At 47.9% G+C, this 119,838-nt stretch overlaps 7 protein-coding genes across 16 annotated transcripts; 1 reads left to right on the top strand and 6 right to left on the bottom strand.

Annotated features, from left to right (window-relative positions):
• Nucleotides 1-3,805: 3,805 nt before the first annotated feature.
• Timm17b (translocase of inner mitochondrial membrane 17B) lies at nucleotides 3,806-11,089 on the bottom strand. The gene is made up of 6 exons (XM_028881377.1): nucleotides 11,064-11,089; nucleotides 9,213-9,312; nucleotides 6,068-6,131; nucleotides 4,471-4,599; nucleotides 4,280-4,390; nucleotides 3,806-4,183 (listed from the first exon to the last, which is right to left on the bottom strand). Exons 1-6 carry the CDS (start codon nucleotides 11,087-11,089, stop codon nucleotides 4,095-4,097), a joined length of 519 nt encoding a protein of 172 aa, XP_028737210.1. The 3' UTR covers nucleotides 3,806-4,094.
• A 175-nt stretch (nucleotides 11,090-11,264) lies between these two features.
• Nucleotides 11,265-15,762, top strand: Pqbp1 (polyglutamine binding protein 1). Of its 5 annotated transcripts, none has more exons than XM_028881376.2 (8): nucleotides 11,287-11,350; nucleotides 11,899-11,914; nucleotides 12,027-12,112; nucleotides 14,195-14,306; nucleotides 14,497-14,609; nucleotides 14,691-14,975; nucleotides 15,184-15,244; nucleotides 15,404-15,762. In XM_028881376.2, the coding sequence occupies exons 3-8, from the start codon at nucleotides 12,046-12,048 to the stop codon at nucleotides 15,558-15,560; spliced, it is 795 nt and encodes a 264-aa protein (XP_028737209.1). In that variant the 5' UTR covers nucleotides 11,287-11,350; nucleotides 11,899-11,914; nucleotides 12,027-12,045; the 3' UTR covers nucleotides 15,561-15,762. The 5 variants fall into 5 exon arrangements, with proteins under 5 accessions (XP_028737208.1, XP_028737209.1, XP_037054799.1 ...); XM_037198904.1 differs by having other exon boundaries at nucleotides 14,691-14,966; nucleotides 15,181-15,244; XM_037198905.1 differs by having other exon boundaries at nucleotides 14,691-14,966.
• Nucleotides 15,763-15,932: 170 nt separating this feature from the next.
• Nucleotides 15,933-27,029, bottom strand: Slc35a2 (solute carrier family 35 member A2). Of its 2 annotated transcripts, XM_028881372.2 has the most exons (5): nucleotides 26,622-27,023; nucleotides 25,094-25,276; nucleotides 19,943-20,094; nucleotides 17,531-18,264; nucleotides 15,933-16,231 (listed from the first exon to the last, which is right to left on the bottom strand). In XM_028881372.2, exons 1-5 carry the CDS (start codon nucleotides 26,710-26,712, stop codon nucleotides 16,204-16,206), a joined length of 1,188 nt encoding a protein of 395 aa, XP_028737205.1. In that variant the 5' UTR covers nucleotides 26,713-27,023; the 3' UTR covers nucleotides 15,933-16,203. The 2 variants fall into 2 exon arrangements, with proteins under 2 accessions (XP_028737205.1, XP_028737206.1); XM_028881373.2 differs by lacking the exon at nucleotides 15,933-16,231 and having other exon boundaries at nucleotides 16,393-17,674; nucleotides 26,622-27,029.
• A 588-nt stretch (nucleotides 27,030-27,617) lies between these two features.
• Nucleotides 27,618-32,868, bottom strand: Pim2 (Pim-2 proto-oncogene, serine/threonine kinase). The gene is made up of 6 exons (XM_028881371.2): nucleotides 32,420-32,868; nucleotides 32,179-32,288; nucleotides 31,289-31,339; nucleotides 29,403-29,775; nucleotides 28,830-29,006; nucleotides 27,618-28,723 (listed from the first exon to the last, which is right to left on the bottom strand). Exons 1-6 carry the CDS (start codon nucleotides 32,790-32,792, stop codon nucleotides 28,560-28,562), a joined length of 1,248 nt encoding a protein of 415 aa, XP_028737204.1. The 5' UTR covers nucleotides 32,793-32,868; the 3' UTR covers nucleotides 27,618-28,559.
• A 1,942-nt stretch (nucleotides 32,869-34,810) lies between these two features.
• On the bottom strand, nucleotides 34,811-69,472 carry Otud5 (OTU deubiquitinase 5). 5 transcript variants are annotated; one of them, XM_028881370.2, is made up of 10 exons: nucleotides 68,359-69,472; nucleotides 68,117-68,229; nucleotides 55,837-55,927; nucleotides 44,217-44,281; nucleotides 43,976-44,132; nucleotides 43,729-43,877; nucleotides 39,227-39,430; nucleotides 37,668-37,869; nucleotides 37,470-37,583; nucleotides 34,811-37,209 (listed from the first exon to the last, which is right to left on the bottom strand). In XM_028881370.2, exons 1-10 carry the CDS (start codon nucleotides 68,708-68,710, stop codon nucleotides 37,085-37,087), a joined length of 1,572 nt encoding a protein of 523 aa, XP_028737203.1. In that variant the 5' UTR covers nucleotides 68,711-69,472; the 3' UTR covers nucleotides 34,811-37,084. The 5 variants fall into 5 exon arrangements, with proteins under 5 accessions (XP_028737203.1, XP_028737202.1, XP_028737201.1 ...); XM_028881369.2 differs by having other exon boundaries at nucleotides 34,811-37,206; nucleotides 55,837-55,930; nucleotides 68,359-69,471; XM_028881368.2 differs by having other exon boundaries at nucleotides 55,837-55,930; nucleotides 68,359-69,471.
• Nucleotides 69,473-72,204: 2,732 nt separating this feature from the next.
• On the bottom strand, nucleotides 72,205-88,813 carry Kcnd1 (potassium voltage-gated channel subfamily D member 1). The gene is made up of 6 exons (XM_028881365.2): nucleotides 84,498-88,813; nucleotides 78,281-78,443; nucleotides 78,097-78,180; nucleotides 77,912-78,010; nucleotides 76,838-77,088; nucleotides 72,205-73,920 (listed from the first exon to the last, which is right to left on the bottom strand). The coding sequence occupies exons 1-6, from the start codon at nucleotides 85,616-85,618 to the stop codon at nucleotides 73,677-73,679; spliced, it is 1,962 nt and encodes a 653-aa protein (XP_028737198.1). The 5' UTR covers nucleotides 85,619-88,813; the 3' UTR covers nucleotides 72,205-73,676.
• A 98-nt stretch (nucleotides 88,814-88,911) lies between these two features.
• Gripap1 (GRIP1 associated protein 1) lies at nucleotides 88,912-117,070 on the bottom strand. Its single transcript, XM_028881363.2, is given in 27 exon segments — nucleotides 88,912-89,471; nucleotides 90,347-90,501; nucleotides 91,397-91,490; nucleotides 91,631-91,753; nucleotides 94,417-94,547; nucleotides 96,384-96,483; nucleotides 96,575-96,631; nucleotides 96,733-96,828; nucleotides 96,931-97,008; nucleotides 97,814-97,927; nucleotides 98,041-98,183; nucleotides 98,186-98,252; nucleotides 98,506-98,601; nucleotides 102,509-102,643; nucleotides 103,333-103,425; nucleotides 103,635-103,712; nucleotides 105,710-105,809; nucleotides 105,942-105,989; nucleotides 106,082-106,113; nucleotides 106,729-106,776; nucleotides 106,970-107,154; nucleotides 108,079-108,229; nucleotides 111,995-112,102; nucleotides 112,838-112,864; nucleotides 114,814-114,875; nucleotides 115,013-115,079; nucleotides 117,010-117,070. Coding segments are annotated over 27 exon segments (2,523 nt in total). The 5' UTR covers nucleotides 117,052-117,070; the 3' UTR covers nucleotides 88,912-89,378.
• Between the last annotated feature and the right edge of the window lie 2,768 nt (nucleotides 117,071-119,838).

Here is a 119,838-nt window from a genome sequence, read left to right on the forward strand (position 1 = left end):
GCAGCAACATATATGGATGTGCAGGTATCTTTGTGGTATGTTGGTTCCTTTAGCAATATACCCAGGAATAGTAGAGCTGGGTCGTATGGTAGGTCTATTTTTAGTTAGATGGTGTGGTGGTGGTAGTTGTTTTGAGAAAACTTTCTACTGATTTCCATTACATTCCCACCAATACTGTAGAAAGCCTCTCTCATTCTCTGTACCCTTACCATCTGATGACAGCAATTTGTATTTCAGAAAGATGGACTCTCAATGTCATTTTGATTTGCTTTTCCCTGATAGCTAAGGATGTTGTACTTTTCCCCCCCATTTTGTTCAGACAGACTCTCATTATGTATAGACCTCATTACGTACCAGGCTTGTCTCAAACTCACAGAGATCTAACTGCCTCTGGCTCCAGAGTACATAAAAGACCATCAGCTTGCCAAGATGTTGAACTTTTCACAATTATTAGTCATTTGTGCTTCTTTTAAGACGTTTCTGCCTAGTTCATTTGCCATTTACTGATTGTATTATTTATTCTTTGGGGGCTTGATTTTTAAAAATAATTTATTTTTATTTTATATACATTGGTGTTTACCTGCATGTATGTCTGTGTGAGGGTGTCAGATCCCCTGGAACAGGAGTTCCAGACAGTTGTGAGCTGCCATGTGGTTGCTGGGAATTGAACCCAGGTCCTCTGGAAGAGCAGGCAGTGCTCTTAACCACTGAGCCATCTCTCCAGCCCTTAATTCTTCTTTAGTTTTTTGTATATTCTGGCTATCAATCATCTGTGGGGTAACCATAAGGATTTTCTCCTATTTTGTAATGTCTCTCTTTACTCTGTGTCTATCTCCTGCCTTTCCTGGGTCTCTGCACACACCCCCATCACCCTAGGGTCCTAAGCTACCTCACACTTCTCACCTGAGGCTTGTTTTAGTTTCTCTCCTATGTCTTTCTCTTTTCATCCATCTTTTTCTTCATTTCAAACTTAAGACTGTAGCAGCACAAAATTCTTTTGTAGAGTAACCCCTCCTGCCAAGCTCTTTTGCACAGAAACCAGGCAATGTCCTCGCTGGGCCAGGAAGACAGAGTCGAAGGTCGCCAAGTGCAGTTAAGGCACGCATCCAGCAGAGCGAGCTGAGAGAACCACTTCCAAGCTGCAAAGAAAGAGCTGCACCCTGGTGGTGAAAACTGGGAACTGGATCCTAGGGTTAGAGAAGGTGCACCTCCTGGAGCATGGATGTTTCCCAGAGGGCTGATACTTACAGGGTGAGGGGCAAGGCTTGAGGTCGGTCCAGATCAAGTCTGCAGGCTAGTAAGAGCCAGGCAATTAGTAAGGGGCCTGCTGTAACAATGCCCAGATACTCAGTGAGAGTCTATAGCAGTCTTAGGGAGCACAGAAAGATGGGAAGGGGGTGGGGTATGGACCCCACCTCTCAGGGGAATTCAGTAGTGGAATTCAGCTTGTGAAACCCCAGCAGGTGGCAAGCTTAGATCTGCACTGGGGAGTTTGTTCCTCAATGGCTAGAGGGTGTGTGTGTGTGTGTGTGTGTGTGTGTGTGTGTGTGTGTGTGTGTGTGTGTGTGTGTGTGTGAGAGAGAGAGAGAGAGAGAGAGAGAGAGAGAGAGAGAGAGAGAGAGAGAGAGAGAGAGAGCGCACTGCAGCTGGAGTTCCCAGCTCACAAAGGCTGCATGGCTGGGTTCTAATTGGGTGCTATGCAAACCCCAACCCATCGTTCCCAGGGCAGTTGATAGAGTGAGCATGCATTGCTAGGCACTGAGTTGTTCAAGTGGGACCATTACTGAGGGCCACCAGGCTCGCTCTTGTTGGGACTTTGAGAGACCCTAAGGAAGGCCTGCACCTTTGTCTCCAGGTGCACCAGTTTTATGTGGAAGGATGTTTCCGTCTCCTTGTAGTGACCTGTAGTATTTATATATCATCCACGAACCCATTTCCACTGTAGTAGTCTCAGCGGGAAACAAACGCAGTTCTCTGGAATTTTCTGTGCCTCCATAAGGCATTTGGACCCCAGTAGAGACAATGTTTATCCCATCCACTTAAGAGGTTTGCACAGAATGACCGAGCTTGGGAGATGTCCATCCAGGATAATCCTTCCCATACCTCTCCTCTCCCCAAATGAGACTCATTTCTGTATATATTGTGGTCACCTTTAAAAAACTAACAACTGAGTTGCCACAGAGCCTGACTACCCGAATTTGATCCTGGAAACCAACATGGTGAAAGGAGACCCAACCCTGGAAAGCTGTCCTCTGACCTGTACGTACGTACACTATGGCATATGTACCCCACCCCCCCAATAAATTAGTCTTTCAAAAAATCTGTAATTCCAGCACTTGGGAGGTAGAAGGATTAGGAGTTCAAGGTGAATCTAGACTACACTAACAAGAACCTGTCTAAAACAAACCAGAACCGGTGTGGTAGCATACACCTGTGACCACAGCACTTAGGAAGCTGAGGCAGGAGGATCAGTTTACAGGACAAGCCACTGTTACATAGCAAGTTGGAGGCTAGCCTGGGCTACCTGAGTCCCTGTCTTGAAAAACAAACAGCAAGCCAGGTGTAGAAGCACAGGCCTTTAACCCAGAACTCTGGAGGCAGAGGACAGGCAGATCTGTGAGTTCGAGGCCAGCCTGGTCTACAGAGCAAACTCCAGGACAGCCAGGTCTACATAGTGAGACCCTGTCTCAAAAACCAAAAGAACATAGTTAAATAGATAGGGAGGTGGGGAAGATCTGGAAGTGTTGGAGAAGGGGAAAAATACTCCCCAAATGTATTGTATGAAAACATTTAAATAAACAGTTTAAGATGTAATTAAGAACAGTAACGAAAGCCAGCAAATGTGAAAGATGCAGACACCACCAAGCATAAGAAACTGACAGGCCGGGCGTTGGTGGCACACGCCTTTAATCCCAGCACTCGGGAGGCAGAGGCAGGCGGATCTCTGTGAGTTCGAGGCCAGCCTGGGCTACCAAGTGAGTTCGAGGAAAGGCGCAAAGCTACACAGAGAAACCCTGTCTCAAAAACAAAAAAAAAAAAAGAAAAAAAAAGAAAAAAAGAAAAAAAGAAACGACAGGAGACTAACACAGAGCACCTTTTTTTGAGAAAGTAGTCTCCCTGATGCCTGGACCTCCATCCCAGACGGCCAGAGCTGGTATAAAGCTGCATGGATTTCTTTTTTGTTTGTTTGGTTTTTGTTTTGTTTTGTTTTTGAGACAGGGTTTCTCTGTGTAGTCCTGGCTGGCCTTGAACTCAGAGATCTACCTGCCTCCTCTGCCTCTGAAGTGCTGGGATTAAAGGCGTGCACCACCATCACCTGGCTGGATTTTTTTTTTAAATGAAATTTTAAAAAATAGAATGACTGGTATTCAGAAAAGCCTTTTTAAGGCTAGTTTCCCAGTCTCTATAAGGGGAGCTTGTACAAAGGGGGTTAGGAGTTACGAGTATGTATGCATGGCCTACATACATACCCAACAATCCTTGATCTTCTTCCCCAAGCCTGCTCTTGTTTGCTAGGTGTATCACTTGGCCCCTAACCATGCTTATTCGTGTGCCTAATTCATATCTTTGTGAATCTTACCTCCCTTGCTCATTCATTCTGTAACCCTGCACTAGAGGCTGGGTGTGGGAGCGTCACACAAGTTCAAGTCCAGCCTGGACAACATAGTGAGATCTTGGTTCTTTCCCCCACCACCCTGTAAAAAATCCTTACTAGAACCTATTCACCGCGGAAAACCAAGTCCTGGCCTTCCAAGCCGCTTCGCCTGAGGAGAGGGCCTCCGGATGACTAAGCAGTGCATACACAGACATTTCAAAACTGGCTTTAAACGTTCTTCAGGGGGCCACACGGAAGATCTGGGATGAGAGACTGTTACATGTGTGAGGCTGGGATGCCCTGAGAGACAAAAAAAGGGGACCCAGGTGACAAGGCTGCTGGGGTATCCCCACCCCTACCACAGAACAAGGGAGTCGAACAGAGGCCCTCTCTGGAGGGTCTCAGGGCTATGTAGGAGGCAGTCCTCCCTTGGAGGTAGATCATCCAGGAGGGGACTGAGGAGCAGCTCCCACGGCGGCAGGGGCAGGCAGCGGCGTCCTCAGTGGTACTGCTGGTAGTTGGGATAACCTGGGGCCGGAGCTCCCTCTTTAGGGGTTAGCTGGCTGGGGTCCTCCAAGAATGGGGGTGCTGGAGAAGGGAGAACGAGGTAATGAGGCGAGGAAGAGCGGAGAAGGCTGACAGCGCTTCCTGACTCTCCCTGCCCACTGCCCACCAGGTCCTCACCATTGCGGAACTGCTGGGCAGTATACCGAGTGAGGAGGATGCCAACACCCTCGATGAGGGCCAACAGGATGCCCCCCATCATGGCAGAGCCCACCATCGCCAGCGGACCACCTGGGAGGCAGAAAGAGACAGAGCTGAGGAAGGGCAGGCAGACCAGGGGAGGGAGTGGGATTGGGGGTGGAGGCACTCACTGCGCGCAGCCAGTACTGCCCCAGTCAAGGCTCCGCTGGTGATGGAGTTCCAGGGGTCTTCCTTGCCCCGCAGCCGCACAAGGCCACAGTCAATGGTGGAAAACAGGCCTCCCCACACTGCAAAGCTACCTGTAGGGGGAGAGAGTCCTCGTCAGTGAGGCCCAGGAATTCGGAGACTCCGTAGATCTCAATGTCTGGGAACTTCCAAGGTCTGAGGACTGGTCAAGAAAGGGGCTGCTGGACTAAAGATGTGGCTCAGAGGGAGAGTGCTTGCCTATGGTGATTCCCAGCAAAATATATACACACACCCACAAACACACGCCCCGGCCCCCCACCCAACCATGACTGGTAGAGTCCCAGCACCTGGGAGCCTCAAAAAGGCAGGAGGACTGCAAAGAATTAGACACCCCCAGAGTGAAGGGCTGTCTCAAAAACAGCGGGTTGGGGGAGTCACAGAGTCTGTAGAAAGCCATGGGTTCCGCCTCAGCACCAAATACAAAAGGGAACAAAGTCCAGACATGGAGACAGGTAGAGACCCCTACGGAACACTCCATCTTTCCCACTGTGAAGAGTCCCCCCATTTAATCAGGTCTGTAGTTATCATCAAAATCTTTCACTTTTAGTTGGCAAATGAATACAAGTAGATTAACATTTCACACAGCTTTCAATGAAGCAATTTCCACCCTTTACTTTTATTTATTTTAATTTAAATTTATTTATTTGTATTTTATGTACATTGGTGTTTTGCCTGAATGTATGTCTGTGTGAGAGTGTTGAATACCTGGGAAAAGGGGTTATAGACAGTTGTGAGCTGCCATGTGGGTGCTGGGAATTGAACCTGGGTCCTCTGGGAAGAGCAGCCAGTGCTCCTAACCACTGAGCCATCTCTCCAGCCCCAACTTCCACCCTTTAAACACCACATTCACAATCTAGAAATCCAAAATGCTTCAAAACCTACAACTTTTTGAGCATGGTCATGATAGCAGTAACAGAAAATTCCACAGCTGATCTCATGTGACATGAAACAGTAAAAATGCAGGAGAACGCTGGCCGGGGTGGCACACGCCTTTAATCCCAGCACTCGGGAGGCAGAGGCAGGCGGATCTTTTTGAGTTCAAGGCCAGCCTGGTCTACAGAGTGAGATCCAGAACAGGCACCAAAGCTACACAGAGAAACCCTGTCTCGAAAAGGCAAAAACCAAAACTACCTATTGGATAGTCACTGCTATCTTTATCAGATGAGGTTTGGAGGAAGTATGCTACTAGCATAAGGTCAGCGAACAGGGAAGAGCCAGGACCTAGATTTCAACTGCAGAATACCCTAGGCTTGGCAGTAGAAGCCTTTAATCCCGGCACTTGGGAGGCAGAGGCAGGTGTTGAGTTCAAGGCCAGCCTGGGCTATGTAGAGAGACCCGGTCTCAAAAACAAACTACAGAATACTCACCCTTTCATATTAAACTGCTGGGAAATGTCACCACCCCAGAAGTTCTAGTCAGCCTTTGGGTTAGAATTTGGATCTCTAACTTCTAGTTTAGCCTCAAAGAATCAGCTACCTTCAATGTTGCTACCATGTCTTTAAGTTCCCCCAGGCTCCTCACCTCCAATCTGGGGTGCTCGAATCCTCACAGCATTGGCACTACCTCTGAAGCGGTGTCGAATTCCCTGGAGAAAGCAAGCAGAAGAATCAGGGTAGGGGCAAGACCTCTGGCAAGGCAAGGTTTCTAGCCTATATACGAAGGGGTGGGTGCTGGGGTGCTCAGTGATAGAGCCCTTGCCTCGACTGAGCAAGGCCCGAGGTTCTTTGACTACGAGCGCTGCATCAAAGAGAGAGGAGGGCATGGGAAGGCTGGCAGAAGCATAGCGGCAACCAGAGAACCAGGAGACCGGGGAGTGAGTCCAGCCAAGATGTTTTCAGAGTGCGGTTGCTAAGTTGTATTAATCTGTTCACTCGTTCATTCAATACACATGAGCAGGTCTGGTGTGCCAGGCTTCATTCGATATGTAAGGGCACATCAAAAAAACGGAGGTTTTGCCGGGCGGTGGTGGCGCACGCCTTTAATCCCAGCACTCGGGAGGCAGAGTCAGGCGGATCTCTGTGAGTTCAAGGCCAGCCTGGTCTACAGAGTGAGTTCCAGGACAGTCAGGGCTACACAGAGAAACTATGTCTTGAAAAAACAAACAAACAAAAGAAATGTAGGTTTTACCTCAAAACAGACGCTGGGTTAAAAGCCTCTACATGGAATAAGGACAGGAGTTTGACAGAGAGAACAGCCTTTAAATTAAATGGGGGCGCTTTTAATATAGTTCTGCCTCATCCTCTGAGGCCCCCTACCCTTGGCGATCTCATTAGATGTCACTGGTTTAAAAGCAGTTATGGGGAGGGGCCCTGCCCTCCCAGAGTGAGTGCACACAGTAGTGGCAGAGACAGATCCTAAGGAAATAAGCAAGAGAGCTTCAGACAGCAAAATGTACTATAGAACAATAGCTCTCAACCTGGGGGTTGCCTAAGACCATCAGAAAACAGTTATTTTCAATACGATTCATAACTAGCAGAGTGAAAGTTCTGAAGTAGCACTGAAAATAATTGTATGGTTGGGGAGCATGACATGAGGAACTGATTTAGAGTCCCAGCATTCAGATGGCTGAGAGCACTGTCTTAAAGCCTCACCTATTTTCAGTTCATCCTCTCTGTTTCATGCTTGCTGCCGAGGATGTGAGCTCTCAGCTTCCTGCTCTGGCAGCCACGCTCCTTGTTGCCACGCCTCCCCATCATGATTGACTCTGATCCCTCTGGAACTCTAAGCCCATGTAAACTCTTTCTTCTATAATTGCCTTCATCGTGGGTTTTATCACAACAACATAGAAGTAACTAATATATCCCCAAAGGCTCGTATCCACTTCATAGAGGAACAGGCATCCTGCCCATCTTTAAGGGTCTCTATAGTCTTATAGTGACACTCACAAGTCTAAGCCCAGTTGTCTCCGAGGTTCAAGGCAATCTTTTTTTCTAAGATGTATTTATTTATTATGTATAGTGTTCTGTCTGCATGTTTGCCTGCACACCAGAAGAGAGCACCAGATCTCCTTACAGATGGTTGTGAGCCACCGTGTGGGTGCTGGGAATTGAACTCAGGACCTCTGGAGGAGCAGCCAGTGCTCTTGACCTCTGAGCCATCTCTCTAGCCCCAGTTCAAGGCAATCTTTTAGGTATGAGGCTTTGCAAAAATTAAAAATAACAAAGTTACTCCTGGTGATGGTGGAGCACACATTTAATCCCAGCATTTAGAGAAGCAGAGGCAGGTGGATCCCTATGAGTTTGAAGCCAGCTTGGTCTACAGAGCAAGATCCAGGACAGCCAGGGTTACATAGAGAAACCCTGTCTCAAACCAAACCAAACCAAAGATGTGTGTGTCTGTGTGGTATACACAAATGAATGTGCAGGTGTGTGAACATGTGGAGGTCATAGCAGAACATTAGGGGGTTTCTTCTATTGCTTTTTGTCTCACTGAACCAGAAGCTCCACTTCTAGCTAGGCTGACTGGCCAGCAAGCTCTTGGGATATGCCTGTCTTGTGCCCCGCCTCCTCCAATGCTGGGGATCTAGGCACAGGCATCCATGCATGCCTGGCTTTTGGTTTTTTGGTTTTTTTTTTGGTTTTTCAAGACAGGGTTTCTCTGTGTCGTTTTGGTGCCTGTCCTGGATCTCGCTCTGTAGCCAGGCTGGCCTCGAACTCACAGAGATCCACCTGGCTCTGCCTCCCGAGCGCTAGGATTAAAGGTGTGTGCCACCACCACCAGGCTCATGCCTGGCTTTTTACACAGATGTTGGGGAATCAAACTCAGATCCTTTGCTTGCAAAGACAAGTATTCTTATCCACTGAGCATTATCTCCAGCCCCTCCCCATAACTGCTTTTAAACCAGTGACATCTAATGAGATCGCCAAGGGTAGGTGGCCTCAGAGGATGAGGCAGAAATATATTAAAAGTGCCCCCATTTAATTTAAAGGCTGTTCTTATTCTACATAGAGGCTTTTAACCCAGAGTCTGTTTTGAGGTAAAACCGATGTTGCATACACATTTAAGATTTGATGCTAACCTTTTTCTTTTCCTTTTGATGTTGAGGAATAGACTAAGGACCTCTCTGTCTTGCTTAACCAACTACTCTATCTATATACTTGTTGTGGAACGATCTTTGTATACTGTAAATATGTATTGTTCTCATTGTTAATAAAAAGCTGATTGGCTGATGGCTAGGTAGGATTTTGGGGGCATAGAGAATGCTGGGAAGAAGGAGGGCAGAGTCAGAGGAATCATAAGCCAGACAAAAAGGAAGTAGGACATAAAGGAGAGGTAAAAGCCCAGAGCCGCAGGGCAGTACATAGATTAATAAAAGTGGGTTAATTTAAGTTGTAAGAGCTAGTTAGTAACAAGCCTGAGCTATTGGCCAAACATTTATAATTAATAAGTCTCCAAGTAGTTATTTGGGAAGTGGCTGATAGAACAGAGCTGACTGTGGTCCCAACAAAAAAAAAACCCACCTATATAATACTCCTAGCCCCTAAGACTGTTTCTGACAGCAGAGCATTTCCACAGAGCTCCAGCTAGACAGTTGAAGAACAGAGTCCCTCAAATCATAGATCCAGGGCATAGGCCCAGCATGCCGTAGATGAACAAGCAATAAAATGAGTGTGTTCAGTGCATCAAGACTGCAGACTCCCACACCAGCGGGGAAGGCTCAACTCACAACAGGGGCATTGCGAAAGCCCTTGATAGCCTGGAAGACTCCACCACCAATGACACCCATAGTGAAGGCTCCACCGCAATCGTCCACAATTCGCCATGGGCTGCAAGCAGGAAGGAAAAGATTGGGTTAATGTGAGACGCTGCCCTGCCAGGCTGGGACTCTTTGGAACTTGGAGCACCAAAATGGGAAGTTCATGACTGAAAAGAAACATCTAAGATAATAACAAATTAGTTCTGACAGTTTTTATAAATCCATAAAGCCAGAAAGGAAAGCCAGGCATGGTCCTACATATCTATAATCACAATACTTGGGAAGCAGAGGCAGGAGAATCACCAGCTGGAGTCCAACCTGGGCTATAAATGGAGATTCTGACCCAAAAAGAAAGTTTGTGTAGCCAGGCAGTGGCGGTGCATACTTTTTATCCTAGCACTTGGGAGGCAGAAACTGACAGATCTGAGTTCAAGGCCAGCCTGGTCTACAAAGCGAGTTCCAGGACAGCCTGGGATACACAAGAGAAACCCTGTGTGTGTGTGTGTGTGTGTATATATATATATATATATATATATATATATATATATATATATATATATATATAGAGAGAGAGAGAGAGAGAGAGAGAGAGAGAGGAGAGGAGAGAGGGAGAGAGAGAGAGAGAGAGAGAGAGGAGAGAGAGGAGAGAGAGAGAGAGAGAGAAGAGAGAGAGAGAGAGAGAGAGAGAGAGAGAGAGAGAGAGAGAGAGAGAGAGAGGAGAGAGAAAGAATTTATGCCCCAGAGGCAGAGGCAGGTGGATCTGTGTGAGGTCAGTCTAGTTCACTCAGGGTTCCAGGCTAGCCAGGGCTATATAGTAAGATTCTGTCTCAAAACAAATAAATAAACAATACCCAAAACATCTGTAAATCTACCTGTGGCGCAAAAGTGGGAAAGTAGTACTTTTTTTTCTTTTCTTTTTGAGAGTAGGGGACGTGTCTCACTACATAGCCTTCCAAATGCTGGGCTTATTACTGGCAAAATAGTACTCTCGATTACAACCAAGCATCAATCAAACTGTTTTGATGCTATCAAAAATCAAACGGGCCAGGCGTCGGTGGCGCACGCCTTTAATCCCAGCACTCGGTAGGCAGAGGCAGGCGGATCTCTGTGAGTTCGAGGCCAGCCTGGTCTACAGAGCCAGACCCAGGACAGGCACCAAAACTACACAGAGAAACCCTGTCTCGAAAAAAACAATAACAGAAAAAAAAAAAAAATCAAACGGATTCACCGGTACAAAGAGTTGGCAGGTTTTAACAGTGTTAACTAGCTAGCATTAAGTAAAGCAGAACAGGGTGACACTCTGTTCTCTGACCAAAGGGGGGAAAAAAGCATGTCCAAGGAAGCCCTGTACAGTGTCATTTTAAAAATCTAAAACGGAAAAACCAAAAGACCGTGAGGAAGCTCGGGCCCCCACCTCTCAGCCCACAGTGAGTTCATACATGCCCTATCCGGAGTCCAACACCAGTCTGGGGAAAGGCACGCGAGGAAACCCTGTGGGTTTTGGCTCCACGCCTCTGCTCCCCCGCTGCAAGAATGGATCTGCCCAGCGTTTCTCTCTTGGCTCACAAAAGGGGTCTGGGAGAACAATCAGGGGAACAGTGGGGTGGATCGTCCCACAGCGCACCTCCAGGGACAACTCCACTGTGGCGCTTTTTAACGAAGTCCGAGTGGGAGGAGCCATGGAGGACGTGCTGAGGCAGAGAAGTTTCTAAGCCTCCCGCGTCAGGGACTTGGCAATGTAGCCATGCCTTCCCCGCCCGCCTCCCGTCGCTGGCCTGGGCGTCGCAGGGACTGTCCCGAAGCCTGTGCCCATGGCCGTACCAAGGTTCGCGAGCGTACTCCTCCATGGCGCCAGCGTCTGGCCTGGAGCAGTCAGTCGCACGGGCGAGCCACTCCCCCCCTCGGGAACGCCCACAAGCGCGGGGGCGTCGTACGCAGGCCAAGGAAACAATTGGTTTTCCTTGCCTACGTAAGGCCAGAGGCGCGTTCTTATTGGCTAGCCGGGCTGGCCACATCCGTTCACTTCAAGCCCTGGAGTCGACCAGTTAACTGCGTCTGGGGCGTGTGGGGAGCGTTTTGTGTTTTAAAAGAAGATCCCATCGAGATTGGTAAGCATAGTGACAAAGAGGGAGAGGGGGCCAGGGTGACAGACATCGATCGTCTGTATAGCTCTGCTGGGAACGCCGGGATGGAGGCTTTCTTTGAAAGCCTCAGAGGGTGTTGGCATCTGGATACCCCTATCCCAGCGCCTTGGTTCCTCCCACTGTGCTGACTTACATGAACGTTGGGTGATCCCATTTCTGGGTTGCGGGTGTGATACACTTGATTCCTCTGGTGATTGGTGGAGCCTTGGCCTGGAGAGGAACTTGGTCTTCTGTGTATCCGGTCCCCGGTGCCCCCGTCAGTGAGTTATGGTGGTAGTAGCCCCGACCATTCTGTCACGTATCGCCTTCATCTTTTTTTTTTCTTTTGATTTTCAAGATAGGGTTTCTCTGTGTAGCTTTGGTGCCTGTCCTGAATCTCGCACTGTAGATCTGCCTGGAACTCACAGAAATCCGCCTGGCTCTGCCTCCCGAGTGCTCGGAATAAAGGCGTGCGCCACCGCCACCCGGTTCGCTTTCATCTTTTAGCACTCATTTTTGTTCTGTCCTTCCAGCTACTGGTGCACTTAGGTAGGTCGGGGTCAAATGAGCCCACGCTGTAGTGTGGTGCATGGTTGGTTACTCGATATCCTGACTGAAATGTTTATCGGATCTGCCCTTCATACTGTCGGTTGATTCCTAGGACTGGTCAGCAACCCACGATGCCGCTCCCTGTGGCGCTGCAGAGCCGCCTGGCAAAGAGGGGCATCCTCAAACATCTGGAGCCTGGTGAGAAAGCTAAAAACAGATGATCGTCTACCATGTGCAGTGTTAACAGATGTCTGTTATTCTGTTCTTTACCCCCCCCCGCCTCCCCCCCCCGCCTGCTCCCTCCCCCCCCCCCCCCCCCCCGCGCATCGAAAGGAGGTGCATGCCTAGGAGGCGCTCTATCATCATCCTCAGCCCCATACCACACACCTTTTCCCCCCTTGCGTTGCTGGGATCAAACCCAAGCTCTTGAATGTGCTCAACTATTGAGGTACATCTCCTTGACAGGCTTTATTGTTGATACTCGATATCTTGCATGGCCTGGCAGGCATCTCAATGTCAATATAATTTCCTGATATCCATTACTACTGCCTGGTAAGTACTATGTGAATTAATTTAATTTATGAATCAAATGGGCAAGGTGCCATGTACCAATAGTCTCAGCTACTTAGGAGGCTGAGATATGAAGATGGCTTGAGCCCAGGAGATCAAGGCCAGCCATGGCAACTTGGTGAGACCCAGTCTTCAAAAAATAAAGCTAAACAGGCTTGGTGGTGGTGTCATAATCCTTTAAAACCCAGCACTAGGGAGGCAGAGGCAGGCAGATCTCTGTGAGTTCGAGGCCAGCCTGGTCTACAGAGTGAGTTCCAGGACAGCCAGGGCTACACAGAGAAACCCTGTCTTGGAAAAAAAAAAGCTAGACATAATGGCATGCATCTCTAATCCCAGTACTGCAGAGACAGGCAAAAGGATTCCAGATGACAGCCTGGTTTACATAGTGAATTCCAGGCCAGGGGGTAACTACTTGGTCATTAATTAATTAATACTTGAGACATGGTCTCACTCTATTCCTGGCAGGCCTGGAACTCATTATGTAGATCAGGCTGGCCTTGAATTCACAGAGATCTGCCTGTTTCTGCTTCCCTAATGCTGGGTTTAAAGGTGTGCACCACCACACTAAGCCAGTATTTATGTAATAAGAATCATATATCCTGCAGTCTATGTTTCAAATACAGTGGCAGGGTATTGATGTTTTATGGTTAAACTCAGCAGATGTAAGTGGTAATGGGCATTATAACCTATTAACATTTATTTGGGGCCAAGTACCTGGCACATATGTTATGCTAATAGACTAAAATGATCATCCATCAATTAGGTTTACTGTATTACTAGATGCTAATTACACATTATTGCCAATAATAATAAAATCTGGCATGAGGTTTTTTGTTTCTGTGATTTTGTGTGTGTTTCTCTGTGCAGTTTTGGAGCCTGTCCTGGATCTCACTCTATAGACCAGGCTGGCCTTGAACTCACAGAGATCCACCTGGCTCTGCCTCCTGAGTGCTGGGATTAAAGGCGTGCACCACCACCGCCCGGCTCTAGCATGAGTTTTAACCTATATGGTGTGTTAGGACCCGGAAAGTGCATGATAATATTGGTGGTGCTAGGGTATGAATCCAGGGTTTCAGGCAAACCCCACATCATTAGTGTTTCTTTTAAGTCTTTTGAGTACTGAGCCCACTGCTGATAGTTTATATTAGCAATAGCAATATGGATGATCATACCTGACACCTCTTTTGGTGTCACTGGGCTGGCATGTGCATTTTATTTTATTTTATTTTGGTTTTTCAAGACAGGGTTTCTCTGTGTGTAGCCTTGGCTGTCCTGGAAGTGGACATAGCTCATAGAGATCCTCCTGCCTCTGCCTCCTGAGCGCTGCAATTAAAGGCATATGCCACCACCACTCAGCATGGCATGTTGTTATACTCACAGCTGGAACCTATTATGGGCCTGCTAATTGCCAGACATCTTGCTGCAGGCTTACTATATGTCAGCCCTTAGAAGTAGATTCAGAGCACTGTTTGCTATACCTATCACAGTTCAGAAGGTGAATAGATGAGCCATTACTTTTAGGCAAACACACACACACACAGTGCTTTTCAAACCCAGATCTCATCACAGATGGTTGTGAGCTACCATGTGGTTGCTGGGAATTGAACTCAGGACCTCTGGAAAAGCAGTTGGTGCTCTTAACCACTGAGCCATCTCTCCAGCCCCATGCCCAGGTTCTTAAAGTACTTTTCTCTTCCCTTGTTCTTCCAGAGCCAGAGGAAGAGATTATTGCTGAGGACTATGACGATGATCCTGTCGACTATGAGGCCACCCGGTTAGAGGGTCTGCCGCCGAGCTGGTACAAAGTGTTTGACCCTTCTTGGTGAGCCTACCACCATGAGGCAGGAGGGATGGCTGGCTTTTCCCTCCTGTGTTAATCCCTTATTGTGGGCTCCATAAGGAAGAGCTCTGCATGTGGAACCATGGGGCAGCTCTAAGCAGAGGTTGGGGAGACAGTTGGTATAAGGGACATCTATGTGTGCTGAAAGTCCCTTCCCTCTCCCTGCCCACAGTGGACTCCCTTACTACTGGAATGTGGAGACAGACCTCGTGTCGTGGCTCTCACCACATGACCCCAACTTTGTCGTGACCAAATCTGCCAAGAAACTCAGGAACAGTAATACAGGTGAGTTGGCAAATGCAGGGGCGTCTTAGTGATTCTTGCAATCTCAGAGAGGGGCTTTTCAGGACTTCTCTGTTACCATAGATGCTGAGGACAAGTTGGAGCGGAATCATGAGAAGTTGGACAGAAATCATGAGAAGCCAGACCGAAGTCATGAGAAGCCAGAAAGGAGCCATGACAAGGCAGAACGAAACCATGAGAAGTCTGACCGGGATCGAGAGCGGAGCTATGACAAAGTGGAGAGAGAGAGAGATCGGGACAGGGACCGAGATCGGGACCGGGGATATGACAAGGCAGAGCGAGAAGATGGGAAAGACCGGCGCCACCATCGCAGAGAAGAGCTGGCTCCTTACCCCAAGAGTAAGAAGGGTAAGCAGATCGGGTTGGGACTTGGATGAGTCAAGTGAGGTACCAGGGCACAGAATGGAGCACATGCCTAGACCTGGGCTCCGGGAGAAGCGTGCTGTCGGCCATGGTAGCCACTGGTACCATTGCTTCCTGGGTGGAGGGGCTCAATGATCAGGGGCTCCTTGGGCCTCAAGGGAAGAATTTGACCAGCTACTTATTTGTATAGCAGTGAGCCGGAAAGATGAAGAATTAGACCCCATGGACCCCAGCTCATACTCAGATGCACCCCGGTAAGTGAACCCCCCTGCCAATCCTCTGATTTCATGATTGTCGCTATACCTGTGAACAGTAGCCTCCTCTTGTATTTCTTCCCATTCTTTCCTTGGGCAGGTGGGGGGTGCCCACTACACCCTTTGCCTGTGATTCCTCTAATTCTCTGTTGTCCCCAGGGGCACATGGTCAACAGGACTACCCAAGAGGAATGAGGCCAAGACGGGCGCAGACACGACAGCAGCCGGGCCCCTCTTCCAGCAGCGCCCATACCCTTCCCCAGGGGCCGTGCTCCGCGCCAACGCCGAGGCCTCCCGAACCAAACAGCAGGACTGAACCTTTGTCCCTGGGAGCTTTGGCGCTTTGCCTTTCTGTCTTTCATCCCTGCCGCTCTAGAGATAGGACCCAGAGCTTTGCACATGCTGAGCAATCATCTCACCAATGAGCTATACTCCCGGCCCCTTTATTGGTTTTTTGTTTTTTGTTTTGGTTTTCCGAGACAGGGTTTAGCTGTGTAGCTTTGGAACCTGTCCTGGGTCTCGCTCTGTAGCCCAGGCTGGCCTCGAACTCACAAAGATCCGCCTGCCTCTGCCTCCCAAGGGCTGGGATTAAAAGCGTGCGCCACCACCGCCCAACCCCCTTATTGTTTTTAATAAAAGCTTTTTTTTTTTTGTGGATCGGATCGATGAGGCTTGAGTGCTTCCTTTCTTCATTCGTTCCAGGCTTTCCAACCCAAGTTGACAAGATGCAAAACACACTTTATTTGCAGAAACTCACCTAAGAAATACTGCAAAGGTAGCAGGAGTTGAGATGGGCCCATTAACAGAGGTTAGTCAGGTCAGCCCTATGTGGGGCAGGTTGGTGGGGACAGGGAGTTCCCATGTCTACCTCACCCCTAATACTGATAGAGAGTTTAGTCCCAGCTGGGCCAGGGCAAGAAGGGAGATCGAAGGCAGGCCAGCGTCTTCAATTCCAGCAGCTAGGAACCCTTCACCTTGGTGAGCAACCTGTGGTGGGAACGGGAAGGAAAGAGAAACAGAAAGCTGGGGTGGGCTGGCAGCTGGGTGTCCCGAGCAAGCGAGGGCAGTAGTAGTAAGCTAGGAAACCTGGGGTTAATAGTGGTGCTTGTGTGGAGAGCGGGCCCCTGGGTCAGAAAGCTACACATGGACTAAATAAATACAACATCTTTATTTGGCATTGGGTGGCCTCACATATGTTCATTACAGTTCCTTAGAAAACAACTTCCCCCCAAAAAACCAGAACAAATTAATCAAAAATAAAGATCCAGTGGCCCTATTTACATATAGCAAAGACAGCCCAGGCACCTCCCATGCGTGTATTTATGCGCGCACACACACACACAGACACACACACACACATTCACATCTGGGATACAGTTAAGGAGTTAATAAGCTTTGGGGAGCGCAGGGGTGCAGGTTCCATGATTCATCAATTCTGACACCCGCCATGAAGTAAGGGTGTTTTAAACAGCCAATGGAGCTGCAAGAGTGGGATTGGCAGCTTTATTTTTCCTCTCTGGATGTTTCAGAAGAGAATCCTTCGTCTTTGTCTCTTCAATTACACGAGATTCAGCCACTTCAAGGACCTCCCCTCCCTCTTTTCCCAACACTCTGGATCATTAATCTGAGTCGATCACCAAGCCCCCAACTTTGAAAAGCGAACGGTGCTTATTGCACTCTTCCCCCAGATGAGCTGATGCCAAATCCTCAGCTTGTGCCTCTCTCCTCACTCCAGGCACTTACAACAGGCTGATCTTCAAGTCTCTGTGGCAGGGAAACTGCCCCCAAGCCACCCCAGAGACCAAGCTGTTGACATGATCCAGGGTGATGGTGCGGGAGAGAAGGCCTCACCCAATAGGAAATGGAACCCCACGGGTAGTCGTTAGTCGTTACTGAAGAACTGCAGGGCTTTTGTCCAGTCTGCTGGATGGCTGGGATGAACCGTCCCAGGCATGAGAGACAGGACAGCTCCAGGAGAGGGTCGTGGGGAAAAGCCTGGAACAGCAGTACCCCAACCCTGTTCCCAAAGAGGTTAGCCTGGGCCAGAGGAAGCAGCTCTATGAAGCTCCTTCAGGAGAGGGGAATCCATGTACCAGGAAGGGTTCATGTGCCATTCGGCCCTAGTTCCATATCCCTCTAGAAGTATGGGAGAAAAACAACCCTCGAACCCCACAGGAGTCAGGCCCTGGCAACAACTTTGAACCTGCAGAAGCCCAACCCCCTCCAGCCCAACCCCCTCCCCGGGCTCCCCCAACCACCACCAGCTCTCACTTCACCAGCACTGACTTTGGCAGAAAGGGCTCCGTGATGAGGTCTCCTCGAGAAGACAGCTGCGGAGGTGGGGGCTGCCCAGGAGGCTGCTGGTGAATGCAGGGCCCGGAGGCGGAGGCGGAGGTGGAAGCTATGGCTTTGGCTGCACCTCGGGGAAGGCTGTAGAGGTAGACGGCACCAATGACAAGCCCAGCGCCCAGGGCAAATAAGGGGTCCAGGTGGAAGCCAAAGAGGCGAATGGAGGCAACAGTGGACAGCACGATGGACAGGGAGGTGGCAAAGCCCTTGAGGATGTTATCAGCATACTTGACAACCACAGCCACCAGTAGCCCCCCGAAGGCTTGGTTTAGTACCACACCCCAGACAGCAGGCGTGTACCCAAAGAAGAAGCCTCGACGGGCCACGGCAGTGCCCTCAGCCCACCAGAGCCCTACCAGGCCCAGCGCTGTGCCAAAGAGGCCTAGCTGTAGGTTGCGCAGCCACACAGAACCCGAGCTGCCTTTGAGGATCTTCTCAAAGTATACCCCTGCGAAGCCCGAGGAGAGACAGGAGGCCACAACAGCAGCTAGTCCTGCCCCGGGGTTCTGATCCAGTGGCCGTGGGCCACCCCCGCCAGCTTGCTGTGCCTGGACAATGGCAACGCCAGTGAAGAGCAGCAGCAGAGAGGCCCACTGCAGGCGGGAGAGGCTGCGGTTCAACATGAGCACGGAGAACAGAGCCGTGGTCAGGATCTTCAGCTGATACGTCACCTGCAAGTTGTGTAGGAAAGGCACTGAGGGCTGGCCCCAGCTCCCAGAAAGGGCCAGGGCTGGGGGACAGCACCCAATTTGTGGCTAAGTAGTTCCCAAAGACCCTCCCAGACAGCTAGGGACGTAGCTCAACTGGTCAAGAGCTCACCTAGCACACACAGACTGCTGGGTTCCACCCCCAGCACCAGGTGCAGTGGCACACACCTGGAATCCCAGCACTCGGAGAATGGAGGCAGGAGGATCAGAAATTCAAAGTCACCCTTGGTTATATGGAGTCAGAGGCCAGTCTGGGCTGGAAATCATCTCAACAAAGAACCTGGCAGTGAGTTACAAAAAGGTAGCTCTGCCACCATGTCCCAGGCCACACCCAAATCTACAACCCGATCCTATTTTCCCTGTGATGTGACAGGGACAAATCACCTGTCCTCTCTGAGGCCTGGCATCATCTCTATAAAGTAAAGCTCATGTATGTAAAACCCCTCCAAGTAGGTGATAAACAGAAAGCTTTGTGATGAAGCAAGTTTTCAGACAAATGAATCAAGCACAAAAAAGCCAGAAAATACTTCTTGGTTACTATGTGTCCAGCCTGGGTCTGGGCACTCTAACAGAAACAGTGCACTTAATCTTCACAGCTACCTTGGAACTGAACACCACTATAATCTGCAATTTAATGATGAGAAAACTAGACCTGGTGGCCCATGACTGAAATCACAACACTTAGGAGGTGGAGTAAGAACCATGAGTTCAAGGCTAGACTGATCCTGTCTCAAAAACCAAACAGAAAATAAAGGCTGAAGACATAGCTTGGCTGGTCGTTTTGCTTGGCAGGCACCTCATAAACAGGGCCTGGTGCCACACACCTATAATCCCAACACTTGAGTGGTTGAGGCAGGAGGATCACAGCATATTACATAACAAGATGATGGGCAGCCTGGGCTACATAAGACCTTGTCTAAAGAAAACAAAATGCAATAATAAAATAAAATAAGGATTGGGCAGAGAAAGGTAAGTGATTGCCCCCCCCCCAAAAAAAAATCACATGGCCAGAAAGCAGCAGCACTGGGATTTGAACCCAGGCAACCTTGCTGTAGTATCTAGATCCTTTACTCAACCTTTTGTATACAAGACTATCCACAGATGCCACAGACTTATCACTAAGCACTCAAGGATTCTTCCCAGATATTTCTCTGAGTGTACAGATGTTTTGCCTGCATGAATATCTGTGCACCCCATGCATGGCTAATGCCTTTGGAGGTGAAGAGGGCATCAGATCCTCTGAAAATGGAGCTACAAATGGTTGTGAGTCGCCATGTGGGTGCTGGGAATCGAACCTGGGTCCTGCAGAAGAGCAGCTAGTGCTGCTCTCAACTGTTGAGGCATCTCTTAAGCCCCAGGAAAGAGTTTCTTTATGTAGTCCTCAAATCCCAAATCCCCCTGCTTCAGCCTCCTGAGTGCTGGGTTTGCAGGTATATGCCACCATGTCTGGCCGCAGGCACATTTTCCGTTATCCCAGCATCCCCCCATTCCCCATTTTGACACATACAGAAGCCGAAGTTGAGAGAGTTCTCAGAACATTCGGAAAGTGACATAGTTCCTGCACTTTGCAGACCACCTCCCTCCTCCCATCCATCTCACCCTCTCCTAGGTCCCCCGGAGCTCTGCTGGGCTGGGGGCTCACCTGGAAAGTGGCGGCGGGCAGGTTGGAGATGGCCACATACTGGAGGTTATTCTGCAAGGTATAGATGAGTGACGGGACCGCAAGCTTGAGTGTGTCCACATACTGCACCAGGACAGCCTCGTGGAGGAAGAGAACTAGGTGCTTCACATTACCTATGCGGGAGGAGGGTCTGCTGAGCATTGACTCCTCTGTGCGCCTCCCAGTCCTTCTTCCATCACCACTGAACTACTCTTTCCCCTCCTAGCAGCTCAGTTTCTCCTACAGTAGTACAACAGAGCCAGTAAGAATTGAGTTTGGCGTGGTGGCGCATGCCTTTTATCCTGGCATTCAGGAGGCAGAGGCAGAGGCAGATGGATCTGGTTAGTTTGAGGCTAGCCTGGTCTACAGAGTGAGACCTTGTCTCCAAAAAAAAAAAAAGCCTTTTTGCTACTCAACTTGATGGCTGCAAAGGGTGATGGGGATATAGTTCAGTGGTGGGGTGTTTGCCTAGCAGATGTGTCCCCAGGTTCTACCCCAACACTGTAAGAAAAGAAAAATAATGGCCACAGAACTCTTCTCTATCCCACTATGCCTGCTAATCAACCACATTTCACCCACCTGAGAGCTACCTCCCTGGCATAAGCCCATTGAGGACAAGCACCTGACATGTCTGTACAAAGAAATGATCATCAGTAACCAGAAGCGTGACAACATAGAGCTTCTAGGTTCCTGGGCAGGGCTATACCACTATCTCTCAGAAGGGAGGTTTTAGACTTTTTTGTTTGTTTTGTGGTTATACCCAGGGCCTCACACACCACTGGGCTACACATCCAACCCAAGGCTTTTAGACATCCTAGCTCCTTAATGGTCCATGCAGAGCCACTTGAGGACAGAATCCATTTCCCACAAACAGATCTTGTTCTCAGCCCTAGACACAATAAGCTGCCCCTGCCCTACAGATGAATGCAGTCTTTTCCCCTTTCTTCTCAAATGGAGCCTGGGCTGGCCTCAAATTCTCCTCCATCCTCCTGCCTCAGCGTCCTGAGTATGCATCAACATGCCCAGATGAATACAGTCTTTTTTTTGGGGGGGGGGTGTTGAGATATGATCTCACTTTGTAGCCAAGACTGGTCTTGAACTCACAGAGACCCACCTGCCTCTGTCTCCTGAGTGCTGTGATTAAAGGCATGTGTCACCACACCAGGCTTTGCAGTCTTGACCATTAAGTAGAAGTCTGGTTAAGAATTTCTCCAATTAATTAACTGAGCATCATTTCCTATGTAAAGCTCACCACATTTTACTTTGGGTCTTGATTAAATTCAAGACCCCCATGTGTGTTAAGTACATGCTCTACCAAGTGAGTTCTACACCCAGCCCTACATCTTACTATTATTATTTCGTTTAGACAGATTTCATGTAACCCAGACTGGCCTTGAACTTGCTATGGATCCAAGGATGAATTCATCTTTTAGGTTCTACCTGAGGACAGTCACCCCTAGAAGATCTCCACAACCACTGCACAAGGTCCTAGGAATGTCTGTCTGATGCTGAGCCAAAAAATTCTCCCCGTTGTCCATCATAGCACTTATTTCAGTAGTCAATAATGGATTTTAACCTTGTATTTTCCAGGTGTTAAAAAGGTAACGTGATGTGTGTACCTCAAAACACATCACAAGTCCTGCATAGCTATAACTGCACACCCTAAAAAAGCTCATTCATATTTCTGTGGAGAATTATGTGGCTATTTACACAAAAGTGGAAAACTCAAAACCCAGGTCTACCAAGAGCTCTGCATCAGGTCAGGGTGAGGCTGCGGGTTATTTTGGTTTTTCAGACAACGCTTTACTGTACAGCTGAGGAAAGCCTCTTATTCCAGTGTCAGGATCCCAAGCACACAAGAGCTTTGCCTTTTGTAGAGATGGGGATGGACCCTAGGGCTTTAGCACATGCTGAGCAAGTGTTCAACACTGAGGGCTACGTTATCACCAACTAATTCAAGGAAAAGCAAATTGAGCAGACACAATGACGTGCCTGTATCTGTAACACAAGCCACCCCGGAGGCTGAGGTAGGAGGACCATTTTAGCCCAACAGGTTGAGTGTAAGATTGGTCTAGGTAGCACAGTGAGTGAGGTCTTGTCTCAAAGAGGGAAAGGGAGGGCAGGACAGGTAGGCAAACAAAATAAAATTGTGGCTCATCATGGTGGTGCATCCCTATAATCCTAAAATTTGGGGAGGCAGAGGCAAGAAGACCAGGAGTTCAAAACCAAGCTCAGCTACAGTGTTAAAAAAACCAGCCTTGGCGACCCGAGACTATCTCAAAAAAATCAAAACAGGACCAGGAAGATGGCTCATCACAGTAGAGGTGCTGCCAAGCCTGAAACATGAATTTCATCTCTAAGACCCATATGAAGGAAGGAGAGATTCAATTCTTTTAAGTTGTCTACTGACTTCCACATGCATGCATAGCACATGGACGCCCACCTCACAAATTAATGATGATGATGATGATGATGATGATAATAATAAATTGTGGATAAAAGCTATTGCTGCTGGGTGGTGGCAGCACATGCCTTTAATCTCAGCACTTGGGAGGCAGGCAGATCTCTGAGTCTGAGACCAGCCTGGTCTACAGAGTGAGTTCTAGGACAGCCAGGGCTACACAGAGAAACCCTGTCTTGAAAAACTAAAACAAAAGAAGGCACAATCATTTGAACAGTGATGAACTACATCTTTTGGGTCTCTGGTTTTAAGCATGAACATGTAGAAGACAGAGACTGACATTGGGGGTCTTCTCTCATTCCCACCTTACTTTTTTAAGATTTTTCTTTCTTTGTTTGTTTTGTTTTGTTTTTTCGAGGCAGTGTTTCTCTGTGTAGTTTTGGTGCCTGTCTTGGAACTCACTCTGTAGACCAGGCTGGCCTTGAACTCAAAGATCCGTCTGGTTCTGCCTCCTGAGTGCTGGGATTAAAGGTGTGTGCCATCACTGCCTGGCTTAAGGTTTCGTTTTCTTTTATGTGTAGGAGTGTTTGTGCACATATGCATGCGTACATATGTATGCAGGCATAGTTGTGTACCATGTGGGCATGGCCCACGAGGCCAGCAGACTGGATCAACAAATCTTAGGCACCGTGTGGGTGCAGGGAATAGAATATGGGTCCTCCGGAAGAGGAGCAAATGCTTTTGACTTGTGAACCATCTCTCAACCCCCACCTTATTTTAGTTTTTAAGGTTTTTTAAAAAGTATGCATATATGTTGTGTCTGTATACATGTGTGAAGGTGCCTGTGGAAGCCATAGGCATTGGATCCCCTGGAACTGGAGTAATAGGAGGTTGTGAGCCACTTGAACATGGGTGCTAGGAACCGAACTCAGCCTCTGCAAGAGCAGACTGTGCTCTTAACTATACGGAGCCATCTCTCCAGTTCTCTCCACCTTATATTTTGAGACAGGGCTGGATATTTCGGCTAGATTGGCTGGTCAGGGAGCCCACAGAACCTGCCTGTCCCCAACTTCCAGCCTGTCCCCTGCCTGTCCCTGAACTCACAGAGATGAGCTGGGATTAGATGCATGCCACTATGCCTGGGTTTTATAGGGGTTCTGGAGCTTAAACTAAGCCTTCATTATAGCACAGCAAGCATTTTACCCATAATGCCATCTTGCATGGTACTGGGGATTGAACCCATGGCCCTGAACAAGCTAGGTAATTGCTCTACAGCCGAGCTACATTTCCGGTCCTTTATTTGTATGATGTGTGTGAGTATGGGCATGCACAGTCCATGGTGCAATTATAGAGGTCAAAGGGCAACTTAGAGGCAAAAGTCAGTTCTCTCTTTCCACCCTGGGTCCTGGGGATAGAGCAGGCTGTCAGGCTTGCAGGGCCAGAGCTTCCACTTGCTGGTCCTATCTTGCTGGTCCTATGTTTTATTCCCAAAACTTACGATCCTCCTGCCTCAGCTTCTCAAGTAGTTGAGATTACAGGCCTGCACCATAAGGTCTTGGCTTTGCTTTGTTCATTGGTAGTTTGGGGTTTTTTGTTTGTTTGTTTTGTTTTGAGACAGGATCTTGCTTCAGTCCAGGAAGACTTGGAATTTATGATCCTCTTGCCTCCTACACGCTGGGATTACCAGTATGAGCTAGCTTTATTATTATTTTATCATGTATGATCTTCCTTTTTTAGATAGATTTTTCAGATAGTTCAAGCCGTCCCTGAACTCACTATGTAGTCAAAGATGACCTTGAACTTCTGATCCTTCTGCCTTAAGATTATAGGCACTTATCACAACTGGATATCAAACCCAGAGCTTTATGCATGCTGGGCAAGCGCTCTATCAACTAAGCTATATCCCCAACTCTAGGTATTACACTTTCGTTTACTTCTTGCTTGTTTCTTTCTTGTTTTGAAGCACTGGAGCATTAAATGTTGCTCAAGGTAGCCTTGAATTCATGGAATTAGTTGATGCTCTGCCTGGGTATGCTGATCGGCTGTGGTGACAAGTGCATGACACTCCAGCCAGCTGGTACTGGAAAGGTGCAGCTGTGGAAAAGATAGACAGATGGCAGTGGGCACTGATGCTGCTTCATGACAGGCTGGCCAAGAGTTGAGAATGGTCAACCTGGGTAATGCGCAGGATTTTCACATTTTACTATTCTTCCTGAGTGTGTGTGTGTGTGTGTGTGTGTGTGTGTGTGTGTGTGTGATGGAATTCTCCATTTTACAAAGTTTGTTTTTCTTTTCTTTTTTCCTTCTTTCTTTCTTTCTTTTTTTTTTTTTTTTTTTTTTTTTTTGAGACAGGGTCACATATAGCTCAGCCTAGCCTTGAACTTCCTATGTTATCCTGAGCTCCTGATCTTCCTGCCTCCACCTTCCAAGAGCTTTTCCTATGGGCATGCGTCACCACACTTGGCTTCCATAGGATAAAGTGAAATCTTTGAATCACCCTGAGTATTCTGTTGCCTTGTGGACAGACCATCTCACTACTGGAGTTCTCAGGTGTACAGGATACACACGTGGCGACGCAACCTCACACAGCTGGAGTGGCCAGGAAGCTTAGATGCACGTACACGCTCCCCACGCAGTTTCAGACATACCAGTATACTCTCCCAGCACACAAACCTCCCAGGTGCGCTTACACCCAGGGAAGCAGAGCAACCGACCCCTTCCCTGACTCATACCCCTCTTCTGTGCGAAGAGCAGCAGGAGACAGGTGACACCTTTGAGCACTTCAGCCATGACTACAGCAGTGGTGGCAAAGAAGCGGTCCCCAGGCAGTGTGCGGGCGTATCGGATGCTAAGGATGAGGGAGGCATTCTGGACCACCAGCACAGCTAAGGATATGTACTTGAGGCGCCGGTGAGCTGTAGGGAGTGGAAGGAACATAGAAGGATGGGGTCAGAAGCTGTCGGGGTGGGGTACAGCCACCCACCTCACCCCTCTTTTCTCGATCAAAGACCTCTCAGCCACTGGAACTTCCTCTGCCTGCCCTTCCTGACTCAATGAGAGTCGGATTCCCTGCCTGATTCCACACTCTCAGCTACTGGCGAATGTGTCACACAGGGAGACGTGGGAACCACTCTAGCCAGCTCTTACTCTGAAATCCTTGCTAAGGTATGAGGAAATGACCTGGGTAGGCCCTGGACACACATATTCACTTCTTCTCCCTCCCCCAGGAAGCAACTCTTTCTCAGACAGCATTCCCCATATTTATTGAATGCCTATCACTGCACTAAGGGATTTACCTGGATTCCCATCATTTGGTCTCTGAAGGTACTTTGAAACATCCCATTTTGTGGATGAGTAAATTGAGGATTTATATAAAGTGCTGTTTCTACTTGAAGGACTGTCCCATAAACGAAATAATATCCCAATATAATGAATGGGACAACTGTTTAAGATGTCTACCTCCTAAGGACTGTCCTATTTTCCCATTTCATATAATGGTTACCCAATGGTCTGATTACCTTAATCACATAAGGAAATCCTTCCCTACTGCATATAGTCCATCCTCTCTCTGCTGTACACCCTCCTCCCAGCCAAAGAATAACTCTTTGTTCTACCCACACTCACAATGAGCTCTCTCTGCTATATAGGACTTGGCACCCTCACAATGTTCTTTCCCTGACCTATAAGGAAGAAACCCTCCCACTCAACATAAATAGAACTATCTCCATTTGGATGGGACATCCCCAGAACATTCTCTCCATGTAATGAAGGACAGTCTCATGCTCAAAATGGATCCACTAGTCATACAAGGATGTGCCCCACCCTGACAATTTATAAGGTCCCTTTATAAGGAAGAAGCCACCACCCTAAGAATCGTCTCTCCCTTCTATAAGGAAAAACTCCCACCCCAGAATCGTCTCTCCCTTCTGCAGCTAAGGATTGTGCACACCCCCAGAACATTCTCAGTGGTCTTAGCCTCCTCAAAGGAAATTCCCTACACATTCATAACAGTCTTTATTTCCAAGTCCAGTGACCCCGCCACATACACCCACAAAACGACCGATTCCTACCCGCAACCTACAATGGTCCGTTCTCTCCTCCCTTCATCCCACAACATTCTCTCTCACAAACACACACACTCACACACATACACGTAGATCCGTTCACACGAGATGCCGCTGTCACTTCAATCAAGCATCTCTCCACCCCTAAGGATCCCGACCTCCGCCCGGCCAACTGCTCTGCCTCAGGTCATCTCACCCGCTGTAGCGGACCCAGGTTCCAGCGCGCCCGCGGGCACGGCCCCTGGCCCCGCCGCCGTGGTGGATCCGCCAACCCCAACCGCTGCCATGTTGGCATCTGCCCGTCCCGTCCCCTCGGCAACAGCAGGCTACTTCCGTATCCATCACGTCCGCTTCCGGACCTCCGGAGTGGAGGGCGGGGCATTAGCTGGGGCTGGAAGGTGGTGTACTTAGCCCGTTCCAAGCCTAATTCTAAAATGGTGGTTTCGGGCTTCCCGAATTTCGTCAAAACTGGAGAGCCAGGGTGCCGCCGACCCCATCTCCCGCAGCTTTTACACATCTCTCTCTATTGGCCCGCTCGCGACACCAGACCCGGCCCACACCTCGCGTTTGCCCGCCTTGCTGACCCCGACTGTCCCCACCACCTGCCCAAACCGCCCCGTGCTCTCATTGGTTCCGTTGCTCCGCCATCTCGGCTTTTTATTGGAACCCTCAAATGGCACCACCCTTCTCCCATCAGAAACTCCGTTTTATTCCCATCTCCCAGCCAGGTCCCGCCCTCTAAGGGCCGTAGGCCAACTGGGAGGAACCGGACTTTCGAGAAGGCGGGACAAGCGAGCCACAAGCCTGCGGCTAGATTCACTGTTGAACTAGAGGAGGAGGGCTAGTCACCGTAGTAGAGGAAAATGAGGAGCAGGGTTCAGGACGATTGACGCCAGGATTAGAGAGACCTAGGGAGGTGAGCTGAGGAGGATGCAAAGGAGGGGCGTGAAAGAAAAGACAAAATTAAGATTTAAAGAGCTACACAGAAAGTGCTAGAAAGATTCCAGTTGGAGCCTGGGATTTATTTTTGTGCAAGCAAATCCCAGCACTCCAAGTTTATGACTAGCTTAGGTTTCAAAAGACCCCATCTTAAAAACAAAACAAACACCGTCAAACTGGCCCAGCTCTCTGACTGGGCTTTTCTTCGAGATTCTTCTCCAGCCGTCTCCTAAACTCAGCATTCAGTATATGCTCCACTTGTGACTTCATTATTTATTAATTAAATAGGTTTCCACACATGGCTTTTTAAATAATCCAGGCAGGGGGGAGAAGGGACAGGAGGGCACACCTGCAGCTCTCCTACCTCCAGCACATATTTACAGTTTGCCACTGGACAATCCTGGCTCAGGAGGAGGCAGCAAAAGTTGGAGAGGGGGGACCCCAGGAGAACAAACAGTAAGACTTATTTCCTCCATTCCATCCCCCCAAAACCATCCATCCCATCCTAGTCTCTGGTGGTGTCCGATGATGTCCATCTCCCATTCCTTCCCAAATTATGGAAGTAAGGTTCTTCTCACCAGAATAAGAGCACTTGGGATAACAGTAGGGCCCCCTCACCAAAAAAAAAAAAAAGCAAAAAAAAAAAAAAAGCAAAGAAAAAAAAAAGCACTGGGATACTAATTAATAGAGCTTAATAGGGCATTACCTTCCCCAGAATAATTACTTTCTGGTCTAAGGCAGGCAAGCAGCAGCTGAATGAGATCCCAGGGTAAGGGCCCCTTTGCTAAAGACCGCTGGGGTATTTTAAGGACAGCACCCTTGCCCGAGTGAGAGCATCTGAACTAAGTGTCTAAGTTTCTGTAGTAGTACAGGAGGTGCCAGGGTAGGGACTACAGTGTCAGAACAAGAATCTTAGGGCCCAGAAGGGAAGGAATCCAACCAAATAAACATCCTGAACAGAACAAGAAACAAGTAACTCCCCCCTCCTAAATAAGGGACCACAGGTTCAGGGAGGAGAGCTCCTTCACAGGATTGGGATAGGAACTGGGCAGACTTGGCTATCTTCTGACCCCTGATCCTTATTCCCTGACCTTAGTAATACTGGATTTTTAACAACCTGTATAACCAGGTCAACAGATGTCCATCTATCCCTGTAGCATGACCATGGGATTCCAACCAGAGAGCCTGGCTGGGCCTAGGGAAGCAGGGACCAGGGTAAGGGGTTGGGGCTTCCTTTGGAGGGATTGATGGGTGCTTCTTCGGCTGGTGTTTTCATCCAAGGGTCCAGCAGAATCTCCTCCAGTGAGGGTCGGGAACAGGGTTTAGGGGCCAGGCACCGGCGGATGAGGGCACAGCAGTCTGTGGGGATGAGAAGCACAGAGGAGATTAGCAGTCAGCAAAGGGTCCCCAGTCGTGGGGGGAACGAAGCCTGTCGGGCTGGGGTCATCAGTGCGGCGGGCCTCACCTGGGGAGACATGAGCTGGGAAGTGGAGCTCAGCCTCTAGAATCTCCTGGTCTCTCTCGAAGGGAATGTCCCCACAGACCATGTCATAGAGGAGAACACCTAGTGACCAGACAGTAGCCGGGAGGGCATGGTACTGGTGTCGAGAGATCCACTCTGGAGGGCTGTACACCCTGGTCCCTGCACACAAGCCAAGGATTAGATCTTTCTCTGAAAGATGCCCTTTCTCAACCCGTGCCCCCCCTCCAAGTGTGAATTAAAGGAGAGCATCCGCTGGCTGGAGCAGTAACGATTCAAATGTAATAGCAGAGAGTCCTGACAGCAGCTAAACAGCATGAAACGGGTTAACAGATCACCTCACCAAAAGCAAACCCAAACAAAAACCAACACTAACAAGATCCCCACACTAAAACCTAAGAGCCCAGAAGGTGAAGGAACTGTAAGATGAACTTTATCAGAGATCTAGGCTTGAGGACCAAGAACCTTAAAGGGGACGATATAGGTCAAAGGTTGCAAGAAGAATTAAAGATGAAAAACAGCCCTCCCACTATAAATTGTAGGGAAGAAAAGCCTTACCATCAAAGTCCGTGTACGGTTCATCATGCAGCAGGGCACCAGAACCAAAATCAATGAGCTTAATACAACCACGGCACAGGTCTATCAGGATGTTCTCATCCTTGATGTCACGATGGACAACTCCACGGGCATGGCAGTGCTGGACAGCTGCCACTACTTGGGTAAAGAAGCTGCGACTACGGCTTTCACCCAGCGGGCCCTTCTCTGTGATGTAGTCAAAGAGATCCTGGGCGGGCATGGGCCGCTCAAGGACCAGCATGAAGCCCTCTGGTGTCTCAAACCAGTCAAGCAGGCGGATCACACCTGGATGCCCATTGCCTTCGCCCACCTTCCACAGCAGGGCTACCTCAAGTGGGCAAGTGACTGAGTCTGACTGGGGTGGGAAATGAAGAGAAAAAAAAAAAAAAGAAGAAGGCAGATGTTAAGTCTGTAGCCCTGTTGCCAATATATCAAAGTTTATTTCCAGAGCACTGATTTTGGCCCTTCCTAGACCTCCGTGTCCTCTCAAAGGCTCAAACCCATTGGAGTGAATAAGCAGAGACCATATACATCTGGCATGTAGCAGCTCAGTAAATATTTGAATAAGTTGAAGTGTTTTCTTTTTAGGGGGGAGGGAATTTGAGACAGGATCTGTACATAGACCAAGCTGGCCTGGAACTCACAGAGATCCACCTGCCTCTACCTCCAGAGTGCTGGGATTAAAGTGTGCACCACCACCACCCGGCTTTCAAAGTGTTTTCTAATTTAAGTCCCCCCCCCATAAGCACCATCAATCATAAAATATATCTGCCTGTCTTGTTAGCCAACATCCAGATCAGGGAAAGTTTTAGGCACACTAGACACTCTAGAAATGTTTGTAAATGGAACTACTTTACAGCAAAGAGGGGCTGGCACTGAAAAATTAGTTAAATATACTCTTGTATAAGTGTTGAGGGACCAGCAGTGCCCAGTAAGAGTAAGACTCAGTACGCTAGACAGAGAAGAGCAGTTAGAAGAGATCGAGTACATATTGAATTCTAATAAATGTCGTACTTTGCAAAGTGCCTATAATTATGCCACTGTAATGGCTGTTCTCTGGCTTTTAAATTTTGTCTCATTTTTGAGACAGGATCTTGCCATGTAGCCCAAGCTGGCCTCAAATTCCCCGAAATCCTAGCTGCTTGAATGTTGGGACTACAGGTGTGCACCGCCAATCCTGGCTTTCATTTGTTCAAAACAGCTCACAGTGATTAATTGCAAAAAGACCTGGCACAAAGCAAACATTTAATGAATAAGATGTTTTGTCAGTCTTACTATTCAACTAGCACAGCTCAATAACGCCACCACCATCACCCCCAACGTGAACAGGCAGTGCGAAGGGTCTTGCTGTCTCAGGGTAGGCCCTTCACAGGCCCACTAACTTGCACAGTCGCAGACAGGTTTTCTCACGGAGACGCAAATTCAGTTATTGCGCAGGCTCACCCTCCCTCTCCGACCCAGGGCCGGCATAGACTGTCTGAAATGCACGCCAGGGGGAGCTCTCTTACCTACAATTTGCCCAGACCCGCCCTGATGTCCGTTAGCGTTCTCCGGGTGGCAGGAGAGAAGCAGCCAGCATCACCATGACAACCAGTGACCTAAGCCCCTCCTTCCCCACCAGCATGTCCTGTGAACAGCCCCAGAAGCCGTGTTTGGAAAAAGGATGCGAAAGGAGAGTTTGAGAGGAGAATCCAGAGCTCTGGGGAAATTGAGGTGAAATCAGTACTATCACATAAAGGCAGTAAACACAGGCTGGTAAGGTTCTCACGGTTTCAGGGCCCAGGGAATCACATATCCCCTAGAAAAAAATCAGGAGGTGAGTTCGGTGATGGAGTCCACGGGTCATGACGTACACCAAAGACACTCACCACGGTGGACCAGCCTAGCACACGGTTCCGGGAGATTACTTTGATGGCCACCTAGAAAAAATTGCTGCGATAAGGGGGCCAGCCGGTGATCCCAGACTCTACTCAATCTAGACCCTCTACCTAATTCCAATCTCTGCACGCTGGCATTTCCAGTTCTCATACATATCACACCCACTGGAGCTCGAATGCCTGTCCAGCACTCTGAAGTCCCCAGAAGCAAGTTCACTCCAGCCATCTAACATCTTTACTCCTGAGCTCTTGTCAGGAAAGCATGAAGACCCCCTGAAATCCAGAACGGAGTTTTTTTTTTATCTTTTGTTTTCTCTCTTTCCCACTGTCTCCCCACACCCCCACATCCCGTGATGTTGGTATTGAACTCAGTGCTTGTGAATGGCGGACAAAAAGATCCACCATTGACCCATATCCCCACATTCAAATTCTAAGTTTTTTGACATCGCAAGCCCTCCTCCATCATCCTACCCATCTCCAGAACACAACAACTCTGTATCTGGATTCTTGTTCTCACGACTCCACACTTAACACCTACTTAAAAAAAAAAACCCACTTTCCCAGACACACACACGCACAAACACAGACACAGACACACACGCACGCACGCACGTAAATTCCGTGGATCTTGGGGTCGAGTCCTGAAGATATGCCCCCTTCCCAACAGGAATACCCAGTCTTCCAAAATTTCTGCCCACCCTCCTACCCACCTGAACTGCAGACAGGCGCGAGCACTCACACACATAGCAACCCTGCTCCTTATGACTCTACTACACATTTGCAGGCTCCCCACTGGAGCAACTGGCATCTCCGTCCCCGCCACCCCACCACCATCCTTCGCCCAAACACCTGACCCTCCCAGAACCCCTGTAGGGGGATACCTGACGTCTATCCGTGACGCGGTGTCCCGCGAAGACGGTGCCAAAGCCTCCCTTACCCAGGAGGGGGCCAAGTCGGTATTCGGCCTCGAAAGCTGCCCGATTCTTGCCACCTACGCAAGCGGAGGCGAGGAAGTCAGGGTGGCGTTGTACTCTGATCCCAGCCGTGACTCTCTCGCCCCCACACCGGCACCCACCATTCCAGTCCACCCAACCTGCTTGTGTTACGGGAGGCTGCGCTCACCTGGAGGCTGCGTGGGGGTCACAGGGGGCGAAGGAAGCCCCTGCAGAGGTTTGGTCAACATGGAGGAGGCGCTGCGTAGATTGAGCCCGCTGAATCCGCTGAGCCCGCAGGGCGTGGATGCCCGGGGCAGAGCGGCCGGAGAGCCAGGGCTGGGGGGCGCCAGGGTGGAAGGCAGGGAATCTGGTGGCCCGGAAGCGCCCGCAGACGGCGCAGCGTTAAGATTCGTCGCGCGCGCCAGCCCCAATGCTACTGAGCCGGGGCACGCGCCTCCCGGAGAGTCGCCCTGCGCGACAGCCCCGCCCACCTGGCTTTGATCAATCCGGACGCGGCACCTGCTGTACCCCGGCCAATCGGAGCCAGTCCTTATTTGCATGCCACCATCAACGTTTCAAGCGCCCCTTATGCAAATACACGCCAGGTTCCTCCGCGGAGGCGGGGACTGTATGCAAATGTGGGGGCGGGGGCGGTCGCGCGCGCGCAAACACACACGCACAGACACGCGCGCGCGCGCGCGCGCACACGCACTCACGCACGCTCGAACAGGTTCTGGGAATCCCTTTGCAACAACCCCGTTTGTTTTGGTTGTTGGTGCGGTGGGGTGTGTATACACACTTTAAAAAAAAAGTGCAGCCTCCTTTCCTAGGGCGCAGGTTTGTTACCGCTGTCTTCCAGCCTTGGGATCGGATACTACGCCAAGCAAGCTTTTAAAAATCAGAACCTGGGCTGGCGGGGGGGGGGGGGGGGAGTGGTGGCGCACGCCTTTAATCCCAGCACTCGGGAGGCAGAGGCAGGGGGATCTCTGTGAGTTCGAGGCCAGCCTGGGCTACCAAGTGAGTTCCAGGACAGCCAGGACTATTATTATATGAGAAACCTTGTTTCGAGAGGAAAAAAAAAAAAAGATCCAGAACCTGGAGCTAGGCAGGATCCTATCAAGCAAGGGTGTTTCTCACCCAAGTTCAGTCAGCTTTTGCCTCAAAACTGTAACCAGACCCTTATAGAAGAGCTGGTCCATTCTTCAGGGACGGATAGCTTATTTATCACCACCATGACAAGGAAGGGGAGCAAGGTGGTCAATGGCAGTCTGGCACCTGTAGGGTTGTTTTTTTTTTTTTTTAAATTGCCATTATCCTACACAAACCTGGTTATAGTTAGCCCTGGACCCAGTCAGTGGGTCTAGAATATGTAATGGCAAGGGCTTGGTTCTTGTGTGAACTACAACTTCCTTGTAAAAGAGTTGGGAACTGAAAGGCTGAAGAAGTGGTACAACTGCCCCAGCCACGTCTGTGGAAATATCCAGAGGGCCCCATGTGCAGGAAGACAGTCCCACAACCCTAAATATACATGGAAAGCTAGGCCTTGTAGAGTACACGTGAAATCCGCGTAGTCTGTATGCTGAGTCAGGAGGACCATCATGGATCGGTGGCCAGACTGGGCAACATAATGAGAATGTAACTTAAAACCAAAAGAACTGCAGTTGAGATGGCTCAGAGGAAAAGGGCGTTTGCTACCAAGTCTGCCAACCCGTATCCAATCCCCACAAGTTGATTTTTTGACCTCCAATCGCGTGTGGAAGTCACATACTAACACACAGACATACACAGAAGGAGGGAGGATCATCAAAGATACAGGCAGATATATTCAGGCAGACTCGGCCTAGACCTAGATGCACACCAAGATACCCCCAGAAAACAATATCCCAGAAACACTCAGTGATATGACTTTACTCATACTGTCCCATGGGGTCAATTAACATCATATGTCCCACCAGAAACTGACAAACTTGTTACAAGCACAGCACCACCACCACCAGATACCCACATTTACATCAAGATTTGTACTGCCCCAGAAATGAGGGACCCAGATTCTGTCATTACAAGAATAAAGTTTTACACACACACACACACACACACACACACACACACACACACACACACACACACACCCCAAAGCAGGCATATAGTGATCTAAGCACCACATAGATAAGCAATGTCACAAAAATAGATCCAATCACATACACACTATCAGACACGCAGCCTTCTCACTGAAAGTATCCAGACAAACTACAGATGCACTGTTACTGACGGGCCCACGCAGACATGCACTTCTCTCAGATACCAGACACAAACTGTCATGGGCAGAGGCCCACACTCACTCACCATCTGACACACCTGGAAACAAGCCCTCGTCGGACACGGACACAGACACACTCAGCCAGACACTGAAATGCAGAGAACCTGGTCGATTCACTGTGGTCACAGGCACAGATATACACACAAAGCCTAACAGTTCCATTTAATTGCCCTTCATTCATCCAACGGTACTAGGTGTTTTACTGAGCCTGACAGGCTTTAGTGCAGGGGTAGATCTTAAGAGACGAACAAACAAGATAAGTAAGCATCACAGCCCCAGCCCAGAAGTTTATTTCTAGTACAGTTATTGGGGATAGTTGTAGACAGAAGTGAGAACGTGAATGAGATCACACGGGGTTTTCTCAGGTGACCCCTTTGTCTTAAAAGACAAATAAGGATGGTAGCTGAAGACAGGGTTCGGGCAAAGTGCAAGTAAAAGCCAAGAAGTAGCAAGAGGCAGGCTGAGGCCAAATGGTACAAACTTACAAAATACGGTAATAACCCCAACATTTGTGCTCTACAAATGTACCCGGTACTGTTCCCAGTAGTACATTATTGACCATACACATTCTCTGTCAATACTCACAAATCAGAGAGCATGAGGTAGCAGACATTAATCGCCCCTGTAGTTGCAGATGGGGCACTTTAAACTCAAAGACAGTCCAAAGCCACACAGCTAGAAAGTGCAGATAGATTTGCAATCAACCCTCTTGGCATGCTCATGCTTGACCATGTACCTCAGATTCCCTGCAGCCACCCACTGGGCAAACCACACCCTCACCTGTGGGGCCACCACACACAGCCTTCTGCAGGGACCCCACTGAAGCATGGGGGGGGGGAATACTGTTTTGAGAAAATCTGAGGGTCAGCCAGCCTTCTCAACCTGGGCTTTACAAACCTTAGGAGGGATGGACAGAGGTGTCAAAAGAATTTGGAAACAACAACAAAAACGGATTTAGCCATTTCATTCTCCAGCTCTTAAAACCCAGTCAGGCAGGGGTCACCTCTGGTCACTTTGACTAAACTCACATAGCTAACTGTTTATTTCTCCATCAGATTATCATAAGAATGAATATGAGGGTTGAGAGTGGAAATGCAGACATAATTCAGTCATGGCCTTTAGTTCAAACAGTCCTTAATTAGCCCTAGGCTCCCATTTGGAACTATAGTACGTGGGAGTAGGGGCTTCAGACAAAGTAGACTTGATACTGAAGAAGTTTCTAATTCCTGAGAAAAGTGTCTCACTGTGCAGCCCAGCAAGCCTGCAACTCTACTCTGTAGAGCAGGCCGGCCCAAAAGTCATAGATCCACCTGCCTCTGCCTCCCCAGCACTGGGATCAAAGTTGTGATCCGGTTCTACAAGAGTTTGGTTGTTGCTGGTTCTGTTAAGAACCAGAATCTTGGTTATGTGGCCCAGGTTAGTTTCAACCGCCTGGGCTCTACCTACACTGACTGCACCTGGCAAGAAGTTAACGTAATAAACAGATCAAAGATGAACCCCAGCTACAGACAGCACCTACTGGAGAACAAGTCGACCTCAGGTCAAACCAAACTCTGTCCTTCCCAGAGGCCCATCCACCCCTGCCCCACACAGAACAGAGTTGCTCAGGGAAACTGACATTTGGTTTTATTGTGCCAAGGACGTTACAGATGGTGGATCTTGTCAACACCTGCAGGGCACGGGTGCCCCATGTGCAGAGGCTGCTCCCACTCCCTAAACTCCAACCTTGGGTAGTGGCCATGGTCTCCAGAGAGACCCCCACCTCAAGATTGCAAACAAACTAGTGGTTGTGGAAGCAATAGGAATGCAGCAAGGTCAGGGTCTCATTGTCCAAAGCCAGTCTGCCACCTGCAACCCCGCCGCCTTCCTCTGGCTCCATCTTCGGCCCCTCCGAGGAGCTGGAGGCCAGAAGACAGCAGAAATCCATCTCTTTGCCTGCCCACCATGCCCCACGACCAGCTTTGCCCAACTCCAAACTGGAGATGCCACCCTCAGAACCAGTGTTGCCATGGGCATCGCTTTTCATTTCATAATGTTTGTAAGATAAAAGTACATTTTAATAAAGAAAAATTTAAGATTGAAGGCTCAGATTCTTGGGGTACTAGGAAGGAGAATTTCCCACTCGCGCCTTTCCTGCCATTCTTTTTGGGGAGGGGTAACAAGTTTATCTGATGTGTAAGGAAGGGCGAACAGAAGACTTCCTTTGTGTGAGTGTCTCTCTCTTCTGGGGCTGCCTGGCTGCCAGATGGTCTGTCTCTGTGTGCCTCGCGCCTACCTTCGGCACCCTTTCCAGAGTCCCTGGTGGAATGCTGAGATGGTGCTGTGCAAGGGGCAATAGGGCACATCAGCTGGCAGAGCCCAGTGTGGTGGTGGCAGGGATGAGATGGACGGAGCGCACAGGTGGGCCAGCCAGAGGGAAGTGGAAAAGAGGAAACCAAGGAAGGAAGCCAAGAGGGAAGAAAGCCAAAGAAGGTTGGGTGGCATCAAAGGGCAGGAGTGGGGCTTGAGGGATGGTGTCCAGTCCCTGGGTCTCCATCAACTCTTGTCTGGGGGTGGCTCTCTGTGCACTTTGTTTTTCTTCATACTGTCTAGGTATTCCTGTTGGGACACTGCCAGCACCGATGCTAGGATCTCATCATCATCCCAATCATTCAGACCTGCTGGGCAGGAGAGAGAAGAGGAAAATGGTGATGGGGGTCCTCAGCCCCCCCATTTCCCTCATTCCTGGAAAAATCCATCCAGGCCCCAATCACTCACTGGATCCCTCGACTCTGTGAAACCCTACTCAACCTCTGTGGAGAAAAGCTTTTAGGCCTGAAATTTTCCCTCTTGCCTCTGACTTTGGGAAGATGCCCAGGGGTTTCAAAAATCCTCCAGGCTTTCCCAACTTCCAGCTGGCCCATCCCCTACGGAAGCTTACCAAAGGCAGAGGGGGACATCTGCTGGATGAGGGCCCGGCACTCCAGAGCAGGGTAGAGGGACACAAGAGGAGAGGTGGCCCGGTCAGCCCCTGCCGAGAACTGACTGCTTGTACCTGAGGCAGATGAACAGTCAGAGGTAGGGCCCACCAAGCAGTGCCTCTTAGCCCAAGCAGGCACCCTGAAAACAACTCACTGACCTGGTGCACAGGGTGAAGGAGGTTTGGCAAGAGCTAACACAGTGCCTGGGGAAGGGGGCTTAATGCCTAGTTCGGCATGCAGTTCGGGGTGCTCAGGTGACGAGGCTGAACTTCGTTGCCGTGGAGACCGGCTAGTCCATTCCTCCAGGCCACTGGAGGCGGCTGCTGTGGCTGAACTGCATGTGGCACTGGCTTTCCGGGGCTGCAGTAGGGAAGGAAAAAGTGATAAGGACCTACACCAGCTTTGATCCTCTTGTGCCAGAGTGCTTATACCCTTTCCAGAATCCAGGCTACAGTACAGCTTTAATGTATCACAATGGAACACAGGCAGATTCTTTAACCACTCCCATGTCTTGGGAGTTTACTGAGAGAAAGTCCTATTCTTCTTTCAAGAGATCCTGACTCCACAGCACGACCACAGTTCCTGTACCACCATGTACTACCTTCTCATTGGCCTTCTCATTGGTCTCCTACTTCTTCTACCTTTGCGTTCTAGCTTAGACTGTTTTACTCAGCAGTCAGGGTGATCATCCTGTTAGGTCCTGACTCACATCCCAATCCTTTATCTCTTCACAGCCCTCTCATTGTTTCTGCCTCATTCAGAGCAAAACCAAAGTCCTCCCCAGAGTTCACAAGCCTAGATCCAACCTAGTCCCACCACCCTGATTTCGCCCACTACATTCTGTTCAGTTACAGGCTAGGCCTGGGTTATATCAAGTATGCCGCACTCACCCCAGGCCTTGCTCTGTCCACATACTCAGCTAACAGACTCCTTCCTTTCTGGGAGCCTTTCCTCATCTCATCTGCTGAAACCTACCGTGATGACTGTTTAACACTATGACTTCCAACCATCCATTTGGTTTGAAGTCTCATTCTTGCCCTGGACCAACTGTCCTTTTTTCATCTACCACACCTCCAACTAATTTATTCATTATGATTATTGTATTACACTTTGAGAAACTGTGTAGCCTTAGGGCAGAGACCTTGGCCTGGTAGGCTCACAAATGTATCCCACTACACTAGGAATAGGACCTCCTGCTCCTGGCACAGGCCTACAATAAATATTTGCTGAACAGATTATTCAGCTCTTGCAAACATCTAATCATTCCAAACTCCTTTGTGGATCCTCAGATGCCTGCCTTCCCCCTTCCCACCCTAAAACGGCAACTGATTGAAACCTCCCCCCTACTAGTCTTCCACAGCCAGGGCCACAGGCCCCACCAGTGCCTTGTCTCCCTCCACAGACAGGATCATTGAAGGCAGTCAAGGAAAAGGTTTTACATCCTCAGTGCAGAATGTAACATGCAAAGGGTTTCCAAACCAGCTGGCCTCTTTGTAGCTACCCATTGTTCCTTTGCGCCACCAGCAGTGGTGGCTGCTCTCCTTTACTTCTTAAAAGCAAATGTTGAGTGTTCCAAGGTACAATGCCAAGACTAAAGACGAGAAGAGTTACTGATGGGGCTGGGAGCATCTCTCTCCCACATTTTATCCCTGTTCATTAGGGACCAAAAGAGAAGTAACAGGTCTTGGTCAGGCCAGTGACAGAGTCCATGACCCACCTGGCTGGGTCCCCGGACCTGGCGGGCCTGTTTCTCCTGATCCCTCAGCCACTGCAGGTAGGATTCTCGAGCCACCTGCTCCTCTATGGCCTCATTTGTGGCCTCCCAGTCTGTGGCTCGTTTCTTGTCTTCCAACATTTGTTGTTCGATCCATGATTCCTCTGATGTCTTTATGGCATTCTTCATCAGGGACTGCTCTGCAAACTGCCAGGAGGAGAGGAACAGGGATGTAGGGGTGATGCTCTGAACCTGGGCAAGAGCCTGAATGGGCTCAGGAAGGTAGGCTTACAGGCCTTAACAAAGACAACACAGGAAAAGTTATTTTTACAAAGTACTTCTCAGCAGACTGCATAGATCGGGAACTGGAGCAAAGCAGGCCTAGATTCTGAGATCTGGCATTCTGAATTCCTACGGTCAGAAATGCTGGCCCAACCCCAAGACGTCTCAAGCGAAGCACTAAGTCTGGGGACGAGAAGGGCTCTTCAGTCTGGGCCTTAATTTAAAGAAGCCTCCCTAGTAACGGCTCTATTTCACAACACTGCAACCTTTCTCATATATTCACAGACAGGGCAGAGGAAAAAGATGAGCAGAGAAGTGGACTGTACAGACATGGAGTGGAGGCAGGAGTCAAGCATATATGAGGCTGGGTGTGACTATGTGAGGGGATGAAGGGTCAGTATCGGCATGGTGTGGGTGCTAGGACACTGTATGAGAGAGAACTTCATGCCAAGTTTTAAGATACTACAGCATTATTTGTTTGTTTGTTTTTTGAGACAGGGTCTCACTACATGGCCCAGTCTGATCTTGAACTCACTATGTAGGCCAAGCTGGCCTGGAATTCATGGCAATCCTCCTGCTTCAGCCTCCCAAGTGCTGGGATTACAGGCGTGAGCCACCACATCCAGCGATATGACACTAATGAAATAATAGAGAACATCAAAGTATATTTCAGGGATTAAGTGTAAATACTGCTTCATAAAGTTTTAGTTAATGTTGTTTTCCCCAAAAACAATGGCTCAGGATGCAGCTCAGCTTAGCTTTGAATTCACAATTCTCCTTTCTCTGCTTCTGGAATACAAGGATTACAGGCATGTGTCACCATGCCCCCAGCAAGTTAACATCATTTTCTCACACACACACAAAACATACATAAGTGCACGTGTGCTAAGTAATGATGTACAACATAATTTTCTATCGTGAAGCATACTGGGGGAAATGTATGTATGAAAATGTTAGATTGAGCCAATTTAAAACTAGGCAGATATGGTCCAGCTCAGTGATAAAGAGTGCATATACAAAAACATAATTTAATTTCCAGCACTGCAAAATAACAAAAATGAAAGTAGGTAAGCAATCTAACTACAGAGAAAGATACAGAGATAGCAAATGGACATACGTAAAAGATCCTCAGGCTGGGGGTATAGCTCAGGGGTAGAGTACTAAAACAATGTTCAACACATTGTTATCAATTCAAGTAAACCTAAAAATCCCAAGAATGGCTAAAATACAAAAAAGTAGGAAGACCAATTCCTGGGAAGGTGAACTTTCATTTATTGTGATGAATACACACACACACACACATTAGCCCGCTTCATACAAAGTCTGGCAGTTGCTTACAAATCACAGTATAGTTTTGTAATCCCGAAATCTTGCTTCCAGATAGCAATACAACTAATCATAAAATTTAACTTCCCACAAAAACCTGCACACAGCAGTTTACAGAAGCTTTCAGCAGTTTACAGAAGCTTTATTAATAATCATCAAAACCTGGAAGCAACCAAGGGTATCTTTCAATAGGTGAATGATTAAACAAACAGTGTGCCTCCACAAATGGACCAGTAAGTGATAAGAAAATAGCTAACAAGCCGTGAAAAAACATGGATGAACCTTAATGCATACTGCTACCTGAAAGCAGCATTTTGAAAAGGCTACTCACTATGATTCCAATTACGTGACTTTCTGAAATAGGCAAAAACAGAGTCAATAAAGGATCAGTTGGCTGGAGAGGAAAGAAAGAGAGGGGAACCTTCAGGGGCTAAAACTGTTTGAATGATTAGGTGCCCAAGATAGATGCACTTTGTTGTTATGCCTCAGTCAAAATCCAAGGAACTTTACAAAACAAAGACTAATCCTTAATGTATGCTAATCGCTTTTTAAAGATCGGTTAAGAAGTGAGGCTCCAAGTGACAAAACCATCTTACAAATGTATTCAAGGACAAGCAGGTGGTGGCCTCGGGCACTTAGGAAATGAATAGAATCAGTAACACTAAACATAAAAAGAACTGTGCTTATCACTGGACTCCAGGGGGTCCAGTTAATGAGTCTGCCCCAGCTTATACACGAATTCGTAAATAACAGTCATGTAAATGACTGGTGGGTGGTGGGGAAAGTTTTTCAACTTTAAAGTGGGAATTTACTCAGGAAAAGGGAAAGGAGGCAAGAATGAGGAATGTGGTGGGGGGATTTTAACTAGAGACATCAGCAATAACCCTCTGTGTTTAGGTTAACGTAATTTCAGGGAGACAGCTATAATCCTCATTCCTTAGGTGTGATTTCCTTCCTCAACAGTACAGTATTCAAAAGGTAGGGAACTTAACACTACTTCTGCCAGATGACCAAAGACAATATCCACAGTCATGATCTTATTCCTAACATGTGCTCTGGATACACATATCCCTAATATGTGCCGAGAACAGTCCTTCATCTGGGCTTAAATAAGGAGAACAACATTCAGAAAGAGAATTCCCCGGTAATACTTTTGAACAGTACTCCTTAAACTTCCCAAGATCATCAAAACAAGAGGAAGGATGAGGCAGGTGAATAGGAATGTATTAACACTGGGTCAAACACTAACAAATGTACCAGAGTCTCTGCGCCTTGGGAGGAAAAGACTAGATGGAAACTCTGGACACAGAAAACTATTCTGAAGGTTGGCAAGACAGGTCAGGCAGTAAGGGTGCTTGTGCCAAGCCTGATGACCTGAGTTTAAAGCCCATAGACAGAAGTGACTCTTACAAGTTGTTCTTTGACCTCCACAGACCCTACCTGAAATAGATAAATGTAAAACAAATTTTTCAACAATTAAGTCTATTAATTAGAGAAACTTTTAAACATTTAGATTTTAAAAAAAGGGAAATAAACAGTCAAGTCAGGAAAAGTTATAGATGAATCTCTTTTGTTTGTTTTTTCGAGACAGGGTTTGTCCGTGTAGTTTTGGTGCCTGTCCTGGATCTCGCTCTGTAGACCAGGCTGGCTTTGAACTCACAGAGATCTGTTCGTCTCTGACTCCCGAGTGCTGGGATTAAAGGTGTGTGCCACCACTGCCCGGCGATGAATCTTACTTAAATAGTATTAAATGGTGGTGGGGGAGCCATTCTGGTAAAGCTACATACATATTGCATAATTCCCAATATATGACATTCTAGAAAAGATAAAACTACAGAGTGGGTCAACAAATCAGAACAAAAACAGTGAAATTCTTTAAAATTTGTTCAAGCCACAAAAAGTCAAAGGGGACAATTAAATATGAGATAGTATCCTGGAACAGAAAAGGTTCATCAGGAAGAAACTGAGAAAATGTGAATAAAATGTGGTCTTTACTTAATGTATCAATACTGATTTGTTAATGATGGCAAGTGTACTCTATTAATGCTAATCATAATGTGGCATATGGAAACGCTAATATTCTCACAATCATTCTGCAAATCTATTGAAGAGCAAAACAACCCCCTCCCCCCACCCCTCCCAGGGTTGGAGGGTATGTTAATGCTAGAGTGTTTCTTAAGATGAGGCAGGACCACCTTCTGTTTGTAGGAAGTGAAACCTGAATAGAGGATTTCAAAATCCCCAGGAGGGGGTAGAGGGAAGACAGAGAAGCGGGAGGAGAGGGGGTGGAGAGGAGGGTGAGGAATAGAAAAGCAGCTTAGGAGGAGGGGGAAAGGGAAGGTCAGGGGACAAGATGAAAGGAAGGAGGAAAGAATAGGGAAGATGAGAGGAGAGAAACTATGAGAATGAATGATTATCTGCCAGTAGATGCTGGGAAAATGAAATGCCATCTTTTGATACTTACTTACTAGGTCCCATGCCTGTGCAGTATTGGCCCAACCTATACAAGCCGCCCCTAGGGTCCATTCCACTAAGCTGTGTGTGGGTCAGGGTTCCATTCCAAGTCTGTGCCCTCAACTGTCTCTAACTGCTATGCACTTGGAGAAGATCCAGGTGAAAGCCTGGATATCCAGTCCAAGGTATCCTAAAAGGCCACTCTCAACAAGCATAAGATGCTTTTATGGACGCCTTTAATGCAGCACTCAGGAGGCAGAGCATTAAAGGCGTGCGCCACCACCGCTTGGCATAGAATGACTTCTGATCAACAGTAACTCACTAATTTTTATACAGCTCAGAGTTCAGGGGAGACTCAAAGAGGAGAGAGGATGCTTTGTGGGCTAAGGGCAGAACCAACACTCTGTATCTAGCAAATACCCATGGGACAGGGACCCACTTACCCCTGGTTTAAAGGATGGTAGGCCCAGCCCCACACCAATAGTGGCCTTGTTAGGATTCACTACTGAATTATAGTGGATATTCCGGTGGTAGCTGACACGGATGGGTTCATCTTCATTTTGATGGATCCCATGGAATGTGTTGATAGGTTCTGCAGAGAAAGAGAAGGAGGGAGCATCCACAGGGGACCCAGTATGGTTGGCTCTGATGAGGCACCATTAGCCCCTCACCTACCCACTACAGAAGTACCTGTGCTATATTGATACACCTCCACAGGACGGTTGTACATCTCTGCCATAGCCTGCATCTCAATGTGGTTCCCATGGCAGTTGTTTTTCCTCTTCCGATTGATATAGGTGGTGAAGTCTTCTGTGACATAGTTGGAGAAGTAGTCAGCATTCTTCATCTGTGGAACAGATTGAAAAATTAAGGACTGTGTGCAAAGGAGCTCCTCCTACCCTCCTGTCCCAAGGCCTCCCCAGGATCTCACCAGATAGTCCATGCAATGCTTTCGCACAACTTCATGCATGTCCTGGTCTCCATACACCTGGTCAGCTAGGGTTGCGGGGACAAAAGAAAGGAGAGGATGGAGTCAGAGCTGTTACCACAAGAGTCGGAGTCACAGAGCATCACTTACTAAGGGAAGGATGGGCTGAGGAACTAGGGAAACTCCCTTTGCTACACCCAGCCCCAGACAGTTCTTTCATTTTTGTGTGACAAATGGCAAGCAAGGGCTGAAGATGTGCTCAACATGCACACACAAGCCCGGTGTGCTGGTGCATGCCTTCATCCCAGCCCTAAGGATGTGCAAGTGGAATGATCAGAAGATTATAGTCATCTATCTGCAGCCACAAAGTAAGTTCAAGGCCAGCCTAGGCTACATGAGACCCTGTCGCCAAAAAAAAAAAAAAAAAAGGAACACGGTCAGACAATGTTGAAGAATGAGAGAATATAAGGTGTACAGGTAGGTGCTGTACAGTCAAGGGCCAGCAAGGTGGCTCAGTGGATGAAGGCTCTTCCTCCAAGCCTGATGCCCGAGACTCACATGTTTAAAGGAGAGAACCAACTCCCCTAAGTTGTCCTCTGACCTCTACATTGTGCCCTGTGGCATGCCACCACAATCTCCACACCTACCAATAAATAAAAATGTCAGAACAGAAAGCTCTAAAAGGAATAGTACAGCCACATCAGAGGTATTTCTGGCAAATGAATTTCTCCCTTAGACAAACCAACAACCTAAGTCCTGTAAGCGGCCCCAGGAACCACCTATTCCATACTTCCTTCTCAATGTTTACTTGAGGACACTGAAGTTAAGGGGCAAGTCTGGCTTATTAAAGGTAACTATGGTGACAATGTCAAACTGGATGTCTCCTCAACAAGTAAGGATGGCCTCTGTAAATTCAAAGTAAAAAAAGAAGTCGGGTGGTGGTGCCTTTAATCCCAGCACTCAGGAGGCAGAGGCAGGCGGATCTCTGTGAGTTAGAGGCCAGCATGGTCTACAGAGTGAGTTCCAGGACAGGCTCCAAAACTACACAGAGAAACCCTATCTCAAAAAAAAAAAAAAAAAAAAAAAAGTGAAAAAGGAGGGTATCACACACCTATAATCAAGACTGAGAGTCAAAAGAAGTGCTAAGGTCAAAGACAGCCTAGATCACATAGCGAGACTCTATTTCAAACCAAACCAAACCTCTACATTCAATGCCTACCACCACCACCACCACCACCAAAAAAAAAAAAAGCCACTATGCCCCCACCATTATGAGATTTTTTTTTTTTTGCTTTTTCAAATCACCTAGCTATGATTAGAATTTTAAACAGCAGAAAAGGAAGAAAAACACTCAAGTTCTGCCAGACAGTAACCAGTGAGCTAAGTAGAGACGAGTGACTCTCTGGCTACCAGATAGATAGGTATGGCCTTGTAGACCTCTTGTGGACAGTAAGTGTAAAGCCCACCGCCAGCTCAGAACCTGACATACAGCAAAAGAAATTGGGTCTAGTCTGCTAAGCAGCCATGTAGGCTGAGGCATGGAAGCAGGAGTCTCTTCTGCCATAATGTGGGTCTGAAGATTAGGCAAGCCTGACTTCACTGGCTGCCTTGAAAGGGGAATTTCCCTGTGTTTCCCCAGAGGGAGATTCACGGCTCTGATGGGCTCCCCTTGGCGCACAGGGAAAGGGATGCTAGGAATGGGGGGAACATGCCCATCAGCCAGGCCTGCCGGTCCTTCTCTGCAGACCTGCCAGAAGGTCTGCACTGCCTTCTGACCCCCTCCACAAGGGTTCTGCACGGTATGGAAACAAAGGCTGCTCGAAGCTACAACAGCCTCAAGTCATCCCAGAGGTGCAGCTACCTGACGAGTGGAGGAGAGGGCTGTGAAGGCAGGAAGGGGTAGCCCCTTCACTGATGTAAACAAGGATGTGGCTTCTGTGGCCACACTCCCCCTTCAAGCACTTCCAGCAAGTCACATGTCCTGCATACTAGCTAGGGGTGGGGGGTGGGGGACGCTGCTGCCTTTCTTAGAATCCAGGACCACAGAGGCTGCTGTGGCTGCCCGGGCTGCTGGAGGAGCTATTTCTGTAGGCTAAGCTTGGAGGCAGCGCAGTCTGCAGCTGCCATAAACAGGAACTAAGAGAGGGGTGAAAGGGTTAAATTGGGGTGGCCTACCAGGCTCAGTGAGCTGGGCTGAGATAATGGGGAGTATGGATCTCCTACAGAAGGTACAGAGCTAGATGATAGATTTGGGGAAGGGGGGGCGACAGGGTCTCTTTTCTTTATCTTGCCTTTTTCTGGCAGAAAGTTCATGCCACCTCTTAGCCTTTCATCTCTGGGTTGAAATGTCTTCATTCATAAAGTGGGGACAGTAACTCTTCTTCCACTGAAAATGACATTATAAGGACTATAGACGGCTGGGAATATATCTGGGAGAAAGAACATGGGGTGCTAGCTAGGTTCCATCTCCAGTATGGGGATGGCATTACAGGGGGAGGTTTGTCAAGTACCTGAAGCATACATAAGCAGTGATCAAGAAACAGGCACTTCAGGCCAGGGGTGTGATGCACGCCTTTAATCCCTGCACTCGGGAGGCAGAAGCAAGAGGCTCTCTGAGTTCAAGGCCAGCCTGAGCTACAAAATGAGTTCCAGGACAGCTAGAGTTATGTAGAAACCCTGTCTCAAAAAATCAAACCAAACAAACAAACAAACAAACAAAACCCAAACCAACCAAACAAAACACAGGCATTCATTCCATTTGTCATGAGGACAGCAACTCCTATCACACTGCAAGCTACCCACCAGTCAGCCCGAATGCTCCGAGAACTGCTTATTAAGGCCTTCCTCATTTCTCTTGCACTTCCTCTGCCAGAGGAAAGCCCCAATGCAGAAAGGAGGGGTATCCCTTCAATTACAAGCACTGCTAGCTCTCTACAGAATCCAGTCTTTGGTCAAAACTCTGACAACCATAGTCCAGTCCAACAGTAATGCTGGCTTCCTGTGAGGGTCCTTACGTCCAGGCAAGTTACAGTTCTTGTACAGAGACTCATGCCAGCTTTTGTAAGGCACAACCTCACACTGACTGTAAGATGGGCCTTCATTTTTTTTTTTTTTTTTAGTTTTAGACACTTGGCTGGAACAGTACTCTATGTAGCCCAGGCTAGCCTCAACCTCACAACAATCCACCTTCTCTGGCCTCCAAATGCTAGGATTCTAAGTATATAACACTATACCCAGCATATACCTTAATTTTGTAATTATTAACATGGAATAAAACATGCATTTCTAGACCAAGGAAACACACACAGTACCTCCCTATCGAGAGGAAAAAACCTTCAATGTTATAGGCAAAGCACATCATAAGATGAATTAGCTTTTCTAATTTTCCTAGCCTTACCACTTCTGTCCTTAGGAAAATTCCTCCTCCTCCCAGATTAGCATATGGGGGCCAGGATGGACTTCCCTGTGGGGGGCCCAAGGTGGGAGAAAGAATGGCCCACTGGACCCATGAATGCAGGGGGAATTCAGAGAAACTGTTTTGACAGAAACTGAAAGTCCTCCTCTTGCTAACACTGCACTTGGCCATACGCACCTGGTTTCCTCTTCCAGGGTCCAGCTGGAAGGGGATTCCCCCACTCTATTCCACCTCTGGTCCCTTTCTAAGCAGGGCCCACAAAGTCGCAGCATAGTACTCTAGCATTAGTTCTACTCCAGACTTTCAGACAACTCATCTGAACCTCACCAAAGCCAAAGCCAAAGCCAGCCAGGACGGAGGAGCGCTGACACAGAAAGAGCACAGCTAGTTCAGGATCCCATGGTGGCCACCTATGTGCTGTCCAAGGTTCCTGGGAAGACATCCCACACCTCATGGCCAGCAGCCACCTTACTTCGCTAAGGGCTAGCCTTGACCCTGTCTACTCCAGGCTCCCTACTAGCACAAGGAATCAGTTGGAATAAGGGGAGGATAACAAGTACCAGGGAGTGCACACTTCTCCAGATCCAACACCAACTTTCCTCCCCAGGCACCACATGACTTTGCTTTCTCTGAACATATAAAGATACTCACATACAAGTGCACATATGGACCCACATGCAGCCTGCAGAGCCTTCAAAAGACTGAACCCTTTGAGACTAAATACCCACATGACCAATTCCACAACACAGAACCACGGCATACAGCGAGTCCTTGCCCTTGTCACCAATCAGGAAAGACTGAAGATTAGACAAGATGTGAGGCTGCGCGTACTCAGGAACCCGTGCCACTTCCTTCCCAGCCTTTGCTAGGGAGAGGTAGGAGAGGAATGACCAACACCTCTAACAAACTTCTTTCATCTTCTCTCTGCTGCCCTAAAATGTAAGCTGCATTTGCCCCCACTTACAAGGAGAAAGCAGCAAGACAGAGTGCGAGTCTTCTGCCCCACACCTGCAACAACATTATCTTACTGTACGTTGATGAGTTCTGCCTGCATCTACATGTGTGTGCCACATGCATACCTGATGCCCACAAAGAGGAGAGGCACTGGATCCTTTGGAACTAGAGAGTTAAGGAAAGTTGCGAGCCACTCTGGGCTCCCACTTGCAAGAGTGGCAAGTGCTCTTAACTACTGAGCCCCGTGCCTACTTTTCTTTTATGACTTTATCATTACATTTACTATCTATTTTGCACATTTGCATGCCCAAGCACATGTATAGATCAGAGGACAACCTGTGGGAGTCTGTCCTCTCCTCTCATCACATGACTCCTATGGATTGAACTCGAGTTGCCAGGCTCAGCAACAAGCACCTTTACTGACGGAACCGTTTCACTTCACCAGTTCAAGTCCAGATTTGTTTGTTTGTTTTGAGACAGGGTTTCTCTGCGTAGTTTTGGTGCCTGTCCTAGATCTCACTCTGTAGACAAGGCTGGCCTCGAACTCACAGAGGTCCACCTGGCTCTGCCTCCCAAGTGCTGGGATTAAAGGCGTGCGCCACCACCGCCCGGCTCAGATTATCTCTAAACGGCAGTGAATACATGGTCCTCCCTTGCGTTGGAGGGACCTGGGAACCACGTACTCCTCAGGTTGTTGTCTGACTGCTTCCCTACCATTAAGTTCTGCTAAAGACCAAAAAGGAAGTTTGGAGGCTCTGCAGATGGCTCAAGAGGTAAAGGCACCTGCTGCCAAGCCTGACAACCAGAGTTCGATCCTAGAACCCACCTGGAGGAAGGAAGAAGATAACAGACTCCCGCAAGTTTTTCTCTGACCTCCATATAAACATACTATGGTGTACACACACACACACACACACACACACACACACACACACACACACACACACACGCTACGTTTAATAAAGGAAGCTTAGCTTTTGTGAAGAACCTAAAAACAAAGCACACAAACATGGGTACACACCAGCAGCAAGGGGCAACAGTAACCTAGTCTGCTCTCTACCGTCCTGCTCCTGTGGGAACCTTGGCCGCACTAAGGAAAAGAGCCAGGAAAATATCCCCCCAACCCCCATAACAAGAACTATGGTATGCACACCCAACTGTTCCACTGGGTACAAACTATGGGCAAGACACATGACCTCAGACCCAATCTGAGGTCTATACTTTTCTGCTTGAGGATTCCCATGGGAAACTGGAAAACACAAAGATGCTGAGCACAGAGAGGTCAATGGAGAAAGTTGTACAGGAAATAGCACAGAGAAATCTCCTGTGTCTTGATACAATCTCAAACACTGCAGTTCTGACATTGGCTGAGTGACCTAGATAAAGACAGGGTCCTGGCCTTCTTGTGAGGCCTCAGTTTCTCATTTTATAAAGCTGTCAAATCTAAGGCCAAAGGGTTAGCATATGCCTTTAATCCTAGAATTTGGGAGGCTAGAGGTAGGCGTATCTCTGAGTTCAAGGCTAGCCTGGTCTACAGAGTAAGTTCCTGGACAGCCTATGCTACACAAAAAAAAACCTGTCTCAAGAAACAAAAACAAACCCAAAAAGTTGTCAAAACTAAACAATAAGGCATGATGGCAATATGTCTGAGACAGGAAGTGTGTCACAAGTTCAAGGGCCAAGGCTACCTGGTCTCCAAGAAAGTTCTAGGTTAGACAGGGCTAGAGTAAGTCTCTGCCTCAAAAAACAAACAATAATAAAAAAGTAAAATCTTACAAATTATCTAAGAGCCATCCTTCCCAGTGTTGATGATCCATGGTCCAAGACCAAAACAACAAAAGAAGTGGATCTGGCTAATATTTCTGGGCCAGAACACCAAGTCCCAGCTGCTCTCTCCTGAAGCCCATGCAGACACATCTGTGTAGCTTCTACTTGGCCCAAAGGTCAGCATCCCTGCCATGGCCAGGGCTAGATGTTTCTGTTGAGTCAACGGCAGATGGAGGAACAGGGAGTGAGGCTCATGTTTCTAGGAGGGAGGTTAGCTGAGCACAGCAGCAGGGCAGGTGGGCCACAGGAACCCACCTCCACCCAAGACTTCACGGATGCTCACGACTCTCTAGAGAAGGTGCCAGGGAGAGATGGGTACAAGCAATGGATACTGGTTCAAAAGTGCTCTTCAGATGTCAGTGGCCAAACAAAGAACAGAAAAGCACCTGCTCAAAATTCTCACCAATGGAAGAATAAATTCTTCTAGCTGGAAGAAGGGAGGTCCAGAGAGGTCAAAGAACAGACAAACTAAGAAGCTGGAAGTAGTGGTTCTCACCCTTCCTAATGCTGCGACCCTTTAATACAGTTCCTCAGGTCGCGTTGACCCACAACCATACAATTCTTTTCATTGCCGCTCCCTAACTGAAATTTTGCTACTGTTATGAACCATAATGTAAATAACTATCTGTTTTCTGATGGTCTTAGGTGACTCCTATGGAACAGTCATTCCTCACGCTGGGGTCATGCCCCACAGGTTGAGAACCACCAAGCTAGGGCCATCCTTTGGACATCTGAAGGTTCCCATCCAACTCTACCACTGTCACTTCCCTCTCCATCCCTGGTGGTGCTGGCCATCAAATCCAGGGCCTCCTGGATGCTAGGCAAGTGCTCCTCCACTACTGAGCTCCACCTCCTGCCTTCTCTTCAGAGCTTCCAGCCATACTTCATGGGCTACTGACTGAACCCTTTCAGGAGGGCCTGGAGCACACAGAAGAGTGTGCAGCCCACTCAATTCTAACTCTCCATTTCGTGTTCCCTCGACTATTTACGACACGGTAGGAAGTTAAAGCCTGCAGGCCTTTGCAGAAAGCTGAAGATGATGGCCATCTGTCCCTGTATATGCTAGGCTAGAAACCGGGGGACAACGGAAAGCCTGGGGGCAAAGTCCCCTTGCCTGGCACATGTATTGTGTACATTGCACCAGGGAAACCTCTAGGAGGCCTAGAGACCGGGGGCCGCGTACTTCAGGGGAGAGGCCATAGGACTCCTGAGGTTTTACAGAGAAAAGCTGAGGGCAGCCCAGTCAGGGGAAATGTGTAGCCATAGTGCTGATAAGGAAAGGCCTTCAACCTGCTGTGGTCAGCTCTTCCTGTATGCTTTGGGCCCCTTACTGGAAGGCCCCAATGGAGGGGGGAGCTAGATAGACACACATACAAAAAAAAATTGCTCTTGATGTGGGTTACTATTCATACCAGGTCAACAGCCCCAAGCTGCCTCAGTGAACATCTGAGGCCAGATGCCCAACAATAATCTTGTTTATCCGACATCCAGCCCGAGGTTAATACAGGGCCTAAAAACTAACAGGTCCTCACTTTTTCATTTTCTGCCTTCCTTTTATCCCAAAGATACCTTCAAACCGAGGTCCTTCTCTAGTAAATATCCCAGAGAGAAGATGACTTCCAGCCAGAGAGGTAGGAAAGTTGGGATTTTTCTCCAAACCAACGGAAACCATTACCTGAATAGTTTCTGCTTGGTAGAAGGTAAGCAACCATTTGTCCCAGCCATTCCACAAATAGTTCTGGCTCTGAGACACAACTGAGAACAGCAGCCAGGCTTTACCAGTGCTACTAGTCCAGGATGACCTACTGGGTATCAAGCACTGAGACACTTATCAAAGTAAATCATCCATGCATAGATCTGGTGGTGGTGTGGTGGTGGTGGTGGTGGTGGTGGTGGTGGTGCTCGCCTTTAATCCCAGCACCTGGGAGGCAGAGGCAGGCGGATCTCTGTGAGTTCAAGGCCAGCCTGGTCTACAAAGCTCCAGGAAAGGAGCAACAGGAGAAACCCTGTCTGGAAGAAAAAAAAAAAAAAAAAAAAAAGTAGAATCCTTTAAGCCATTCTTCAGCTAATGAAAGAGGGTCCACAAAGAAGAGTAGCCAGTTGCCCAGCAGTGGTATCTGATCCAGTCTAGCTTACACCAGACATGGGGGTCACCCAGAAACTAAGAACAGACCTAGAAAGAAGTCAAGGAGCCCTGGGGAGCACCACCATTTCACAGATGAGGAAACAGCCTAAGACCCACACAGCAGTTATAAACTGTGGCTAGAACTAAAAGGCAGAGCTTTGATTCCCAGCCATTTTCCCTGGAAGACCGAACCACTGGTGTGGGAAGAGAACAGGCTACACTCTTATTTCCCTTTGAGTGGTACGGGATTTCACAACTACTTGTTTGGTCAAAGATTCATAGCCACAAGGGACTCAAAGATCTAGCTCAGGCTTAGTAGACAGTAGTATTAAGAGATTACTAAGCCAGGCAGCAGCGGCGCGCGCCTTTAGTCCCAGCACTCGGGGAGGCAGAGCCAGGCGGATCTCTGTGAGTTCGAGGCCAGCCTGTTCTCCAAAGCGGAGTTCCAGGAAAGGCGCAAAGCTACACAGAGAAACCCTGTCTTGGGGGAAAAAAAAAGAAATGACTAGCCAGGCGGTGGTGGCACATGCCTTTAATCCCAGCACTGGGGGAGGCAGAGCCAGGCGGATCTCTGTGAGTTCGAGGCCAGACTTGGTCTACAGAGCCAGATCCAGGACAGGCACTGAAACCCTGTCTCGAAAAAAGAAAAACAAAACAAAACAAAACAAAGAAGAAGAAGAAAAGAAATTACTAATTCCAGCCTGGCACAGTAGCACACAACTTTAATCCCAGCAGAGGATTAAAGATGTGTGCTACTGAGGATCTCAAAGTTTGAGTCCAACCTGGTCTACATAGACAGTTTTAGAACAGCCAAGACTAACAGAGACAGACACTCTCAAAAAAATAACTAATTCTGGGCTGAAGAGATGGCTCATAGGTTAAGAGCACTGACTGCTCTTCCAGAGACTGAGTTCAATTTCCCAGTAACCACATGGTGGCTCACAACCATCTATAATGGGATCTGGTGCCCTCTTCTGGCCTGCAAGCATACATGCAGGCAGCACACTATATATAATAAATAAATGAATTTTTTAAAAAAATACTAATTCTTAGCTGTGCATAGTGGATCACCCCTATAATCTTAGCTCTTAGGAGGCTGGAGCAGGATTATTCCAAGTTTCAGGCTAGCTTGGGCTAGAGAATGAGACTCTGTCTCAAAAAAGGAAAAAATTTAATTTTGCTAGTTGTGACAGCAGTACTTTGCTTGTGTTAAAAAGACAGAAACCAATACAGATATATCGGTTAATGAAGCATACAGAAATATTTATGAATAAAATGATCCTGTGTCAAAAGTTATACTGTAAAAATACTGTTTCAGGGGAATGAGAAAGAGTGGGCAGGGTAGTTATAAAGTAAGGCTATCTATGTGTTAAATGACTGTGTGTGTGTGTGTGTGTGTGTGTGTGTGTGTGTGTGTAGTTTTTTTCAAAATAGTGTTCCTCTGTATAGCAGTCCTGGCTGTCCTAGAACTCTCTCTGTAGACCATGCTGGTCTTGAACTCACAGATACCAGCCTGCGTCTGCCTCCTAGATTAAAGATTGTGTTGGGGAGGTTTTTGTTTTTATTTTTGAGACAGGGTTTCTCCGTGTAGTTTTGCGCCTTTCCTGGAACTCACTCGGTAGTCCAGGCTGGCCTCGGGAATCCGCGTGGCTTTGCCTCCTGAGTGCTGTGGTTAAAAGGTGTGTGCCACCACCGCCCGGCTTGTGGAATATTATTTTAAGGTGTATTACTTTTGTTTATGTTGCATTTGTTTAACTCTGTGAAGCTGTTTTACTGTGCCTGTGTAAAACACCTGATGGGCTAATAAAGAGCTAAATGGCCAATAGTGAGGCAAGAGAGATAGGCCAGGCTGGCAGGCAGAGAAGATAAAGAGAAGGAGAAATCTGGGAGGAGGAGAATCAGCAGCCAGAGAAGGAGGACATCAGGGGACAGCCACCCAGCTATACAGCAACTCATGGAGTAAAAGTAAGATTTACAGAAGTAAGAAAAGGAAAAAGCCCAGAAGCAAAAGGGAGGCAGGATAATTTAAGTTAGCTTAAGGCTAGCAACAAGCCAAGCTAAGGCTGGGCATTCATAATAAAGAATAAGCCTGTGTGTGTGATTTATTTGGCAGCTGGGTGGCAGGCCCCTTAAAAGGACAAACACAAACAATGAATTTGCACAACTACCACTCAGCTGTGTTAATGACTTTTGAAGCTAGATGATTGCATCTGAAAGGGTTCGCTATTTTCTCTACTTTTGTGCAAGCTAAAAGAAAAAAAAAAACCAATACAGATCTAGATTTTTGGGGGTGTGTCATAAGACAAACATATCCTTCCTTGGCTGGCATGGAACCTGCTCTGTAGACCAGGCTGGCCTTGAAGTCAGAGATCCCCCTGCTTCTGCCTCGGCAATCTGGGATTAAAGGTGTGCTTCCCCACACCCAAATTCACACACAGGCACAAGCACAGATAGAGACCTTCCCCAACAGACCACACCACAGAAAACTCTGGGTACAAACTCTTACATACCAAAGTGACAACAATGTGATGTGGCTAACTCAGATATAAAATCCTGACTATCATACTTCTTGTGTAACCCTGGGCAAATCACTCCCCATTTCTGAGACACTTTTCTCATCTGACAAGTAGAAGTGCAACATCTGTCCCCACGTTCACCTAAATTGTGGGATAATAAAAGGGTTTCCAGCCGGGAGATGGTGGCGCACACCTTGAATCCCAGCACTCGGGAGGCAGAGCCAGGCGGATCTCTGTGAGTTCCAGGCCAGCCTGGGCTACCAAGTGAGTCCCAGGAAAGGCGCAAAGCCACACAGAGAAACCCTGTCTCGAAAAAACCAAAAAAAAAAAATAATAATAATAATAATAAATAAAAAATAAAAGGGTTTCCATGCCAGGTGGTGGTGGCTCAGCCCTTTAACCCCAGCACTTGGGAGGCAGAAGCAGGCAGATCTCTGAGTTCGAGGCCAGCCTGATCTACAAGGCAGTCAGGACCTCACAGAGAAACCCTGTCTCGAAAAACAAACAAAAAAAGATAGACAGACAGACAGGTTTCCTGTAGTGTTAGTAGTAGTGTCAGTCTCTAAGTGATGTCACTTTATCATTACTATTGCTATAATTATTATTCACTCAACACAATCCAAGACCAGAGGCCAAACACTAACATTGGATTCATGCCTGGATATCCTAAAATACCAACTAGTTAACTATGCCTCAATCCTGTCTCAGGGCTACTACTGACAACTGGGACACAGCTCAGAGATATCCTTAAGTCCCCCAGCCTGCATGGCCAAGGCAGATACTCACCTACAGCCCGGAATAGACAGGCACCATCCTCCTTCATTTGCTTGATGATGAAGCCTTTCTTGTCCCGTAAGGCCTTTTCAAACCAGTGTTCCTGCTAGAGGAAAGAGCCGGAGGTCAGCAACAGGGAAACCTGTTACCCAGGAAAGGCTGTACCCCCTCCCCAGGGTCCTGCCCTCAATTCCTGAGAGGACCAGATGATTGATTGGCAAAAAGGATACTGGGAAATTCACAGTCCTTCTTGACTACTCAGACTACAAAGCAAGAGATTCAGTCACTGGACAAGATCAAGACTTAATCCCAGAGAGGCCCCAGATCCCCTGGAAATTTCATCTGCTTTCAGATCCCTGCTCTAGATATTACAAGACCTGGCCCAGGCAGTCAGAGGCATAGACTCCGTAAGTGCCTAGATGCAGAATGTGGTTCTCTATCAAGAAGTTTGACCCAGGGGAGATGCTGAAGAGAATAACTAGCTAAAATGGAGATCTTGAGCCTATAAACATCTGGGAAATTCTAAGAAATACTGTGTAAGGCAGAAAGAGAACCAATTATGATCTCAAGTGTGTCCAAATATATTTATATATACAGGTACACAGTCTCTTGCATACATATGTATACAAACATATATATAGTACAAAACAGAAAAAAAGTAGACAATAAATATAATTCTAAGTATTCGTGCTATAGGTGATTTTTCTTAACCCCCTTTCCCAATAAAGATACACAATTCTTCATCCAAAATTCCAAATTCCTAGATGCTCTGAACATCAAGAGACTTGAAAAAACACAGAAAACCCAAAGTCTTAATCTAATTCATGTCCCATCATAACCTGAACAGAACCGACATATACCCAGACACCCTACTTGAGGGTGAAGATTCAAATATTTTCATGCAGAAACCTTCAGGCACTTGGCCATAAGGTACTCCTCCAGCCTCTGCTCAAGTGTTCTATAACACAAAGTCTAAACACCAGGAGACTTTCCCAAAGTCTGCATATTTTCACAATTCCAAATTACATTGGATCCCAAAGGGTTGGTTAATTGAACCTATACAAACCCATACTTCCAAATTAAAATAATAATGACCTTGACAGCCTAAGACATTTCCATTTCAAAATGAAGCAGAAGCAGATCTTTCTCAGGCTCCTCACGCCCTCTGCTGGCTGCCAGTAGCAGATAACTTGACCCAGCAACAGGGCTGTACTACAGAATATGAAGTCTATTCCTAGGGGACATGATCCTACCTAGGAACTTAGAGGATCTCTGCTAAAGATGACTACAAAGGGCCATTTTTGTAGCCCACTACAGGCAATGGGTATGCTCCATTCCCTAAAAACACAGAGAGATCGCTGGCAGAGTGGGCAGAGTGTCTGGAGGGCTAAAGCCCTGGTTTTCTTTTGGTTGTGGTTTTGGTTGTTGGAGATAGGTTTTCTCTGTGTAGTCCTGGCTGTCCTGGACCTCCATCGGTAGAAAAGCCCTGGTTTTCAACCCAGCCAGCTCCATTACTGCACTGGTCCCTGGTTGTAGGAAGCTGCCTAAACTTGTCATACCAGTTATAAAAATGGGAAGCATTTGGTGTACTTGACACATCTGTCAAGAACTCAGGACTTTTGGCAGGACCTAAAGAGGCTCTGGAATAACATATATGGTGAGGTGACCACTAAACCTAAGAGGGGAAGAGGCCAGCATAAAGAGATGATGCACAATGGAGATACGTCAAAAAGCCCTAGGTGAGTGGCTAGGCAGAAGATGAAGAGGGACAAGGGAAGACGTGGGCAGCCCCACCCTCGGGGCCCACCACAGCGGGAAGGTGTGACTTCATTTGCAGAGATGACAAAGGCACCGGAAGCCTTTAATGTGCTTCCCTGTTGGTGCACTACCTTCCAGCAGCCCAGGCGCTCCTCCCACCCTGGAGGCTGTGCGCTAGTACACTAGCTAGGTCAACCTTGCTCACACTGACAGCCATCTCCCAGAACCATGAGGCCTAGTCCGTCCAAGGGTGTCCAGAAGAGAAAAGTTGAACTATAACCCCACACTGATAAAAGGGAGAGTGCAGAGGGAAAGAGCATCCTGCCAGGTATGGGAGGAAGACAGAAGAAAGGGCAAGAAGAGAAAAGGGGCTCCTAGTTAATCATCTCCCAAAATATGAGTCACCCTACGCTGAACAATGAGGACAGAGAAATGAATCAGACTTGTCTCTATCGTGATAAATTAGGGGAGGGGTAGAGAAATAGGTCACGACCACACACAGTATGAGTGGGACTGCAAAACAGATGAACACTCCCTGGCTTTTGTAAAACAGAAAGAGACCTTACCTTGACAACTAAGGCTGGCACTTGGGCAAAGCATTAAGACCCCCAGACCTCCAGAAATGCTTGCTAAGTGGATGAGAAAGTCATTGCTGCCCCTCAGCACCAGAGATGCTCAGAGCCTGGCAATGTGGACAGTGGAGCAAGGATCGAGCAAGACTGGGCAGCTAAGCAGGGAAAAGCAGGAAAGATGAACTCACATTAGCTGAGTGCTTTGCCCCATGCCAGGTGCCAGATACAAAGGTGACCTCATTCAATTGTCCTTACCACAACCCAAGTGGCAGGAAGCATTATCCACACTGTACAAAGGCAGAAAGGAGCTGCAGTTTGGGCGCTAGCGAAGCCTAGTACTATAGCAGCAACACATGATGTGCCATGAGCAGTGGCACATGCCTGGCAGCAAGTCCTGGGGAAATTCTGCCTTGTCCCTAGAAATAAAGAAGCCTGAATAGACAGACCTTTTGCGTAAGTGGGGTGTGGATCTTAAGGTAACTGAATGGCACCTAGGCCTGAATCTAGGGGATGAATCACTAAGCAGCCACTGGCCTTGGCACCCAGTTGAAAAACCTAGAGCTCTCTTTCCCTCCCTCTCCCACTTCAGGAAGAAAATGTTTAGGAAGTGCTGGAGTGCTAGAGAATAGTTTACTATCAATAGGTTTAGTCAGTAGTGACGTCCTGACCTGAAAAGATCAAGTCTCAACCCTGAACTTTACAAGTTTAAGACCAAGCCTGGAGCAAAGCCCCTCCCTATCTCTAAGCCTTTGTAAAAGGACTGGACAATGCTCTCCCTTCAGGGAGTTTCCAGAAAGGTTTACCTCACCACCTGAACATGGGTAGGTAACGCCGTCATACAGGCGGGGGTCTCAGGCTGAATACACAGGTCAAAAGGAAAAAGCAAGCTGGGCATCAGTGTTCTTCGCTTCATGACCAGCTGCCTCACATTCCCACTGTCATGCCTTGCCCGCTGTGATGGACTATATCCCCAACACAAACCTCATGGCAGGTATTCTGTTATAGCAACAAGAGAAAAGTAAGAAAGGTGGTACCCAGAAGTGGGGTCATTGCATGCTATCTCATCACACAAACCGGTAGGCATTTTGAGGTGCTTTGCAGGAAGAATTTGGAAGGCTTTGGTCCTGTTGGCTAGATAAGACCTAGAGTGCGGGAGTAGAGCTTTACAGTATATTCTGGTGGGAATGTGCAGTAACAGAATACAGACAGAAATGTGAACAATACAATCCTGGTTAAAGAGATCTCAGCTAAGTACAAGGACTAGAGGCCGTAAGTTTTATATTCTGGCAAAATAATCTGGCTCATTTCTGCCCACCTGATCATTTGAGTGATGCTGAATTTAAAAGAAATGGACTAAGTTGCTTGGAGGAAATCTGAAGTCAGCATAACTTCTAGGCTGTAGTATAGTTATAACTTACTGTGGTTATTATTGCATCAATCCATTGAGAAAGCACAAAACACACACAAGATGTAGAAATGTACAGTTTGGTGAAGAAAAGAGCATCAACTAGGTTGAAGTTTTAACTGGGTATCATCCTTATAATCCTAACACTTGGGAGGTAGAGCCAAGAGGCTCAGGAGGGCAAAGTCAGCCTCAGCAACATAGCTAGTTTGAGGCCAGAATGGGCTACATGAGATCCTGCCTTAAAAAAAGTTATGGACATAAATATGCAGTTTGACAAGAAAAAGAACATGGCTGCCTTAAAGTTGAAGACAGTTAGGTTTGGACAAACTGGCTAGAAGTGTAATGAAATTTGTGCAATTAAGGAAAACCTTAAACCCTGTATGGTATATATATTGCCTCAAGGGCAAGACCCTACCAGGAAAGGCTCCAGGATATAAAACTAAAAACTCAGTTGAAAAACATTCACTTGAATGGCCAATGCCTAAAAAGCAGTCTCTAAACCGGTGGTTCTCACCCTTCCTGATGCTGCGATCCTTGAATACTGTACCCCATGTTATGGTGACCCCAACCATAAAATTATTTTCATTGCTACTTCCTAACTGTGATTTTGCTATGATTATGAATCGTAATGTAACTATTTGATATGCAGGATATTTGACAGGCGACCCCTAAAGGGGTCGGGACCCACAGGTTAAGAACTTTCCTGTTCAGTCAAGGCGGCACACAGAGGCCACAGCACCTGTGGTCCAAGCCGGCTAGACTACATCTGGAGCTGGAGCCTAACTTAACATCCTCCACATCATGTTGCTTTTTCAGATGCACAGAATTCAGCAATGAGATAATCATACAACCTTGCACCAAGGTTTCAGAAAGCCAATGAAACCAGGAAGTGTGAGGCAGGGTCAGATTTCCTGCAATAAGACCCTAAGACGTCATTTTATGAAGCTATGGAGGTGATGCCTACTTGCATGGTGCCCTCAAGGATATTGGAGATGCCAGAAACATCTGCCAAGGAAAGCTTTGGGCACTGAATAAAATTGACTCAAGACAGAGGCTACATATAGCCAAAGCAACAGAGCTTGTTGGACACAGGATGCCATCAAATGCATGAACTCAGGGTGTAGTGTTTTCCCTGCTGAGTTTCAGTCTCGTTTTCATCTAATCTTCCCTTGGCAATGTACCTATTCCTCTCTTCTGGAGTGGGAGAGTGTTTGCTCAGTGCCACTGTGTATTAGATAATACAACTTTTAATCCCAGCACATGGGAGGCAGAGCCAGGCAGATTGTTGTGAGTTCGAGGCCAGCCTGGGCTACAGAGTGAGTTCCAGAAAATGCCCCAAAGCTTTCAAACCCTGTCTTGAAAAAAACCAATAAATAAATAAATAAATAAATAAATAAAATTAAATAGATAATGCAACTTGCTTTGCTTTTTAATTTCACAGGGACTCACAATGAAGAGATTACTTTGAGTCTCAGAACAGACTTTGAAAATAAATTTTTTGAGGCAGGGTCTCACTATTCAACTGTGGCTGGCCTAGAACTCAGAGATCAACCTGCCTCTACCTCTCAAGTGCTTGGATTAATGTTGTATACCACCTTACCTGGCCTTGAACTTAAGATTTTTGAACACTAGAACTATTAAGAATTTGGATACTCATACAAATGAACTAAATGTGTTACCTATCTTGAGATGGCTATGTGACATTGAGGACAAGGAGTAAAACATTAACATTGAAAAGTAACAGGTTTGGGTGCCAAGTTGAGAATCAGTAGACTTGTGATAGTTAATCCTGTCAACTCCAATGGGTTTGAAATTACCTAGGAAACACACATCTTGGTGTGCCTGTGAGGGATTTTCAAGAGCATTAACCGATCGACAAGTGAAGACCCACCCTAAACCTAGCATCATTCCATGGGCTTGGGGTCCTGTGCTGAATAAAAGGGGAAAGGGGGAAAAGGAGAAAGTGAAGTGAATACCACCAGCATTCATCTCTGCTCCCTGACTGCAGACACAATGGGACCTCTGCCTCACACTCCTGCCACCACCAGACTTACCCACCGTGAGAGACTACATCACCTCAAACCGTAAGTAACAATAAACCATTCCCGCCTTCAGATGCGTTTGTCATAAGAAAAGTAACTAATACAACTGTCTTTACAGAGAGAGGAGAAGATTTAATACGGAAAAGGAAACCACACACATACGCACAGAGAAAACAGTGTGAAGACAGAGGCAGAGATTGGAGTGATACAGCTACCAGAAGCCGAAAAGGTCTAGAGTCTCTCCTAGCCCCCCAGAGGATGCTCACTAAGTACCAACACCTTGATTTGGGCCTAGTGAAACCCATTTGGGACTTCTGACCATCGAAAGTGCAACAGAATATATCTGTTGTTCTAAGCCCCACAGTCCATGGTTATTTGTCACAGCAGCCACAGGAAATTAATACATCCTCCTCGTAGTACTCCTTTGGTATGTGAGCTCCAGAGCTTTGTGGCTGTGAGACAACACAGCATGGCCCCCCTTCTGTACGATCTACCTCCCTAAGGAGGGGGTTAAAATGAAAAAGCAGTAGGGGCCTGGAATCCTCCCTTTCAGCCTGGGAAGTTGCTGACAGAGCCTGTGGGTAAAAAAGCTGCCAATAAAGGGGGAAGGGTGCAGGGAAGGATGGCAACAGCATTGGACAGATGTCTTCTCAGAGCCCATGGCCAAGAGGTGTTTAGTATTCTAGGCCTCCCGGCTTTGTCCCAGCAAGCTTGGAGCCAACACCACCCCCTCACCCAAAACACCCAGGAACACTGGCTCTGCTCCAGGAGTAATAAACACAGGCCATCTATCCAATGAGAAACACGAACATACTGCTTCTCTAAAGACCCATACAAGCCCACCAGAATAGAAGAAAGAGGAGGACTCCCCCAACCTGTTTCTGGGCCACCGAGGAATTACAAAGCTCCAAGATCCTATTATTTAGCGATAAAAACAAATAAACTACTGATATATGCTACCCCATGGATGTGCTCTGAACACATGCTAACCAAAAGAAGCAAAGTTACAAAGGACCTACATTATTATATGAATCTACTTGTTTCAGAATAGCTGATCAGTCCAGACAAATTAGTGGGTTGCCAGGGGCTGGAAAAAGATAAAAGAATTGGGGAGTGGGGTTAAAAGGTATTTTAAAAAATGATGGGGGTGGGGGCTAAAAGGTATAAAAAATGATGTTAAAAACATTCTAAAATTGATGACAGAAGTACAATTCTATGGATATCTTGAAAGCCACTGAATTATACTTTTATTTTGGTTATCTTAGCATTTCATTCTTTTTTTTTGTTGTTTCTTTTTTTTTTTTTTTTTTTTTTTGAGACAGGGTTTCTCTGTGTAGCTTTGCGCCTTTCCTGGAACTCACTCTGTAGCCCAGTCTGGCCTCGAACTCACAAAGATCCACCTGCCTCTGCCTCCCGAGTGCTGGGATTAAAGGCGTGCGCCACCACTGCCTGGCTTATCTTAGTATCTCAACACTAGCTCAGGCTGGTGTCAAACTCTTGGCAATCCTCCTGCCTCAGCTTCCGAAGTGATGGGATTATAGGTGTAAGCCATCACATTCAAAAACTGTGCACATAGGGCTGGCGAGATGGCTCAGAGGTTAAGAGCACCGACTGTTCTTCCAGAGGTCCTGAGTTCAATTCCCAGCACCCACATGGTGGCTCACAACCATCTGTGATGAGATCTTGGCTCCCTCTTCTGTGTATGTAATAAATAAATAAATCTTAAAAAAAAAAACTGTGCACATAAGTTCATTACAACACAAACACAAAACCACCAAAGAACCTATAGCATGTACCAGGAAGAAAGAAGCTCAACACTGGCTGAAACATCATAGCACATCTTCTAAAAAGTAACATCCGCAGAGCCAAGGGGCCTACATAAAATTCCATGAAGGGCAGAAGAGTGTAAAACAGGAAATTAAAGACAAGATTACATACAACTTTCTTCAGAGAAATGAGTCCAACCATCCTCCTCATCACTACCTATTTAATAGGTAGAGAAATCAAGATCCAAGCCAGGTATGGTGGTACATGTCTTTAATGCTAGTATTTGGGAGGCAGAGGCAGGCAGAGCTCTGAGTTTGAGGCCAGCCTGGTCTACAGACCAAGTTTCAGGACAGCCGGGGCTACACAGACAAACTCTGTCTAGGAGAGAAGGAGAGGGAGAGGGGGAGAGAGTGGGTGGGAGGGAGAGGGAGAGGGAGGGAGAGGGAGAGGGAGAGGGAGAGGAGAGAGAGGGAGAGAGGGAGAGAGGAGAGGAGAGAGAGAGAGAGAGAGGGAGAGAGAGAGAGAGAGAGGGGGGGAGAATGCAACTGATACTGAAAAGGGAACTGCCCAAAGACTACACAAAAGTTTAGTATAGAAAAAGAACTAGCCGGGCGGTGGTGGCACACATCTTTGATCCCAGCACTCGGGAGGCAGAGCCAGGTGGATCTCTGTGAGTTCCAGACCAGTCTAATCTAATCCACAGAAAGAGTTACAGGACAGGAACCAAAACTACACAGAGAAACCCTGTCTCAAAAAACGGAAAAAAAAAAAAAGAAAAAGGACTACCAGGCGGCGGCGGCGGGCGGCGGGGGGGGGGGGGGGGGGGGGGGGGGGGGGGGGGGGGGGGGGGGGGGGGGGGGGGGGGGGGGGGGGGGGGCGGGGCGGCGGCGGCGCACGCCTTAAATCCCAGCACTCAGGAGGCAGAGCCAGGTGGATCTCTGTGAGTTCGAGGACAGCCACCAAAACTACACAGAGAAACCAAAAAGAAAAAGAAAAAGGACTACAATCCATGTTGCCAGGTCAGGGACCATATGCTGCTTCCTACCAGCCAACCACCCCAATTCCAGATGGGCAAGCTTCTAAATGCAAGGAGATGTGTACTATGGATGGATAAGCCCTCTTGGGAAAAAAAAAAAAAAAACAAGATGGTTCTGGGGCAAATTATTCATCCTGAGCAAAAAGAACCAGTCAAGGTGGGCAAGGCTAGATATCTACACTCTAATAACCCTCATGAATTTTTGCCCTAAAATGAGAGTTCTACAATAATCATAAAACCAGTTCAACAATTAACACTAGAGTTTGAACTCAAGCCTGCCCAGCTCCAAACTCCAAATTCTTTCCACATACAACTGTGGAACTTGATAGCTGGCCACAACACTGCCACGCATCATCCTTAAGCCTCATACCAAAGCTTGCCCATCACACCTCTATGGCTGGGAAGCAAGGAGGAAAGAGAAGGAGCCCAGCTCCTCTTCAAAAGACACCCACTATTCACTGTCAACTTCAGGTACAGGGGCTTTGAGACCCTAAAACCCCAGAGCTAACCGACAACTCCTCAGCACGTGTGCAAGAGAGTAAGGAAAGTGCAGAGCGCAGCTGCAGCAGCTCTAGTAGTTCGTCTTGCAAAACTCGACAGACTTAGACGTGGACCCCAGACACACGGACTGTGCTGCAGACACACGGAAGCCTAGCATCCTCCGCTACCTCAGCATGGACGCCCTTTCTCCAAGATCTCTGGGAGGTCTCCCACCCAGCTCAGGATGCTTGTAAGTCACTGTTTTCAGTCGACAGGCTCTCAGCCAGGTGACCATGCCTGGAAAAGGAACTCTCTAACATCATCTCCCTCCTCAGCACCTTGACCCCAGATACCTGGAGAATCCTAAAGGAATCAAGTACAAAGTCATAGAGCTGAAACCAGATTCACCATGAGACTAATCATCATCCCCTTCTGCCAGTGTCAAACCAGCTCTAGGTTACAAACATCTTCAGCAACAGCTGTGGACCAAGATCAGGGTAGCAGAACCAATCTCCCTTCTTCTCATCTCCAAAAGGCTCAAAGTTGAGCCAGGGGAGGCAGGGAGAAAAGGAATAGCTCTGTCTTCCCTTTGTCCCCACAGCAGAACAGAAAGCCTCTCCCCTGTCCTAGGGAAGAGCAGGTTTTGTGAGTTTATCAGATCTTACTTCCACGTTCTTATGAGGAGGAATGTAAGGGCAGAAATGAAAGGGGGTCTAAGAATGTGGCCTTTTGTATCTTCATGAACAACATACCTTCTCTGTCCCTGGAACAAGGAATGTATAGCTCTGTAAGAGGCAAAGAGACTTTACAAGAACCAGGGATTCATGTAACTCCTGGACCTGACATCTGTGAATCCAGATGATTTGTTCTGTCAGAAATGATAGGAAAGGAACAAGAACAGTAGATGTGAGACCACACTCTGCCCCCTGTAAAATAGAAAACAAATGAGACAAAAGGAAATGGGATGTGAGAGAAATTTTCAAGACCCTGGAAGTGGGAAACAACAACTGAAATAGGATCAGAATCTACCAGTTTGACGGACACCTCAGGCTTCTGCTCCCAGGATCCGACCACCTTTTTGGCTCTGACCTGAGGACAAGGAACTGTTAAGACAAGAACACCCAGCTCTTCTGTCCGAAGGAAGAAGCCTCTGGCCATACTGAAGATGACTTCATGTCCTCTCCCTGGTGACAGAGAATCACCTGGTGTGTTGGGAGGAGAGCTACGTGCCTAAGCAAGGATTCAGACCTCAGTCCCCAAGGCAAAGAGTCTCCTGCCCCTAAAGGAAATGTTTCAGATGAAAGAGGCCCAAACTGTTTTCCTCAGAATTATACCCTGCCCATGTCCCTGAGCCTCAAGTCCCCCCTAAAAAGAATCTTATGTTCATAAAAGACTCCTATAAAGAGCATACTTATGTTGTCTTATGTGGCAGCCCCAAAAGATTCAGGTCTCAGATCCTAAGGTGTAGAGCAATCCCTTAAACAACTGATGTGAAGTTGAAAGCCCTTGGAAAGAGATTAAGACCACGTTCCTCAGGGACCTCATAATCATGCCCCCAAAGAAAAGTAACAGCACTCAGTCCTGGTGGGAAACAGCATCCTGTCTCTGGAGAGCACTCCAAGTTCCATGAGGAGGAACTTCAGACATTACCTCTACACACACACAGTCTTCAGGAGCATGCCTGGGGCTCCTGTTCCTAAAGAATTCCTTATGTCCCAGAAAAGAGAGCCTCAGGCCCTGAAAGGCAAGATTAGGAGGAGACCTTTGACATCCCCTCTGGGTCTCCAGACAGTCCATGTCCTGAGGCTGGAGTTTCCAAGGCAGGGATTGGACAGGGCCCATAGTTTCCATGCTAGATTCTGGGACCTCATCTGCAAAGTCAATAGGTGAAAGTTCTCCAGGACAGATGGAGCTCTAGAGCACTTCCTGAGGGAAGCCTCAGGTTTTTTCCAAGAAACTTAATCTGTCTTTAGTGACTTGAAAGTTTTTTTTTGTCCTGTGAGACTAACAGCTCAGCCCCTGGAGAATCAGAGAATTCTTTAGAAGGGGGAAAATGGGATGTTGAATCCCAGAAGTGAATTTCAATCAGTAAGACATATATCCTTAGGAGAATATATAACCACCCAAGAGCACAGACACCAGTCTGTGATGAAAATATATCTGGAAGAACTCTTCTTGCCTGAAACATCTGTAACTGTCATACTCCTGAAGAGGCCACAAGCCTAGTCTGTAAAATCCCAGTCCATAAGCAAAGAGGTCTTTACATCAACATCACCTGTGATCCAAAGTTCTAAGTCTCATTCATTTGAAGAAAGATTCAGGTCCCTGGCTGAATGGTAGGGTGAAGGCAAAGAGCCCATCTCTGAGAAGAAACCTAGGATCCTGGACTCCAAGGATGCAGGTCTCAGCCCACGGATAGAAAACTCAAACCAGTGCCACTCAGAAAGGATGAGACAGGATGTGTCCCTGGTCCTAGGTATTGATTGTGGCCTTTGTCTCCAAGAATTAGAGAACTCTATCTACCAGAAAGAAGTTTCACATCGCTGGAGGGATGCTTTGGAACTCACTATCTAAAAGTGTGTGCGTTTACTCTTAAACCCTCAATTCTACAAGGAGGTCTAGGTCCTTGATAGACAGACGCTCAAGACTCCCGACGAGGTCACAGGCTTGGCTGGTGAACAGACCCGTAAACTCTGCAAAGGAGAAGAGGGGCCCTCCTACATGAAGAATGTCGGATTCTTTAAAGGGTTACGTTTCTTGGGTATGCTTAGATCCTATCTGAGGACACTACTTTATCTAAGTTCTTTCAAGAGGAAATCTCAGACTCCTCCTAAAGAAAAGAGCTCTTAAGTCACTAAACCAAAGTCCCTTAGCAGCGAGACCTGAGATCTTCCTCTCAGGAAGGGATCCAACCTACCTGTCACTCCTGGGGGCTTCCCACCATCAATCATGCAGATGAGACCCCAGGACCAGGACCGACAAGTACGGGCTTCAAAAGAGCTCCCAGACCTCACCTTGAAGTATCTTAGCATACTTAGGGCCCCTAATACCAAGCCCTTGCGGGGAAATGAGGTTTCATCAGGCCGTCACCACCAGAGAAGCATGTCAGGCCCAGCAACAAGACCTAGGACTCTTGGACCAATCCGAAACAACATTTCCTTGGGTCCCTTCTCAGTCTGGTGGACTCACGTGCTGTTTGTTATCCGCCAGCCCCTCACCTTGCAGCCCTTACCTGCTCGACAGTGGCAGGATCCATGGCCTCGATGCGTGCCGCAGCAGCTTCGTATTCGTCTTCACTGTTGTAGCCTGCTCCGACCTCTTCACGTTCCGGACTGCCCCCGCCAACTGCGCCAACGCCGGGAGCTTGACGCCGCCGCTTGCTGTGCCCCGGCCCCGAGCAGCAGCCGCCCACGCCCACGGTACCACCCACGCCCACCACCACCCCTGCCGCGCCCACCCCCGCAGTTGCCGCACCAAGAGTGTCGCCAGGACCGCCGCCGGGGCCACCAGGGCCCCCACAAGGAGGTGGAGAAGCCTGCTGTGGCCGAGGGCCCGCCACTGCGCCAGGAGGCACGGCTAGTGCCCAACGATGAAGAGCACCGGGCGGCCCCGGTAGCGGGCCCTGGGGTGGTGGTGAAGCCCGGGGACGAGCCCCCACGACGCCGGAGTCACGGTCGCGCTCTCCTCCACCCACGCCCGTGCCGCCGCCGCCCACGCCCACACCCCCGCCGCGCCGAGGCGCTGGGGGCAACGGCCCGGGCGGCGGCGGTTCGTTGGCCGGGTCGGCGTCGGGAGGTGGCGGCTTCTTTTTGGGGAGAATAGTCATGGCCGCACCGCCAAGTACCCCACAGCAAACCAGACGCTGAGAACGCCGGGAGAGAACCCGGATGAGGGGGCTACTGTTGTGCGCGAAGCACGATGGGAACAGCGAGGCCTGGATAAAGAGCTCGGGACACCGGTTCGAAAACTGTAGGCAGTACGCAGGTCACACCCGGAGGAGATCCCGGATGTGAGGTCCAATAGGATGGTTCAAAGACGAATCTGTCGTAGTCTTTTCTCCCTCCAAGTCCAGCCAAGCTTATTGCTACCTTGTTCCGGGATCGGCTTCAAAGGAAACACAACCAAAACAAGCACCTCTTCGCCCCGCCCCTTCACAGGTTCTTGAACTACCGGGTGGGGCCTCCCGGGCTGTGCGCACGCGCAGCAGGACACAACCCTGCCTCTTGTTCGGAAGTACGTGGGCAAAATTGTCGCGGCGGTCACAACTGCAGACACCAGCCAATTGAAGAAGCTGCGTAAAGCCTTGACAACACCCACGAGCCAATCAGGGGCGAGCGCTTGCTCTCTCGTGTCCTCAGTCTCAAATTTCAAAGTCTGCAGCGGTGATCCTAGCTTTTTTCGTCGGTCGCGTTCTGTTCTTTACTTTCCCCGAGGTTCTAACCCACAGGTATCGGTACTATGAATAACCAGAGTAGTCGGCCTGGCGATCAATACAACTCGTGTTCTCAAGGAGTCCGTCCGGAACTCACTCACACTCACTGGAAAATATCAACATTCCCAGAGCGTATCATCCTCTGTAGCGTCACTTCCGATTCCTCCCAGCTGTAAACCCGAAAAGGCGGACCCTGCTTCACCCTGACAACAAACGTAATCTTGCGGTGATTGGTTCACGGATTCTGTCCATCACTTTAGATGGGCCAATCGCTAGACAGACATGCACCATACCTATAGTTAGTGTTTGGCGGAAAGACACGCCTTTCTGTCACCTCCGCCCTCTTACCCTCACGTTGACCTCCTCAAACTTATGGCTATTGCGCAGGCTCGGTACAGCCTTTATTACCATCTCCACTCCACCCCCCCACCACCCGCATCCCTTAGTTTACTCAGCAAAGAGAATGTTTATGAACCAACACTGTCAGCAGCGAGTGTCCCCCCGTGGTGTTGGCAAAATTCTAGATATTGAGCAGCTAGGACGCTACTAGCTTGGCCCTTAATGTTTGAGTGTTTGGAGCAAGTCAGTTAACACCTGATCCGTCATCTATTTCTAGTTCTCTGTAAAATAGCAATAATTTCTGTGTGTTAGAAATTAAGGCCAATAAACAGCCTGGTTCTGCGCATGGCACACAATAAGTACTATATAAATTAGAACCTATGGTAGTACAGGAGAGGATCCTGGACTTTGATTCTGTATAAGGAAATCCTCAGTTCTAGGCACCCACAGATCATTATGAACTATATCACCTTGTGCAAATTGTCTCTTGAGATTTCCTAACAAAAGTGCAATATCAAAAATGGGGTTATCATCGCTCTGGAGGCTCAGGCAGGACAATGAAGAGCTCAAAGCCAGGGGCTGGAGAGACGGCTCAGTGGTTAAGAGCATTTGCTCTTCCAGAGGACCCAGGTTCAATCACATGGTGGCTCACAAATATCTGGAATTCCAGTTCCAGGAATCCAACACCCTCTTTTGGCTTCAGTCTGCTCTAGGCATGCTTGTGATGAAAACACATACATGTAGACAATACACCTGTACACATAAAATAATTTTAGAGCGAGTTCAAGGCTAGCCAGGACTACATGGTGACCCTGTTTCCAACAAAATATATTTCAGGGGAAACAGAAAGACCACTTAACCTCCTCCCTTCAGATACTAACCTTAACAAAAGCTTTTCTCTGAAAGGCATCAGTAACATATGGGTACATGTGGGTCCTGGTGACGCTTTCTGTTCCTGAGACTTCACAGTAGGAGGGGACTCCTATCTACTGAGGCTTCTGTGTTCAGGGATTTCTGCCAAGTGCTGATGAGCATTCTACCGACTTGTCTTATGGTTGTCTTCAGACCCATATATCTCATTCCCTACAGGCTATCTGCTTAGCACTGCCCACCTAAAACTAAACTCATAGTCTTCATGACTAGCTTTCAGCCAATACTTAACTATGTACCTGGCACTATAGGAATAGCTTTCGTGTTTCCTTTACAGCAAAGAGCACCCCCAGCCAGTCGTTGCCCAAACCAGAAACCCAAGAGTCCAATTTAACAGCTTCCTCTTTTCCAATTCCCACTCGCCTGTCAATTCCAAGTCCTGCTCATTCTACCTCTGGAATTTCACAACTTTCCAATTCTACTGCTATCACTCTAGGCATGCCAACATCCCCTGACATCCCCTACCAAATGAGCGACTACAAAAGCCCTGAACTGATCCTCCTTCACCCAAGACTTTTATCTCCGGACCCCAGTCCCCATGGCCAAAATTCCTCTTCTGAAATGCCAACTTCAATGACTTGTCTGTTTCTGAGTTTCCGGTGCCCCCCTTCTACAAGACCCCTTCTGCAAGAACTTTTGCAGCCTGGACTGTCTGCCTCCGTCCCTTCAGCCTTGCCCTTTCCTTTCCTGCTAGGCTGAACTACTTTCAGTCCCCCAAAGGCCTGGAGCTTGCTCTCTAACCTCCAGGTCACTGGACACACGGTGCCCTCCACCCGCATTTCAGCCTTTCATCTATTGCCCAACCCCAACTCCTTGCAGCCATACAACTCCTTACATGCTCGCCGGTTTAAGCCACCTTGCCGTCTGTGTGTTTCTGTAATTCATGAATCTTAGATCCACCCCACTGTATTGCAGCTGCTTGTCTGCCTTCCATGCTTAACTCTGTACATTAAATATAATAATGCCACTTTGCCCACCATCGTACCATACTGCTAGTACATGATGGGCAGTTAATAAATATTTGATGAATAAAAATTATTGGCTGGACAGTGGTGACGCACGCCTTTAATCCCAGCACTCGGGAGGCAGAGGCAGGTGGATCTCTGTGAGTTTGAGGCCAGCCTGGTCTACAGAATGAGTTCCAGGACAGGCTTCAAAGCTACATAGAGAAACCCTGTCTTGATTAAAAAAAAAAAAATGTCCATTTCAAATTAGCAACCTGACACAAAAGGTGATTCTCTCACCCAAGGACTGAAGTGTGTTGGTCTGAATCCAAGCTCTGTCTTCTCAGTGGTCTACAGAGCTCAGTCACATACTAGCCTGGTGGAGCCAGTATCCAGGAGTAAACGCAGGGGATATCCATGACCAAAGGGGATATACCAAACTCAGAAATAATTTTATTAGGCTTAAATTTATAGGGTTTTGCTATCAGGAAGCTTAAGTTACCCCTCTAAGTAACTACGTGTTGCTCTTGATCTTGGCTTCTCCATCGGTAAATGAAGGACCTGGAACAGATTAATATCCATGACACACTACTGAGCAGTGGTGGCGCATACCTTTAATCCCAGCACTCAGGAGGCAGAGGCAGGCGGATCTTTGTGAGTTCGAGGCCAGCCTGGGCTACAGAGTGAGTTCCAGGACAGCCAGGGCTACACAAAGAAACTCTGTCTTGGAAAAAAATCCCAAGATACATCAGTCTTGGTACCCTCTGGCTTTCTTCACTGCCTACAGAGACCAACTCTTCAAACCGCCGTCTTTATTTCTCCATGATCCTCATGTTCAAGAATACCTCACTAGCCATCGACCTCCCACACCAGCCCCTTCACTGTTGAAAGAAACTGAGACCAGAGTGTCCTTAAGCCCAAGCCCAAGCCCAGCCCTCAAAGTCAATCCAGAGTCAGTAGGTGCTCAGTCCACATCTCTCCTCTTAAGTTTTATTGACTGATGAGAACTTCATCTTTGTCGGCTGCCAGCTTCAGAGGGACAGAGCTGGGAGACAGGAAACCTGAGATATGAGATTTCAGTCTGAGGCCACAGATCCAGAAGGTGACCCGAGAGAAAAGACTATGTGGAAATTACAGGGAAGAAGGAGGCAATCAAGAAGTCTCTTCTGTCCCTCCCAGGGTCCAGGAACAACCCAGGCCTCTGCCTACAACACTTCTGGACTCCTGCCCAAGACTCCAGAATCAGCCCATGACCTCAAAACCCAGCCCAGCTCTAGCTGGGTGCCAGTCTCTTATCTCAGCAGGTCCAGACTCCAGACCAACCCACGAAGAAAAAAACCACCACAAAAGAGAGCAGTTAGATGTGGCCCATCTGATCAGGGCAGATGTATATGCTGCAGCAAGTCTGAGGCTTTGCATATTGGTACAGCAGCAGCTGCTATTGCTAGAGTTTGCTGGAGGCCCAGCAGAGGGCAGGTGGCAGGAACTCATTTCCAGCAGCCAGGGAAGGGGTGGTAGTGTTTGTGCTATCTCTGTTAGGAGAAGCAGCCTGACCCCTCAGCCAAAGCATGGGGGTAGCGGGTCACTACAGAGGCCACAGCCCATTAAGCCAGCCCACGGTGGCATTCCAAGCTTCCAAATCTGGGAATGGCTGCGCCTGGTGAAGGGCAGAGACCTTGCCCCGCTAGAGGCTAAATTAGAGTGGAAGGTTCTCTTCTCCGAACCCTCCAACTCGTACAGCACAACCGAAGAGCAGAGGGACTCTCAACTCTTCTTGTCAGGCCAGACCTCAAATGTCAGACCACAGAAAGCTTTAACCTGCCTCTGAGGGCCCAAGGGAGAAGCATGCAGGCGGCCAGCTAGGAGAGAGAGGCCAGTCCCAGCATGCTGGGGCAAGGAGGCCAGGGGCCTAGGGAGTCTCAGCGCTTCAGCTCCCATCAGGAAAACCGTCTGGACTGAGGGACGGACGTTCCCGTTCCCTAGCTACTTTCCCACCAGATGAGCCATTCCATGAAGCTCCATTGCATAGTTCTGGGCAGGGAGCATAAGAGGTCCCCAGGCCCGCCCCTCTTTGCCTCTCCCAAATATGGCTTTGGAAAGGAGTTCGCAAGAATAAAGAAGGCCCTCTGAATGGGCAGACCCAGCCCTCACAGAGAAGAGATCTTCACAGTCTCAGGAAGGAGGCATGGGGTACCCAAGCTGGAGTTCCGGAGGGTGCTGGTGCTCCTGCCACCCCCGCCGCCACCACCCCCGCCGCCAGGGGAGGAAGGTTGACTCTCGTCTGGCGTGTTGGCCGGAGGGGTGGGGATGCTGATGATGGCAGCCACGAAGTCCCGGCTATCACAGTTCAGGTCAAGGCTGTCATGGGGCTTGGCATTGAGGCTTGAGCGGCTGTGAACAGGGGTGGGGAAGATGGACTACTTTTAAAAAGACATCTCGATAATTGCCATACAATTGTCACATTCATTAAGCACCTACTGGGTCCCTTGCATAGTGCTACGAATTCTCCCTGCATCCTCAACTATGGTAAAAAGAGGTGCGTTCTGGAGTCAACTGGTCTTAGGTTCAAATCGTGATCACATTTTACCACACTGAAAACCTCTTTTATTTGTAGCATGGGAATAAAAATATTCCTTACCTCATTGGGTTCTTATACAGACCAAATGAAATAATAAATGATATAAAGTGCCTGAACATAGTGTACACACACACACACACACACACACACACACACACACTTTGTGTGATGCTGGGGAGTAAATCCAGGGCCTTGCCATGTTTTTCTGTGTACCATACGCATGTCTGGTGCCCAAGGAGGCCAGAACAGTGCATCAAATCACCTGAAACTGGAGTTATGGGTGGTTGTGAGCCACCACGTGAACCCAGATTCTCTGCAGGAGCAACACATCCTCTTAATCAGAGCCATCTCCCTAGTCCCTCTATTGGTACCCTTAACAATGCCAAAACTTGGCACGAGTCTCTAACAGCAACAGGGAACGGTGGCACACACCAGTAGTTCTGGCACTCAAGAGGCTAAGGCAGGCAGACTCGGAGTTTGAGGCTGGCTTAGGCTGTATACATAGTGAGCCCCCACTTCAAAACCAAATGAAACAAACCAAAAGTTTCAAAGTCTGCACTAGGATCTCTAACCCTGAGTCCTCATTCCTTTCTGATTCTGTCCCCCACTTCCTACTCTACCCAGAGTAGTTTCCTTGCCAGACCTCTGGTGTACAGAGGTTTCACGGCATTTGCACACCTGGACACTGCCTGGGAAGCGTTTCCTCCATTTACATGTATGGCTTTACTCCCTTGCCTCCTTTAGGCCTGGACTCAGACACCATCTCAGAAAAGCTTTTCTTTCCTTTAAAAAAGATTTTTTTTAGATTATTTTCTTTTACTTTATGTGCGTAAGTGTTTTGTCTGCATGTATGTGTATGCACCACAGGTGTGCCTGGTGCCAATGGAGGACAGAAGAGGGCATCAGCTCCCCTGGAACTGGAGGTAGAGGTGCTTGTGAACCACCACATGTGGGTTCTGGGAACCAAACTCAGGTCCTCTTCAAGAACAAGTGCTCTTGGGCTGGAGAGATGGCTCCATGGGTAAGAGCGCTAACTGCCCTTCCAGAGGAACCGGGTTCAACTCCCAGCACCCACATGGCAGCTAGCAACTGTCTCTAAGTCCAAGATCTGACACCCTCACACAGACACACATGCAGGCAAAATATCAATGCAAATAAAAAATAAATAAATTAAAAAAATAAGCCATGAGCCGGGCGGTGGTAGCGCACGCCTTTAATCCCAGCACTTGGGAGGCAGAGGCAGGCGGATCTTTGTGAGTTCGAGGCCAGCCTGGGCTACCAAGTGAGTTCCAGGAAAGGCGCAAAGCTACACAGAGAAACCCTGTCTCAAAAAACCAAAAAAAAAAAAAATAAATAAATAAAAAAGAACAATGCTTAACACTGACATCCAGCCAGAAAAGCTTTTATTGACCACATTGCTAAAACTGCACATGGCTCAGTGACAGAGGTTTTTTTTTTTTTTCCTTTTTCTTTTTCTTTCTCTGTGTAGCTTTGCGCCTTTCTTGGAACTCACTCTGTAGACCAGGCTGGCCTCGAACTCACAGAGATCCACTCTGCTCCCGAGCTGGATAAAAGAGCGCCACCCGGCTGTTTTGTTTTTTCGAGACAGGGTTTTCCTTGTAGCTTTGGAGCCTGTTCTGAAATGTGACAGAATATTTAACTAACATTTGTGAGACCCTAGGTTCCATTTACAGCACTAAAAAAGACAATGTTTTATCTATTTTTTTGAGACAGGTCTCACTATGTAGACTATGGTTAGCCTGGAACTCACTATGTAGACTAGGCTGGCCTTGAACTCACAGAGACTGGGTGAGTTCTCTGGGACTAAAGGCATGTGCCACCATGCCCAATCTGAAAAAAATTTTAAAGAAAAAAATGAGGCTAGCGAGATGGCTCAGTGGTTGAGCAGTGCTCTTCCAGAGGACCTGCACTTGGTTCCTAGCACCCACATCAGGCAGCTCACAACCTTCTATAACTCTTGCCCCTGGGGATCTAAAGCCTGGGGCTCCCAAGGACATCTACAGTCACAGGCACATACCCCCATACAGATACATAATTAAAAATAATCAAAAAGTAACCCCTGTATCATCCTCTGCTCTGAAGTCTCTGGCCACTGTCACTGTTCCTGATTTCTTTTTCACCTTGCTACTTCCAAATGTTTGACCCAATATGAAGTCTGTGTACTTGTTAAGTGTCTTTTCCTATTAGAATGTAAGTTTCAGGACACGAGGATCTACCCCCCCCAAGCCTGTGTGTGTGTGTGTGTGTGTGTGTGTGTGTGTGTGTGTGTGTGTGTGTGTGTTGGATAGAATGTAAGGCTTCCTTCATCCTAGGCACATGTTTCTCATTGAACGACATCCCCAGCTCAAGTGATCCTCCTGCCTTAGCTTCCTGAGTGACTAGGGCCACAGGAATATATTCCACTACCGCCACTCAGCAAATATTTGAAAGAATGAATGAAGAGCACAGTGCACTAATGTAGGAGTTTTAGCTCTTGATGGCCGCGGCAGAATTATCGTTGAGTTTCAGGTCAACTTGGTTCATAAACAAAGCAAGACCCTGTCTCAAAATTTTGAAAAAATGAGGAGTTTCCAAAACCAACTAAAGGTCCTTGCACAGAGGACTTTGAGTCCGAGCTTGACTTGCTAGGCCTACAGTCATGAAATCGCAAACCCACGGCCCAGGTTCTGCACGTTCTAATGGTGGTCAAACCGTGAGCCAGGTCCTCACCTCTGAGGGGCAGGGCTCCTCCGAAGCCCTGCTAGCGTGTCCAACTCCTGCATGCTGCCACGGCTGACGGAGGCAGTGGAGTTGGCAAGGCGGATGGCCCGGCGCTTGGCCCTTCTAGGGCAGCAAGATGACAGCAGGCTGCCAGACCCCATCGGCTGGGAAGACAAGGAAGTACTCCGGCTGGTGCGGCCACCCAGTGACACAGCTCCAAGGGCCTCACTGAAGGTGAGCTCATCCGTGAACTCGTGACACTGTGGGCAGAAGGGAAGCAGGATCACAAGGTACCCCACGCCATGGGAACTGACGCAACTCCCAGACTTTGGCTTAAACAAAGTCGCTCTCCCTTCTCTTTCCTTGCCCACCCTAGAGAGAGAGAAGGTGCAGCCTATGCAGCCTTGGCTGGCCTCAAATTCACTATGTAGACCAGGCTGGCCCGAAACTCATTGAGATCACCTGTCTCTGCCACAGACTCAGCCTCATTAAAGGAAGCACCATGCTGTGGTGATATTTTGAACAAATAACATTGCCAGAAGGTCAGAGGACAGAGCTAGCCACAGAGTTAGCCACAGAGGCCAGGCAGTGGTGGCACACACCTTTGGTCCTAGCTAGCATTAGGGAGGCAGAGGCAGAGATTCATCTGGATTTCTGTGAGTTCAAGGCCACGCTGGGCTACAACGTGATTAATCCAGTGTTAAAGAGAAACAGCCAGGCTGGTGGCACACACTTTTAATCCCCTAGGAAGGTTGAAACAGGAAGGGATGTGGCTGGGTAGAGACAGTAATATAAGGCAGGAGGAGACAGAAACTCAAGCTCTTCCAGCCCGAGGAGCTGGGGAGGTAAGAGATGGTGGCTGTAGCTTGCTCTGCTTCTCTGATCTTTCAGCGTTCACCCTGATATCTGGCTCCGGGTTTTTATTATAAGACCACTTAGGATTCGTGCAACACCACGTGATACTTGTAGAGCTCACATGGTAAGGGGTAAGGCTTCTGTCTCAGTGAGGGAAGCAGCTTGGTGCTCAGAAAGACCTCCCCCCCCCCCCCCCGCCCTACCACGTGGCATCGGGTTTGGCCTCACCGTAGTCTTCTCTAGACAGTGGAGCAAATGGTGATGCTGTTGTTCAAAAGCAGAACGGCTCCTCACACACAGCGCCTGTCCCTCCCCACTGCCGCTGTCCTGGAACAGATGGAGCAGCGACAGGCAGTGAGCACCTTCCCCTCCTAACCCTGCTCCCCCCAACCCCAGTAAATGCACCTCCCCACCTCAAGGCCGCCATTTTGCTTATACTGCAGGAAGGCGTTCGTGGTACCGCTCTTTGCCAACCGGATTCTTGCCAGGCGCACCTTCTACAGAGAGGAGACGAAAGGAAAGGTTAGGCGGGTGAGGCCAGGAGCAGAGGGTTTGGGGCGTACGGAACGCCAGGGCTCGGAAGGGAGACAGAGTTACCTGCTGCGCTCGGCGCTTGTCGGCACGCTGGTTCTGGTGGTAGATGCGGCTGAAGTTGGAGACAATGACTGGTACAGGCAAGGCAATGACCAAGACACCACTAAGTGAGCAGATGGAGCCAAAAATTTTGCCAGCAATGGTGCTAGGCACCATGTCTCCATACCTGGGAAAGGCAGAAGCAGGCCAGGGTTGAAGAGGTGTTCGGTACCCCGCATTCCACCCACCCACTCCTGATGAACTCCGCAAACTTGGCCAAGCACACAGACTCTCTGAGCTTCAGTTTCTGCCTTCCTTTTTATTTATTTATTTTTCTTTTTGGTTTTTCGAGACAGGGTTTCTCTGTGTAGCTTTGCGCCTTTCCTGGAACTCACTCTGTAGCCCAGGCTGGCCTCGAACTCACAGAAATCCGCCTGGCTCTGCCTCCCGAAAGGCGTGCGCCACCACCGCCCAGCACTGCCTTCCTTTTTAAGTTTGTTGTTGTTGTTGTTTTGGTTTTGGTTTTCGAGACAGGGTTTCTCTGTGTAGTCCTGGCTGTCCTGGATCTTGCTCTGTAGACCAGGCTGGCCTCGAACTCACAGAGATCCGCCTGCCTCTGCCTCCTGCCCGAGTGCTGGGATTAAAGGGTGTGCCACCATCGCCCAGCTTTTTAAGTTTTATTTTGTGTGCATGAGTATTTGCCTACATGGAAGTATGTGTACCACATACATCTAGAAGAGAGTGTCAGATCCCCTGGAACTGGAGTTAAGGACGCTTGTGAGCAGCAAGTGCTCTTAAGCCATCTTTCCAGCCCTAACTTCAGGTTCTTTTTCTTTTAAGATTTATTTATTTGTTTTTATGTGTACAAGTGTTTTTCATGTATCTATTAAGTATACCTTGCCTGGTGCCCATGGAGGCCAGAAGAGGGTGTCAGATGCCCTGGAACTAGAGTTCCAGACAGTTGTGATGTACCATGTGGGAGTGCTGGGAATTGAACCCAGGTTCTCTGGAAGAGCAGCCAGTGCTCTTAACCACTGAGCCGTTTCTCCAGCCCCAGCTTCAGTTCCTTACACTGTAAAATTTAGAGAGTGGGGGCTAGAGAAATAGCTTACTGGTTAGGAATTCCAGAGGACCAGAGTTCAGCACCCATGTCGTTCAGATCACAGCTATCAGTAACTCTAGCACCAGAAGACCCAACACCTTCTGGACTCTGGGGAAACCTGCATTCACATGTACATACCCACATATGGACACATACCATACACATGATTTAAAAAGAGTAATCCCAGCATTTAGGAGCAGAGGCAGGCGATCTCTGTGAGTTCGAGACCAGCCTGGTCTCCAAAGTGAGTTCCAGGAAAGGCACAAAGGTACACAGAGAAACCCTGCCACAAAAAAAAAAAAAGAAGAAGAAGAAGCAGCAGCAGCAGCAGCAGCCTGGAAAGTACCCTCCTATGAAAGATTGGGAGTCTCCAAACTACCCTGCCTTCCTCCAAGCCACCCCGCTCCCATGGAGGTAGAGCAGAACCAACTACTGGCTTGTTTGTCAGAAGAGGAAAACAGCTCAGAGAGGTGCCATAGCTGATTTGCCCAGGAGCACACAGCACACTTTGATTTTTCTAACCACAAGACCAGTTGGAATGCCTTTGAGAAATTCAGTCTCTGCAATCTTCAGCTTCTAGAGTTTTGGTTAGGCTGCACCCTAAAATGGCTCTTCCTGTCAGGGAGTGGTGTGGCGCGCGCCTTTAATCCCAGCACTTGGGAGGCAGAGGCAGGCGATCTCTGTGAGATCAAGGCCAGCCTGGGCTACAGAATGAGTTCCAGGACAGGCTCCAAAGCTACACAGAGAAACCGTGTCTGGAAAAAAAAGATGGCTCTTCCTTATCCCTTTGAGTGGCAGTGTTGCTGCTGCTGCTAGTTTTGCTTTGTTGAGAGCAGGTCTCATGTATCCCAGGCAGACCTCAAACTTATTATGTATCAGAGGTGACCTGGAACTTCTGATGCCCCTGCTTCTACCTCCCACTATGCACTGGGATGATGGGCACCTGTAATCCTGCTCAATTTATGTAGTGCTGGAGATTGAACCCAGACCTCTGTAGGTGCCAGGCAAGCGCTCTGAGTTGAGCTACATCTCCGGACCTGTTCATTTGTTCTAAGTAGTAAGGACTCTGCTCCAGAGCCTCTGTAACTTGGCCATTTCTAGCCATGTGATAGTCATCTCAGACCATGTCTCACTTAGGCATGAGGCATGAGCACCGAATATCTGTTGTTCTGAGAACTGTATATGGCAAAAGGCATCAAGATACCTACTGCTAACTCACCATTAGGACTCAGTATTTATTGATTTGATCCAATCATGGACTTACTTCCAAGCAGAATTCATCTCTACTTTTTAGAAACTTCTGTTCAGTGTACTAAGGCACTGAACAAACTCAGTCATCCTTTCGACAGACACTGAATAGCAAGAGTCTACCTAATCCTAGAGGAGAGTCACAGAATCTGCCACACACAGTGTCGTTTAAAACACTGTAAGGAGTTGGGGCACATGGATCAGTCGGTAAAATACCTGTGGCACACACAAGCATGGGGCCCCAAGTTCAGATCTCCAGAACCCGTGTAAAAAGCTGTATCAGTGGCATGTGCCTAGAATCCAGCCCTGGAGGGCAGAGATAAGCGTAGCCCTGGAGCTCACTGGTCAGCTAATCTAGTTGAATGGATGAGCTGCTGGTTCAATGAGAGAACTGTCTCAAAAAATAAAGGTGGCAGCCAGATGGATCTCTGTGAGTTCAAGGCCAGCCTGGTCTACAGAATGAGTTCCAGGACACCTAGGACAACATGGAGAAACCTTGTCTTGAAAAGCAAACAAACAAACAAATGCCTGGACTCCAGGTAAAGGTGGGCAGAGAGGACCAACTCTACAAAGTTGTCCTCCACTGTCCATAAGCATCTTGTTGCATGGACATGCAGATACACATGCAACAATAATAATTTTCAAAAGATAAAGTGCATGTACCCTCCACCCCACCCCACCCCCACACACACACTGAAAAACAGACAGAGAGGAAGCTGTGAATGGTGGCACAAGCCTATAATCCCAGTATTTGGGAGACAGAGGCAGAAAAAGGATCACTGTAAATCTGAGGGCAGCCTGGGTGTACAAATTGAGATTCTGCCACAAAACAAAACAGTATGAGAGTTGGGGCAGACCTGTGGCTACTGTGGTGAGGCCGTGTGTTGAATCCCCAATAATGCCACTCCCCAAACAAGGAAAAGAACATCATGAGTTTGGCGATTCCATTTGTTGTATCTATCTCAACTGTTTCCTCTCAGGGATTGGCAGTAAAAAAAATAACACTTATCCCAGCACTCTGGAGGCAGAGGCAGGCAGATCTCTGAATTTGAAGCCAGCCTGGTCTACAAAGAGAGTTCCAGGACAGCCAAGACTACACAGAGAAACTGTGTCTTGAAAAATAAAATAATACTGATATAGCCAGGTGGATGTCATAGGCTTGGAGTCCAGACACTCAAGAAGCAAAGGCAAATCCATTGGAAGTTCAAGGCCAGCTTGGCCTACTTCGTAAGAATCTATCTAAATAAAAAAGTAATGCTGAAAATATCTTCTGGAAAACATCAAGGCATCACAACATCCCAGAGGCTGTGCCCACACAGCAGACAATTCTAGAAGGTTGAGAGACATGATATGAATGCTCAAAATGGAAAAAAATGGTGATTGGAAGCCATATCCCTATATATTCTGTGCCAGAAGCATTCAGAGAACTCACATGGTATCCCTGAATCCTCTTAATATGTTCATTCCCCACTTTACAAAGGGGGAAACTGAACCCTATAATCCCAGTAGTTAGGAGGAGGCTGAGGTAGGACAACTGTTTTGAGTCTGAGGCCAACTTGGACAATACAGTGAATCGAGGCAAGCCTGGCCTACATAGCATAACCCAATCTCAAAGAAAAGAGAAGAAAACTGGGACCCTGAGAAAGTGTGAAGAGAAAAGAGAACAACATAGACAATTCTTTAAACCTGACCTGGAAAAATCAAGGTATGTTCAGAGCTGGGAGGGATTAGAAAATTTAAGTATAACTCTATGTTTTTTAAGATAGGTCCATGCTATGTAGCCTCGCCAGGCTGGAACTTACTATGTAGCCCAGGCTGGTCTCAGACTCACAAAGATCTGCCTGCCTCTGCCTCCTAAATGCTAGGATTAAAGGCAGATCTTACCACACCGGCTTCTCTAAATTTTTTTAGACAGGGTCTCTTTGTGTAGCCTTGGCTGTCCTGGAACTGATATGTAGACCAGGCTGCCCTTGAACTTACAGAGATCCGCCTGCCTCTACTCCTGTGGTGGTGGGATTAAAGGTGTGCTCTACCAACTAAATTTTATTTGTTAAAACATTGATGTATTTTACTTTACATGTGTGAGTGTTTTGCCTGCATGTGCATTTGTGCAACATTTAACTAGGCAAAGATGTTACATTTGCTCATGCTGCATTTGTTAACTGTGTAAAGATGTGTTTCTTTTGCGTCAACTGACAGGAAGTAGCCGGGAGGAACTTGGTGTGGGTTCTTTTGAGTTGGGGCTGTGGGGAAGGGAGTGGCCTCCCAGAAAAGAGCGAAAGTTAGCCAGTTGTTCTGGGCTCCCTGGCCTTGGAATCTCAAGCTTTATTAGACTGATAGAGATTTAGTTAGAACTACCTGTAGCAGCAGCAACAGAGCCACTGTCTGGAGGAGGAGACTTCCCCCTTAGCGGCTGGGCTGCTAGAAATGGACAGCGCAGCCCCTGTAAGGAAGGTAAAACAGTAGTGCACCACATGGATTCAGTGGCCAGGAGGCCAGAAGAGGGCACCGGATCCTCTGGAACTGGAATTGCAGGTGCTTGTGAGCCGCCATGTGGGTGCTGGGAACCAAACTCGGGTCCTCTGCAAGAGCAGCAAGTGCTCTTAACCAGTGAGCCATCTCTGCGGCCCCCTAAACTTTTTTAAGAGATTTATTTTGCCAGGCATAGTGGCACATACCTTTAATCCCAGCACTTGGGAGGCAGAGGTGGGCAGATCTCTGTGAGTTCAAAGCCAGCCTGGTCTGCATAGCAAGTCCCAGACCAGCCAAGGTTGCATAGGGAAATTCTGTCTCACAAAACTAAAAAACAGATGATTTTTTAAAATTATTTTTAATTATGTATATCTGTGTATCTGTGTACATGTATGGGCACAATTGTGCAGATGCCTCGATGGTCAGAGGCATCAGATACCCTGTATCTCGAATAACATGTAGTTGTGAGCTATCCAACCTGGATGCTGGGAACTAAACTTGGGCCCTCTGCAAAAGAAGTATGTACTCTTTTTTTTTTTTTTTTTTTTTTTTTGTTTTTCAAGACAGGGTCTCTCTGTGTAGCTTTGCGCCTTTCCTGGAACTCACTTGGTAGCCCAGGCTGGCCTTGAACTCACAAAGATCCACCTGGCTCTGCCTCCCGAGTGCTGGGATTAAAGGCATGCGCCACCACTGCCCGGTATATGTACTCTTTTTTAAAAAAAGATTTATTTATTTTTTATGTATACAGTGTTCTGCCTGCATGTCAGAAGAGGGCACCAGATCTCATTTTAGATGGTTGTGAGCCACCATGTGGTTGCTGGGAAATGAACTAAGGACCTCTGGAAGAGCACGCAGTGCTCTTAACCCCTGAGGCATCTCTCCAGCCCAAAGTATGTACTCTTAACTGGTGAGCCATTTCTCCAGTCCCAGCTTTCTGAATTTTTGTTTGTTTGTTTTTTTTTTCCGAGACAGGGTTTCTCTGTGTAGCTTTGGAGCCTTTCCTGGAACTTGCTCTGTAGCCCAGGCTGGCCTCGAACTCACAGAGGTCCGTCTACCTCTGCCTCCCGAGTGCTGGGATTAAAGATGTGTACCACTACCGCCTGGCAGCTTTCTGAGTTTTTATAGATTCGGAAAATGGAGCTCAAAAGGAGATAAAGGGGCCAAGCATGCTGGTAATACCTGTATATACCAGCACTGGGGAAGTGGAGGCAGGAAGATAATGTGTCTGAACCTAGCCTGGGCTATACGTAGCACAACAGCCTTGTCTCAAAAGTGGGGTGGCAGGCAGAGGCAAAGCACATATTCCGCATGTGTGAAGTCTCCATGTGAGGCTCTGGTTTTGGTATCCATTACCATAGAGGTATGTTCTAACCTTCCTAATGCTACAGAAAGAGCGCCCAGCTCAAGGTCTATACTTACCCAAGTGTGGTCATGGTGACAATGGTATACCAGAAGGCAGCAGGGATGCTTGTAAAGTTGGTCTTGCTGGTGCCCTTCTCAGCATAGAACATGACAGTGGCAAAGATGATGATGGCCATGGTGAGGGAAAAGAGGAGAAAACCCAGCTCAGAGGCACAGCTCTTGAGGGTGTAGCCCAGAATCCGCAAGCCCTGGGAGTGTCTGGAGAACTTGAAGATTCTGAAGACCCGGAACACACGTAGGGTGACAAAGGCGCCAGAGACATCATCATTCTTGGGCACAAAAAGCCCAATGTAGTAGGGCAGGATGGCCACCACATCGATGAGGCTCATCACGCTGCGCAGGAAGCGGCAACGGCTGGGAGCGGCGAAGAGCCGCAGAAGGTATTCCCCGGTGAATATAAGCACGCAGGCTGTGTCCATACAGAAAAAGGCCATTGGGAAGCGGTCACCACAGGGCTGCTCTCTCGTGGGTCGCCGGGCCGGGCCACGGCATGGGATGGTCTCCACTACATTGGCGATGACCGAGACAGCTATGAAAAAGCCAGTCACATAGTAGAAAACCAGTGCCGCAGTGCTCGTGTGTGGGTTTTCGAAGGCCCTCCAGAGTCGCTGTCGCAGGGAGCTGCCTGCGGGAAGGGCTGGCCCTTCCCCGGCCTGCTCAGCCTCCTCATCTTCCGCTAGGCGCTCCGCGTTCTCCTTCTTGCGGTCCCTGTACTCTTCAAGACAGCAGTCGCCCACCAGCTCTGGTACTAAGCCATAGAAGGCCAGCTCCTCATCAAAGGCCTGGATGCACTCCTGTCTGGGGCAGTGCAGCCGGCCTGTGCGGTAGAAGTTCAGCACGTGCCGGAACATGTCTGGGTCACGATCAAAGAAGTACTCGCCCGATTCAGCATCATAGAAGAATTCCTTCTCCGAGCTGCCCAGCAATGTGTCCGGGTAGCGATCCAGCGTGTTTTTCCAGGTCTCAAAGCGCCGACCACTCACATTCACCACCAGAACCTCATCCCCTCGGGATGCCTTCACCTCCGGTGCAGGGGGCAAGGGCTGCTGGGCTAAGGGCAGCCAGCCCACGGCTGCAGCCCTTGCAAATGGTAGCCATGTGGCCACACCTGCCGCCATCCTGCAGCTCCCCAGGCCCACGGAGACTTTGGGGGTATGATGTTTAGGAGAATGTGGCTATCTCCAGGATGATGGAGGCTTGGAGAGACCCTGGGCTACCCAGACAAGGAAACCGGTGTGTGTGTGTGTGTGTGTGTGTGTGTGTGTGTGTGTGTGTGTGTGTGTGTGTAGAAAGAGAGAGAGGAACCTGGAGGAGGAGGAACTAGAGAGACAGACAGGAGCTTGGGGGGGGGGTGTTCTAAAGGACTAAGAAGGGGTTAAAGTGCTAAAGGTACCAAGAAGGACCCTCAGGTCTAGACTGACATGATTGTAGAGTCAACACGTTCCTGAGGGTGTCCAAAGGGACCAAGAAATAGGTGGGGAGTTGTTCGCACTCCCAAGAGTTCCCACTAAAGGAGGGCCTGAAATCCCTCAGTTGAGTTGAACAGGAGACAGATCGGGGCATTCAGAGAGTTGGAGAATGAGACCAGAGGTGTTTGAAAGACACTGAAGGGCTGTCCACACCCAGAAGACTTATGGGAAAAGATCCCTGGGTTGGAGCCCCCTTGCAGATCAGGAAAGGGGACTGGAGCATCTCAAGGGTGGCGAGAGAGCCTGGAGGTTGTAAAGATGCTAAAGTGTCTCGGGAGTGACTAGCACTGCCAAGACTAGCCCGGAGGATGTTGCCTACAAGCTGCAGGAGTTCTGGGGAAGGTAGGGGAGGTGAGGGTCCTCCAGTGAGGACTGAATAAACGGGATAGTGAAAGTGGTATATGGGACTGGCTTATTTTTTAAGAGGCTGGGAGATATCCGGCAGCTCTCCAGAGGTTACCTGGAGGGGCTTAGGAAGCCTGGTCCATAGCTGAAGAGCTCTGGGTGAGAAAAAGAAAAGGGGGGGGGGGTCTGGGGAATCCCAAAGGGTCGACACTCAACTGGACTGAAGTTGGGTATAGATCCCTGAGCACACCAGAAACTCGCAAAAGACTATTCAAAGAGGAAGGGGATTCCCTCAAAATAGGCTGGATAGGGGGCGGGGTATTGGAAGAAAGTTGGGTGTGTCTTCCAGGAGAAGGGGCTGCTGAACCTCGCAGGAAGATAGTAGGGGAGACCAGGAGAAGGCTGGGTCCCACCGTTGAGGGCAGGTCTGAGGAAACCACACTCCGGAGGGGCTGGCGGTGTGTGCCCAGCAACAGCAGGAGCAGCGGCGGCGGCGGGAGCAGCAGCAGCGGGAGCAGCAGCAGAGGAGGAGGAGAAGAAGAGCCACAGCCAGGCCTAGGAGGGAAAGGTGGCACGGGCGGGGGCGGGGTGGGAGACAGGGGGAGGAGGCTGCTGGGTCCTTGGAAGGAGGCTCAGGAAGGACAAGGTTCAGTGGGACCCCTGGCGACTGTTCCAGGATGGACTAGGGCATGGGGACCGGACCAGGAAAAGACAAGGACAGAGCTCTTGATGGTCCCCTCCCTCTCCCCACAGGGCTGTCCTCACCTGTGTCCCCGCTGCAGCAGCAGCAGCAGCAGCAGCAACAGCGTTGGGGCCGGGGGTACCAAACACCGGAGCTCCTGGCCCCCTCTGCAGAGCTGCCGGAGTTCCTCCTCCTCCTCCAGCGCTCTCTCCCCGCCCCTCTGGAGCTTGTCGGGAGATGAAGCTAGAGGCAGGGAGGGGCTACGTGGCTCCCAGAGCCCCCTCCCCTAGGACAGCTTGAGAGAGACCCTGGGGAGACTCCGCCTCCTTACAAAGCTGGTTGGGCCTCAGTCGCGTCATCTGGAAAATGGGGGTGGCAGGGAACTTTGCCAGTTCTCCCCACCTCCTACTTCCTGGACTCCCCCTTCTTTGTGCCCAGCTCCTACCCCCACTGCCCCCAGGGGCCCTCACCCCCACCCGTCTGAATCAGCAGCACTTAGCAGAACCAATCGATGGGGAGGCGTCTGTTAATGGCCCCAGAGCGGAGTGCCACAGGGAATGATGCAGTGCTGTGTCCCCTCCCTGCCCCCCCTCTGTGGAAGGGCGGGGAGAGGTGGGGGAGGGGGATTGGTGGGGATGTTTCTCTAGATGACCAGGCGCCAGATCCACTCTGGGGGGGGGAGGGTATAGGTCAGAGCCCAACTTCTAAACTAGACTTTGATTGTAGGGCTCCAGTATACAGCTTCCAGTCTGGGGATGCAAGATGCAGAGCAAAGGTAGTGCAATGGGGATAATCCAGGGACCACCCCCTACCCGGAGGCCCCTTGCCAAGGAGCAGGCTTCCCATCTGTCTGTATCCAATGCCCTCAAATCACCTTTCTCTCCATGGTGGGCTCGCTCTGCTTCAGAACACAGAGTACTGAATGGCCCGGGTTAAGTCTGTGAGTTCTAACCCCAGCTTTGCCAGGCTTGCCATCTCCTTTATTAGGGAACTTGTTTCCTCAGTTGTCAGAATTATTCCAACTTGAAAGTGTCCTTTTAGGCATTAACTGAAGTTAAGTGAATGGGGTTGGCACAGGTAAGGCCTGGCAGGCTGCCTAGTCTTAAGTAACTAAAGGTGTGTGCTGAGCGTGCAGTAAGGTGAACTGCCTAACCTTTCAATGCATTTACCCATCCATGCTATTCCCTTGCTTGCTTTGCACACTCCTGATTTGTCCATTCTTACACCCATCCATCCGCTTACCCATATAACCAATGATTCTACCTATTCTTCTCCACAGCCATCTATCCATTTGCTCACCTACCCACTCATCTTCTAGGTACCCTTTTACCAACCTATTCCATTCATCTATCCACTCTATAGCTTCACCTAGCATGGATGCATCCAACTTACCTTTCCCTTTCATTCACTTAGCCGTCCAGAATTCCACTCTAGCCATGTCAGTTTACTCCCAACCCATCCATAAATCCACCCATCTACCCACAGAGTTAATTCATCCACTTAGCCATTTGTCCATCCCTCTAGACATCCATCTGTCCATTTGTATCTCCATTTACCCATGCCCCAGCCACTTACTGATTCATCTACTCATTTATTCATCCAGCCATGCATCCATCTACCTATGCATTTATTCCAGCCATACAAGCACTTATGTACCCCTCAGCCCATCTAACCACTTATCTATCCTTCCATCTGTTCATTCATCAACACCCTCAATTTTATACATATCCACCCACGCACATATCTGCAGATATTTCTGCTCTACTCCCTTGGAGAGGTCTGTTGCAAAGCAGGTGAGGGAGAGTAGAAGAAGAAACGCTGTAGCCAGAGGTCGGTCACCTTCCCCATTCCAGTGAATTGACCACCCCACTCCCAGCACATCCCTCAGATTGAAAAGAATGAGACCAGACAGTCAGTGGGTGGGCCCGTCTGGCCAGATGGTATTTTGGCTGCATAGCCTTTACACACACACACACTCACACACATACACACATTGCTAGAACATTGAGCATGGACTGCACCCCCACCCAAAATCCCCAGGCCCAAATGCAGAGTAGCCAGGCTTCCAGACATAAATTAAAAAATAAAATAAAATGAGTTGGTCTCTGGAAGGGAGAGCTCATGCAGAGTTGAAGGCAGATGTCCCTAGGAGCTAGGGTCAAGAAGAACAAAATCCCTGTCCTTCCCTCAGGATCCTGCCTCCCCAAGGGCCTCTGCCATATGACTGGGGTCATCGACACCAGCCATAGACAGGCCTCCAGCCCCTTTAATGTCCGTCTCCCAAACGATTAGATTTGGTGCCAGCCTCCATATTTTCCCACCACAGCCCAGGGGAGTGAGGGCATTCTGGAGGGGGTAGAAGTAGGTGCAGCCTGTGGGTCTTTAGTTGGCTTCTCCAGGATCTAGGTCTGGGTCAGGGGACCCCACACATTCCTTGCTGAGCCGTACAATTTCCTGGGATAGAACTTCCATGTCCTAAAAAACAAATGAGCCATCAGGAACCAGAGAAGGGGTGGGCGAAGGGGCAGCTCTGTTAGCAAATAGAGGAGTTATCTGTAGGAAGAGGGACCATTGTGTTAACCAGTGCCCAGTGCTATCTGGCCTTGGATGGAAAGATCCACCACCTTCTCTTCCAACAAATGTGAGCTGGCTTCTCCAAGGCAGGACCTGCGTATGACTCCCTTAGTGATGAAGGAGTATTTGGGTCGGGGTGGGGGAACTGATGTGTGGGTGGACCCATCAGAGATCTATGGCAGACAAATAGGTTCACAAATGAACTTTGTAGAGGACAAAAAGGTAGGTAGGCAGGCAAGTGACAAGTAGGTGGGTAAAAGGGTGACTGATGAGGAGATAAAAGAATAATAAAAGATAATGCATCATCAGGCGCACGCCTTTAATCCCAGCACTCGGGAGGCAGAGGCAGGCAGATCTCTGTGAGTTCGAGGCCAGCCTGGTCTACAGAGCGAGATCCAGGACAGCCAGGCTGTTGCACAGAGAAGCCCTGTCTCAAAAAACAAAACAAAACAACAACAAAAAAAGAATGATGCATTAAGAAATGGATGGAAGACTTGGAGATGATGGTTTAACAGCGAGGCAATAAGGTAGGTTGACGGTAAATGGTGAGTACATATAGGAATGAATGAGTGGGTAGAAGGACAGATGGACAAGTGGTAGGCTACACTGGTAAACTGATTGGAGGGTACAAGATGGAATCACAAAAGGGTGGTAGATGACTGGAAGGTGGTAGTTGGGAGGACAAGGGCCAGCTGGAAGGACACAGTCAGAGACTGGGTGGGTAGGGAGGCAGGTGGTTGGAGGGACAGGTGGGCAGGCTGGTAGTCCACACTCGCCTTGTGCAAGTGCATATTCTTGGTGAGTTGCTCCTCCAACATGTTCTGCAGCTTCTTGTTCATTTCCCGGAGGTTCTCATCGCCGGGCTTCACTAGGTCTCTCAGGACACTGCCCAGCCCACTCCGGTCTGTGTGGCCTGCTGCCACAGACACATCTGCAAGGGTCCAGGCTGAGCACCACCCCCTCGGCACAGCCGGGGGGAGGGAGGGAACAGGGGAGAGTAGGCAGAGCCAAGCGGGAAAGGAGGCCAACAAGCAGGCAGGGAGGGAGAAAAGCAGTGTGACGTTGGGGCAGAGGCTTTGACATGTGAAAGCCTGCTGTCGTTAGTTATGTGACTCTGAAAAATGGGGATAGTTCCTAACTCATGGTGTTGGGAACATGTATACGCCTGTACGTGACAGACAGAGCACATAGTAAACCCTCAAAGCATGTCAATGGATAGTACTAACTCGGAAAAATCAGGAAGTGGGGCAAGAGTTGAAAGCAAGGGATAAACTAGAGGGGAGAGGAAAGGATAGCCATGGAGGTCAGAGAAGAGAACAGGGATGAAGCTACAAGGAATGAAAATGTGTGGCTCGGTGCAGGCCTGCACACCTGGAATCCCAGCACCCGGAAAGCTCAGGCGGGATTGCTGAGAGTTTGAGGCCAGCCTATGTTACAAAGCAAGTACCAGGCTAGCCAAAGCAACAGAGCAAAATCCAGTTTCAAAGAACCAGCAAAGCAATCAAAATGGAAATAGAACAATAGTGCTACTAAGAGAAGATGAAGTAGAGGAACAGAAAAAAAAGCCACATAAAGAAATAGAAAGCAGGGGAAGAAAAGAGACAGAGGTCCAGGGAAAACACTAGCGAACGGAGGGTTAGAACCGATCGGTACAAAGGGGAGGCCAGATAGTAAGCAAAGCTTCCCCGCTTTCCCCTCCATGGGTCATGATCTTGTCAGTAGCTTCTCGGAGTTTCAGGAAGAAAGAAGTAGCAGCATAGGACAATGGAAAAGGGGGGACAGGTGAAGGCTGCACTGGAGGGGAGGGCTGGGGAAGGAGCACTGACCAATCCGGCTGTCCATGACATAGGTCTCAATGATGGCGCTTTTCCGACAGAGGTCCTCTGCCATAGAGGCGCTGCTCACCTCCAGGTGTTTTACCTGCAAGACGGTCCACTCCATCTCAGGCCCCTGAACTTCACATTTTCTCCCACGAGGAGGACCCAGGCAGACACCCTTCCCACCCCACCCCCCATCCCAGGGCACTTCATGCGGGGGACTAGCAGGCCGACGGACAGCACCTTCTCTTCCAGCATCCACTTCTCCTGCTGTGTCTCGGCCAGCCTCTGAAACAGCTCAGCCACTTCCTCATCTGACAGCTCTGCTGGCCGAGGGGGCTGGGCCTGAGGACTGCTGGATAAAGACTACAAGAAAGAAGAGCGAGAAAATGCAGCAATTCTCAGCATCACCCATCCACCTGAGTTGGGGGCCGGAAGCACATGGGCGAGCATCGGCTGAGGCTGGAGCTAATAAAGGCCAGACTTGGCGCTCGCAGAAACTTTACATTTCCCTTGGCCTAAAGGGAGGCAGAGAGCGTTAGCACCACCACAAGAGCGTCACCGAGAGGACTAAAGGAAATCCAGCAGCAAATGACATCTGATTCCCAGATGACAGGAAATGGAGGCGAGAGTAGAACAAGCTAAATGGGACCATTAAGAAGCAAGCAGAAAACTCTAAAGGTGGGATGTTTCCTGCAGGTCAAATGGTTTGGTTTCTTCCACCAGCCGATGTCAGGAAAATAGGATCAGAACAGACACAGCGACATAACACAAACAAGTAGCAACAACAAAAACCAGTACTGTGGAACTGAATGCTAGCTTTTACAAAAAAAAAAAAAAGGACACTTTAAAATCCACAAGAGGGCGGGTTGGAGATTTAGCTCAGTGGTAGAGCGCTTGCCTAACAAGGGCAAGGCCCTGGGTTTGGTCCTCAGCTCTGGAAAGAAAGAAAGAAAGAAAAAAATCCACTACAGGGCCAGGCAGTGGTGGTGCTGGTGGTGCTGGTGGTGGTGGTGGTGGTGGTGGTGGTGGTGGTGGTGGTGGTGGTGGTGGCGCACGCCTTTAATCTCAGTGCTCAGGAGGCAGAGACAGGCAGATCTTTGTGAGTTTCAGGACAGCCAGGGATACAGAGAGAAACTCTGTGTTGAAAAAAAAAAAGTCCAACAAGGGGCTGGAAAGATGGTTCAGTTATTAAGGGCACTTGCTTAATATACATATACAGCACATATACATGCACAAAACCACATATATAAGCAAATATGAACAATTTTTGTTCACTTTTTGTTTTTTTTTTGAGACAGGGTTTCTCTGTGTATCCTTGGCTGTCCTGGAACTTGCTCTGTACACCAGGCTGGCCTTGAACTCACAGAGATCTGCCTGCCTTTGCCTCCCTAGTGTAAAAATTTTTTAATTAAAAATATTTTTTCAGCCGGGCGGTGGTGATGCATACCTTTAATTCCCGTACTTGGGAGGCAGAAGCAGGAGGATCTCTGTGAGTTCGAGACCAGCCTGGGCTACAGAGTGAGTTCCAGGAAAGGCGCAAAGCTACACAGAGAAACCCTGTCTCAAAAAACAAAAACAATAACAACAAAAAAAAATTAGAAAAAAATTTTTTTCAAAAGTCCTACCAGGGATAGAGAGATTATTTAGCTATTAAAGCTAAGTTTATAACCCAAGAGACAAAAATTCCCACCAAAAAAATGTTCACAATGTATACATATTATCTGTATAATGATTTAAATTTCCAAATAAAGTGTTTGTCAGGAAACATGGTTTGATGGATGGCAATAACAATGATTGAGAAGTATAAGTTGCTAAAGGGAATTGGCCATAGTGGCTCATGCTTACAATCCTAGGACTTGGGAGGCTGATGCAGGAGGATTATGAATTCAAAGCCAGCCTGGGATACATAACAAGAATCCAATCTCAAAAAAACAAACAATAAATAAGGACGGAGAGATAGCCCAAGAGTTAAGAGCACGGGCTGCTCTACCAGAGGACCCAGGTTCAATTTCCTGCACCACATGACAGCTCACAACTGTCTGTTGTACCTCCAGTTCCAGGGGCTCTGACACTCTTCTGCCCTCTAAGAGTACTGCATGCAGGTAGTGTTCCAACATACAATACATGCTGATAGAACACCACACACATAAAATAATAAAATAAAAGTAAAAAAAAAACTATTTAAGGCTAGTCTTGGTGGCACACGTCTTTAATCCCAACACTTGGGAGGCACATCAGGCAGATCTCTGTGAGTTTGAGGCCAGTTTGGTCTACCTAGTGATTTCCAGGGCAACCGGGGCTATGTAGGGAAACTCTGTCTCAAAAACCTATTTTAAAAAAAGCAATAAATAGCCAGACATGGTGGCACACACCTTTAATCCCATCACCCAGGAGGCAGGCCAAGCAGATCTCTTCTATAAGGTTGAGGTCTACATGGTCTACATAGCAAGTTCCTGGTCAACCAGGGCTACAGAGCAAGACATTGTCTCCAAAGCATAATAATAAAGAAGTTGGAAAATGGGACTTCCTCCATGAGTGGTGCCCTTCCCACGATGCTTGCACTTTAAAGCACTAGGAAGGTGAGATTCACCTATAGATGATGAAGGAAGAAGGGCAGAGACAATGATTGGCCTGTCTCCCATATAGCAGCCTTAATTTAAGTTGATGAATTTGGGGAGAAGTTGGCAAAATGTTTGTGTCAGGGGCTGGGGCTGCATCTTAGTAGAACAGCAAATGTTGACATGTATTCTGCATGTATGTGTGTGTGTGAGGCCCCAGGTTCAGTCCTTAGCCTGAGAGAGGCCAGAGAGACACACACACATACAGAGAGAGAGAGAGAGAGAGAGAGAGAGAGAGAGAGAGAGAGAGAGAGAGGGGGAGAGACAGAGAGACAGAGAGACAGAGAGAGAAAGAAAGAAACACATAGAAAGTCAGAGCAGAAATGCTTGTCTGAAGGTCAGAGTAGATAACTTCAAGTGGGGAAAATGGGGATAGTCCAGTCTTAGTAGGTGAAACTTGCCCCTTACCCTGGCTGGGATGGCTGAGCTCTCCTTCTCCTTCAAGATCTCCCGGTAGCTGAAGGAGGAGATGCTACTACTGTCCCCTGTCTGAGTCCGGCTTGGCGAGTTCATCTCAGAGAGAACCAGCTCCTCAATGCCTGGGGAGTGGAGGAAAAAGAAACCTGAGTCCGGATCCCTGGGAATCTCAGGAAGAACTGGCAGGAAGAGGCACAGATTTGCCAGAGATGGAAAGAGAAAGAGAGCCATATTCAGGCAAGCAAACTCCAGGACTGGAGCAGGACGAAACAAGGAGCCATCCCTGTTGGTAAACACATCCAGGGACAAAAAGGGAAGCAGATGAGGCTTGGGAGAAAGGGCAAAGAGCAGACAGACTCCAGTGGCGTAAGCACTCAAACTCAGATGCAGAGAAAGGAGAAGCGAGGGTGGAGAGTGGGTGTCGGCACACACGCATGCAGGAAAGCCCGGAGACAGGAAGCCGGCACATGATGGACACTGACAGACCACAGAGAAAGACACATTCAGACCAAGGTCAGAACGAAGATGGAGACAGACTTGTAGCCATTCACCTGGACCTTCGTCCCATCTAGGATAAGAACGATGTACAATATAAAATTCTAATCTACTCCCCACTTCGTAATCTATTAACAAAACACCTCTATTATAATGAGAGGTCACTCAGGAGGCTGAGTGCCCCAGTGAGAAATTGGTTTGGGGAGAGCTATGTTTCGCCATGTCACCTGAATACTTGCTGAGCATGGTGGTACATGCCTGCAAGTGGATTACTTGATGAGTTTGTGACACTGCCCTTAGAGCTGCTTCGGGTATCAGGAAAGGGTTAGTACCATACTCCAAAGGAATCTCCAAAAGGGTGCAATGCTGAGTGGGCTTCCCCAGCACCTTGGTTGACAGCAAATTTTCCCTAAGCCTGTCTGTGTTTTAAGAGATGCATTAGAGCGGGGCGGGGGTGGCGCACGCCTTTAATCCCAGCACTCGGAGGCAGAGCCAGGGGATCTCTGTGAGTTCGAGGCCAGCCTGGGCTACCAAGTGAGCTCCAGGAAAGGTGCAAAGCTACACAGAGAAACCCTGTCTCGAAAAACCAAAAAAAAAAAAAAAAAAAAAAAAAAAAAAAAAAAAGAAAACAAACAAAAAGAGATGCATTAAAACCATTACTGAACCTGAGTTATTTCAATGTATTAACAGCTACTCCCAACCAATAAAAGGTAGAAACAACTCCAGTTTTGTGTGAGCATGTCTTCTGCTTTCAGTGGCAGAAGTATCGTGGGTTGAGTTAGCAGTATATTGAAAACAGTACAAGTCAGACATGGTGGCTTATGCCTGTAACCAAGCTCTTAGGAGGCTAAGGCAGAGCACCATGAGTTTGAAATCAGCCTGGGATACAAGGTGATGCTGTCTAGAAAACCCAATACTAATAACAGTGATGACAGTAATGAAGATGACAGTGTTAGCTAGGCGGTGGTGGCGCACACCTTAAATCCTAGCACTTGGGAGGCAGAAGTAGATGGATCTCTGTGAGTTCGAGGCCAGCCAGGACTGTTACACAGAGAATTCCTGTCTCAAAAAAAAAAGAAGAGGAGGAGGAGGAGGAGGAGGAGAGGAGATAGTGGAGTGCTGTTGCCTACGGAATTCAGTCTCCCGTGACTCACTGTGAGTTCCTGGAGGGGAATGACTTGGGGGTGGGGCTTGTGTCACAGATCCTAAACTTATATGAGGATTTCTAAAGTATAAGAATAGAAACAGTAGAGTAAGCAGAGAAATCACGGTGGATGCAGAGCAAACAGAAAGAACATAGGCAGAGAGAGGAACAGAGAAGGCAGTCAGAAGACACAAAGAGACCAGGGAGAGAGTGCAGAGAGAAGAGAGACAGCAGCACTCAGGCAGGCCAAAGGGCTGGAGCAAAGGCTAAGGGGCATCCGGAAAGCAGCCTAAAGGACCCATCCTGCCCTCTCTCTCACCTGAGCGGCTCTTGCTGTTGGTGAGGATGTCCTGCAGCCGCTCCTGCAGCTTGTCAGCCCGTTTCCGCTCCAGGTGCAGCTGCCTCTTAAGGTCTTTGAGCTAAAGGTATGTGTGTGGAGGGGGGGGGTAAGAGCTGTGGCCCAGGGGCTCCATAAAGGAGGGGAGGAGATCACAGGCCTCACTAGCTTACCGCAGCACTGCCCTTCTTTTCCAGGATCCGCTGCCCATCCACTGTGTCCTTCACCTCCTGTGGTTAGAGAAGGCACAGCTGGCAGGTGGGCCCCCTCCTCACCCCATTCTGCAAGCCTAGGCCATGGCTCTGTCTGGGACCACAGAGATACCACAGACCTGCTTCAGGCTGCTGATGGTCTTCACATGACCATCTCGTTCCTCCTGGGCCTGCTGGAGCTGATCCCGCACATCCCGGAGCTCTTCCTCTTTGCCCTGCAAAGCAAACAGCAGCTCCGAGCATTGCCTGAGAAGTCCCTGCTCTCCTGTAGTGCTCCCTGGTACCCAGACACAGGACCATCATCAGGTGACAATCACCTTCAGCTCAGCAGCATGCTCCTCCCGGCACTGCTTGAGAGCTTCCTCCTGGTCCTGTTGCTGCTGCTGCAAGGATTCCTGTAAAAAGAGTCCCAGGTCTGCTCATGGCCCCCAAAAGATGGTGTGTCCAGTCAAGGGCATGGGAATTTCAGCAGAGTTCTTGGGGCATGACAAAAAAACCTTTTTACTTTGAGACAAGGTCTCAGTATATAGACTACCCTGGCCTTGAACTCTCAATCCTGCCTCAGCCTATTGAGCGCTAGAATTTATAGGTAACTTACTGCCATGCCAGGCAGAAAGCATATTGTAGGAAACAGCACATGCCCTACGGCAGAAGTATGAAGTGGGAGCCTACGCCATTCACACAGTAGATCAAGTGATATACATTTATATTTCTTTATTTAACAAAATGACACTGCATGCCAGGAATGTTCAAATGGTTGTACATATATTAAGTAATTTTCTAGAATCTTCCTAAAATATCTCTACAGTAAGGCATTTTTTCATCATTAATATTTCTGCTGCCGGGAATTGAACCTGAGGCCTCCTGCTGATCTCCGCCAAAGGTGAAACGGGCCATAGAGAGATGAAATGCTTTGCATAAGGTCACACGGCTAGGGAACGACCCAGCCAGCATGCAAACTTGGGGCCACACCTGGCTCCAGTGTGTCCTCTTCTCTGTCATGACTTGTCCAGAAAAAGGCAATAGATGTTCTTGTTAAAGTAAAAATTAGTGCATTGCCAAACATGGGAAGATAATATTTTATGACTTTTTGGCGGAGGAACAATCCGGGAAGAAGACATGCCTGTTCAAATCTGCACAAAGGCAGAGTACGGGCGCCCCTAACCGGCTTTGCACCTTCACCAGGTACCACTGACTCACCTCAGCCTCCTTCAAGCGCCGTTCAAACCAGCCCTTGGCTCCATCCATGGAGTGTACCTGAGCCTGCAGTTCTTCTACAGTGTGCTGGAGAGTCTCCAGTTCTCTTGTTCGAGCCTGGAAGGGGAAGACAGTCAGGAGCTGGGCAGCAGAGGCTGGGCATCCTTCATAGCACGAACGTGCCCACTAGCAACACCAGAGGAGAAGGGGGGCATCGTCACCGCACCCACCTTCTCCTCCCGAATCTGCCCCCGGAGCTCCTCCTCCTGCCGTTTCTTGTCCTCATGGAGCTCTCGAAGCTCCCGCTCATAACGGGCTCGCACGGCCAGCATCTCCTTCTCATGCCGCAATCGGACAGCTCCCAGCTCTTCTTGTGCTGGGACTTCTCCTGCATTGTCTCCATTGCTAGCTCATCCAGCATGGCCTTCCGTTTCTCGGCAGTCTGGGGACCAGGAGGGTGGGCCAAGAGAATGGCAATTACCTTCATCTCTCAACCCCCCAAAATGACCACCATTCTGGTCCATGGCCAAGGAACTAGCCAGGACTCTTCCGTAGCCCTCCAAACTGGCTGAGTCATTCACCCATCCTTTAGGAAAAGGTCGTTTTCTTTCTCTTTCCATTCCCAAGACTTGGCCTTATCACTTCCTACCCTCCTGGACTGAGGCATCTTTTTCTTTCTTCCCATGGAGCCCCACCTTGCGAGCTTCCTGGAGGTCCTGGGTCAACTGTTCCTTCTCCTGACCCATTTCTTGAAGCTGTTCCAGCAACCGGCTATTGGCCCTTAATGACTCCTAATTCAGAAAAGAAGGGGAAAAGTTGGAGGGCAGTCCCTAGTCATCTAGAACACTTCTAGTAGACCTCCCCCTAATAAAGTGGGTGTTATAATCATAATCATAATGGGAAAATGACAGGCGCTGCAGCTTGCTCCCCAGTACTATTAATTCCCACTCCCTTAGCAACAGAATTTACGTTGGGAATATGATAGTCTAAAGTATTTCTCTCTCCTCCTTCACAGGCAGGTAGGGCCACATGATTTGTTTCTTGTTTCTCTGTATTCTTTTTTCTTTTTTTGAGACAGGGTCTCACTGTGTATTCCTGGCCTGCCTGGAACTCTCTATGTAGACGAGGCTGGCCTGGAATCATCTGCTTCTGCTTTTGCCTCTGCCTCTCGAGTGCTGGGATTAAAGGTGCATTCAGTCATGCCAGGCTACACCCTTTTTTTCTTTTTTTTTTTTTTCGAGACAGGTTTCTCTGTGTGCTTTGTGCTTCTGGAATCACTTGTAGCCAGGCTGGCTCGAACTCACAAATCCACCTGGCTCTGCCTCCCGAGTGCTGGGATTAAAGGCGTGCGCCACCACCGCCCGGCCGGCTACACCCTTTTTTTTCTTTTTCAGACAAGGGCTTATGTCAAAAGTCTTTTCTTGAGATAGGACCTCATCTCAAACTTGCTATGTAGCCAATGACCTTACACTCCTAATCCTGCCTCTACCTACCAAATGCTAAAGTTACAGGCATTGGACACCATGCCTGGGTTTATTTTCTTTATGAACAAGCTCTGCTAAGTTTTATTAAAGAAAAACTTTCCTGCTTTACTTTTCACCAGTCTGTTCTGGCATGCCTCTAATACCAGAATCACTTGGGTCAATGAAGCCAGTGCACATACTCCGTAATATTGTCCATATGCTGTGCCCAGTTCATTATTATTGCCACGGTGGTGATGGAACAGTTTTAGCCCACATGGAATAATGGTATCCTATCTCCAAGTGCCTCGAAGCTGGGCAGTTGTTGCTAAGGCTGACCAATTTCAATTTTCCCTGTTTGATCATCTTCAGGGTCTGCTGGTGTTGCAGCATGCACTTTCCACTTTTCATAACAGAGTGGAACCTGGAGTTGATGGACTCCAGAGACTGCCATCTTCTTTGCAGCCACCATCATCTGCCTTAGGTGCAGGAAAGGCCCCGCCCAAGAGCAGCCTCCAAGATGGCCAAGAATGAGAACGCTTATCTTCCTTCCTTCCTTCCTTCCTTCCTTCCTTCCTTCCTTCCTTCCTCCTCCCTCCTCCCTCCCTTCCTTCCTTCCTTCCTTCCTTCCTCTCTCTCAATTTATTATTAGGATTTTTTGTTTTTGAGACAGGATCCCACTATGTATCCCTGGCTGGCCTCAAGCTCACAGAGATCCATCTGCCTCTGCCTCCCAAGAGCTTGGAATAAAGTGCGTGTACTGTTATTTTTTTTTTTTTTTTTTTTGAGACACTGTCTTGCTGTGTTGCCCAGGCTGGCCTCAAATTCACAATCCTCCTGTCTTAGCTTTCTTTTTATTTTTTAATGTATTTCAGATTTATTCTGTTTTATGTGTATTGATGTTTTACCTGCATGTATGTCTGTGCACCACATGTGTGCCTGGTGCCCAGGGAGGCCAGACGGAGGCATCAGTTCCCCTGGAACTTGAGTTATGACAGTTGTGAGCCGTCATGTGGGCACTGAGAATTGAACCCTGGAAGAGCAGCCAGTGTTCTTAACTGATGAGCCATCTCTCCAGCCCTGTGTGAGCTTTCTGAGTGCTAGGACTATAGGCATGAACCACCATACTCAGCAGAGTGTTCTGAAAAGAAAGAACTTCACTGTTCCCTTTCCTCTTTCCTTCCATATACAATGTAAACATGAGGAGAACCAGTTTCAACAGCTATCCTGGAAGCAAAGGCTAGAAGTCTGTGTCAAAGGCTGTAAAATAGCAAAGGAGAAAGAACCTAGGTCACTGGTGATTGGCTACTCATAAATCAAGACAGGTGTGGTGGCTCATGCCTGAAATAGTAGCTCTTAGGAGGCTGAGACAGGATGACTGCCATGAGTTTGAGGCTAGCTTTGGCTACACAATGAGTACCAGGCCAGCCAGGAATACATAACAAATAACTGTCTCAAACAAATTAAACAAACAAAAAAAAACAAAAACAAAAAAACACCACCATCATTACCATCATTCATCCCTGAACAACCTACTTAGTATTTTGTTGTTTTTCTTTTTGAGACAAGGTCTCACTCTGTAGCCTACGCTGGCCTTAAACTCATAGCAATCCTCCTGTCTCAGACTACTGAGTGCCACCATGCCAAGCTCCCTACTTAAGTGTTTTACATAAGAGAAAATTAAACTTGTATGCGGGTGTGTGTGTGTGTGTGTGTGTGTGTGTGTGTGTGTGTATGAATCCTTTGTGTGCCTAACATACATATATGCAGAGACCAGAGGAGGAGACTGAGTATCTTCCTCTCACTTTTGACCTCATTTCTTTGAGCCAAGGTCTCTCACCGAATCTGTTGCTCACAGTTTTTGGCTAGGCTGGGAGCCGCCAAGCCCTAGCGAGTCTTCTGTCATCACCTCCCCACACCCCCCCAGCACTGGAGTTACGGGCACACTTTTGACATGGCGCTGGGATCTGAACGCAGATCCTCACACTTGCAAAGCAAGCGCTCTTACCCATTCAACCATCTATCCAGCAACCCCCTTTGATACAGGGTCTGCTCATGAAGCCCAGGCTGGCCTTGATCTTGCTATGTAGTTAGAATGACCTTAAACTTCTGATCCTTTTATCTTTACCTCCTAAGTGCTGAGATCATAGGTGTACATCACAGAGCCTGGTTTATGCAGTGCTGTGGATTGAACCCAGGGCTTTGTGCATACATGTGTTAACTAAGCTCTATCACCAGCCCTACACTTTTTTTTTCTTGAGACGGGGTTTCACTATATATCCCTGCCTAGCCTGGAACTCACTCTGTAGACCAGGCTGGCTTCAAATTCAAAGAGATCAGCTGCCTCTGCCTCCTGAGTGCTGGAATTAAAGGTAGCGCAACCACCACCCAGCCAAATTTCTTTCTTATTTACTCCAGTATTATTCTAGTTTCTCCAGGCTAAGCATCCTTCATCCTAAAACCCCAAATCTGAAACTTTTTATGTTTCTTTCAGACAAAGTCTTACTATATAGCCTTGGATGGCCTAGTATTCACTCTGTAACCAAGACCAGCCTAAAGCTTATGGCAATCCTCCTGCCTCAGCTACCTGATTATAAGCACACACCAGTATACCTGGCTTAAAAATCTGAAAAATTTCAAGTATGCACATAATGCCACATATGGGAATTCCGCGCCTGGTCACCAATGATGGGTCACTCTCAAAATGTATAAATGCTAAGTGTGGTGGCACACAGCTTTAATCCCAGCAGTTGTGTGGCAGACAGGTGGAATTCTGTGAGTTCAAGGCCAGCCTGATCTAAATAGCAAGTACTAGGACAGCCAGGGTTACAAAGGGAGCTCTACCTTGTTTCAAAACAAAAAGCAGAAGCACTAGAAATATTTTATAAAATTACCTTTAGGCTGTATGTATAAGGTATGTTTAAATTTAGGTTTCATGCCCCAAATTTCTCAGTAATTAGATGCAAATATTCCCAAATGGGACAAAATCTGAAGCAAACACAAACATTACATATGAGGACATTCAATCTGTACATTATGATACCAGAACAGAAACTTTAACTGAGGAAGCTCAGTTTTGCAGAAGTAAAATTCCCCATATCAGAACATAGAGACACTAGGATGTTAAGGAGCCAGCCAGGAATCCAGGTCTCTCTGGCTCCAAAGTCTTCTCACCATGCCTCAAGGACAATTCACTGCACCAGTACTAAGAAACTACAAGTCAGGTCAGAAGTATCACCTGGAGCTGGGAGTTGAGGTCATCTTTCTGTCCCATAAGATCTTCATATTCAGCCTGCCGATGCTGTAACTCAGCTGCCAACTCAGTGGTCTGTTCCCGAAGCATATTCAATTCTTGTGTCTTTGATGTCTGGATCTGGAGAAAGTAGTAATAGTGGGAAATGGGATGCAGGGAACCCTAATGCCCAGGAACTCCTGGGTCTCCCAGTTCCAGGGAGATAGAGAGAGGAGTATGATGAGAGGTAGAAAGACAGAAATTTTAAAATAGAAAAGCAGGGAATTAGTGGAATATTCATGCAATAAAATACTATGCAGTGATAAAAGAATCCATGTCACGTACTGATAAAGCTCACAGACATAGAGGTACCAGAAAGCAGGCAAGGACAGAATAGCATCAATTTCATTTATATGAAAAAACAAGCAACATGAATCTATGTTACTAAAGGTCAGAATACTGGTTACTTCCAAGAATATGCTGACTAGAAGGGTAAAAGGATCTTCTAGCATACTGAAAAATGCTCTGTATCTTGTTCTAGAAGGTGGCTACACAGAGTTATAAAGGAACATGAATAGACAGACACATTGGATTCACTGAGTGCACGCTTAAGATTATTACATTTCATGCACTTTATCACAGAGAAACTAGAAGGCCAGAAAAGCAGGAAGAGATGGAGAAGAAGGCTGGAAGCCAACAGAAAGGAAGAACAGAAACAGAAACCACAGAAGAGTAAAGGGTCCAGACCAACCTGGCCAGATGTGGACCAAAAGCAGAGAGAGATAAAGGAAACAGGGAGAGATCAGCGAGGGCTCCCAGGTGTCCTGTACCTGCTCCAGAGCAGCCAAGCTAGTCCTCAAGGCATTGTTCTCAGCCAAAAGGCCTTCCACTTGTTCCTGCGCATCTGCACTCTGGATGGACACCTGGCCCCACCCCCACGACAGGTGAGAGCAGGTCCAGAACAGAGGGACAGGACCTACCCGCAGCCAAGAAAGAAAGGAGACAGACACAGAGACACACAGACCAGGACTAGGAAAAGCAAGACCCCTTGGGTCATGCTTGCCTCTAAAATACCAACTCAGCCTGCTGCCACCCTCAAGCCCAGCTCCCAAGCCCACCAAGTCCAACATACCTGATCTTGTAGGGCCCGCAATGCTGCCGCATGCTCCAGGCGCTCCCCCTGCCGCTGATCTCTTAGCTCTGCCAAGCTCTGTGGGAAGTCAGGTAACCCCATTCCAGACCTCATCCTTCCCTGGGTGCACACAGATATACAGACTCCCTCTATGACCACCTAAAAGCATGTTCTCAGCACCTGTGAGGCTTGAACTAGCTATCAGAGATCTCAGGTTCGTCCAGATTCCAAGCTAGTATGCACAGGGCTCTCAAACACTCCCTCTCTCCCAGCCTCTGAGCATTTCTGACGCACCTAAGTTCCTGAAGCTAGCTTCTGAGGGGCTCACAGTCACCCAAATTCGAGCTTGGGAGCCCCAGGATTTTCAGCCCCCAGGGACTGTAACTCTTACCCATCTCCAGACCCTAACCACCAGGAGTTGTTGACATACTTAAGCCCCATGTCCCAAGCTTAGGAGCCAGCTCCTAGTTCACACAAACTCCTAGTCCCAGACCATAAAGATCACAAACTCACGACCTCCTAGTTTCCAGCTCTTGAAGAAGCCTCAGACTGACCCATCTCCATTGCCACTCTGGCTTCCTGTCTCTGGGAATCTTTAGACCTAGATCACCTACAGCTCCTGAGAATTTTATCCAGAATCTATCCCAGCCTGCATACTGCAATCTTTTAGGGGCCCTGCTCCCACAAGCTACCATATCCTCCATTCCAAGAAACTTCAGACTTGCTTCCTCTCAGGGGAAACTTAGAGGCCTTAAAGTCAGACAGCCCTGATCCCCAGGAACTTCATACCCATGCAAACTTTCGTTCTCGGCTTTGGAGTCTCAGCTTTTCACTGCCACCAAGGATCTCAGAACCTCAAGACCACCCACCCCACATGAACACACTTCTTTATTTATTTATTTATTTATTTATTTATTTATTTATTTATTTATTTATTTATTTATTCATTCATTCATTCATTCATTCATTTATTCATTTATTCATTCGAGACAGGGTTTCTCTGTGTAGTTTTGGTATCTCCTGTCCTGGATCTTGCTCTGTAGACCAGGCTGGCTTCGAACTCATAGTGATCCACCTAGCTCTGCCTTCCAAGTGCTGGGATTAAAGGTGTTGCTTTGGAGCCAGTTCTGGAACTCACTCTGTAGCCCAGGCTGGCCTCACACTCACAGAGATCCGCCTGCCTCTACCTCCCAAGTGCTGGGATTAAAGGCGTACGCCATCACTGCCCACCATGAACCCACTTCTTTTTTGTTGTTGTTTTGTTTTGTTTTGTTTTTCTAGACTGGGTTTCTCTGTGTAGCTTTGGTGCCTGTCCTGAATCTCACTCTGTAGCCCAGGCTGGCCTCGAACTCACAGAGATTCGCCTGCCTCTGCTTCCCGAGTGCTGGGATTAAAGGCGTGCGCCATCACTGCCCAGCTGAACCCACTTCTTAACATCACAGAACCAAAACAGCTTTCCAGACCCTGAAGGTCTCAACTATACTCTGCCTCCAGCTCCAACTACCCATATTTGAAAGTCCACTATCTACTCAACCCCCGTGTTTTTGAGCCCTAGGAGTCTTCAATGTACTGATATCACAGCTTATAAATTATTATTATTATTATTTTAAAACAGGGACTCATTATGTATCTCTGGCTGACCTTGAACTCACAGAGATTCACCTGGCTCTGCCTCCCAAGTGCTGTGACTAAAGGAGTGCGCCCTACACCTAGCTGATATCATGGCTTTTAAAGGTCTCAGCATCACCCAGTTTCTACTGGGAGAGTTCCACAGCTCACATTCACCCTAAAATTCCTGGTCCCAGACTCCAGTGAAAGTTCTGACTCATACAAAATTGTGGTACCCAATCAGAGTCCTTAGACTCCCACCTCAGGATCTCTGAGTCATGTAAACTCCTAACCCAACTTCTAGGGCTCTTGGTTTCTGAATTCCCATTTTTCTAGCTCTTAGAGGGCTTACACATATCTATCAGCTTACTATATTTCTAAATCTCAGACATCCTAATCAGTCTCAAAAGACCTCATATCTCCCCAGACTGTCCACTCCAAGAATCTTGAGACCCAGCCCCCATTACCTGATTGGCAGCCTCAAGTTCCTGCTGCAGCTTTTGGGTGCGAGCCAACTGAGCTTTGAGATCGGCTTCCTTCCGCTGCTGTAACTCTTCAATTTTGTTTCTAGGGGTGACAAGGACAGAGTACATTAGGCACGGCTGGAGGCCCAGTCCCCCATCACTGCACCTGCGCCTTTGGTTAATCGGACTGGGCACGCTCTCAGGCTTTCCACCTACTGACAACCCCAGTCGTTACCTGCTATCATTAAACAATGTCTCCTTCTCTGTCTGCAGACGGCAAAAACTGGGCAGAGAAAGACGGGCATAGATACGTTATTTCCACAAGTCCATCCCTCTCACTCTAGACCCCCAAACCTCTGGCAAAGAAAAGTGTACCTTTCCTGTTTCTTTTTCAGTTTCTCAGAGAGCTGAGGGAGAAAGAGGAAGCAGTGTAGACAAATGATAATGAGAATATTGACAAAATAAAATAAACGATAACAACATTTACAGATACTTCATACTGAGTCCTTCCTACAAGTTGAGTTTTACCTAGGATATTCTTGCGGAACTCTCAGGACATCCTTGAGAACTGAGAGCTACTTGTTTTATAAGTCTGATTTACTGAGTCTCAGAAGAGCTAAGCAATTTGATGGCCCATCTGTCAGCAGCGGCAACACCATCTCCAGATAGCCCCCTTGGACTCCCAAGGCCATTATTTATGCTCCCAAAGCAGTGGCCAATGGCCACATGACAGAAGAGCTAGGCGGGGAGGCCTGGAAAGGAGGATCCTAACTGGTTGTCTCACCATTGGGCCTCCAGGTTCTAAGGGCATTCTTATATGGATGAATTGGCAAAGCTGTGAGGAAACAGAAGGGATGGGACCTGCCATGCACAAGGGAGAATGAGACCACATCAGCTTATTCCACAATAAAAGCAACTCTGGGATTTGTGAGCCTCTATTTCACACATGATCAAAGTGAAGCTCTGAGGATGCACAATGCTCCTCTGCTGTCAGGAGAAAGCCAGGCAGCGGCAAACCCCACCTTAGCAAGTTCCTCCTGTAGTCTGGAGGTTTCAGCTTGCTTTGAGCTCTGCGGGTGGTAGGGGGGAAGATAAGGGATGGAGTTGTTATCAGCAAGGATGGAGGAAGGCCTCTCCTTTTGCCTGTCCCGCCTCCCTTTAGCCCATGAGATGGTGATGTCACAGACATCTCCATGGGCCCACGGGCAGGAGTAGGGCATCTGTTGTCTCCCAGCATCCCAGTCCCAAGAGACCCAAATTTACCTCTAAGCCTTGCAGCTGCTCCCAGAGCAATTTCTTTTCTTCTTTCTCCATTTCCCATTTTAGCTCCACTTCTGCTAATGGCATGGGGGCCAGGGCAGGGGGGAGTGCATCTCCTGGGGGATCCCCTTGGCCCTCACTTGCAACTGAAGATCTCAAAGTCTCTTTCCCATAGCGCTCCTGCAGTGCTGTTGAATAGAACAAGAATGTATGATGGGGGGTCCTGGAGAGATGGCTCAGAGGTTAAGAGCACTGGCTGCTCTTCCAGAGGTCCTGAGTTCAATTCCTAGCAACCACACAGTGGCTCACAACCATCTATAATAGGATCTGATAGCCTCTTCTGGCCTCCAGGTATACATGCAGAGCACTCATACATAAAAAATATAAATAAGAAAAAAAGAATGTATAATGAATGAAAGTATCTCTAAAGCCCCTTGTTATGTCTCAAACACAGGGAGAACTATCTGTCCTCCAGCCTCTCAGGTTGCATATAACCCTGCCACAGATGAAGCCTCTTTCAAGCCTGTCATAAACAATTTTTAAGCCTCACCAACCTCTAAAATCCTATCTACCATGTTCCATACCATATTTACATAAATGACCTAATTCCTACCCATATTGTACCTGGTCTCATTCCTGATCGTGGAACCAGCACCCACCACCATATAAGCCCCAGCTATTCACCAAAGGTCCTGTGTCAGACCCTTCTCACACTCTATCAAGCTGTTTTTCTGCCTTCGTCTCAGACCCTATTTACAATCTGGGCTCAGAATCTTTCCACTATTCTATTTCTGCTTAGTCATTATCTCCTTTTCAACATTCATTCTGCTGTTCTCTAACATTTGCTAAGAACCAGACGCTGAACTAAAACTGCAGGGTGAAACTTCTTAAATTGCTCCACCTTTCTGGTACAAATATTCTGGTGTACTGTGTACATGAGCAAGTTTAGACTCAGAGAGGTAAAATGCCCTCCAAAATGCAAACTCTCACACTAGCTCAGGCAAGGTCGGGTCTCACTGTGAAACGTCTTCTCTTCCCCCTAAGAAGACTATATCCATGCTGGCTCTGCTCAAGACATGAGGTCCCTATACCCCAGGAAGGCCTCCATGCACCTGCCATGTTCTTCTGCAAGGCGGCGTTCTCTGCCTGCAGCCGCAGTAGCTCCCCATCCACATGTGCCCCAGCTTGAACAGCTCCTGCTCCAGCAGCCCCTTCCTTCAGTTGTTGGTTCTCCAGCTCCAGCTGCTCCAGCTGACTGCAGAGCTGAGCAGGGGGAGAAAGATGACAGGGAAATAGCAAATCAGAACAGTACCCACCAAAACACAACTCACTAGGCCACTCAGTGTAGAATTCATTACATTCCCACAAGAACCTTATAACGCAGCCCCTCTTATACTTTGCGGATACAGACACTGAGACACAGAGATATTAAACAATTTCCAATTTACACATCTGTTCAGTAGCAAAGTCAGAAAGGGTAAGAATACTGAGAACAACCTTTTCCCTTTGCCGACTCCCAACCTCTCAGATGCAAAGACCTCAGGCTGCTATGGAAGCTGTTAAGCACCATGGACAGCCCCAACGACACCCATTCCTTACCCCCACCATCTGTGGCAAAATGTCCTAGATTCCTGGGTCCAAGGACAGCTCCCTCTCAACCCAGGCATCACAGACAGCTTGCAAGACATTTCCAGAGTAAACACAGCTTACAGTTTTTATACTTCCAGTCTTTAGCTTTGGAGAGGTACGCCATGAAAATAAAATTCAGCAGGCCCCACTGTTCACATCCTGGTTAAAACAATAGTTTCACAAGACAATACCCTGTCTTCACTTTCAGATCAGACTACTGAGGCCCACAAAAAAATTTCTTATTTTACTGCCTAGGATATAACACCATTTCTTTTAACCATTTCTTCACCTGACTGGCTTCTATGTATCTTACCGCTCTACTCAGGTATCATCTCTAAAGTAGGATTAGCCAACACAAAAACTTCTATTATCTTACCACAGCATTCTCTGTTCACTTATTTCTGACCTAGTATCAATCACAATTAAATTTATTTGTTGTTGGTGTTATTTTATTTTATTTTGTGGGTTGTTTTTGTTTTTGTTTTTGTTTTTTTTTTTTTTTTTTTGGTTGTTGTTCTTTAAGATAGAATCTCACCATGTAGCCCAGGCTGGTCTTGAACTCAAAATCTTACCTCAGTCTTATAAATGCTGGGATTACAGGCATGTACCACCATCATGCCTGGCTAAATTTGATTTTTTTACATGGAATCACAAAACAGAGTCTGAAACTAGACTGCTTGGACATGGATTCTACCATTTCCCAGCTGGGTGATCTTGGGACAAATTACTTCACTTCCCTGGGGCTCAATTTTCCTCATCCACTAAAAATATCCCACAATTGTATTGTAAGAATTGAATGAATAATGTAGAGCAATTCAAATGGGAATAGGTATAGAAGAAACAGCATTAGTAAACGATCACTATTATTATTTACCCCACCTCATCCCACCTACAAAATATCAGTGTTCTGGACAGGTTTTTGTCAACTTCACACAATCTAGGGTCATCTAGGAAGAGAAATCTCAATTGAGAAAATGTCTCCATCAGCTCGGTATGTAGGTGAGTCTGTTGGACATTTTTTTGATTAGTGATTGATATGGGAGGATCCAGCCCACTGTGAGTGGTGCCACCCCTGGGATGGGGGACAAGCAGGCTGAGTGATCCATGGAGAGTCAGCTAATAAGAGGTGTCCCATCCATGGCCTCTGCTTCAGTTCTTGCCTCCAGTTCCTGAATTGGTTTCCCTCCATGATGGATTGTGAATTGTAAGCCAAATAAACTCTTTCCTCTCCAGATTGGTTTTGGTCAGTGTTTTATCCCAGCCATTGAAAGCAAATTATAGCAGCAAGTTCCCCAAGAGTTAGGACCATTCTGTGCAGCTCATAACTTGATTTCCAGAACACAGAATCCACAGCATTCCCTTTAACTAATTGTTAAAGGAACAACTGAGCTGATGAAATCTCTTGGCAGGCTCTAGCATCAGGTCTTTCTGTAAGTACCATAAAGGCCCAAGAGGAGTAGGAAGGGGATTATGAAGGAGGCCAGAGTGGTGCAGAAAAACACTACCAATAGTTATGAGAGCACCAGAAAGCTCCAGGGACTGGGGAGAGGGGCTCATACCAGAAGGTATTAATTAAAGTGTGATAAGATCTTGAGGTCGGAATAACTTCTGTGGAATAGTGGAGTGGACCAATAGAGAAAATTAGAAGTAAGGAGATCAGAAGGCTGTGGAAGCAGAGGATGAAACACAGAATGAATACAAATGTTTCATACTAAGCAAGCACTCTTCCACTGAGCCATATTCCAAGATCCTGGTTATAAAACACTTCCTTCTCATTTACCTTCTTTTGTTCTCCACCATCTGCTGGTTACTAATTTTCTTAAATATGAAAAGGAATGGGAATGTGGCACAGTGGTAGAACACATGCTTAGCATGCAGGATCCCTGGGTTGGATCTTCGTCACCACAAACAAGTCAAGACATAGTTTAGAGGGAAAATGAACTAATGAGATAATGTCACTAGTGAACACTTCCATAGCTCGGACTATCTATGTACATAGATTCGCCCACTGAATCCTCCTCATAAAAGTCCTATGAGGCAGGTACCTCTATCATCACCATTTCCATTTTAAACATTTGAGAATCAAGAAACAGGAGACCAAGGGACTTGCTTAATATCATAGTTAGTAAAAGGTACAGCCAAGATCTTAATCGAGACCTTCTGGTTCCAGAGTCCTTACTCAGAATTACTGACTGCTAAACTGTCTGTCCTGGCACTGTAACTGCTTAAAGATTGACTTCTGCTGGATTTTGTCTCGAGTTTTTGACTTTTTAAATATTGTTCTTTATTCTTTGATTTGTAATGTAGCCCAGTCTGGCCAAGGATGATCTCGGGCTTCTGATTGTCCTGCCTCTACTGCCCAAGTGCTAAGATAACAGGCATGTGCCACCACACACAGTTTATACAGTGCTGGGGACCAAACCCAGGAGTTCATTCATGTGAGTCACATGTGAACCGCTTAAGTCACACCCCAAGGCTTTGTGTGTTTGTTCTTGTTATTTCTGACAATTTCTTTCTTTTTTTTAAAAATTTATATATTTTTATTTTAGTGTATGTATGTCTGTGTGAGGGTGTCTAGTATCCTAGAACTGGAGTTACAGACAGTTGTGAGCTGCCATGTGGGTCCTGGGAATTGAACCCGGGTCCTCTGGAAGAACAGTCAGTGCTCTTAACCGCTGAGCCATCTCTCCAGCCCCGACAATTTCTTATTGTATACATGTACTGTGACCGCATTCCTCCTCTTCTGCTTTTTAAAGCAGTAGAGTCCCATCAGATGGAGCCTTGGAAATAACATTATTTTTTCTACAGCATATTTTCCCTTAAAACACACTGAAACTCACAAAATGATCAACCATGGATACAGAAGACTAGTAGGAGAATAAAACATGGGCTCTCTAACTGCCCAGTAGGGTTAGAAACAGCCAGGAAATTAAAACCAGTAAGGAGATAGAATTAGTCAATCCAGGGTGAATTACCTGGAAGAAGTGGAACCCCAGACTCATGTCAGATGAAGGAAAGAGAAAGAAAAGGGGAGCAGTTCAAACACTTTTCCATCCATATTAAGCAATAAGAATTTTAAAGCCCCAGAACATATTGGGGCTCCACAGCACCAGCCCAAAATTATACAAATGGAGATTTGAATTAAATAAAAGGAGTGGCTTAGGAACCAAATGAACTCAGGGCTCAAAGGATCTACTTCCATGAATGTTTGGCCCCACCTGTCAAATTGCTGCCCCCAGCAACAGATTACAGCCTGTTTCAGCACCATGGACAGTGCTCAGCGCCAGCCCCTGTCCACCCTCTACTGCTGGCTGAGCTTTCAGCCTCGGTGGCTCTTGCCCATGCATACACAGGTGCCCCATTCCCATTTCCCCCCTCAGCTATCCCGGGCACCAGCACCTTGCTGAACTCGGCCATAAGTGTACTGTTCTGCAAACGGAAGTCCTCCTCCTGGCTGTGCAGCTTTGCCTGCAGCATCTCATTTTCACTCAGCAGTACCTCCACTTCCTGCAGTGGCAGACATGGGCCAGGACTCCAACAGGGGTAGAAAGGATGGGGAGGTAGGTAAAGAAGGAGAGAGAAGGAAAAAATGGCATTGGGTAGGAAGCATATAGGGGAGAAAGAATGAGGCAATACATAGGAAGAGAGACATACAGGTAAGAAGACAGAGACAGAGGTCAAGAGAGACGTGGGAAAGTAGAGAGAAGAAATGGGAAGGGGGATATAGACAAGGGGTTGAGGGGAAAGAGAAATAATGATAAGGAGATGAGAAAAGGGAGAAGACAGGGAATGAGAGGGGGATCAGGAAAAAGAAAAGGCAGGAAGACAGGAACAAAGCAGTATCAACAGGAAAAGAATATAGCAAAGAGAAAAGAGAGAAATCCAATGAGTAAGGAAGATAGAAGAATGGGAGAAAGAGAAACAAGAAGTCAGAAATAGAAAGGAAAAGCAGAAAAGAGAAATGAAAGAGAGAACCAGGTGAAAGGGAGACAAAAGGAAAATTAAAGAGAAGAAACAGAGGGGGAGACAGGAAGGTAGACAGATTCATGAGGATAAAGAAAAAATATACAGAGGCCAAGAGTGCGAAACAAACACAGGAAAACAAAGACATTGAGATGAACAGCGGTGAGGAAGTTGCAGATACACGGGTGTACACAGATAAAGGCCAGTACAATGCCACCAAACAGATATCCCCACTAAGACAGTCTTGCACACATATTCACCCACCAAAGGCCCCCTTACCTGAGCTTTCTTGCTCTTGCTTAGTGCCTAAAAGGAAGGGTGGAAGAGAGCTGAAGTGAACAGCAATGGACCCCTCTGTGGGCTGTGGAGACTCATGGGGCAGGTGTTGAGTGAGGACAGTGATGTGTTGGGGGATGGAAACATGTTTAAACACAGAACTTTCATAACAACTGGAAGCCCACAGAAACAGCAGAAGAAATGAAGAATGCCTGGGAATTCTGGTGCCTTGGCGCCACAACACTCAAAAAAAAAAAAAAAAAAAAAAAAAAAAAACACCTTCCTTTCTTCTATGCTCTTGAGGGCTTGAGGGAGAGGGGAAACAGTGTCTTAGAATTTAACCCTTTATACACCGGATCTCCAAGCTAGTAAATTGTGGCTTCATCACTACATCTGTTCAAACACATCAACGTGCTTCCCTCTCACTGGGAACGTCTGTCCCTCTGCTCGGCAGCCAAGGAGATTGTCAGGCTTTGGAAATCAACACCCTACCGAGAACTCCAGTTTCCTGACGCTGGATTATCTGAATTCTGTATCATTCACCCAATGAGAATTTTAAAATTTATTAAAATTTATTTATTTATTTATTTATTAATACTGTGGGTGTGGGTGTGTACACACACACACTTGAGTGGCACAGCTTAAACATGGAGATCAGAGCATAACTTCATGGAGTCAGTTCCCCTTCCACATTTTCTTTAAATTGTTAATTTGTGAGTATGGGTGCATGCAGTGCTCATGAAAACCAGAAGGGGCATCACATCTCCTGGAACTGGAGTTAGAGCCTGTTTGGGAGATGCCATCTGAGTGCTGAGGATGGAACTCAGGTACTCTGCAACAGCAGCCAGGGCTCTTAACCTGCTAAGCTCCAGCCCCTCATCCCACAAGTATTTACTCAGCATGTACTATATGTAACATTGTATTATACATGAGGACAGAGCAATGAAGAAGAATAAAAATAAGGACCTAGGATATCTTAGGGGGCCATAATAGGCTCTATTCTACCTTATCTTGAAAGGATCTGAAAGGTGGGTTTGGTCTCATGTCACCAGCAGGACCAGGGCAGGTAGGAGCATAAGGAAGCAGTATGAGTGGAGGACAGGAGGCAGGCTCAAGGCAGATTTACTAACAGACTAATTTAAGGTTAATGACTGAAGCCACATGTGGTGTACATGCCTACAGATCCAGCTACTTAAGAGGTTGAGGAAGGAGGCCAATGTGAGGCCAAGAATTTGGGACCAGCCTGGGAAACTGCTAGATTCCCCTTTCAAGCCAAAGTTAGTAAATAACAGCTGGAGATGTAGCACAGGAGTAGAGCCAGCTTAGAGCCAGGTGTGGTGGCCTAGCCCTGGGATCCCAGTACTTGGGAGTTGGAGACAGAAGAATGAGGAATGGAGGGTCAGCAACTCAAGGCCGTCTTCAGCTACACAGCAAACACAAGGGCAGCCTAGACTTCAAGAGACCCTATCTCATAAACAACAAAAAGGTTACTTTTCAGCCTTTTAGCTAAGATCAAACATGGAGAGCTTGCCTAGCATGCATGAGATCCTAGGTTTGATCTGCAGCACCACCCAAAAAAATTTAGTGAATGAAAATGAATAAGCAATTGATCTCAGAATGAATTAAGAATAAATTAAAACAAATCAATAGATTAAGCAAAGCCAGGCATGTCAGCACACACCTATAATCCCAGCACTCAGGAAGCTGAGGCAAGATGACCAAGAGTTCAAGGCCAGTCTGGGCTACACAGCAAGATCCTGTCTCAAAAGAAACACGCACACACACAAATTAAAGAAGCAAGATTAGGTTAAAATTAGCAAACTGAAGAGACTTCTGTGAAAAAAATTTCAAATGACTGTAAGAAAGCAGCTTGTAACATTAGGTCTGGTTCAGTGTAGGTGTTCACTGGGAGAGAAATGAGTCAGATGGATAGAGGGAAGCTAGCGGTGGGTGGATGGGGAGGAGGAGGAGGGCGGTACCTTCTGAGCTTTGCTGAACTCCTTATCCAGGTAGGCGACCTTCTGCCGAAGACTGGCAAGTTCTGGTGCAGGAAAAGCAGGGAGGCTCAGCCTCAGGTGGTAACAAGGAACCGAAGGGTCATCTTATCAGGCCTCTAAAGGAAAACCTCTGCCTCTAATACCCCAAACCACCCCAGCTAATGAGACTCTCTTGGCTCACCAACACCATTCTTTCGAAGTTCATCTGAAAGCTGGTAGTTATTTGTCCGGAGTTCCAGGAGCTGAGTCTTTGGGAGAAGCCAAGAAACAAAAGACTTATCAGGAAGGTATTCCTCCCCCCACTTGAGGTAGCCAAGCCCCACGCTCTAAAGACTGGACTGGTACCCACTAGCTAGGTGTTTCCTTAGTTGCTCCACCTTGTCCAGCTCCATTCCAACCGGCCAGCCTCCCCAATCCATTGCTCCACTAACCCATCCCACACCTGGGCCTCTAAAGGGTACTAGCACACTGAAGGGTATTGGAATAGTCAGGCTCCCGTTCAGATGTGTTCCTGTGACTCAATACACGCAGGATAAAATAATTTTGGATGACCTCTTTAACACCCTGAACACTGGGAAGCCCCTTTGGCAGAAGGCCTTGCAAATTTTTTCTCAAGGAAAGAGAATTTGGTCTTTCTCCTTCCCAACTTTCATGAGTCAGGGGATGTTCCCCCAAGGTCCTGCAGAACTCTTAAGGTTTTCAAAACATGTTAGAGTCCCCTTAAGTCAAGAAGTATGGGAAAATGCAGCATGGGCCACTTCAAACAGCGCATGTTTATCTACCAGCCTTGCAGAGCCCTGAAGCTGATTCTTCTCAGAACCATGCACGGTCCCCTACCCCTCGCAAAGCACCAGCCTCCACCCCTCTCGCCACAATGGTTTGGTCCAGATCAGAAGGCTGGCTTGGCTATTCGGGGATTTTTCTTGCCCTGTTCTCCCCAGGACTCAGATATCATCTCTCTGAATCCTAGGCCAATTGGAATACCTTTCTACCCACCTTGAAGTCCCTCTCCAAAAGAGCCCAATGTTTTTTCCTCACACATGGCCCAATGGGATAAATCTTTCTTGCTCGAGTATCTACCCACTCTTCATAAGATGCCTTCAGTCATGATCCAATAGGGGTGACACTATGTCCCTCCAGAACCTCTCTCAAATACCCTGAAGTGGGCCAGTTAAATTAATCTTATTCAGAATGCTCTGCAGTTTACAGTGGTCCTCCCTGTTTATGGTCCATTGATCTCACTCTTACATCCTCAGTGTCCCTCAGCAAGCCATCTAGCTCCTGAGCAACTAGAACTACTTCTGCTCTCTCAAGAGTTCTGCCTCCAACCAACAGGCCTCTAGGGTTTCCCCATTTCAGTCTTTCCCACTAAGGCTCTCCCATGCAGTGTCCCTTCACTGTGCAATGCTATCATTCCCTCTCAGAGTGCCCCTGAAAAGAATCAACAGGTCTGAGTACCAGGTCAGACGACTCCGCCAAACCCAGTGATGTTCCCCTCCTGAAATCCCAAAGTATTATTCTTTTATATCCTCTGGCTGTTCCCCTAACATGGGTTAACTGTATTACTCACTCGGAATGTTCTTCACCCCAGATCTAAAGGAATCACCCCAGTCCGTGCAACTGTACCCCTCCCTCTTAGGATCCATGCCCACCAAGGGCATAGCACCTTTAGGGATGAGATCCATGGACTTTCCGTACTCCCCTGGCCTAGTGGTATCTCCCATAAACTTCCCACCTCCCACCAGTTCATGGTCTTGCCCTGTCAAATCACCCCCCCTCCCCACACATACAAACATGACGCAAAAGGCCAGATGCCTGCTTCCTTTCTCTCCAGATAAAATAATTTCTCCTTCTCGGGATCTCCATCCTTCAAAGTCTACCATCATCACCAGTTAATCATGGACCCAAAGGTTTCGCCCCCACCCCGGACTGAGAAAGGTATCGTCTACTTAAAGACGTTCTGCGTTCCCCACAAGAATAACAGAATCCAACCTTCAGAACCCACATAGAAGCTTCGAAGTCAAAAGGGTCGCCGCTAAGAGCCTCAGTTTCCCTTCTCCATACCACCCCCTTACACTCAAGGCCCATTGCAATCCAGTCCTCAGCGCCTACAGCACGACCTCTCTCTACCCCGCCCCCATTCTCCTAGCCGGTGGTCTTGCCCACGTCGAGCGGCACCTGCATTCGTTGAAACTCCTCTTCAGACAGAGCTTGCGCCATGTTCCTTTGCCCCCCCCCACCCCCCCGCAAGCTTTGTACGCAGGCGCAGCTCGTGCGGCCTGTCAGTGCTAAGGTCGGAGCGAACCACTGACTGGGAATGAAGGGGGAGAAACGCAATCTAACGTTCAGCGTTTTAGAGACGGAGAGAAGAGAATGATGCTTGAAGATCAGGAGGATTTTGCTTTGATGTTTCACCAAATTGTAAATCGTCTTTTATGGCCTTTGAGCATGTACAGACTACTCATCGTTAAGCGACGTTATGGTACCCCTGTGTCATGGGTGGACTCGTCCGTAGGGAAGTAGTCCTCCGACAGAAAAAAAAAAAAAAATCACCCTTCCGCGATGCTCCTTTAAGGAGAAAGTGACTTAATAACTGTGGAAATGAAAGCGGAAGCTTCCTCCGGTCTTGTTCCGGCCCTCCCCCGGGTGACACCAAAGGGGAATCCCGCCTCACGTAAAGTCCTTGACCATCTACCTCTTTTTTTTTTTTTTTTAAAGATCTGATAATGATTTTATTAACACAGTGCTGTATATCATATTAGGGAAAAGATCTAGTCATTGATAAGCTAAACGTTTTCGAGAAGAGAGAACAGCAGTTAATAAAAAGCACCCAGAAAACTCCATTAAAAATAAAAACAAAAACTAGCTCCATGGACGAGAGCTTGGTAGCATGCACAAGGTTCTGGTTTTGATCCCCAACACCGAAACCAAAACAGAGACAAGTATTTAAATGCACCCTAACCCTCTCGGGTCTGAAAGAAAAGGTCGTTTAGTTTAGTTGCATTGTTTTCTCATAGAAATGAAATTATTTTCCTGCTGCGGGAAATACATTCAAGCAGGACTCATGTAATTGGAAGGATTTTATTGATAGATGCTGTCTGACTCTATAAATGCAGCCGTTTAAAGGGTATCATCCTATGACTTTTGAGACACATGTCATCACAGCACTGAGAGAACACTTCCATCGCACCTTAAAGGTTCTTTTGTGTTAAGTTCCACCCCCCACCTCCATCCCCATCTCCCCACCCCCATCCCCCATATCCATCCCCCACCCCCACCCCTAGCCAGAGAAACATTGTTTAGCTTTCTGTCTTACAGAGTATGTTTGTCTGTTGTAGAATTTCATACAAATAGAATGAGATACTATGCAGTCCTTTTGTATCTCCTTTTGTGTTTTGTTTTGTTGTTGGTGGGTTTTTTTTTTTTTTTTTTTTTTTTTTTTTGGTTTTTCAAGACAGGGTTTCTCTGTGTAGCCCTGGCTATCCTGGAACTCATTTTGTAGACCAGGCTGGCCTTGAACTCAGAAATCTGCCTGCCTCTACCTCCCAAGTGTTGAGATTAAAGGCACGTGCCACCACACCAGCCTCCTTGTGTTTTTCACTCATTTAGCTTTTGTGATCCATCCAAGTTGTGGTATCAGGTTGGTTTCTTTTGTTAGTGGGTAGAATTTCCTAGTATACATGCCTATATATATTTCATATATATATATATGCCACAACTTGCTTATCCACTCTTTTAGTGTGGCTTACTTCGTGTTTTTGTTATGAGAGTGATTATCTTTTTCTTATATCTAAGGGCCATTGTAATAGTGTGTGTGTGTGTGTGTGTGTGTGGGTATGTGTGTGTGTGTCCTTGGGGACAACCCAAGGAATCTTGCATACTAGGCAAGTGGTCTATTGAGCTGTATCTCCAGACATTAATGTCTTGTTTTGAAGCAAAGTTGGAATTTATTAATAAACATATTTAAGCCAGGCGGTGGAAGCGCACACCTTTAATCCCAGCACTCGGGAAACAGAGCCAGGTGGATCTCTGTGAGTTCGAGGCCAGCCTGGTCTACAAGCAAGTTCCAGGACAGGCACAAAGCTACACTGAGAAACCCTGTCTTGAAAAACAAAAAAGAAAAAGAAAAGAAAAGAAACAGATTTAACATAGATTTAAGCGCGCGCGCGCGCACACACACACACACACACACACAGAGAGAGAGAGAGAGAGAGAGAGAGAGAGAGAGAGAGAGAGAAGATGGTAGAAAAGGGACAGTACACAGCCAAGAGTATGGACTTCTCAAGAAAAATTAATGGAGGTAGTTGTGGTGTCGTCATTGCTTGGTTTTGGACAGTGATGAAAATCAAACCCTTGGATGTGTGCGTGCTAAATAGCCACTCTGCCAACTGCACTACACACACACACACACACACACACACACACACACACACACACACACCAACCCATGCTATAGAGTGTGACCATGTTTCAAAACAAACAGAAATAAATAATATATGGCTTTGCTCACATTGTCTGTCCATTCTCTGTATTGGCTTTTGGTCTCCCACTTCAAGTTTCAAGAGTTCCTTGTACATTAAATGTATTGAAGCTTTACTGTAATATAGTTTATATTTCTCTCAGCTTATGTATTGCAGTTCTCCAGAGTAACAAAACATATAGAATGAATATATATATATGTATATATGATTTACTAACTAGAATGTCTTATAGGCTGTGGTCCAGCAAATCTAACAATGGCTGTTTATGAACAGAAAGTCCAAGAATCCATAGTTGTTCAGTCCACCAGGCTGGATGTCTCAGCAGGTCTTCAGTATACACTGGACTCCTGAAGAAGTAGGCTCTAACGCCAGTGAAGGAATGGACTTGCTAGGGAGGTGAGAACAAGCAGGCAATGAGCAAAAGTTTCCTTCTTCCATGTCCTTATATAGGCTGCCAGCAGAAGGCGTGGCCCACCTCAAAAATCTGAATGAAAAGTGAGTCTTCCCAATGTAAATGATTTAATTA

This window comes from Peromyscus leucopus, chromosome X, assembly GCF_004664715.2.
Source record: "Peromyscus leucopus breed LL Stock chromosome X, UCI_PerLeu_2.1, whole genome shotgun sequence".
NCBI classification, from domain to species: Eukaryota; Metazoa; Chordata; class Mammalia; order Rodentia; family Cricetidae; genus Peromyscus; species Peromyscus leucopus.

Bases quoted from the DNA above. Each gene is read 5' to 3' on its own strand.
- Timm17b (XM_028881377.1), bottom strand. From the start codon at position 11,089: ATGGAGGAGTACGCTCGCGAACCTTG. The intron at 6,132-9,212 runs GTGAGTTGAGCC...TGCTTTCTCCAG, and splicing joins GCTTTCGCAATGCCCCTGTT to GGAATTCGACACCGCTTCAG. The intron at 4,391-4,470 runs GTGAGTGCCTCC...TCTGCCTCCCAG, and splicing joins GGCAGTACTGGCTGCGCGCA to GTGGTCCGCTGGCGATGGTG.
- Kcnd1 (XM_028881365.2), bottom strand. From the start codon at position 85,618: ATGGCGGCAGGTGTGGCCACATGGCTACCATTTGCAAGGGCTGCAGCC. The intron at 78,011-78,096 runs GTGGGGAGGTGC...CATCTGTTCCAG, and splicing joins AGCAAAATGGCGGCCTTGAG to GACAGCGGCAGTGGGGAGGG. The intron at 73,921-76,837 runs GTGAGGACCTGG...CCCTGTTCACAG, and splicing joins AGGAGCCCTGCCCCTCAGAG to CCGCTCAAGCCTCAATGCCA.
- Otud5 (XM_028881366.2), bottom strand. From the start codon at position 68,710: ATGACTATTCTCCCCAAAAAGAAGCCGCCACCTCCCGACGCCGACCCG. The intron at 55,931-68,116 runs GTAAGGGCTGCA...TCTTTCCTCTAG, and splicing joins ATCCTGCCACTGTCGAGCAG to CAGGAACACTGGTTTGAAAA. The intron at 44,133-44,216 runs GTGAGATCCTGG...TCTGTTCCACAG, and splicing joins AGCATTGCATGGACTATCTG to ATGAAGAATGCTGACTACTT.
- Pqbp1 (XM_028881375.2), top strand. From the start codon at position 12,046: ATGCCGCTCCCTGTGGCGCTGCAGAGCCGCCTGGCAAAGAGGGGCATC. The intron at 14,307-14,496 runs GTGAGCCTACCA...CCCTGCCCACAG, and splicing joins AAAGTGTTTGACCCTTCTTG to TGGACTCCCTTACTACTGGA. The intron at 14,610-14,690 runs GTGAGTTGGCAA...CTGTTACCATAG, and splicing joins ACTCAGGAACAGTAATACAG to ATGCTGAGGACAAGTTGGAG.
- Slc35a2 (XM_028881372.2), bottom strand. From the start codon at position 26,712: ATGGCAGCGGTTGGGGTTGGCGGATCCACCACGGCGGCGGGGCCAGGG. The intron at 25,277-26,621 runs GTGAGATGACCT...CACTCCCTACAG, and splicing joins ACCTGGGTCCGCTACAGCGG to CTCACCGGCGCCTCAAGTAC. The intron at 18,265-19,942 runs GTGAGCCCCCAG...CACAACTTGCAG, and splicing joins TGCCCGCCGCCACTTTCCAG to GTGACGTATCAGCTGAAGAT.
- Pim2 (XM_028881371.2), bottom strand. From the start codon at position 32,792: ATGCAAATAAGGACTGGCTCCGATTGGCCGGGGTACAGCAGGTGCCGC. The intron at 31,340-32,178 runs GTATCCCCCTAC...AATTTTTTCTAG, and splicing joins GCGTCACGGATAGACGTCAG to GTGGCCATCAAAGTAATCTC. The intron at 29,007-29,402 runs GTAAGGCTTTTC...GCTTGTGTGCAG, and splicing joins ACCGTACACGGACTTTGATG to GGACCAGGGTGTACAGCCCT.